Source organism: Lepisosteus platostomus, chromosome 1 (genome assembly GCF_059453375.1).
Source record: "Lepisosteus platostomus isolate fLepPlt1 chromosome 1, fLepPlt1.hap1, whole genome shotgun sequence".
In the NCBI taxonomy this organism is placed as follows: domain Eukaryota; kingdom Metazoa; phylum Chordata; class Actinopteri; order Semionotiformes; family Lepisosteidae; genus Lepisosteus; species Lepisosteus platostomus.
In genome coordinates this window covers 55025212-55147107 of record NC_142611.1, presented here as the reverse complement: position 1 = coordinate 55147107, position 121896 = coordinate 55025212, and the positions used below count along the sequence as shown (strand labels likewise).

General features: G+C 44.2%; 3 protein-coding genes across 8 annotated transcripts in view; 2 read left to right on the top strand and 1 right to left on the bottom strand.

The window, feature by feature from the left end:
- The first annotated feature begins 4635 nt into the window (after positions 1-4635).
- rab11fip5a (RAB11 family interacting protein 5a (class I)) lies at positions 4636-61030 on the top strand. 6 transcript variants are annotated; one of them, XM_088632785.1, is made up of 7 exons: positions 4636-4903; positions 5455-5866; positions 38439-38950; positions 40244-40889; positions 47135-51190; positions 56453-56609; positions 58585-61030. In XM_088632785.1, exons 2-7 carry the CDS (start codon positions 5487-5489, stop codon positions 58801-58803), a joined length of 5970 nt encoding a protein of 1989 aa, XP_088488911.1. In that variant the 5' UTR covers positions 4636-4903; positions 5455-5486; the 3' UTR covers positions 58804-61030. The 6 variants fall into 6 exon arrangements, 5 of the variants coding, with proteins under 5 accessions (XP_088488911.1, XP_088488919.1, XP_088488903.1 ...); XM_088632793.1 differs by lacking the exon at positions 4636-4903 and having other exon boundaries at positions 4911-5866; positions 47414-51190; XM_088632777.1 differs by lacking the exon at positions 4636-4903 and having other exon boundaries at positions 4911-5866.
- Positions 61031-69335: 8305 nt separating this feature from the next.
- Positions 69336-108865, top strand: sfxn5a (sideroflexin 5a). The gene is made up of 14 exons (XM_088632765.1): positions 69336-69581; positions 75311-75379; positions 80398-80475; positions 82040-82066; positions 83170-83224; positions 83826-83851; positions 84143-84196; positions 84413-84469; positions 85856-85921; positions 88367-88457; positions 91102-91217; positions 92067-92152; positions 94465-94582; positions 105928-108865. Exons 1-14 carry the CDS (start codon positions 69525-69527, stop codon positions 106003-106005), a joined length of 978 nt encoding a protein of 325 aa, XP_088488891.1. The 5' UTR covers positions 69336-69524; the 3' UTR covers positions 106006-108865.
- Positions 108866-114237: 5372 nt separating this feature from the next.
- Positions 114238-121896, bottom strand: part of emx1 (empty spiracles homeobox 1) — a 14865-nt gene continuing 7206 nt past the window's right edge. Inside the window, exon 3 of the mRNA XM_088632752.1 lies at positions 114238-117794. Coding sequence (XP_088488878.1) covers positions 117627-117794 — 168 coding nt within the window. The 3' untranslated portion in view covers positions 114238-117626. The remainder of the gene's footprint in view (positions 117795-121896) is intronic.

Here is a 121896-nt window from a genome sequence, read left to right as displayed (position 1 = left end):
GCCAGAGGTCATATCTGAGATCTAGCAATGGCTGTAGTGAGAAAAACACACATTCTAAAGCCAAGATCAAAATTCATCTTACATGCCCATCTTTAATTACATTTATGGTACTTAATGGCAATTTCTTTTTTGCCTGTGGCTTTTTTCTCTACAGTGGAGATTTGCCATTAGGTACTGAGTTTGAAATTTGTGATGGGTGAGTAAGCTGGTTTTCAGTAAACCTAGGTCCAGCAACAGGGAATCTGGATGAACGACAGGGTCAGTGAGTGTACCTAAGTCTGTTTTTAGCTGTAGCCTCAATTACCTCCGTAAGGATTGTACTTTGTGTATCAAAAACAGTACAAAAACCACTAAACCACTAAACGCCTTTCAGCAAAGGAGACTCTGAGACATAAAGCTGATCTTTAGGCCTCACTATGGTGATTACAGCTAATACCGGCCATCCAAACCTCAGCCCTGGGTAGCAGCGTGGAGATAAAATGTGGCTCTATAAAATGAGTGATACGTGCAAGGAACAGTTTATCAAGTTGTACTTTGATGACAATCAAGGATCAATACACAATTAAAACCAGAGGATGATGGCCCAGATGGCCACCACTTCCTTTAAGCACCACTAGCAGCCATATCACCCTGCGACTCACAACTGGCAACCCACTGAAGCTCAGCAGGTGTGAGCCTGGTCAGTACCTGGATGGGAGACCTCCTGGGAAAAACTAAGGTTGCTGCTGGAAGAGGTGTTAGTGGGGCCAGCAGGGGGTGCTCATACTGCAGTCCATGTGGGTCCTAATGCCCCAGTATAGTGACGGGGACACTGTACTGTAAACAGGTGTTGTCCTTTGGATGAGATGTAAAGCCTAGGTCCTGACGCTTGATGGTCATTAAAAATCCCAGGGCACTTCTTGAAAAGAGTAGGGGTGTAACCCTAGTGTCCTGGCCAAATTTTCCATTGGCCCTTACCAATCATGGCCTCCTAATAATCCCACTCTATGATTTGGCTACATTACTCTGCTCTCCTCCCCACTGATAGCTGATGTGTGGTGAGTGTTCTGGCGCACTATGGCTGCCGTCGCATCATCCAGGTGGGGCTGCACATTGGTGGTGGTGGAGGGGAGTCCCCATTACCTGTAAAGCGTTTTGAGTGGAGTGTCCAGAAAAGCGCTATATAAGTGTAAGCAATTATTATTATTATTATTTTAATCAATTCTGTGACCTTCTGATTTCTCAGGGAAATCCACACTTGGCTTGTTGTAAAGGGAGAAACTGTGGCCACAGAAGCATTGCTGATCAGGCTGCACACAGCACACGACGGAACTGGAGGAAAAATCTACAATGGTTAGCTAAAATGGAATTCTTGTCCACCTTTTCCCATTTTAGTGGCTCACAGGGGAGCCGGTACTTGTCTCAGCAGGCACCAACAGGCGCAAGAAAGGATGCACCCTGGACAGGACGCCAGTCCATCACAGGGCACAGACAGACACTAGCTCGCACACACTCGTACCACGGGCCATTTTCACAGAAGCCAGTTAAACTGCCAGCAGGTCGTTGGATGGTGGCAGGAAACCGGAGTACCCTGTGGAAACCAAAGCAAACAGGTCCAGAAGTGAACTAAGAGCCCCAGCACAGCAAGGCAGCAATGCTAACCACTGCTCAACCATCCTGCCCCTGATTATAAACCACATAGTCTAAATAGGCCTAATGTCCTCCTGCCATTTGTAACCTTTTAATGAGCCCTGATTGTTCCTAATCATTCCCAACCATCTTCCCAGGACAATAGCTGGTGCCAATATTAGCCTCACAGTTGCTGTGTAGGTGAATGTCCTAGTGTGAGCCCAGAATTCCACATCTCGCTCTAGTCTGGACCTCATGCTCTAAGCCTAAGTTAGGTGGCATATAACCTATTTGTTTTAGCCTGCATTGCAATACTCTTTCCCTCTTGGATTTTCTTGCACTATCTTTTGCCTGTGCTTGAAATACATTGTAGTCTTTTTTTTTCTTTAACTGGATTCTGATGTTTTTTTTTTTAAATATTATAACTCTTTTTCTTTAGTTTGACCTAATTGATTTTGTGAACCATCTGACATACTGTTTTTAGCTTTTGATTTATTCACTGTTTGGGATTCATTTCATCTGTGCTTCAAAAAGAATGTGTTTAAACCCTTGATAAATTTTCCACTGATTTCTTGTATATCTTGTCCCATTTTACATCTCTTAAAATGTCTCATTCCGGCTTCTCGATTACTTAATCAAGCCTGATGCCAAAAGGTGTGCATATGGAAATGGGAGACTGTATTTTTAAATCCAGGGCAGTATAACATAATGAGCTCTGCTAATTGACATTGTTGTAAGAGTTTAACTTCCTAATTTCGCAGTCTAATTAACAGAGTAAGGATTCTGTGACACAATTCTGTATTACAAACGATTGAGGAAGTATTCCTGTACCATTCGAATACCAGTACAATTATTCACTGCACTGGGTGAGAGTATCTGAGAAAGAAATAATAAATACTAAATATGTTTAATATCAAATGTTGGTCTCCATATCAAAAAGTAAGGAGAAAAAAAAACTCCGAGAAATGTTATTTACATAACATTTTAAAAGATTAAACATCGATTAAAAGATTAAACATTGATCAAATTTTAATCAAATCAAAGCACAGAGCAACTGCTTTGCAGCAGTGCGCTATGATCTAGAAAGGTGTCACGTGATTTCTAATACAAACATTTTTGTGTTGGATTAGGTTTGTACATGTTATCTTAATGGGTTGATATTGCTTGCTTTTGTGCAATAATTAAACCTTAAAAGTTAACATAATATCCCGTTCTTTCTCTGCTTGGAAAGGAACAGTGAGAAAGTGTGATACTAAGAGACTTTGTTTAAAAGTGCGAGAGCCTTTGGTCACACCCCCAGAGGGAGAGAGACAATACCATGGAGGTCACAGGAGACGAGTAGGTTTGATTCAGAAATTTCACACGTTGGGAAAAAGGTGTTGTTTTCTTTAGGCCTGCAAAACAAACCTGCATAGAATTTGCAGTGTGTGTGTGAATAATAGGTACATGTTATAAAGCAAGTAATCACAAAGGACACAGAAACCACACTTTTCTCAATATGGGTGTTGTTTTCTAGTTATTATGCAATTTTTCCTGGGCTGTGTACATTTTTATTTTAAAATGATGATGAAATGATTTTTGGAATCAGGCCAGCTACTGTTAAAAACAAAATTCTGCTCTAGTTTTAACTTGATTTGCTGCATTTTGCAAGTCATCAGGCTCTTATTGCCCTACATTCATCACTCTTTGCCTCTAGCCATAGACTTTTTTTTTATTTTAAGAGATTTTCGCAGTGCAACTATTATCAGGATTATTTCTGAAGTACGTTGCTTCTGGTTTTGTGGAAGTCATTTTTAAAGCACCAAATCTGGTAAAGATGAAGAGATGATGACCACGCAAACATTCTGATGGTATTGTTGTCAGAAACGTGTATCAAAATGAAAAAAACACTGCACATTCTAAATTCTGTATTTGAGAGCCATCTCATGTTTTTGTGCTTGAATACTTTTCAGAGACCTCCTGCGTGTCTCTGTATTTATGCATCATGGTGTGGGCTTATCTATAAAATTCCCCTCCTGAGAATTGCATAAAGTAACAGGGTGTGATGTTATTAGTTTTGTGTATGTGTGTTGAGTAAGATAAGAGGTTCATGATCATGGTAGAATGCTTTAACTTTTGAGGGAGCTAATCTGTGTTCTTTAGGGGCTGTTTTACTGAACTGTGCAATTGTATCACTAAGTGGCTTTTGTTGGGGGCTTGTTGGAAATGAGGAAAATGGAAAGAGATGCCTCATGCAGGATCAATGCTTTAAAAATCAGCCATTACAAAAATTAAAAAGGTACTTTCCTCACTGTAACATTTTTCATACGATATATCCTATCTATCTTGTTTTTAATAAAAAATACTAGTAGAATTTATCTCATGGCTATATGAAGCCACACATTTTCACTGGTGTTTAATAGAGACTGAAGCGTTTTACCAAAGTCTCACGGGTCTGATGCCTCGACATTCCACAGAAGATCACAGATTCTAGTAAATGCTCATTGGGATCTTATTGTGGTCTTAATTTCCCAGAAAAGAAATCCAATACAAGCTTTTTTTCGTTCTGAAGCCTTTTGCCAAGGCAAAAAAAAGCTCTGCGCAGAAGTTAAATCAAGACTTTGTTCATTTTGGACTAAAAAGAAGCTACACTGCATAATCCCAAACACGAGCGCGCACACCCTTCACAGACAGTTTAAACAACCTATGAATTGTGGTGAATGCGCAGTGTATAGTAACAATTGTACTCTGGTTTAAAGTGAAGAGTTTGCTAATTTTTTTTCGGCTTTTGATTAGACCACAATTCCCAGTTAGGCGGGTACTGCTAAGCACGAGGTCAGTGTGATGCTGTATTTGTTGGGGGAAACTCGCCCTATGTAGCTGCGCAAGACTCTATTATTGAAGGTACAGCCAGGGTCGGTTTCTTGTACAACCCCAGCAAAAGAATATTCCAGAATATTTTCTGGATTGTGGCCAGTAAATCAGAGCCCCACCCCGCCTTTCAATTCATATTATTGTCAAGAACACGCTGATGAACGTTTGTGATACGGTACAATTAACAATCATTTCTGCACACCCGGTTTGTTTTCAGAGCTGTGTGCACTCAATGATAAATACGGTAAAAAGCAGAAAAAAATCGTTTTTTTTTTCAAAATCACGATTGCAACACACGTCTCACTTATCAGGACCACTGAAATGTTTACTTGAAGAAGTTTTGGCGTTAATTGCACCACGGCTTCATTCCGCAACGGTTGAAATCACATTTCTGCATCTGCAATGTTGTCAGCTCGGAACAGCCTTTCCTAATACCGGTGCGGTAAGTGCAGTTCCTTCTTCCTTGCTGGGTAGGTCGAGAAGACGCTGCAGTTCCGAAAGGCCCGGGCGAATGCTCTTATTACAGCACGCCCAAAGCCTGTAAAGAGAAGCGAAGAAGAATAAAAAAAAATCTTAAGAGAAACCTGCACCAAGTTTCCAACCCAGCTAGCGAGAGCAAGAGTGCTGTTTGGGGTGGGGAGGACTTCCTAGTCCTGCAGCGAGAGTGAACAGCAGAGCAGTGACGTCGCGATTGCTCTGGGCTGCCCAGCCAGTCAGCGGTTTGCGGAGCGGCGGTGCAGAGAGCTGAGTCCGGGCAGGCAGCGCGTCGGCACCAGCTAGGACAAGCCGCGGCAAGCGTTCAGGCACTGCGGGGCTGGGACACACGCCGCCGCCACCACCACCGCAGAGCAAGCAAACTTTGGGAGGAGGCAGACCCAGAATGCGCAGCTATTATTCTGCAGGCTAGATTCCAAAGCTCGAAGGGAGGACGAGGCGGCTACCGTTTTTTTTGGGTGTTGTTTTGTTTTTGACCCCGCACGCCTTTCCTTGTAGTCGCTTCTGCCTGTGCAGCGCATGAGTCCGTGATGTCTTCGTTGCATATCGTGCCGGATGAGCAGAGATGGGTGCCTACACACGTCCAGGTGACTGTCCTGCGGGCCAGGGGCTTGAGGGCGAAAGGCAAGCACGGCACCAGCGACGTGTACACTATTATTCAGGTGGGGAAGGAGAAGTTTTCCACTTCGGTGGTCGAGAAGACGACTGCCCCGGAGTGGAAAGAGGAATGCTCCTTCGAACTGCTGCCCGGGGTGCTGGAGGTGGGGGGACTGAGCGCCTACCCCCCAGGGAGCGGTGACCTGGTCCTCACCGTGATGCACCGAGCTTTGATCGGGCTGGATGTGTTCCTGGGACAAGCCACCATCCCCCTCGACAAAGTGTTTCAAGACGGGACGAGTCTGAGAAACGAGTAGGTTTGCTTTTTACTTTTGTTCTCGTTAGCTGTTTTTTTTTTGCTTGAGTGGCTACAGGGCATATTTGAACTGTTAAATCCTCTCACATGTCTCTCTAGACGTGTAAAATGTTGCATGTTTTTAGTGTAGTTTATTCCCCCGAGGCTGGCCGCCCGGCAATCCGGTGTTCAAAGAAATTGGCGTTAAAATTAATCTTCTTTCGCAAATACCGCACAGGACTATGTGTTTCCAGCAATGTTTCCCCTCTTGACTGGACAATTAGCTGATACAACGGGCAGTTGTGAGTTTTGAAGTTGAAACCGAGATGTATCTCCGGCAAGTTTCGTCGTTGTTTTCTGTTGAAGAAGCACAAACTCATAATCGAGCCTCTCTTCAGTGTTGCAGAATTGATGTCACCATCTGAGGTGGTTTAGGTATAATTTAATACAGTCTTAACTACACGTTAACACCAACCAATAATGCGAATTTGAGTTCAGTTTCAGGCTGGCCTAACGGTTTGCAGTGTGTGCAAATAAAGTTACGTTATGACTTCAAAACGTGAACTCCGATATTAAAAAAAAAAGTTTCGTATTGGGTCATGTCCTTTTTTGTCGTTGTAAATAACGAATTTCCCCCCAAAGATGAGCGATGCCGGTGTCTGCGCAGCACCTGATGACTTCTCCAAACAAAGGTCGGGCCTCTGGATGAGGGTCAATGGGGCTGCAAGGGTGTCAGTGCGTTCGGTCACCCAGCCACTGTTACCAATCTGTGTTTCATCTGAAGGAAAAGAGGCCTGCAATTATTACTCTGCTGCAAAACTACAATCCGGGTGTAACGCTCACTGCTGTGGACCCCGTAATGAGCGAGTACTGTGTGAGATGTACAGCAACCCTGTTACGTAGGCAGCTACTCTTCTGGCTTATTTTGAATCAAGGAAACAACAAACACTTAATGGGGCCCTTACTGCAGTATTTTTTAGGTATCTTCATCCTCATTAATAGTCTAGTTGATTGACGAAACTGTGGAGCAGACTACAGGAAGGGTCCTTCGGGTCTCCTTAGGAGAGCTGCACCCCAGCAGTACTTCGTTGATTGCCTGCACCTCAATGTCTTTCCTCAGACAGAGCTCTGGCACACTCTGCTCAGCCCAGCACTGCACAGTCTGAAGGTTCTGGCTATTTTAGAAATCGTTTACAGCTTTTAAACTCTGGAGATATCCACAAACTATCATGAAAGGGGATATCAAACCCCCCTACTTTATTTTGGGACAGAAATTGCAAAAACAGTTGCAGTTGGTGTCACAGAGCTCCGATCTCTGCAGCCCAGTCCCGAGCTGCCAGTCAGTTAGGGTTCAGGGATTGCCAGTGGTCTCGTGTCATAAACATCCACCCTCCTGGTGGTGACTGTACAGTGGCGCAGCTTGCAGGACCGCTGGTGTCGTCCATCGAGCAGTAGGGTGCTGGGCCCCTCTAACATAAGGGCAACTTTGAGGTTACTGGCACCCCCCCAGACTGACAGCTAGGAGAAGCTCTATTGTTTGTGGCTGGAGAAAGAAACCTGTACGGACCTGTTGGAATAAACTCAAACAGTGCCCGACTCTGGAAATTGTCTGTACAGTGGCTTTTCCTCGTGTATTTTAAAGCCTTTGGTGCCACCCAGTTAAACCATGCTGATATAATTGACGTGCTTGCATCTTCGTTTCCACCCTTTTCTCACAGGGGAGCTCGGTTTTTAATGGTTTAGGAACACCAGCTTCGTAGTGTATGGATCACCTGGTGCTGATGCCCATGTGTCACGTACGCAGACTGCGTTGACGTGGCACGGCCCATCAGCCAGAGGGTGTCGCCATCGGAAGCCTGAGCCGAGAGGAGAGCTGCTGACTCGGCCTCAGGCCGGGAGCAGGACAGAGGCCGAGCCGGTGACCTTGCGGCAAGCCTGAGCCGAGAGGAGAGCTGCTGGCTCGGCCTCAGGCCGGGAGCAGGACAGAGGCCGAGCCGGTGACCTTGCGGCAAGCCTGAGCCGAGAGGAGAGCTGCTGGCTCGGCCTAAGGCCGGGAGCAGGACAGAGGACGAGCCGGTGACCTTGCAGCTGCAAAGGGATGAGTCAGGGAAAAGAGGAAGGAGCAGTCTGCCGCGTCCTGGGGGAGAGTCTAGTGTCAGGAGCTGCCCCACCTTCTCGTTCTCATTCCAGCTGAGCTCAGAGTGCCTCTAATTTGATCGATCGGTTGCTTAATTAGAGTTAACATGCTTCCCAGCTCTCTGCTCCTTGTTCATTGAAGGCCGACTATAAAAAATCTCAGGACTGTCTTCCCAGGGCTGTGGACTGCTGGTCCCTAATGGGGCTGACTGGCGAGTGGGAGAAATATGCCTATTTATTAAATCACATAGCTGCGGAGGGTTTAATTTTATTTTATTAAGAGCTTGTACATCTGTTGCCTGTTGGCAGTTCATTTTGAATGTGTCAGAATGCTGGGCTCAGGTGCCAAGTATGATGCATTGTACCCAGTTCAGCAGTAAGATGACTTGTGTTGGTAGTCCCAGTGCAGGCAAAGGGGAGATCTAGCAGCAGAATAACAGACGTGCTTGGGAAGTGAAGTGCCTAAGGGACAAGAATTCACTGAACGGTCCAAAGACAGGAGCCAGTCCTCTGTCTCACTAGAACTGAGTCCAACACATAACTTTAGTTTGTTACAAGATCTTTGTCTGTCAGGATCTCCTGTTTTAGGGGGTTAAAGGGGTAAAATTGGTTTGCTGCAGTTTCACTTTGGAGCTACTGTAGTAGTCCTACTTTTCTGGGTTGGTGTCCTGCTGCTGTAGGTAGTACGAGGAAAGGAACAGCTCCAGGCTTGGTGTGTGCTCTCTCATACCTGTGAGTTTCTTCCTCACCATCTCTGTCACAGACTGCCTGGAAAGTCTTTGTCAGTGAGGATGGTGAGTCCTGGGTCAAAACTGGTTCTTCACACAAAGGTTTATGGGAGTGTGGAACAAGCTACCTTGCCATGTTGTTGAAGCTGATACCCTATACTCTAAAGTCCCCATAGGGTATACAGATATGCTTCCTTTCAAGATAAGGCTGGATGAGATCCTTGGATCTATTAGCTACTAACTACCAAACAGGATAGATGGGCTGAACAGGCTTGTTCGTAATGGTTCTTGTGTTTCTAGTTGTCAGTTCGGGCTGTGTGCAGAGGCTGAGGTTGTTGCTCCTTTGCAGTTTTGTACGGCCCTGCTGAGATGTAGGATGCAGTCCTTGGGCAGGCAAGTGATAGCATCCTGTTCTTGTGATAAAAGCAGGCAGATCACTCTTTTCCTGTAAAGATCTTTTACTACCTTCCGTAAGCCATGATTCATCGGCTGGATAAGTGCAATTGTGTAAGGAGAAGGAATGACATTAATTCAATGCTTGAATTAGGACTAAGATTTGGCGTCAAGCATACACCGCTAAGAGGGTGTTTGTGACAGACACGGCTCTTCATTAAATCGGCACAAAGAAGTTTGAAGACTACTGCTTTATCACTAACATAAGAACACACATTACAAACAATAAGACCCATCTAGCTTATTTGATTGCTAGTAGCTATTTGAGGATGTCTTCCAACCAGTACATGAAGGAGATCAGTCTACTGGTTCAGCATCATGGGTAGGTAGGTAGGTTATTCCAGACTCCCACAACCCATTGTGTTAAGCAGTACCTCCTTTTACAGTGTTATACATCCTGTACATTTCCCCTTAGTTTGCACTTGTGTCCTTAGGTTTTTGTTTTCCTGTTTATTATGAAGCCATTTATTGTATTGCCTTTGTCAGTGTCTTTGAGGATTTTGAATACTTGTATCAGATCACCTCATAGTCTTCTCCGTTGAAGGCTAAAGACACTCTGTTCCTTCAGTTTGTCAGGATAGGACAATCCATTAAGGCCCTGAAAGTATCTGGTTGCTTTGTTCTGGATTGATTACAGATCAGTAAAACCACTGTAAAGTTGTATTCAATTTATTTTTTGACGAATATTCGAAGTGAGGTCTTAATAAATGGTTCTATAATTTTAGCATAGCATCCCTTGATTTAAAAACAAAGATTTGTAATTAGAAAACCAAACATTGTGGATACCTTTTAATTGCTTCTTCACAGTGTCAAGATGAAAATGTAGTATCAAAATGAACAACTTTCTCATATGTAATTAATTGAGTTTTGGTATTACCATCATTTATTTTTAGTTTTTTGTTTCCTGTAAGTAAAGTTGTCCTTCTCAAAATGTCCACATCATCTGCCAAGTGTCTTACACAGTCTTGCATTTTGTCTGTAAGTTTCCTTTGTTATGTTTCATGTTTATTGATCCTGTTATTTTGGTATCATCTGCAAGCTTGACTATTTTGCTGATGATACCAGAATCTAGATCATTGATGTAGATAAGTAAGAGCAGTAGTCCCAGCACAGATCCCTGTGGTACTCCACTATTAACAGTGCCCATAATCAGAGCATCTTCTCTATATTCCCTGTTTTCTGTCCATTAACTATTCTCGGTCCAGACACATTATTTATCTTGAATGTCTATTGACTGCAATGTTGTATCTAATCTATTAATCTTTTATGAGGAACTTCAAACTCAACTCAGAATCCTTCAGAGAATTTAAATTTACCACATCATATGCTCAGTGTATGTCCATTACTACTGTTTCTTGTTCCAAGAACTTTTGCATGTTCGTTATGCCAAACATGTTTTCAGAATCCATGTGGACTATCTTTCTAAATCAGTGTTAAAAACAGTGTGCGCCTCTTTATAAAATTAAAAAAAGCAACGCTGTTTAAAATGATTTTGTATAATTGCTGTGGGAGCTTGATCGTTGCCTTTGTAAATATGAAGCGCTTTGGTATTCTTTGGGATGACGAGATGTATGTGAATGCGAGGAATTTGTATAAGTGTGTGATGTGCCCTGTGGATATCTACCACAGGAATTGGTAGGGGTGTGTCATGTTTTGCCCAATCAATGATGCCTTAATAGCTGTTGTCCTGTCATGTATACACCAGTGATGCATGTTCAAAGAGAGAAAAAAACAGTCCAGCCTCTGCCCCTTTACCCCTAGGGAAAAATGCCTGAAACACACTCAAATGATGCGTCATACTTTTATGCAAACAACCTTCCTCTTCTTTCTTATCTTTTCTGTTGCAAACTTGTCCCCTGGGACTGTGTGTGCTGTACTGTACCCTGCAAGTAGCTGTGTTTTCAGAGGCTATTTTGATGCTATTTGGATATCACCTTGTTAGTGTGTGCACGCCTTTCTTGTGTTAATGTAGACACACCTACCATGCTTGACCTAATGAGCTTATTCCTTGCATTTTTGGAGTGTTTGTTTTAACCCAAAGGATTGCAGAGCTCTTTACATACAGGAACGGATCCACTTCATCCATAATAGAAGTATAGTACTTACCTGGGTGAGAGACAGTGTCCATTCTGCACCAGCAGCCCCACTACATAGCAGATCAGGTTGAAATTACTTTGCCAGGTTTAAAATAATACTACTTAAAAAAAGCAGGAATGTCAAGGAGGTCAGACTTTACAAGCCCAGTGTAGAATATATCCAGAACACTGGGCTGAAGAAACTTTGTGTCATAAGCAAGATTTGTCAGTAATGGGAACAGTTTTCAGTGTATGATGCCAGCTCTTGAGTTAAATGGTTATTGTCTGTGAATAGTGAAACTGCTGTCCTCTTCCTTGTAACTCAGTTTCTGCATCTTTGTTGACAAAGCCTTTCATTTGGATAGTCAGATAAGCACATAGAAAGATAGAATACAAAACAAAAGCAATTGTGAATCACCCCCAGGTGTTATTTAGTAGATAATTGATCCAGTGATCTAATTTTGCCAGAAGGTGGGGTATCAGCTTCAGCAATATGGGCAGGCAGCTTGTTCTAGACTCCTTCAGTGTATAGAGCCATGTATATTGAGATATTGGTACTTCGTTTAATACAACAGTCTTCAGCTTGAGCAGCAGTATTGCTCAGATTGAACTCAGAAGATACACATTTCGTATGGTGAGACTGTCCTTCAGCGTGGCACTGGCAGTGGAGCTGGGCAATGGTGGAGGAGAGTTAGCGTAGCCAACGCTGGGAACTGGTGGGCAGGAAGGTGTGCTCGAACCCTTGAGCCAATCACTGATGGGAAATGGGGCTTTTCCTGCTCCAGAACCTGTGTTGGGGCGGAGCGGTGGCTCTGTGCCTAAGGATCTGTGCCTGTGGCTGGAAGGTTGCCGGTTCAAATCCCGCAGCTGGCAGAGGAATCCTACTCTGTTGGGACCCTGAGCAAGACCCTTAACCCCAACTGCTCCAGGGGTGCCGTACAGTGGCAGACCCTGCGCTCTGACCCCAGGCTCTCTCCCAATCTGTGTGTCTGTGTGTCTCATGGAGAGCAAGCTGGGGTATGTGAAAAGATAATTCCTAATGCAAGAAATTGTAAAGGGTTAATAAAGTGATGTAAAGGAGATCCATTAATCATAGGAGTTGCTGAGTTAGAGATCAGAACTCCTCATGAAGTCTTGGGGTAGCGTGAGGTTGCAGACTGACTTCTGGAACAGGTTGTAGAGAGTCCCAGAGCTCATCCGACTGGCCTGCAGAGGCAGAGAAAGGGAAAGTGTCTTGGGAGCGATATTTATCGTGGTGCTAGGCAAAATGTCACAGGCTTTCCGCTAAGTGCTTTCAGTGCTCTGAAGAGAAGCCTTTTGCTGCCCTCTGCGTTTTTGTGTTCAGTCCTTGAGTTATTCCATTAGCTGGAGCAATATAAATTGAGGAGCAATAGCTCAAGGAGATTTGTCTCTGAGAAGTATCCTTCAGTTCCAGTGCAGCCTGGTCTGGCAGCTTCTCTCAGTGGTGAAGCGACTCGGTCGACCAGATGAGACCTGTCTGCCTCCTGCAGATGTTAATAATAATAATAATAATAATTAATAATTGCTTACACTTATATAGGACACTCCACTCAAAGCGCTTTACAGGTAATGGGGACTCCCCTCCACCACCACCAATGTGCAGCATCCACCTGGATGATGCGATGGCAGCCATAGTGCGCCAGAACGCTCACCACACATCAGCTATTAGTGGGGAGGAGAGCAGAGAGTTATGAAGCCAATTCATAGATGGGGATTATTAGGAGGCCATGATTGGTAAGGTCCAATGGGAAATTTGGCCAGGACGCCGGGGTTACACCCCTACTCTTTTCGAGAAACACCCTGGGATTTTTAATGACCACAGAGAGTCAGGACCTCGGTTTTACGTCTCATCCGAAGGACGGCACCTGTTTACAGTATAGTGTCCCCATCACTATACTGGGGCATTAGGACCCACATAGACTGCAAGGTGAGGGGCACACCCCCTGCTGGCCCCACTAACACCTCTTCCAGCAGCAACCTTAGTTTTTCCCAGGACGTCTCCCATCCAGGTACTGACCAGGCTCACACCTGCTGAGCTTCAGTGGGTTGCCAGTTGTGAGTTGCAGGCTGAAATGGCTGCTATAATGTTAGACTTGCTTTACCACAGTTGCAGGGTGATATGGCTCCTATAATGTTAGACTTGTTAGACATGTTAGACTTGCTCTACCACATGGCCACAGAGGGCTTGTTCTCACGTTTTTAATTTTGATTCTTGTTTGTTCTTGTAAATATCCCGACTTTACAAGGCTGCGTTTATAAACCTCTTAGAGCCAATGCTGAGCCAGTCCTTGTGTCCCAGGGAGAGACAGGAGGTTCTCAAGTCACATAGGGAGTCAAGGTGGTTAGCTCTATACCTGTAACTGTACATGTGAAGATAGCCACACAACATGGCTTTTCACAGCTGGTGAGAGGGGAGATTGATCATCACAGTGGCAAAAATTGGGCTGAATTTCGTTTTTCTTTTGTGTTGTAGCAAAGTGTTTTTGTTTTCCTGTTTGGTGTTTGTCTGTGTTGTGGTTTTCAGTAAATGCTCTGGAGTTAAAGAGCCTAAATAGAGCAGTCAAGGTTAAACCGATCAGGAGCTGCTGGGCATGAAGATGAGTGAAGATTATAAGGACATGGCAGTGCCACAAAATGATGCAATTAAAAACTCAAATATTTCTGCAAATATGTTACTGGAGCAACTGGAGCAAAACAGGTTTTCTGTAGAGGCTTTTAAAAATTCCAGGAAGAGGCCAATTAAATGATGCAAGGCGCAGCCTGTCAGAAGCCTTCATGACTATTTAAGGTAAAAATGTTCTGTAAAATAACACAACAGGGACACACCAGGAAAGCCCACTGCTCATGCTGAAGTAAATCATGTTAAAAAAATCTTTATTTTTGATTTTCAGATAGTGTAAAGCTACAGTGCTTGGAATGGCAGTTTGTTTTTAATCTTACTACCTAAAGCTGGACCAGTCTCAAATGGGAGTCTTCCTAGTATGTTCTTTAGGAGACCTGATTGTGCTGATCTAAAGATTTGTCTTCCTGCAGAGGCCCTGTGACAAAGACCCCTTCTTAAAGGGGAACTGCAAAACTATTTTTATATTTCAGAGTTAGAAAGAATCGGCATCGATGAGTGCATTTCAAACCACAATGAAAGTAAAGTGTGCACAGTAACTTGTAAACCTCCTGTTTACATCACACAATAGCCATTTCCAGGTATGCGCAGTTCCATATTCTGCGATTCAAAAGAAGGAAACAAAACTTCTGGTGATGTGTTGTGATTGTATTACATTGTAAAGCAGCAGTCTTGTGAACACATCTCTTTTAATTCAGTAGAAATATTGCTTTGGGTTTTGAGACACTTTTACCGACAGATACTACTTGTTAACACTACATGCAGATCACATTGGAACATTTATGCTGTAAAATGTCTGCTGCACAATCTGTACTTGTACATCACATTACATTAGACATTACAATGATTAGTGAGCAGGAAAGGCCACTTCATGTCGCAGTTTGTGTGATCTCTCTGTCTCGTCCATGGCAAGACCAATTGTTTACAACAATGGGGGAACTTATAGTACTTTCACAAAGCTCACAATTGTGTGATTAATTCAAATTTGTTGAGTTTCTATACTTTCAATTCATTTTTTTACTGACATTTAAAAATAACTGCAGTTCTCTTTTAATCTGAAAAAAGCTGAGCCCAAGAGTGGCTGAAAAAGGCCTTGAGCCAAGATGGCTGCCTGTAACTTGAGGAAAGCCACAGAGTGAGGCACAGCAGGTCTGAGGAGTCTTTAACATCAAGAGACTGTGGAACTCCATGTGAGGGAATAGACTCTGCGTGGAATTAACCACTGCTCTGGGCTACTGGTTTATAAGACCGGCTGTGAGGAAAGGGTTTCAGTCAGCCTCCTTTCCGCGGAGTGAAAGGGGAGAGAGTGAGCGCTTCAGGGGGTGTTCTTACCAGTGATGGACTGGGCTGGCTGACAGGCCTGTGGGACTCTGTGGGCTAGAGAGTCGCTTAGGCTATACCGAGGGGCGTCCCCATTTCTGGACAGGAGAAGTACGGTGCTTGAGCCTGGAGGGGGTAAATTAGAGCAGAGACAGGCCATTTAAAACACTGAAAGGTTTCGGTGTGGAATTAACCTTAACGTGTTTCTTTGCAGCCAGTGTGCGCTGACGCAGCTCTTCACTCAAGCTTTGACTATGCATTTTTTTTGCTGCTCTTTTGTCAGTGTCTGGGCAAGCATTAGAATCATTCCTAGGAGAGCCTTGTTTTGTACTGTCGAGGAGCACAACTTGGCTATTGTTGATCTCTTTGTTAGTTTCTCTTGATTCTAGTGAAAGGAATCATTTTGCTTTTGAGCCACTAAGTGTTCTTGACTGCTTTAATACAAATGCTGCTAGTTCTTTGTTCATTCCCCACGTAGTGTGTTGACCCTTGTAGCAGAGACATGAGGGATACGCCAAGCTCACATTTGAAGCAGACACAAACACATCCATACAGATTGTATGTGCTGTTGTGTATCTATTCTTCCTGACACAGATGCTTTTTTCAGAAGGTTGAAAGGTTGAGGGGATTCTTTGCGTAAAGCAGCACCTGGTACCTCAGGGGCAATGGGATTCTATCATGTCTTTGCTTTAAATTTTAGAACAACAGTGACAGACAGTGATTACAGATCACTGTTTCAGCTCAGCTTCGGTATTCAAGTAAGGAGAATAAACTGTTACAGCTAATGGTCGGTTTCAGTGTCTGGATCACCTGGGAGAATTTGGCTCCCGAGTCTGAAAGTCTTCAGAGTGTGGGTTTACTTAGATCTTAAATTTCTTTAATTTGCTTTTAGCTGTATATCCGTGGGTAACAAAATGTGCTGGCTCTGCAACACTCTTGGCTTGCAGTTCTTAGTTATTACTGGATCTGGCCTAATGACATACTGTGATTGTGCTCAAAGACAATTTCCTGGTCTGTCGTGAACTATGCCTCTGTGAAATGGAATGAGCAGACGACGGATCAGGGGTCTGGTCAAACGGCAAGCCTGCGTCTCTGTGTTGCTGAAACCCAGCTTATTGTGAGAACCATTGACACAGCCTAGTGCGTATTGATCAGTCTGGAGTGTGGTTGTCAATCAACATGCACTGAGTTACTTCATGGTAAAAAAAAAAATCACCACAATGATTTCAAAAGCAAGCTGCAGTAGAAGGGCGTGTGAACAACAAGCTTCTGCAGTTTGATGTTGTGGGTATAAACCTCTAGGCTGTCATGTCATTATGTTTCGGAGAAATGACAAGTAACTGCAGTGCCTGATGCAGTCCGCAGTCCATGCTGCGTGTGACTGATAGTGTGTGAGTGGCAGACGCCTTATTGATGCTCTTGGTGCTTTAGCAATGGGAGCTGTGAGCCATGCATACTGATAGATCCTGAGGGCACATCTGTTGTGCTGTGGGCTAAAGACTGGACACCGTGCAGGGCAGCAGAGTGTAATTTGAAGGAGGGAGCCGTTTAATATTCAGATCAACACAAGGGCACGGGGTGGAATTGGACCAGCCGGGCCTCAGTAGCAGTTACCATTGCTCTTGATATTGATCTGGCGTGTTTGACTCGGTTGAGCATTGCTCTGATGTCGCCAGATTGTGTAGTCACTTGGTGTAGGTTCCCTTGGCATACAGTTCTTAGTTATCCGGCAATAGTGTTGTGTAACCAGCGTACTGTACACTCTTCACTGTAATGCTGCCAGTTTTCGCCCTCTGGCATTGGAAAGATTCACAGGGCGGCCCTGCTGTCCTTTAGGTTTACCTTTTAAGTGCGTGTGTGTGTCTCAGTGAAACGGGGCCTCTCCATGTCTGAGAGCAGGTGTCCACGCAGTGTCCAGTATCCATGCTGTAATGGCCTGGGGCTTGGGTGTTTTATATTTTGCTTGTCATGCACAAGTGTTAAGTAGTGTAGGAATCATAATGTAGTGGCAGTATGAATACAGTTTTGAAATCAGTAAAAATTGAAGTATGGTGTTTTTCAATTTTTTTTTGCCTTCAGAAAAGACTGTGGCTCTGTTGTTTGATTACACATCTCTGATACGGAGAAATGGTGACAGCGTGGTGGAGAGGTCAGGACTTGACGGTTGTGGGTTTTATCCCAGTTGGGTGGAACACTGCTGTTGCATTAGATTAAAAGTTAATTTATTACATTATTAAATTAACCTAGTTAATTCAAATTAATTTAAATATTGAAAATGAAAAAAAATGTTCAGTGTTGATTTTCAGGGGGAAGTTATACCTCATTTACAAGTGATTGTAGTTCATAAGCTATCATGATTGCAACTTAATTTCTGAAAGTTTGTTTTATATTTGTTTTCAATACGTTAAATATAAATTAAATATTAACAGATGGGATTGTGACAGGAGTCCAGAGCCTGAATATCTGCCAGTGGGCTGCCCCTGTAAATGTCAGTGAATAAGACGGTGTTTCTTGTAAGTAGTTAAGCAGTCGAAAGCTTTTGAGAACAAATTTTGCTTTTGACTGATCCAAGGAGTACGCTTGACAGTTTGAACATTGCAGCTCTAAAAATGTGTAACAGCAAATACCACCCAGAGTTAGAGAATACCCAGAAGACCGAGCTAGAAGAAACGCATTGATATGGACGACAAATTTAGAATTTACAAATTTAGAGTGCAAGGTCAAGACAAGTAAGGAATGTTCTTTGCCTGATAACTTTGAAGGAAGCATGTTGCCTTGATAAATACACTAATCTGCAAAATGTGCTCTATTGTGTATAGTAATTTACTGATTGAGGAAGTTTTCTGCTAATCTATTCAGCTAGACTTGTCTAGTGTAGTTTTATCCTTTCTGTAATTACATTTCAGAAGACTCTTAGTGATGTATGGCTTAGATAGCTTCAAATAAGACACTTATTCTGGTTCTGCACACAAGCTGTCCTTAATGCATGTCTGTGTTTAATTAGCTCGCAGGACAGAAGGAGAGGGCAAAGATAAGAGAACCCAAATTTTTCTTCGTTTGAAACCAGTTCTTTTAACTTCGCAAACCAGGTGAAGGTCCTGCAGCTGCAAAGTCAATGGCTATGCGGTTTAAGAGCTTCCTGGACCCAGGCCTGTTCATCTTAAAAATCTGAATTTCAGGCCATTGTATGGTTGGATCCAGCTAAACCTTAACTATCAAACGGATGATAATTTTTAATGGAATAATCAGGCTGCACTTGAGTTAACTAAGGAGGAATTCAGCGCTGACCGTACTGGGATATTTTATATCCTGTAATGCCAAGGTTGGGCACCCTGGATCAAGGTGTGGAGTTGTTGTCCATCACATTGCCTTGAGAGGGGAGTGAACACCCTTTCCTGTAGTGTCCATTCTGTTCTGGCAGATGTGTGGGAGGACTTTGCGAGTCTTTCTCATTTTACACTCCAGAGTACAGGGACCAACAACTGCTGTTGACTTTATTTTTAAAGTGCCGGGAGCTCAAGGTCAGTGTGGTTATTGGGAGAGAACCTCCAGGGAATGTCTGTATTCTTTAGAAGTCCGCACAGGGATACCTCCTCTGCAATTAATCCATCCATCACACATCCTCATCAAAAAGCTGCTTATTCCTGATAAGGCTCATGGCATCCCACAGCCTGTCCCAGAAGCACATGAGGAGGGACTGGACCCTAGGCAGGGAACTAGGCCATCGTGTGACGCACATGGACATTGTTTACAGATACCAGTTAACCCAGCCAGCATGTCTGGGGATATGAGAGGAAACAAGAATGCAAAGGCAATCCGTAAGGACATGGTTAGAACATGCAAACTCCACACAGAACAAGCCTTAGTCCAGAATCATATCCAGGAACCGAGAGCTTCACCGCTGCGCAATGAAAAAGGAACCCTCTATTTTCAGAATGGAGTGTTCTTTCTGGTGTCTTTTTTTTCTCCCCACCAGACAGTTTTTGTCCTTGAGTCTGTCTCGAGAGAGAGAGGAGTCTCAAGCTCACAGCTCTTCTCTCTGCTGTTCCTGTGCACAGCTTTGTGTGTTCTCCCCAGAGGCTGGTACTTGTTATGAGAATAAAGTCTAATTATTTAATCGTGGGAAGTCGTCTGCCTCTGCAGGATGATCCCCCGAGTTCTGGTCTAGGTCATGTGGTTGGAGAGTTGGAAATGAGAGTGTCTGACAGAGAGGCCTGTGTTCTCCAGACAGATGGTGAGCACCAGCGGTTCTTCCCAGAAGACCTCAGCTGCTATCCACAGCAGGCTGTGATGAAATTACCTAATTGGTTCTGTACTGCTATGCAGTTTTTTAAGCCGCATCATCTTGAATATATTTTGCAGGGCACTTTGTTAGTATTTTGGACATAAGGCCTCAATCTTATGTGCTTTTCAGATTCTGTTCAAGCTAACATTATTCTCCTGTGATTCTGTGCCTTTGTGTGTGGATAGTTTTGTGAATAGATTTTTGTTGTGGGACAGACCTGTGTGGGATATATGGAGTATTGTGTGGATATTGTATGGGCAGCATCCTGTAAGCTTTCTGCTGATAAGTGAATTTATCACTTAAGTAATGGGACTGGCAGACAGTCTGTATTGCTGAGTTGTGAAAGCTGTTTTTTTCCCTGAGTGCAGACTGGTCCGCACCGTGAGTAGAGAGATGGAGGGACATCGGCCAGGAGTACCTGTGCTAATCCATGGGAGGCCTTCTGTTCTCATGGTGATAACCAGCACCTGTAGCTGGCTTGCTGCCGTGGTCAGCAGTGTGGGCCTTCGAAAAGCTCCTCTTGGCAGTGACAGCGTCAGGCCCTGTCAGGGACAGGAAACGTGACTAGAGTCCTGAAGGGCCAGGCTTAAGATTCTCCTTAATTTGAGTGGTTTTTCCTCATTATTTTATGAAAGTGCAGTCTTACCGTTGTTTTTATCGAGTCCTCGGATTTTAATCCTTTTATCTTCTCTCTTATCTACACCCTGTATTGACTCTTTTCACACAAAAAGATTAATACCTTTTTTTTAGTGCATGGTGGTGTATCCATACAGATTTTGGCCAGGGAATTAGATTTAGATAGATACTTTATTGATCCCGTGAGGGAAATTGCAGTGCAACAGCAGCTTAACACACACAACACAGCCACAGTGTAACGAATTATATACTAATAGTACAATACATACAATACAATACAAGAGTTACTCACAGTCCGGACACACAAGAGGAAACTAGAACAGAACAGTACACAGAAAATCGTATCACACGTATGAATATAAATATAGATGTAACCATAGATATAAATATAAATGTATTGCACAGGTCCCTGGCATATATTGCACAAAAGTGGTTGTAAACGGGAAAAAGAAAAAGAAAGAGAACAGATGTAGCAGTATATGTGTATATGCGTTTAGTCCAGAAACAGGTCACTGTCGCTGTTGCCTCTGCCTAATCTGTACTTATTCTAAGCATAATATTATACTACTGAAAACGGGTGATCACTGCCTTGTTTATATGGCTGTGGAATGATTTGGGTGGATCTGTTGGGCTCCCTGCTGTGTCAGGGCAGCTCAAGGGCAGTACAGCACAATGGCAGACGGATGCTCTGTGTTTTCCCCTGCTGAATTTGCATTTAACAAGCGCCCACGACGTCGTCTGGGCGGGAGAAAGAAGGGACTCAGCCATATCTAGTTTTCTTTCAGCCTGTTTGTTTGTCTGCGCATGATATTACCTTGCAGTCCTCTTCTGGGAGTCTATCTGTCGAACTTTTCTCAGAAATGTTGAGGCAGCTGTGGTCTTGGTTTGTGACGAGTGAACAGGGGCTGCTGTTAGGGCTGTATCTGTAAGGTAGCCTCAGCCACTGTTTGGGGTTGGTAAGTCTTAACCACAGCCTGAACAGATATCAGGACTTGTCCTTGACCACCAGTGGTCATTTTGAATTAACAAGCTCTCTTTGAAATTAATCAGAATGGTGCCTGTCTGTGCACCCTGGTTGCTGAAGTGGTTGTTGACCTGGGCAGTTTTTCTTCATGAGGTATAAGTAAAGAGCTTCCAGACAATAGCTGGTCCCGTTTACTGTCAGTGTCTGCCATTCCCGGTGGTGAAATATGTTCAGACCGTACTTCCTACGCGAAGTCAAGTTTGATTGAAGTACTTTCTGAACAGTCCAAAAATGCTGTTAAGTGGTTTTACAGCAGATTCTCATTTTCTGTTCACATTTCATCAGTGCATAAATGATTTTGTTTTTAACATGTTGTCTGGAATGAACCCGTAACTCAACGCTGTGCCAGTAGCTTTTTGAGCTGGTCTTTTCATCAGTTTTCTGATTTTACTGTACTTCAGTGGTTTTATTCTGTTTTGCATTGTGATTATTTTGGTTTTATTTTTACTAGGAGTATCCTGGGCTGATTTCCACATGAGGATTTTTAGGTGTCACAGGGATGTATCTGAGAAGTGCTAGTTACCTGAATGGCCATTGAGCTTTTCAGGTGTGAGGCAACACAGATCCTTCCCAGACTGTGTTCAATGACATGCAAGTGGCTCTGATGTTTAGACAAGTCACGCACCTCTGCCTGTGATATTTTGCTTTACTTCATGACCTTAATCAGGCTCAGAAACCAAATACGTTGCTGAAAGGCAAAGAGCAGCACAGATATTATTTAGGTTAAGAACAGAATCTGAGGTCACTGGAGAGACAGCTAGGAATGGTTCTGTCAGCGTTGATAGCCCAATTTCCAGATCTGTGCTTCTGTTTCGGTGTGGCTTGCAAAACCTCTGTTCAGATAGTAGTGCCTCAGGTTAGAAAGTGTTGGGGAACCACAGTAATACTTCAGAACGTCCTGGGGGCTTGTGCACTGTCTTTAGCTCTGAAAATGAGCCGTGAGCTTTGTAGAAGAATGACGAGAGTAATCAAACCGTTCCCTTGACTCTGTGTGTGCGGTTGAGGGCACGGCAGTGAAGCAGGCCCTCTTGAAGGCATCCTGAGTGCAGCATCAAACAGGCAGAGCCATGATTTGGGATAAACAGAAAGTCTGGGGAGTGGTTTTTGGATCACCAAATGCTGCTGCTCACAGCAGCCGGGGATCTGTGTTTAAAGGTGTTTTTGCCTTGTAAGACTCCCTGCACAAATTCTTTATTTAAACTTCCCCTGGACAGCCGGTTTCAATTGCATTTTGTGCAGAAGCAGCCCAGGGCAGGGGCAGCTCGCGGATGGGGCAGTGTGTGACACAGCGACCCTGCTGTGGGAGCGGTTTTCAAGGGCATCTGAGGAGAAGGCAGTCACTCAAGATCGCCAAGCATCTGCATTTTTAGATGCATTAAAAACCTTTTTCCTGCAAGCATTGCAGTTTTAATAATAAATGAGTGAACGTCGTAGTAGGCGTACCAGTCCCCCTGCCCTGTGTTCCAGTCCTCATGTGTATAAGAGCCGGAGGAGACGAGTGTTGATTCGAACGCTGTGCCTGGTGTTGAGGTGGTGTGAGAGCCACAGCCGCCGAGCTGTGCTGAGCTCTGCCTTTGATTCTCTGGCCTCCAGGAGCTCAGGCCTGAGTCTGTGCTGCTCTTGCAGATCCTTTTGAGAGGTTGAGACAAACCTTAAAACAGGTTCTGCCTCAGCAAGAGTGGAACTATTTACTTGTGTTCATGATTTTGCAGGGCATTTGAGTCAAAGATGCTCTTAGTTGTTAATTGCCATATTCCTGAGAAAAGGTGAAAATGTTGGTTGGACGTTCTGTTTCCATGTGCTTTGGCTTTGTTACTTGAGCTCTCTCTCTTCTGGAGAGAGTTACATTGATTCCTGGAATGCAGGTGCGATAAGCATACTGATTAACATAAAGACTTTGGGATCAGCCATTAATAAAGCATCATTTCTGTTCGTGATGCTGTTTTGTTCTTTTAGCTTCTCCCTGACCCTTAGTCAGCCTGCAGGCGAGCCTGTTTTCTGAGAATAGCATGCCAATACCATTGACCCAGCACTCTGAATAATTCATGAGTGCCAATCAGTGTGTGGTGAGGATGGCGAGGGGAATGTGCTGCAGAGACACACTGAGCCCTCTGAGTTGTAGGACTTGAGAATGGGGTTTTCAAAGAGACTGACATTATAGTCGACACCTGAAGAAGGCTCCACGGCCGAAACGTTGTGTTCTCTTTCTTCTTTTTTTTCAGCATGGAATAAACCTATTACTTGTTCCTTGACATTATAGTGGCCTTATTTTGAAAATACCAGAGTTATGGGACTTTTGGTCTAGTTATGCTATTAATAGGCACCAGTGAATGGAAGCTACGTGGTTCTCCCTCCAGAACAGGAACCATAACCCCAGCTCCAGGTCTGTCTGTGGGAGGTGTGGCCAGCAGTGAGCAAGGGGTGAGAGTGTCCAGTAGAACACGAAACGGCACCACCTGTAGGCTATGTATTGATTAGAACAACATCATGCTGTACTGTCCCGCCTGAAGTTGAATGAGGCAGCACAGTTGATCTCAATGCTGAAAGTGTCGGCTGCCTCTGCCGGCTTCCAGCCCCCATCCTGTGAGCTCTGCAGGTGTTTCAGTTGCAGCACCTGTGATATCACTCACTAGCACTAACCTTGTGTGCTCCTGGAGATACAGTGGCTGTGTGCTGACCTAGTGAGGTATGTGAGGGAGATGTCAGAGGCACATGGAGGAGTGAACTGGTTTCAGTACGTGCGGTCAGTATCAAGGCCTCATTGCTAAAGTTTCCTGTTGTAAAAGTGGGTGTGATTGCGAAACTCAAGGCTGGCTGGGTGTTGTTTTGCTGTGAAGTCTGTTTCTCGAGTGTTGCACCTCCAGGAGAGATTCCAGTGAAATGTCTCTCTTGGCTGTGGTATGTGGGTGGGCACGGAAATTGGCAACGCATCATTATGGATTGACCCAGTTTTTTTTGGAATTATTTACAGCATCAGTGACTCTGCCTCCTGTCTTTTCTTCCCCATGCAGGCCAGCCTGCTCGTGTTTCAGATCGCTGCTCATGGGCATGCAGTGAGAGCCTGTGGTAAAATCCTCTTTCTCCAAGTGATCCTTTGGAGAAATAAATGGAGCTCTGGGGGGGCCGAGGTTTTCCCCAACATACTGATGCCCTTTGCCTTGGTAGAGCTTACTTGGAGCAGTAGCTGGATCCTCTACAGACAGTTGTCCTTTAGTTACTTCAGCTATGGATGCAAGATCGGGGCGGGGAGGGGGAATTCACACCTTCCTGTCGCCCTCAGTGTAAATGAAGTCTTGTGCACAGAGCTCTGCAGTATTAAAACTATCAGACTTTGCAACGTGGCATGCATGACACCGAGCACCCAATGGAACAGCCTCAACTGTAGCAGTGTTTTGTGTGACTTGACCTCGTATGTCATGCAGGGTCTGCCACAGATGCTCATGCAGACGTCTGATATTCAGTCCGGGGGCATTGGGCCGGGCAGGTGTTGTGGTAAAATGTAACTGTATTTGGAAGAAATGACAGCACATTACTCCCTCCCATTTTCTGCCTCTGTTTTAATCCCTCTGCCTACTCAGTGTGCGGTTTGGTGTCCCACTGTCTGACACGTGGAAAACATTCTCATGAGCCAGATCTCTCTCTGCCCTTCAGGGCAGCAGGTGCCTCCTGGCAGGGCTGGCAGAACCGATGTGGGCAGCTGAGTCATAGGAGAGAAGACAGGAGGGAACTGGGGCACAAATGAACGTCCTGCTCCTCCAGCACCATGTTGGAAATCGTGCCAGAGAAGGCCGAATCCTGATTTGGCATTGTCCACATCCCAGACTGCACACGGGCTCAGAATGAATGTTCTCAGAAGGATAACACTGTTGAGTGCGGCAATTTCACACCTCATTTAAAAAATAGCTGTCTGAATTCTGCGCTGATTTCTTGCAGGGATAAGTCATTTCAAAAGAAATACAGAGTCACCACTCCATGATACATATTTTCCTTTCTTCTGAAGGACAACTGCAGCAGTTTATAAAAGATAACACTGACAAGTTTCGTCCTGCACACAGTTCTCCGATATATTCAGATAGCAAGCACAAGCACTGAATGATTTGCTTCTGGACAGTTAGTGTTAATGTTTTTTCCTGTGTATGTCGGACCTTGTGTCCTGCACAAGGACAGTGCACCACATGCTGCTCCCTTTTATGCCTGGTGTTGTGCCAGATCACTTCTCTGCCAATGCCGTTTGTTTTGACTGTAGAAATGGCTGTATGGCAGCCAAGACTCCATCTGTTAGTGCGGATCTCCTGTCTTTACAGTAGTTGAGAGGTACAGTCTATGTGACGGCTTTCCCCAATTAATGTTAATGTTAACAGGTAGAGGTTAATTCCACTTTCAAAAGTAGAAAGAAGGAAAAAATCAACGTTTTGACTGTTGGGCCTTCATCAAAAGGCTCAAGGGTTGAAATGTTCTAATTTTCTCCTTGGAATTAAGTTATTCTTTCTTTGTAGCTCACACACTGAAGCAGCTCAGTGCTCGAACCTCTCCCAATATTGTACGCTGTTCTGTTCTTTAGTAGGCTGGCTTTTTATTTGCTTTGGCATTTTCTCTCTGTCTGCATACAGGAATCCTATTGCCACTACGTAATCAACCCTGCCACTTTACAGTGGAGTCATTTTTAATCATGCGGAATCGTCGGGGACTTTGTTTCACTGTCAGCGTTTGGGGGTCATGACCGAGTTAAAGCGATCCCTTAATTTAGGTGCTGGTTTGACAGCAGTGTAGTTTAAGGTATAAAATGGTCCTAACTCCAGAACAATTAACTTGTAAGATCTTTTGTGTTTACCTCCATCAGACACAGACAAAATCTGTTTTCTGGCATTGCAGAGAACCACAAACGCACACTTGGTGGATAATGTGTTTCTTTAGGCTTTGTGCAGTGCTGTCTGGACAGAATTTAGTGTGAAGCCTCCCCCAGGTAGATAGGCATATGATTAAGATGTAGCAGTTTCTTTTATTGTGTTCAGTTTTATCCCAGCCCCTGTGCAACGTGCTCTGTATTAAGTGTCTTGACTGGCGCAGGTAATAATCTAAGTGAAAACAGAAATTGAAAAGGCTGTACTATCGTGATCATTTCTGCAGTAGAACTGGCACCTCTTTTAGTAGTTCAACAGTGAGGCAGAATTACCCAGCTGGCTCTGTCCCTGATATAGATGATCCCTGTATCTTGGCTGTTGATTCATTGCTATTGCTAGCTGATAGGGATTTTCTCTCAGTTCAGTCATTTTAGAGTTAATTTTCTTGCTGCAGTAATTTGTAGTCTGAACATAATTATTGTTGATCTACTTTCTACGATAATATTTTGCAATCTGTGGTACTGGACTGCTTCTTAGATGTTGGTCTCCCCCGTCCCACACACATGCTGTTGTTGAAAAGCCCACGTTACTCTCTTGTGTCAGCGTTGAAGTCTCTGTGCACATCCCGTTCAGACACCGTCTCTGTTTGTTTAGGAGATGGATCTGCACAGCGTGCACCATTGACATGCCTCCTCCAACACTGTCCCACATTGGGAGCGATAAAAAGTTCTTTATCAGGGTGGGGCCATGTTAGTGCTTTTGATGTTCTGCCTGACTGGCTGCTGAGCGTTTCTGACCATATCTGAGGGCGAAGCCGTGTCCAAACATGGCGGCCTCTTACACCCAAGAAATACAGTCGCATCCAGTTGTGGAATTTGGGACTTTTTGGCTCGGTTGGCTCTGTAATTTCGCAGTACTATCTGATGGGGGTGGGGGAGGGAGAGAGGGCGGGCAGCTCCTGCCCCCGACGTGGCCTGTCGTGGCTGAGTAGCTTGTTGCATACTCCCACAACTCTTTGCATAAAGAAGTGCTTCCTCGTGGAAATTTTAAACGCACTTCCCTGTAGTTTCCAAATGTGTGCTTACTGGGTGCCAGGTATCTGGCAAGGACTGCATGCCAGCCAAGATAAGCTCTCCTGTGGAATCAACACAGCTGACACATTGGTTTGCAGGATCCCACCACTGGGATGAAATTCACTAGGAATGAAAAGCTTTGCTCCTGTTGCCTGGTGAAAGTAGGAGGCAGTGACAGAGCAACATGCACCAGAGTGACCCGCACGGTTCCGGCACAGGACGCGATTGCGGGGGAAGTTCGCCGTGTGATTTGGTGTGACCTTGGTCGAGGTTTTCAAGATGTTCAGCCTCGAGATGAACTGACTCCTGCGAATGTGCTTCGTGCAAGGTCTGGGTGGAATCCCGTCTGTTTCCTGTTGGGATGAGGGCTCCGACAGAGCAGAGGAATGCTGCGTGCTCCTACAGTGTGTGCTGAGATTCCTGTCGGCTTGCCTGTACATGTTGTAACTTCTTCTGAAGAGTGTGCCTGTGCAGGGTAGAAGCTGTTTTTCCCTTGAGCTGCTGCAATACCCTTGAAGAAATGAGGTGTGTGATTTGAAAATGCCAATTTTTCTTAACAAGACCCTGATTTAACGAATTTAATTAAAAATCCGTGGAATGGTTCCTTGAGATATTTACAAAAGAGGCCTGTAGACCCTGCATAAAAATTAAAAGCTCAAACAGTCGTTTGTCCCATGACAGCCATTAGCTTGAATAAGGGACTGAGGGTGGACAGAGACAGCAGAGGGGAGGGGACTACCTCAGTGCCAGCCTGGAGCACCAGCAGTTCTTGCTCCACATTGCCTCTCTGCTTCAGTTGGAGGCTGAGCCCCGAATACAGGAAATCCACCTTTGACCCTTTGACCCCAGTGAGGCACCAGTAAAGCTCGGTTTCCTCGAAATCTCATAGGTATTGTTTTCTCATGAAGATGCAAACGGAGAGCACGAGGTTTGCGATTTTCCAGAAACCGTGCTGGGCAGCTGTGTGGGATGCGGCACAGTGCTGTGGGGAGTCGCACACCATGTCCTGCTTGCAGCACTGAAGCACTGAATGAGCCGGAGGAGTGATAGAATTAGAACAGGAGACATATGGCTTTAATAGCTCTCCTGCGCCTCGGAACTTGTTCGGAACAGATTGAGCACCAGGAGTTTATCTTGGCATCTGAATAGATGTTCCCTATTGTTTGTGGGAATGTTTCCGGTTTGTGCAGCCGGACAATGGGAAGGCACGGCCCCACTCTGGTGGCCTCAGGAGATTGCACTGCAGAGCTGTGGAATACTGTACTGGGGCTCGCCTACAGTTTGGCCACAGGCTCTGCTGCAGGGTTTGGAGCCGTTCCAGAAAGCTGTGGAAAACAAGTACAGCCTAGGAATTTAGGAGTTTTTCATTTTATTTCCATCGTTCCTACATATTTTTCAGCACCAGCAAAAATGTTCTTTCTACGCCACCTCCTCCAGATTTTGGGATCGGCCCTTGTCAACCAGCTTGGCCTGCTGCTACAGAGCTCGTACCAGCCTGGGAGGAGTGATCAGCATCTCACCCTCCTTGAAGGGGTGAGGAGAGCCCCACTCGGACCCACCCGGCCCACTGGGCGGTCCCGGGCACACATGGCAGGTGACCATGGCGCAGACCACAGGACACAGTCTGCTTTCGGAATAAGTGCCTTTAGTGTTTGAGCTGCCTAGGAGTTGCTCCTTTTATAAAATTCTTTCTCCAAATCTTCTCATTCAATTATTTTCTTTTTATCAGCAAGGTGTTGTGAGATTGCTGCCTGTGCTTATATAATTTGCAGCAGTGCAATGATAACCGGATTACTTGGTATTTGAGTACCGACATAACGATAAATGCATCTTGATTATATTGGCAGATTTATTTTCAAGTTATCAAGTTTGACAAAGTTGCCATTAATTTTTTTGTTAAGTTATAATGTTTCATTAAGTCCGTTAAGTGCTGTGTCTCTAACACTTGTCCAGCACCACAACTCCAAGAGACCCATCTCCAGAACCTCCATGACACAAGTTTGTCTTTTAACCAGGGTGAAGCAGTAAAACCCTGAACTTGCTGTCTCATTAATGTGGGACCAACATAGCGCTGATCTTAGTTGTTAGTTAAAACGTCTTCTGAAGCTCAGGGTATATCCTTGCGAGCTGTTTTTGATAGCCAGCTCAGTTTTTAGTGTTTAAAACAACCGTTAGATGTTTGGTCTTTCAATAAATATTAATTGCTGAGTTCACAAAGTTTTTTAGGTCTTTAGTTTAGCTAAAAGACAAAAGTGAATGCTTTCATGTTTTGGGGAACACATAAGTGATTTTTGATTACATTTACTTAATACCCAATGAAGTAAATCTCTTTTGCTTTAGCAGTTACATTCATTACACCATTTATATAATTATGACTTCTTCATGTTTCTGCTTTAATGTTTACTTAAAAATTAGTTATCACAGGAATGTGTAGCAAGCTACAGAGTGACTCAGTAAAACTGCGGATATGGTCTGAGGCTGTACAGACAGCTCATGGTAAGGGACCATCAACCAAGTACCTACCTTCACATGAAATGTAAGCAATCATTTCAGATTTCCCTCAAAAAGTGGGATGAATAAGTATATAATTTTAAGTTCTACGGTCATACAGGAGCAAATAGTGGACTCAGAAGATGCAAAAACAATACATATGAGTACTTCCTGGTACAAGCTCACACTTTATTTCCGTGCATTTACAGTACATAGCAGTAACAGAAGCGATCACTTGAGGGTACCACACATCAGCTATTCTGCAACAGGAGGCCCCCCTGCATTTCAGAGCAGGAGGAGTGAAAATTGCTTCACCTATTGAATTAGGGGAGAACTTGAGGCAAGCCAGACTGGGCCATCCCAAAATGGAATTTCATCAGGATCACATTCCTGGACTTCCACACAATGACATGGAATTAATATTGACTCAAGTGTGTGGCCTTAGTGTAATGTCTCACCTGAAAGATGGCTTTTTCCCTGATCGCAATACTGGAGCGCTGATTCCTACTGGTCAACCAACACCACTACCAGCAGCATGTTTATTTTCTTCAGTTCTTCCATGGCAGTACTGACCAGACCCAATTTTGCCGAGCTTTAGAGACCTGACAAGATCAGGAGGTAACACTGCTGTGGTTAATTACGGCTTAAAATCAAAGACAAGGATCTGAATTACTGTATATTCACAGTAAAGCTGTTTATTATCCTGCATGTAATATGACCCATTCAGTGACAAAAACGAATTACTCACAACTAATTAAAAGTGCTTAGATTTACTTAGGAGAAATTGAGTCTCAAGTGCACGTATTACAAGCACTTCATGAAAAGGGCTGAGAATTGTTGCACTGTTCAAAATAGGCCAAAGGTGCAGCAAATAGTTATTTTTGCATATAGCAAAGGTAACCGGTTCAGAATAATAAGAAAGCATGGTCTCAATTAACTGGTCCCTCTTGTCAACTGAATGAATGCGTGCTTGCAATAACAGTTTATTTTTTTATTATTAAATTGAAATTAGCAAATTATGGGATGAATGGAAGTCAGTTGTTTTCAATTTTCAGTTATTTTCAATCTCTTTAAACAGCCTTAGGACTCCACATTCAGTGTGTTTTTTTATTGTTTGGATTTGTAAGACAGTCATATAATCCTTTGTAATAAAACCTCCAAAGTACTGCATTGTGATTAGTGGAAAATGTGCCCACATCTCATCACCTACAGTAAGGGGGAAATCTTCACAGTGCTTCTGTGACCTCAATTAGCAGGACGCAGGCGGCCGGCAGTACAGGCGGGCCTGAGAGGGCAATGGTGACAAAGTAAGATCGACAGCAGAGTTCTGTACCCAGTGTTGCATCAGTGGCAGTTGTTCGTGTAGTATTACATAGCTGTCTTCCGTATCAGGAGCTGACTGAATTACCTCATCGGCAGAGAGGAGTTTGTTAACTCTTCTTCTCCCCCACATCAGGGCAGCCACAAACTGCTGCCTTCCAGCAGCACCTCTGATATGCGCTCTTCTCTCTACTGTACTGCGAGCGACAATAGCCGTGAAAAATCTAGAGGTGTGGTACAAAAAGACATTTATTTCATGTTAAACTTGACCGTGAAGTAGCATGCGTCCCGTCTGGGGTCACCTGGTCTGTGCGCTATCCCTGACATTGAGTGCTGTGCTCTACTGTCCTGTACACTCATCGCCAAACTCTGACTGAATCCCATCATGCATTGTGAGTCTGTTTCCCAGCAGCCTCATATTTAGCCATTACATTCTTGTATCTGAGTCACCATGTGCACTTTTGGGAGACCTTGCTTGTTAATGCTTGAGAAGCAGGGAAATTGAACTCTAAACGGGGCACAATAGTGTGTATACTGTACCACCCACCCCCTTCAACTGACCTGTTTGTGTTGGGGGACTGTGGAAGTCGAGTGCAGTCTGCAAGGTGGCTTTGGCACTGTACGATATGGTCTGAGAGTTCATTTGAGTTGGCTGACATTTCAATAGCGCAGCACAATTTAATTGGTGAAACTTATCACTTTAGTGAAAGAGCTCTTACTGTTTCCCTATGTCTTCGGGGTGGTCCAACTGTATGATCATTTGACAATTTATGAAACGGGCACAAAAGCAATTTTTTTTTAAATTGAATTAAGAATGAAGGAAGAACGGATCCTGATGTAAAATCTCTTTACATCTTTTTACAGCCAGATGAGCTGCTTGCTTTCTTTCCTTCGTGTGCTAGTAGACAGATTTCTGCCGGTGCTCTCCATTTTGAAGCTCTAGATCACTTGACTCGGCACCATTTTAACTCCTCCTAAAAACCGGTTATGCTAAATGATTGAATAACCATTTCTCACTGATCAGGGATGTGCCCAGAAAAGCTGGGCCCGTTTACCTTAGAGACATGTCCTTTTACTTCAAAAAAGGATATGGTGGTGGAGGCTGAAATTTCTGTTTCCCAGAGCTCCTTGTTAAAGTTTTAGAAGAGGTTTTGGACTTCAGGCTGAGTTTTCCCAAGTACTGAGCTTTATAAAAACATTGAATCTAGGAGAGGATGTGAACTTTAGTGCTTGAGTCCCAAGCATGTGACTTCTGACTGTTTTATTGAAAATTCTTTATCTACAAATGAAACTTGGGCTCGGTTAACAGCTCGGCACCTTTATTCTCCCAGCGTCCTCAGATGGCTTTAACGTTTTCACAGTGCTCATCTAATATGTGAGCACTGGAGATGAGTCAGCTTCACTGACTAGTGTCCAGTATCTAATGGGTGAGAAAATGGCAAATGCTGGCCTGCTTTCTCTCGCCACCTTCGGTCTGATCTGAGTCTATTTGCTGCAGCAGGGATTGTAATGATCTTGGTTTCCAGTAAATTTCCAAAGCCATGCATGTGCTGGAGGGCTCTGCAGCTGTCCGGAGAGCCTCGGTCCTTCAGGTCATTAGAGCCACTAAGAAGCAGCCTGGAAAACAGGTGAACATGTAGTTCCAGCCACTCTGAACGGATCAGAGATGAAAACGAGCTGGCGGGGACAGGCAAGTGAAGAGTACATTCTTTCTTCATGATATGCTGCGACGTACTATAATTAACTCTTCATGTCGGTCTCGGGCGGATGCGAAGAGTACAGTGCGCTGCTGTGTGTTACACTGGCTGCCGCTGTGCTTGATTGATGAGCCTGAACTGCTAATCTGAGCTCCCATGTGCTTGCTTCAGGGCTGCCTTTGAGAGGTCGCGCTCGTCTTTCTGTTTCCTGCAGATGCGGGCTGCAGGCTGGTGGCCACTGCCCGCGTGCCGGAGCTCTCTGTATCGGCGAGCTCAGCAGGAGGAAGTGAAGGGCTGTGCATCCTGCCAACGCACGGACACTCTCCCACTCAGGCCCCCTGCCACTGCCCTGCACGACTCAAGGCTCTGTTCATAATGCCATCTTTTCAGATCTCTTCAAAGTGCCCGGTGAGGCTGGCGTGACTGGAAAGAAGCTGGCAGGGGGTGTTAGGGCCAGCCCTCCACCATCTCATGTCACAGCAGGATGGCCTGAACCAGACTGGGCCGCCAGCAGCACAGCCTGGCCTTTACTGATCAGACTCGCAGCTACACAGGAGACTCCCAAGTAGGACATCCTTAGTGAAAACCTCTGCTTAATCTGGTGCCTTTTCATCCTAGACAGATATATCAGAAGGATGTTGGGCGAGTGCTGAAAAGCCTCTGTTTCCAGCCTACCTCCTGAGGGGTCCGGTTCCACCCTGCATCTGTATGAAGGAGTTTCTGCTCTCGGTCTTCAGAGGGCATTCATGGTGAAATTAAATGCACACAGTGCTGTATTAAGAAACCTGTATTGTGAGGCTTTTAAAGAAAGTTGCAGGTATGATATAAAAAGACAAGATTGACTTAAAATATGCTGTATTTCCATGTGAACTTAGCATTTACTAATTAGCTGGCTTAGCTGTGCTCTGAATCGGAGTATGACATAACCATTTAAAACGCTTTACAGTAATGAAGGAAATTGAGTGGTCTGTGATAATAAAATTTCTGATCTGTAGTATATAGTGCAGTATAAATGCTTGCTGGCTTATAGCTCACTGTATCTGCCTTTTATAGGTGCTCTATCATTGCTGCAGTATGACATGTTATCGGAAAGCTGATTGATCTGAGAGCAATCACACATTAGCCCACATTGTGCTTTCTGTCCAGAGATAATTTTAATTACCCACAGACTCTGGAGCGAATGTGTGAAGGTTCTCCTTATAGTCTGCTATGTAGCAAACATCCTCCAGAGTTTCATTAGTTTGATCTTGGTCCCGTTTCCCTTGTGAGCTACATCATGGTGTTGGTCCTTCCTGTTAGTGCACTTTGTGAGCAAAGCTGTGGCTTTGATGCTGAAAGGTCCAAAAGTCTGCTGTGTCGGTGCTTTGTGGGCAGTGCACACAGCAGAGAGATGGGATTGGGACTCATTGATTGAGACTTCTAATCTGTTCTTACCGCGAGGGTATCCTGGAGCCTAGCTGAAGTCTACTACTCTACCTGTGCTCAGGGCATCCTGTGTATCTGATCTGGGCCTCTTCCACAACACTGCCCTGCCTTCCACTGCATTGAATGGCGGAGCAGATGATGGCTCACATCACTTCTGTAGGAATCGATCAGCCAGCCACAGCAGTCTATCTAGAAAGGAGAAAATACAGGGAACAGATCGCATTAGGACAGAAACAGGGGAAAGGAAACAAGGGAAATGACTGAAGGAAGCAGAACAAAAGACGAAAGGAGAGAAAGTGGAGAAAAAGGCCAGCCCTGCTGCAAGATGTGGTGTGCCTGTGGAGTGGCGCCTCACTCTGTGTGGAGGTGCAGAGGTTTGTTTGACTGTGGGCTCTGGGGGGGCGTGGTTAGCTATGGGCTCTGGGGCGAGTCATTGGCTATTGGCTCTGGGGGGGAGTGGTTGGCTATGGGCTCTGGGGGGGGGCATGTTTACAGGAAGTGAAAGTAGGACAGAACTGATCCTCCCTTTCTCTCAGCTTCTCATCTCCTTTTTAAAGAAAAGACATTGTTTTAAAATTTCTAATTATCATGAAACTTTTCATTTGTACTTCAACTGAGTTAACAGTGCCATGCGCTCATGTGTAAGTGTGAGACTGTGGTAAGTCTCTGGTCGTGTCCGGCTACTTGACCAGTCAGTGGGCATCAACTTTATCAGGCTGTGCTGGAATTACATTTGATGACTTAATTCCAGACTGTTAAATGAAACTGTCAGAGTTTTTTAACTGAAACATTTGCTTTTCATTAAAATATATTAAGGAACAGGTGTTCTTTACTTGTATGTGCATTTTCTTTGTGTTATAAAGTAGAAATCTTAATTATTTAAGGTTAATTTCCAAACCTCTGTGCTCCTTGGTTTCCTCATTTAGAAACACCAGTATGTGGAACAGTTTGACAGGTTTACTTGCTGCACTGTCAAGAACAGACTTTATGCTAGCTTCCTCTAAGTTGCAGTAAAGCAACATTTCTCTTCACTTTGAAAACTAACCATGACCTTTTGGCATCTTTCACAACATCTCAAGTCACTTCACAATAAAAAAGCTCACACATCCACAGATAAGAGTGCTGCAATTTCTGCTGACGGTAACAGGAAACCCGCATCCCTGTGTACAGCGTGGTGTGGCAGGGACATCCTTCCGACAAGACCAGAGGTGCCCATCAGCATCTCCACCTGAGAGTGGCCATAGGGTACAAGCACAAGCCTTTCTGGGAACAGTTACTCCCACTGCCCCCTTTCTTCTTTTATTTTATAAGGAGAGAGGTGCTTTTGTAAGAACAAGAGTTTGGACTTCATGAGGTTGTGCTTCATCCCCACAAGTGTGTTTTTGATAGTGTTTGCCTCTGCTCCTTTATGCTGTAAAGCAGAATTGCTGGAGTGACAGATCTGTGATTTGTCTCGGTGTGTTATGTACAGCAGCTGAGTAAGAACATTGCCTTTTCAAACAAAAGCAAGCCATTCAGTTCTTCCCTGCCTCTTCACCTTCCTTAACTTTTACTTCAGCCGGTTCCCCTTCGGTACTCAAAATATGTTCTAGGCTCCCCTATCAAAAACTGTTGAAGCAATTTGTGTTTTTGATGATTTACCTTCTCAAAAAATCTGGCAAATCTAGCACCCCTAGAAAGGGCATTTCACACCCCAGGTCACAACAAAAATCTCAACAAGCCCTTTCTTTCAAATGCTGCATACACTGGGCCTCCAGTATAGTAGATGACCTCTCCCACCCCTCTCATAACCTATTTGCCCTCCTACCATCTGGAAAAAGCTATCGCAGTATACAGGCTAGCTCAACCAGACTCTGTAACAGCTTCTTCCCTCAGGTTGTCAGGCTCCTCTACACCCTGGAATCTACTTGCACCGGCCCCAATTCCAGAAACAGGGTTTAAATCCCCCCAGTGTGTTGTGTACAGTATATTATATTATGTATTTACCTTGTAATTTGCACTGTCTGCACTTTGCACTATGTGTATCCTGTCTACAATGTCCATGTCAGTGTCCTGTCTGTTTTTGCACCGTGGACGAGGAGGAATGATATTTCTTTCCACTGTATACTTGTACTGTATATGACTGGAATGACACAAACGTGTACTTGAACTTGAGAGAAGATGGCTTTGGCACTGACCGTATGATGGGGTAGCTTATTCCTTGAATCACACCTGACATGCTGGCAGCAAAGGTCAGCTGGTGCTGTAAAAACAGGAGGTGCTTCCCGTGGAGACCTATCACGTCTTGGGCAGCAAAACGGAAAATTGGTACTTCGGGATGCGTGTGAAGAGCAGATCACGTGGCCTCAAAGCCTGAATGGTTCCTCAGCCTTGAGCCTGACCCGATTCGGCCTCTCTGCTCACAGTAACCAGGGTGGAGGAGAGTTCCAGGAAGAGTCCCGGCTTCAAATGTGGTTTAAAGTAGCCATGATGTGAACCAGTAAGACTGTGGCCTGGGAGTAAGTAAAAAGATAAAACGGGAGTTGTTTTTAAAAGAAACATGAGCTGGAGCAAAATTCAAAAGTAGGGTTGGCATTACAGGAGGTGTTGTACTGCAGAAGGGTCAATAAATCATTGCGTGCCCTCGCAGTAAGACTGGATGTATCACAAATGCTTTGAAAGTAGATAGACTTTAAGGTGTGAAGTTTTAATTAAATCACTTTGTAGCTTTTCGTGCCTGGAGCTGTACTGTAGCACGCTGAATGTGTGTGTTTGAGCCTGGGTTTGCCAAAAACCAGTTTCTCAGTACACTTTCACACCTCTGACATTCACAGGTGAGCTTGTTCCCCTGTTTTCTCTGTCCTCCATTCAGGTCATGGTGTTGAACTTCACTCTGCCTGCATAGATGATATGTAAATATTTTAAATTAGTTAAATTATGTGCTGTTTCTGAGTCAAAAGTGTAAAAGGATGTGGTTTAATTAGTGACAAGGATTACTGTAAATCTGGTATCTTTCCACTTTCCTGTGGAACAAAGGTGGTATTTGCCTTGCTGTATTGGATTACAACCCTGGCTGTGAATTTGAGAAAAGCTTTACAAGTGTATAATTTGTAATGGAGTGTAATTGTATATCTAGGTAGGTATTTTTTAATGTGGACTGGGATGGTGAGCAGGCGTTTTGTCTCTCTGGTCAGACTGAAACACCATTGTTTCAGCTTCTAGAAAGGACGTCATCCCTTGTGAGGAAAGTATCCAAGGGTCTTGCTTGTGTGAATTAGGGTTAGTGTTTCTTGTGCTACACGTATGGTTAGCTTGGTTGAGCTGCAGCCTCTTGTTCTTGTTGATTTGTGGTTTTGTGGTTCTTGTTAACTGTATGTAGCATCTATTTGAAGGTAAAATTAGAAATAAAATGTGGTCATACCTGTCTGTCTGCCTCCTGCCCAGATGACATGGAATAAATGTCATTGATGTGGGTGCTTGTCTTCATCACTTCGACTTACTTGCGGGCTGGGTGGGAAGGCTTTGCAGAATGTGCTAAGCACTTAACTCATTCAGTTAAGCTTGCACAATGGTAATGTAAGATCAACTGTGCTTTTAAAGGATTCTGTTACTGTGCAGGTAAAAACTTTATTCTGACTAGAGGGTGTTTTCCAACTGCTCTGAAGCATCAGGAGGGGGGACTGCTTTCTCTGTAGGGTGGAGCCTTAAGAGCGTTGTTTACTGTTCCACTTTGATAAATAAGGGCTGAATGATCCAATTAGTAAGGAGCTTGAGCTCCGATCACAATTGTTGCCGATTAGGGATGGGGAGCAGATTCGCCACTTTGCAGCTGTCCCACTCCCGTTAGCCTGATCTGGATGCACCTCAAAAGCCAAACCTGGTCAGTCCTGGAATTGAAGGCCTCCAAGGAAAACCTATCTGCTGCTGCAAAGGGTGTTGGTGGGCAAGTAGTGGCTCTTTACCCTGTGACACAGAATTTCCTTACCAGTGCTGCAATATGGGGGGGCGCGCCGTTCTATGGATGAGACGTTGATCTAAGTTCCTGACTGCTTGGTCATTAAAAATTAGTGTGGCGCTGTTTGCAAGAGTAGGGGTGATATCAGCTATCAGTGGGGACCATAAAGAAAGAGCATTCCAGAGATTTTCTGTTACCGTTATTTGTGTTGAAAGAATTGGGTATACACATTTTGCAACCTAAGCATCCCTTTTCCATTGAGTAAGATGTGGAAGAGAGTTCAGGTTGCTTGGTTCGGCAACTTTTGATTTCCAGCATTTCCAAATTGGTCTGGGTTTGTGTCATTTTTGTCGGTCTCCTCTCCATCACTTTTCTGCTTCACAGCACATCTGCAAACTTGCATAGTCTTGGTAGCTCACGGGCTTGCCCAGGATCTGCAGGCTGCACCTGGGATGTATGTCCTTCCTGCTGAGGTGCTGACTTCGCCTCTGTTCCCCTCCCCGTCTCTCCAGGTGGTACAAGCTGCACTCCAAGTCAGGGAAGAAGGAGAAGGAGCGTGGTGAGGTCCAGATCACCGTGCAGTTCACTCGCAACAACCTGACGGCCAGCATGTACGACCTGTCCATGAAGGACAAGTCTCGCTCCACTTTTGGGAAACTCAAGGACAAGATGAAGGGGAAAAAGCGCGGGGAGGTGGAGTCGGCCTCCGCCATCGTGCCCAGCGGCTTCGGGGCCCTCTCTGGGCGGGGGGGCAGCCGGACGGCCAGCGAGGGGGGCGCAGAGGAAGAGGATGACGAGGAAGGAGGACCGAAAGAGGGGAAGAAGAACCGCATGAAGAACTTCTTCCAGAAGAACAAGCTGCGCAAGTCGTCGGACACGCGCTCCAACACCTCCCTGGGCTCGGAGAGCAGCGTGTCGTCCTCTCCGGGGGGCAGCCTGAGCCCCACTGCAGGCATCAGTGTGGTCGTGTCCGACCTGTCCAACTCGCCCAGCAACAGCAGCAGCCTGACAGTGGACAGCCCGGGTGAGTGTGGGGCTCTGCTTCTAGTTGATAGCGGTTTCGATTGGGCCGGCTGTGGTTCTGGGGGAAGGTGCTGCACTCTGCACTGCTAGTGAGGCTGTAAAGGGCTTTTCTTCTCTCCAGAGGGCAGAGCTAGGAGAGGCCTAAGGTGAGCGTCCCCAGCCATCAAGATACAGAGGCGTTACTTTGACACCGTTTTTTAGTGGTAACAAACAATTTGATTTAAAGAAGAACCCGATTGAGTAAAACTTTGTATAGACCGGCGATATGCCGCAACATTGAGTGGCACTTAAGCCACGCTGTGAAGGAGGTCAGGGTTTGTGTAAGTGTGGAGTTTCCAGGCACCTCATTTGAGAATAAGAGGTAGAGGTGAAAGATTTAAGCAGCTCTTAGGTTGTTTAACTTCCTTATCTGGGCAGGCGTGAGTTAAGAAGGTTCATTATAGTAACAAAATGTTAAATTCTGATAGTCCTTGCTTTAAACAAAATAACAGTGGCATGACGGTATAAAGTTTAAACTACAAATAGAAAAACTTTGTCTACACACACAAAGCATTGAAAAAAATCAGAATCTACTTAGAAACATTTGACGAAACGTTCAAAATCAACAAAATATGTGCAGAAGTGTTTCTGTCCTATGGAGAACATCATCAGTCCACTAAATATCAGTGAAAAGGGTTATTTAAAGGCACTAATATGGTCCTTTCAGTATGCTGCTGAATGTTTCTGCTTTGTTTTTGGGTGAACCAGTATGTGGCTTCTGTTGGGGTTCTCATGGCTGGACTCAGAGAAGGGCAATTCACTGCATTAGGATCCAGAATGCTTTCAACATTCCAGCCATGGCATTTTAAGAATTCCTGTGTTGTGCAACTTGGAGCTCCTGTGCAGAATCTCAAGGAAGTTCTTGAGGGACTGAATCCAGCAGGTTTTTCCATTCTTCAGTAGGAGAAGCCCTTTTAGAAGTGTTAAACTGGCCCAGTTAATATGTGAAGAGCAGAGGTGGACTCCCAGGAGGGACTTGTGCACCCTTGGTTTGGAGGAATGGGGATGTCAGGGCCCAGAGGAGTGAAAAACTTCAAGACTGGGTTCATAGCTATAAATAAACACTTAGGGGAACTTAAAGACAGTGGTATTATTTGAATTCAGACAGTGAAGAAAAATGTCCCATGTGTACGATTTTGTACACTGTTTGTTGTAGCTGCATTTCTTGACGAGTTGATTTTGGTATTCATTAAGCTGTGTGGACGCTTCACTTCTTCAGTTCTCTTAATGTCACCTCCTCCTCTTGTTTCCCCAGTCCACACAGTCCAGCCCTCGCCCAGACTGCAGACCCACAAGCGGGCGTTCAGCGACGAGGCGAGCCAGATTGTGGCCACGCTGCCCCAGCCGCGCTCTGTGGAGACCCTGAAAGCCCAGAGTGGGGTGCTGTCCAAGTCCTCGCTGTGCATCAACGGCAGCCACGTGTATAACGAGCCGACAGCCGGCGGGGCCCCCTCGTCAACCCTGCCGGCCTCACTGGGGCTGATGCCGAAGTCCGCGCCGCTCTCCCGCTCGCTGCAGAACCTGGCCAGGAAGAGCGAAGAGAAGACACCCTCGGACACCCGCAGGTGGTCTCTGGACAAGCCCGGGAAGGAGGCTGAGGAGAAGTTGGGAGTGCCGTCTGCTCCCGAGCACGCCGAGAGGGGTGGGGCAGCCTCTGCCCGGCCGGAAGGCAGGCCGGTCCAGGTTGCCACGCCGATGGTCTCCGTGGCAGCGGCGGCGGATCCCGCCGGCGAGGGGAAGAAGCACAAGCTGAACCTGTTCTCTCACGGTAGGAGCGACTCTGCAGGAAAGGGCGGCGAGGGCCCCAGGACCGCCGAGCAGAGCAGCGGCCCTGTCCAGCCGCCTGCAGAGGAAAAACACAAGGGCTGGTTCGGCTCCAAGGACGGACAGAACAAACCGAGGTGAGTGCTGGCTTCAGGCCTCCGGCTCCTGGCAGTGGGAATTCTGTATGGCACAGGAGGCTTATAGTGCAGTTAGTGCTCCGTATGTTAACCTTGAGGCTGTAGCTCTGATGAGCTGGACCTGCTCAGCAGGCTAGGATGTCCAGATGGGGCATCTCAGATAGTGCCACCCAGCAGTCTGCTCCAACACACTCTTAAAGTTCCTTAAACCCCATTCCTGCATCCAGGCAATAAATAAGGTAAGGAAATACTGTATGGTGTTGTTTTCTTCCATAGCTCTTCGAGATACTTTCCCTAACCTGTCTTTCTTGGTGTAGCTACATACAGTACCAGGGCTGGGAGGTATAGTGCAGGTTAGATTATTAATCTGGGCTTTTGGCTGACAGCTTTGCACAGGGTGACTTAACGCAGGTCACAGTGAGAGAAATCTAATGCATTGTAAACACACTTTTAATAATATGACTTTGTCAGGTGTGTCTCCGCAGGTTATTCAATAAGGAGCTGAGTACCCGTGTGCAGTGAGGTGGGAAAGAGGTAGTTGTGTCAGTGAGAGTAGCAGGAGAAGTAGGAACAGAGAGTCTACAAATGAGAGGAGGCCTTTCAGACCCTTCTGGCTCATATGGGTGCAAAGAACATGTAGGTGTAAAGGGATCAAAGCTACAGCTTTGGCCCCCTTTTATATCCCAGTTTGAGGTCGGTCACATCGGTCCTAAGATGGGTGAATGCACTAGGGACGCAGTTTGTCACCTGAGCCTCGGGGCAAGAATTATTTATTCTCCCCGCCTGTTTATATCGACACATTTAAAAAAAAACATCTCCTAATGTGGATGTCTAGGAAAAATGTCCATAAGCAACTGTGGGAACAGCGGTGATGTGGAAGACTGGACCAGCTTCTATGACCTTTCCTGGGCACCTTGTTTGTACAGGGATAGGGCAGGCTGCTGGCAGGCAATGTGAGGATCGTCCAGTAACACAGTAACCCAGCAATTAAAAAATGAACCAGGGCCGAAAGCACACTTAATAAAATGTCATTTTTAGTGGTGTAACACTGTTATAAACATGGATGGGCATTTAAGAAAGCAAAGGACTTGTCCTTTTCAGATGTGCATTTATGATAGCTGAAAGTCACTAGTGATGTTGCTGACACTAGGAAACATACTTCATGCTGGGAGGTGTTTAGAAATCAATGTTTAATGACAAATTAATGCAGGACAAAAGATCACACTTCATCCTGTGGGCAGCCTTCTTCAGTTAGGCAACGGCCAGTGTTGTATTTTTATACTGAGTGTCAGAAGAAAACTTTTAATAGCAGGCATACTGGCATTTTACTGACATGACCGGTAAATTCATCATGCTGATTAAAATTTAATTTGGAGGTCTCTATTGTCATAGTCTCAGCTGTACATCTATGAGATCCTCCACGTGGCAGATGCCATGTTGTCCGATCTTGTCCCTTTCCTCTTGTGGAGCTGGACACATTTATTTAGTTTTGTTCTGTATGCCCATGCCTGGTGCTTGGACAAGTGTCTACTCATAAAATCTGAATCTGCACTAGGAAGCACTGCTGGCACTATGGTGCTGTTCTCTTGGGAAGTGTTTGACTGTCTGGCTCTGGTTGGCAACTGTGGGAGGAGAAGATATTTTACCACTTCAAATTCTTCTCTGTGGTGATTCTGCTGATAAAAGATTGCAAATAATATAATTTAGACTTTTAACAAAGACTAAATCAATGCCAAAATGGGATTATTGGCCACACAACGTAAGAAGAGGAAGAGTATGTTTAGTCTCTTCGTAGAGCTGTGCTGTACAATATCACACATTATATGTATTGATTATGTGGTGATGTAACAATGCAGCCAGTGACATGAATTATAAAGGAATATCTAATGTAGAATTTGCATCTTTAAGTACACTTAAAGTCTCTTTAAGTACTGATCACAACAAACTTAATTTAACTTCTGATTTTCCCCCTAAATGAAGAAAAAAATCTACATGCAGAACATGAAACTTCACCATATTTTATCTTGGTGAAAACCTGTCCGTGTCTCCGTTTCCACTAGTAACATTTCACCTTGGCAAGGTGGAGGAGATGTTGTCTACATGTAATTAACAGGATTGCTTTGATCTACACTGCATTCTTCCTTTTTCTTTTTCTTGAAAGCAGCCTGTGCTTGCATAACTTTGAATGTTTCTGGAATATTGGTGCTCGTCATTCTCATCGCTTAATTAATTTGGACAACAGGCCTCATAAATCAGAATGACTTGTCTAGCTCCTGGCTGGCTGAACTGGTACAGGTGCTCATTCAGAGTGATCTTGGTGTTACACAGGAGGTTTACATATCCAAACTGTATTTAAAAACCCAGCTCCTTCAGTGCAATCTGTATGTGGACTACTTACAACAGCAACAACATGTAAAATAAGTGACAGCTGTGTGTTGCTTGACACTGGGCTACAACCTGACACTATGAGACACTACATTCTCTCCTGCACAAAGACCTAATGTTTTAAACCTTGTAGGCGATGCAACAGCTCTGGTCTAATAGTATGCACTATTATGAAGGCCATGGTAAACATTTCCTGGAGTTTATGATGAAAAACACTATTTCACCATCTGTCTGGTCTATTTTAATTTGTTATTTAATAATTTAATTTTAATTAACATAAAGCCAGTGCATTAGTACTTTAATTATTATATAAGGGAGGGTTACTTATGTCTTTGAACCATAGGTACTATATACTGTAGTACATTAGGAGACAGTAAAGGGGTGGACTTACATCATATGTGAATTTGGCTGTTAATGACGGTTCTCTGCACTGACCATTCGTGAATGTCAAGACTACAATATATCTCTGATTAAATCTCCTAGGTGCAAAATTAACTGCAGGAGTGATCAGTAGTGTCAGTGTACAAACAGTCGTCCACAACAGAACAACTTTAACAGCATCGGAAACGGCAACAGGTTATAAGGATTCCTGGTGACCAGCTGGTATGCTTAATATAGTACAGAAATCTGACATTGATCTCAATGGAATCAGATGTTAATTGGTTTTAAGACACTTAAAGGTAATACCTTCCTTATCTAAGCATACAGTAATGATGGAAGAGGTGAACTATAGGGTTGAAAGGATTTCATATGAGTGTGAAACTGATTTACTGTGTGACTAAAGATGTCTTTGTATTCTTCCTGTTCCAGGTATGTAGAGTCCCCTGCTGAACGAGTGGTATACCGTTCTTTGTTTTCAGTTTGCATGCACTGGGCTCTTTTTTCACGGGTGTTGAGCCTGAAAAAGTAAATGAGACAAATTGAAAATCTCAGCCAAAGTGTTTGATGCAGTCTCTTTATAACACACACTCACACAGTCAGGTGGAGCAGATGGATGGTTTCTAGTCTGAAATGGGTGTCCTAGGATTCACAGCTCAGCTTTCTCAGGCAGGTAGCAGAACACGGGAGGAAAGGAGTGCCCTGTCCTAAGTCCCATTTGTCATGTTGCAGCTTGGCATTGTTTATCTAGTCATAAGTTCTATCTGGTGTGGTACTGGCCAGGTTAACTAGGCTCTGCAGGTACAGCCTTCCATTGTGGTATTAAGGAGCCAAGTGAAATATTTCGGATAGGTTCCGTAAGACCACATGCCAGCAGACTATTACATCATAATCACTGAAGACCCTGCAGTGCCTGTGTAATAAAAGCAGGGTTACTAAGCACAAAGGGCCTATAAGCATTGATAAATTCTTCCACTGTGACCTGAACATCAGCTTGCTGCACGTGTAAATTCTCTGTTAAACCTGCCGAAGGGAGCACACGGCAGACTGATCTCCAGTACAGGGCCGATTGTCCTGAGGGGATCTCAGCAGACCACAGACTCCCACTTTGGCTCCTACTGGACAGAGCAGGTGTTTGCAAGATCGCAATTGTAGAAATCCTTATATGGCCTGACAGCGGCACAGTGAAGACATTTCAATAATAAACCTGAAGTAGCTTTTATTGTTTTTTTTATTGTGACACTTTCTTGATTAATACCTAAATTGACAATTTGCCTCAAATGTAAAAAGCTTATTAAGCAGAAAAAAGACTTAATCTGCGGAAATCTGATAATTATAGTTTATGAAGCATCTTTATTTGAAATTCCGATTGAGTAGTTAAGACATTTTATGGCACCTTCCACAAGATTAAGAGCTTTTTATATTATACATAAATAGGATCTGGTATTTAAGAAAGTTAGGTGAAAATTATTTTAAATTAAATGAACGATAAATCCTCTTCAGAAATAAGGAAGGTTTCTCTCTGTTAGCTTGCACATAAAGTGGGGGTAGCTCCTGCAGCCAGGACACCCAGAAGATGGGAGCCAGTGTGGGATGCAGCAGTATGAAAGCACTCACATGGTTTCTCTGTCAGAAAAAAACACATCTAAACTGCTAGCAGGTAAAAAACAAGTTCTTTGAACTTATTAAAAAAAATGCCTCACTGTTCTCAAATGTTCTGCTAAATTATTTACAATCCCTTTATTTGATGGGAAAATTAGAAAATACTGTACAATTTAATTTAGTTTAATACTGATACTCCTTAGTATCATTTTAAATGTGCATTAATAAATTTGACACATATATTTAATAACAGGGCTTTGCTACATCCTGCCTGAGAAAGTGTACAGAAGAAATCGGGGTGTGTCTTGCTGTGGATCCTTGGCTTGTGGTGTTGGCGTCATTCAGTTTGCAGGCTCGGTCTTTTCCTAATGCAACGTCTCCTCCAGTTCAGCAGTAGTTCCTAAGATGCTCTGTGCAACAGTGTTTGAAAGCTCTCACACTGCTGTGATTAATATCACTGCTACTCTCCTATAGGCAACAGGAAATCTGCTGTTTGTGGAATGGGCTGGTTCCTGCAGGATCTTGCCACATTAAAAAGGGCAGGCTTGATCTGCTGATGTGCATACAGCATAATATCAAGCACAGTGGGGGTCAGACACAAGCACAGATATTATGAAGACTGATGTTTCAGCTATAGGTTAGGAAGGGCTTGGAGGAGACTGAATTTTTCCACTTAATAAATTCCCTGCTTATTATTTTGGAGGGGTATGGGTTTCATTTGAATACAGTGGGGCTCTGTACCATTGAACACAAGAAGGGTTGCACATGAGAAGAGGCCATTCTGCTCCCTTGTATGCTAGTTATTACAATTACTTAATATCCAGATTCCTGCTTTCTGCATTCTGCACTTACATTTCTGTTTGCTCCACTAATTAGCTACATCTAGGTATTCCCCAGGAAGTTCAAGGAGGAACACAAGTGCTGTACTATAGTGTGCAGTCCACTGAGTCACACTGATATTCTTCCCCTTGACACTTCCTATTAATCATGTTTGAGGTGCCTGATCAGTCTCTCTGTTTTTGGATATTTAAGTAGCACTTCAAGGTGAAGTGTTGAGAGAGTCCCTCATTGCGTGAACTACTTACAACAGCAACAACATGTAAAATAAGTGACATTAACTGTTCTTCTCCATTTTGTTCAGAAGACCAGTCAAGGGGCTCCAGGCACCTTAATGACAATGAAAGTGAGAATGGTAAAGTTTGTTTCCGGGGTTTTCAGTCCTTACCGCAATTAGGGGATTTTGTTCAGTGTGTCAAATGAGGTTGGAATTAGACCGACGAATGACTGCAGTCTTCACAAGTGTGTTCCACGTTCTTCAGGTACAACACATCCATATGCTTTTTTTGTTTAGGAAGATTAGATGAGATTCAGGAAAAACGTCATTGTCTGCTGTTGTCGCGATCAGTAAGGCAGGCCCTTGAGAACAGTGCCTCATATTTCAGTCAGTATAATTGTAAGACTCACCTGGCAAGTCTGAAAATGGAGAACAGAGGCTGGCACAACAGTGCCTGTTGCCCGGAAACAAACTGGTATCTTTTCTTCTGTTGGAGGGGCACCTTGCTCAGCAGAGAACATCCCTATATTTTTAGAGTTTTCTTCCCCCTAAAATACACAGAAGTGGTCCAAATCTTGGCAATTCATCTTATTTACTTGGCTTGCTCACTGATGAAGTCCTGTTAAACCATGTGCATATGTACAGTAATCTGCCAGACAGATGGGAAAACAAGTCTGTCCTCTCCCCTTTATACTGGTGTAACATGGATACCTCATACTTGTGGTACATTCTTCTCTGCTGGACAATGTCTTCTCTTTTACTAAGCTGTTGGGCTCACCTAGGCACAGCACTAACCAAGAGGACTGTTTGTGCCTTCCCTCCACAGCCTGGAAGTGTCTCCTAAGGTAGAAACCAGCTCAGACGCACCCTTTCACCTTTCATCTTGGTCCCCTGATCACCTCTTTGCTCCTTCTCCTGCTTCCGCTGTTGATCCCTCCTTGCTGGGCAGCACACCCCATGTTAACCCATTCACTCCCTCACTGGCCACCACGCCCATGTCTCCATCCAACCCCTTTTTCATTAGTCTCCAGTGTAACCCCTTCTTTGAAGAGCTCTTAGCTGACCAGGCACTAAAATCTGCCACACCTGCTCCCTATTTCTCCAGTTCTCCCCTCTGGGCCTCTTCAGCTCCCTCCTCCTGGCCCGCCGATCCTGGTTCTGCCCAAGATGGTGCTTGGAAGAGTGCGTCTGCCAACAACAAGAAGAAAACCAGTGGTTTGATTACCAGGCAAAGCTCGGTACCTGCATCTCTTTCAGGGTCGGGTATGTCAGGGGATACTGGGAGAACCAAGCTGTTTCCTCCCCGCTCCATGTCCGAGATTACAGGGGAATGGGATGAGTCATTTGACATTTTTGCTACCAGCAGACTGAGATCTGGGCAAAAAGACATGAGCTTGCCCAAATTGCCAAAAGAATCAACATTCCACTCATCTCTAAAAGGGTATTCGTCACCTACGGCTGAGAGGAGCTCATCATTTTCTGTTCAATGTGGAGATCTGCCACCAGTGCCTCCGCGTAAGTCTGTGCGGGCTGTAGTTCAAGACGGGGACGGAGCGAGCTGGCTGGACCGGGCACAGGAATTTGCAGTCAAGAAAGAAGCCAGACTTCTGTCTCAGGCAGACGCTTCTTCCATGCAGCTCCGCAGGCAAGGAGATCAGGGCAAAGGCGAGCCAACTCCGCTGCAGGAACCAGCACTCGAACCAAAGGAAGCTGCAGCTTCCCCTTTGAAGGAAATGGAGGAAGAAGCGGAGATGAAGGTGCAAACACCTGAAGGCAATGCTAAGCCTCTGGGGCTGAGTTTGACACCGAAGTTTGTGAGCACGTGTTCAGTAACATTCATGAAAAAGTCACAAGGTCTAGAAGGTACACAAGGCCCAGATGCACACTTGGGCCGGATTAGTCATCAGTCTCACCCACAAAGCCATGAAGTAAGCTTTGAACTAGACAAAGCCAAGGAGTCTTTTGCCTTGAGCCCTGAAGGAACTGTCGGAACCTCAGGAAGTGAAGTGGATAGTGGAACAAGAAGCTTATCTGATCAAGAAGTTGGTTCTGAGTTGTCTGAGTGTGAACTAGACAGGAATGTAAGTACCTCACTGGCCTTTACCCAGGAAGCCACCGATAGCGCAGGAAGCGAAACGGATAGTGGGACTAAAAGCCCAGCTGTTTTTGGCAGATGGAACTTAGACAGGAAGCCAGATTCGCATCGAGAGAGTTTGATGGTCAAACCTGAAATCTGTTCTAACAACTCAATCAGTCCATTCAGTGGGATTTCCCCATCTGTGCCACAGGCCATTGCTGATAGCTCAGCCCACTCATCTCCTGAATTCTTGGGGCAAGTGTCAAAGACCTCTGCTACTAAGTCTTCTGATCCACCCCTGGACATTTGTGAAATTCAGGCAGTTGACTATCCTGCAGCTGGTACTAGTGCACCATGTGTGAGTCTGCAGTCTACAGATACTGTGCTGGTGGGCTCCACACTTGAAGCATTCACTACTGATCTTGAACCTAACTGCAGTGGCGAGATAGAAGATGTGGTTACCTGTGGTTTTCAGTCTACTAAAACCATTATGCATGAGCTAGACATAAGCAAACACAAATCATTTGATTTGTTTGCTGACGTCGATACAGATGCCTATCAGAGCTTGTCTGTCGAGCCTCTGAGTTCAACCAACAAAGTTGTTTATGATGCACTGTTTCAGGATGTCTTGAAGGATGTGGACCCCCCTGCTAAAATAGTCACAACGGCAGTGCATTCTCTTGCCATTGAGCATCTTGAGGCATCTCCTGCTGAAGATTACATCAGGTCAGATGGGACAACCAGTTCCTACCCAGAAACAGAGATGGCGGTGTCTGTACTTCCAGCAGTGGTAGATGTTGATGTTAGATCATTGCCTGCTTTGCCTGAGGAAGAAGTGGATGAAGTGAACCAGGTGGTTTTGCCTGTAGCATCATCTAGAAGTGTCATTATGAATGATGCTCTCCCTGCACTAATAAATACCTTCACAGCTGGACTTCCTGAAAGCTCATGTGTCAGCCATGGCAGTGGACCTGCAGCTGGACAGCCGTGTGCCTCTTCCAAGTCATTTGAAGTGTTCTCTCCTGCTACAGAGCAGAATTTGGAAGAAACATTAGTATTGTCAGCTCGGTCTACCACAAACCTAAAGTGCATGAGCCCACTTTTGAAACAAAAAGACTTAGCTTTACCTTCAGATACTGCTGATGCTATGAGAGGAGATGACAAAAAGAAAAATGACAAAGGCTTAACCATTTTGCAGGTGGAATCGAGTGTTTCTGCTGGAAAGGCAGCTGAGAGCCCTTTGATGGGTGGTTGTGTACAAAGCAGCAGAGCAGTCTGTGATCGTGATGAGCTGGTTCGTATAGAATCCAGCACACCAGAGGTTCTGGACCTTCCTACTGCAGTGAAGCTGGGGGAATCTTTCGGATTGCTGAGAGATGCCCTGGAGACTAACCGTAGAGGCCTCCCATCAGAAGTAGTGGATGAAACTACTTCAGATCGTGTTTCCCAGTCTTCTAACAGTGCAAGTACAAGTGAAGAGCCTGCAGTGTTAGCTGCAGTCAAGCAGGAAACAATTGTGCCCCCATGTAAACCTCCTAGGCTTCATGATAAGCATTTCCCAGACAAATCGGAGGACCGTTCCATAATTAAAGTAGCTGAGCGTGTGGAAGTTGAAGATGCGCTGAAGATGAAGGACAACAGAGCAAATGAAGTGCAGTCTGTGGAGTGTCTGCTGAAAATGAGTACTGTTCTCAGTTCCAGTGAAAAGATTGCTTCGGACCACTATGGAACTAGTAAATTCCAGTTTCCTCCGGAGGGGTTGGACCCCATGATGAGCATTCAAGACAAAGGGGTAAGTGCAGGTGTGCTAGACCTATCTTCACCTTTTGAAATCATTAGCGAAGAGCAGACCATAGAAACATGGAAATTGCAGCCTAGCTCCCCCAGTTCGCAGGTCAAAGAGGACTCTTCTGTGGCCCTCCAGAGTAAATTGGATAAAAGCTGGTTGACTAACGAAGGTGGTTTTGAAGTGAAGGATGAACTTAACACTTCTGATTTGATGATCTGGTCAGCCGAGAACTTGGAAGAGCCCTCTCCTTTCCAGGTGAAGGAAGGTGTCAGTCTCTCTGAGAAATTTAGTGTTGTCAGCAGATTGAAGAGCCAACCCACACAATCCAAGAGCTTCACAGCTGCTACTGCATTGTCAAGCTCTTACCATGTAACTGCTCCTGAGAATACAAAACAGAATGAAGGGAAACAGCCTCTAGAGTCTAAGGACAATGACCGTCTTTCCACGACATTAAATTGTTCTGAGCACCAACCATCTGGGAAGCAAAGCAGGACTCCCGGCACCCAGCTGACATCTCCCGGGGATTTTTCCTCCGGCATATCCCAGGACCTAGTGATAGACCTGAAGCCAGAGGACATTTGCAGACCTCTTAAGAAGAGACTCTCTGATGAAAATCATTTTCAGGACGCCTCGTACCCTGCCGTGTTTGGAAAAAACAACCCCTTTTCTCGGTCCTTTGCGGCAGCAGACCCCCTTCCCTCATCTGCACAGCCCTGTCGGAAGAAAGAGGAAGCACCGGGCAGCATTAATTTTCCTGAAGACCAGTCCAGGCCCTTTCTGCATGATGGCACCCCCCTGGCTTCCTCCACCCCTTCCTTAGTGGCTGCAGCTAACTCCAAGTTAACCCACCTCCCCTCCCCCGTCCTGTCCTCTTCGACTTTGAGGCCAGCAACAGGGACCGCCCAGGCCGCCGCCCCCTCCTCCTTCTGCCCTCCACCACCGATTGCTTCAGCGTTCGCGGTTTTGCCAGAGGAGACACAGCCGGCTGAAGGCTTCCTGCCGAATCCCAGGAGCAGGTGAGACCGAACGGAACCGGGTAGAAGTGGCCGCTCATCCCTCCTCTGTTTAGAGTCCTTCCATCCCAGTGCCTCAGGTGCTGAAAGGCAAGTGCCGGATGTTACATTCCTTCTCTGTTAGCATACTTGTGCAAATTCTGTGCGTCTCTTTACAGTTGAGGCGGTGGGGTGGGATGATCTAGGGAGAGAGGGATGACTGCCTTGCAAGGTCACATAAGAACACAGTGGTTACAAATGAGAGGAGGCCCATTTAACATATTTGGTAGAGTTAGTAGTTAATTAATCACGAATCTCATCCAGCCACTTCTGGAAAGAAGCCAGGGTATCGAATACATATAGGAAGGAGTATAATTTTGAACATTTGAGATTCCAAGGCTGTAGAATTGAATAGGCCTCCTTCCCATAATAGATGCCCTTGTAGCTCCTAAGTGTCCACATTTTAGATATTGTTTATAAGATGCCTTATTTAACTATGATAATACCGAGTTAACTTTAACAGTCCCACAGACACTCAAATTGCTTCATCGGTCTTTGAATCTCCTGTGATCTTCCAGGTTTCTAAATGTTAAGTATGGAAAGGTGGCATTTTTCCCTCAAGTGAAAGTATCAGGTATGTAAGTAAGGATGTGCAAAGCTCATTCTGCAGTGTTTTTGACAGTATGGCAGTCGAAGTCCTGTTGCTCTCCATGAGCTGAGCAGAGAGAGGAGGCTAAAGGTGAGTAGTGAGGCTGTGCAGTGAAGCTTTGCGGCTCTTTAAGAAACGTCCTCTGGTGGTGACAAGGTTGCAGCGACAGTGTTCACAACATAATGGAAAAGAGCTCCTTAATGGAAGTATAGCTCAATAAGTGAGATGGAGCTTTTTATGCAGATTTTATGACTAAAGGAGAAATGTATGTAGACATCAGTTCATTCCATAATCTCAAATTGACCTTTTTTTTTATTTTTCATACTAAATGATTTATCTACCAAAGCTGTGTGCCAGGAAATATTAGAGGATAATGGATAACACCGGCCCAGTTCCACAAGGTAATGGGTTACGGGAGAGCACTGGCCCACTTCCATAGGGTAATGGGTTATCAGGGAAGCTCTGGTGCAGTTACACAGGGCAAGGGGTTATTGGGTGCCTCTGGCCCGGTTCCACAGGGTAATAGTTTATTGGGGAAGTTCTGGCCCAGTTACACAGGGTAATGGGTTACGGGAGAGCTGTAGGGGAGTACATGGTAATGGGTTATTGGATGGCGCTGGCCTAGTTCCACAGGGTAATGTGTTACTGGGGAAGTTCTGGCCCAGTTACACAGGGTAATGCGTTATTGTTATTGGGCTGCGCTAGCCAAGTTGCACAGGGTAATGGGGCTGTGGGGTGCACAGTTAAAGGTGTGTACAGCTGCTAAATTCATTGAAATGGGATTTCATATCTCCCACCTGTGCACAGGCCTTTTGTAAACGTGATATAGAATATAGAATACATATGTTAGGAAGTTCACCATGGTGAAGATAGTCTCTCCCTTGTGCATCTAGGCGCAGGTATGTGTGGAACACGTACGGGTTTTAAGATTCTAGAGAAGCGGTGAAGATGTTTTAATTGAGTCTCTCTGGAGTTCCTCCTGACACAGGGTTTCTTCCTTCTGGTTTAATGTGTGCTGAAAGTCAGATTTATTTATTTCTTAAAGTATCTAGTGAAACATAAGTGATTCAAGTGATTTTTTTTTAATCCACAAAATTGTCATAAAACCATCAGCATGAGGACCGGATCGTATAGAGATCTGAGGGTTTGACCCCCCCAATGTGTGCTGATTCGGACGTGAACATCAGTAAAGGGCAGCAGGTGAGGAATTCTGTTGAACAGGTGGGAAGCAGTAGGCCCAATCCCTAACTGCAAAACTGAAATGTGCTTTTCAAGGCACGCCTGCATTGAAACATCAGGATTTTTATGTGTTTACAAGAACAGTTGCCTGGGAAAATGGAATGAACATGAAGTTAACAGTTAAAGAGGCGTGATGTGTATAAAAGAGGTTTGTGAACAGGACATTTCACCTTGCCCAGGATTAGATTCCCGGGTTGTTTTGTCAAACACTTGTTTCCTGTATTGTAAAGTAATGCTGTGCAGTGTGAGAGATGTGGAGGAGCACACAGGCCTCTGTAATTGCATTTACAGCACGCGATTGGTCCTTTTCCATTCAAATTTGTCAATGTGAGATCCTATGGCTAGTTTGGAATCGTAACAGGCCTTAAGGAATGACAATTTAGGAAATAAAGCTTGTTCTCTTTTTTTTCCCCTCGTTTGTGAGCAGTTTAATCTTCTGCTTACAGCTTCATTCCTTCCTCTCCTCGAGTCTGTTTCCCCTGGGCTGCTGGCTGTCCTCGATTTCTCCGTGGACATGAGGCTGGTTAATTTCTCAGTGGGCACTCTGCTGTGTTCCAGTGCAAACAAGCAGCTTTCCTAGAAGACACCTCACTGGTACCCTTGCTTTGTGCCTGAGTGACCGGGGGAGGCAAAGCACAGCCCAATTAGTAGGCGAGAGCTTGCTGACAGAATAATTATTTTTCCAGAGAGTTTCCTGCCGGGCTTTGGGGCCCAGGGTGCAGCTGGGCCTTTCCTCCAGGCTGTACCTGTCAACACCTTGTTGGCGTTGAGAGGGTGGCTGACAGCCTGACCCAAGGGGGCCAGTCAGGGAGGACGAGATCCCCATTCAGCCTGCTCTGAAATAAGACCCCAGGCTTTGCTTGGCCTGGATGCGAAGGAAACTGCAAACATCATGGTTTTCTAAGCATACCTTCTGTGAGGACATGACATACAACCATTGGAAGTGTGAGCATCAAAAATAATTTTTGCAGTTCAAGAGCCTTCTTAGGAATCCTATGTGATCAGTGAAGGTGTCCGTGTGGAGTCTAGCCATCACTGTGTTGAGTCTAGATGCATCATTCTCCTCACGTGACCAGGAATCCTTGAGCGATCCAGCAGTCCTGGGGGTTCGGTCAGCCCATCCATCCTTGGCCTTCTGTACTGCAGTGACCCATGTGGCCTCACACCTGTGATCTCACATTCACGCTGTGGGTTTTTTGCAAGTGTTTGTTTCACAGGACAGCAGTGCAGTGTTACTTGCTTCTGAGGATTTCTGTGAAATTGGTCCAGTTAAAAAGAACACAAACCTCTGAACATGATGATTGCTGGAGGGGGTCTAGAAGAAGATACCCTGTCATAGTGTCGTGGCCAACACCCTGACATCTTTCAAGAATCAATTAGCTACTAACTACCATACGAGTTAGATGGGTTCATAACCATTCTGATGCCCTTATTGTGTCACTAATGGCGAAGTGATCTCAAGCATTCACCACGACCGCAAAGGTTAGTCTGGATGTTGGAGAAGATAAAGGAAAAACAAGTTTGAGGACAGCCTAATGCTCCACTTCTTACCAACATGTTCCTTGCAAATAAGTGACGGTGAGCTCGTTTTGAAATCGGTGAGAAGAGGAAGAGTGACCAGTTGAACCCAAGACTCCCTGGAGTAATAGTGGCCTGCTGCGTGCTCTCCACATGACGTGTCCACTCCGCACATCTGACGAGCTTGTGTGATCCCACAGTGATCCTGCCCGGCCAGTTCTCTACAGGGTTTCTGCTCCGTCAACAGCCGGAGGAAAACAGGGCCGTGTTGCAAACCCTCTGGAGCTCAGACCCCCATCAGGGCCTGTCGCGAGAAGTTAGGCTAAGAGAGGTTACAAACAAGAAGAGGCCATTTAGGAGGTGTAAATTTTTCCTGTGTATTATTTTAAATCTGTCCCTGTCATTAGGACCATTTCATTGAGCTTACAGTTCAGTAAGTCAAAGTGACATCTTATTACTCTTCTGTTGCCTGACAGGGAAACAAATTTCCAATACAGTGGCTCTTGAGGTATTGTGGGATATTTAACAGTGGTGCTTATTTGTTTTTTTTTAAAGTGGTTCCTGAACAGCCAGCCTGGAGCAAAAATCGCCGCCTTCTCAGTTTTAGGTTTGCAGTGCAAAGGGAACATGTTCAAGCAGGGCTCACAACAGGCCTGTTGGTTTCTGGGCTGAATGCCTGGGGGTCAGTTCTGCAGGGTCACCTGTTGTAGGGACATTTCCAGAAAATCCATGGTCATTAATAAGCACCGTTAAACAATGATACGTTCGATTTTATCAAACTTATATGTCCTGGAAAAGAGCATGTACCCAGTGACCTTCAGGGCAGTCCAGGAGTATTGGCAGTGCAGACAAATGGCTAGAACTCTATTTCTTTTTGAACTATAAAAAACTCTGCCGTTTTCCCAAAATACTGTGCTTTCTCTGTAAATGGCCTCTTTAGCTCCTGTGTCTTGGGGTACCTGGGATTATCAGGGGGTGTCGACAGCCCCAGCCCATCTGTGGAGTGTCTTCTCCATAAAGCCCTGGCCCACCTTCTCTGGCAGATTAATTCATCTCCAGCTGTTGGATCCTTTTTAGGAAATAACTAGAGCTGCCATGGATGGACAGAGAAGAAAAAGGACCCAGGCTCCCAAACCAGATAACTTTACATGTGGAGAGCACAATCAGACCAGGCAGAGTCCAGTGGGTGAAATTGATGTGCTTTTACTTCAAACCTCCCTCTCTGTCCTAGAGGTAGAGAGTCCTCTCTTCAAGACAAAAGAGCTTAAGCAAGGCTGCACAAAATAGTAAACAGACATGTTTTTTTAAATAGTCTTAACAAAATTTTATTTTCTCTTTTCTAGCTTTTCTAGCTAATGTTTTTGTTAATCGTTAATAGCTCATTGTGCATTGTGTCTGTTATTTTCTTCTTCAGCATCATACTCTAAAGCTCTAAAGTGAATACATTCAGCATTTGATGTCAGATTTGCTTAATGTAATAAGTGAGTGAGACTTTTTCTGACAGTCACACGAGCGGTATCAAAGGACAGCAGAGAGATCACAGTGCAGTGCTAGAGATGTTTTACAGGTCTTTCCAGTGAAGCCATGCTCGTGATGACGCAAAGAAATCGTTCAGTAAACTGCATTACAAAAGGTCTCTGTTTCACTACAGCAGTAGGTTTTCAAGAAGATTCTACTCTTTAATAAGCTTTACCTTGCTGATTCAGTTGATCGATTACGTGACCAGGTTAATTCCTGGTTTCCTGGTCCGATTACTACCTGCATTTAGAGCTGAAGACCGATCCTCATGCTTGGGAGCGCGTGCGGTGTCCGGCCCATGCAGGTGCCAGTCTGTATGTCCGGGGTAACTGCGCTGTTTCCCCCACCCTCCTCCACTGCAGCCCCCACCCAGTGAAGCCCCTCAGCACCTCCGCCCACCACGAGGAGAAGAAGGCAGAGGGCCGCTCGGTGCTGGCCAGCGGGCTGGAGAAGCTCAAGTCCACCATCGCCCCAGGGCGGACCACCCCCCATAGCGAGCCTGAAGCTGAGAGGATCAAGGTAGGCTGGGGAGTTCCGTCGACAAGCCAGGTTCCGGGAGGGTAACCCAGTGGTCTCGAGCCGCCCCTGCTTGGAGCACAGCAGCTCTCCTTCTGAGTTTGAGTTTGGATGCCCTCTGGCTGTGTAAATTGGCCTTGGAGAACTGCTTGCTATAAACTGCATTGACATCATCTGCACTCAGGGTGTGCAGGGGAAATGCAGTTGCCTTTTCTTAATTTTTTTGTGTGCTTTTTTGGGCTGACATTTGCATTCTAAAGCAACTCACAGAGCTTACAACAATGTTTTTAGTGTAAATAATTTGGAATTACACAGTGGTGCTACATGTAGACTGCAATTCATGTCAACTTTCTAGTGGTATATGTAGCTTCTCTGCTTTTGGTTTAAAATAACTGGGACAGTTGTGTAGTTGCATGCGTGAGCAAAAGGAATTGCGCATTAATCATACTGAAATTGTGCATGTTGGTTATGATTACAGTGTGTGTTAGTACATGTAATGGCTGAGTGATTTCTTAATGTAAAGATGTCAGGATGCCACCTCAGTTGCACAATGAGGATGAATTGGGGGTGGGTGGGATGGTAGTTGATGTTTAGGTTGTCCAAATATCTTCCAGGGAAAATTCCTTTTTAGTAACATTGCGGTTAAAGGTTGAAGAGCTTCCCTTCAGTGGGCATGGCACGTCTTTACAGATGGCCTCAGTGTGGAGCTGAGTGCTGCGAGAATCTCATTACACCATGGACGGTAGGGAGGAAGTAGCCTGTGGACATGTGAACTGGGGTGCAGAGCTTCTCCTGTGAGCACAGGCTGGAGCTCATTAATTACAAACTGGTGACCTGCTTATTCCCAGCCGCCCCGCAGTGTCTCTGCATCGTCTAGATACCCGCTAACTCGTCACAGTTCGTGAGCTGTAGAGGTACTAAGACTGCTGAAGGAATCGGGTGGATATTTTTTCCTGTTCACTTGAAATATCCAGGTATTGCATCAGCACTTCACAGATGGCTGCTAGTGACACTTCTATAGCAGCTAATTCATGCATGTGCCTGAAGAAGGAGTCTCAATCTCAGACTGGCTCTTCTGCAGACAGAACAGGATTAATCAATTATATTTGTTTCTTGTATGTGTTTGAAGTAGCACACAGTACAATTTGAGGGGAAACGGTTTTCTTTATTAGGGACTCTTTACTGGTAACAAAATGAAAATATTGCAACCCTGTCCTGAGATATTCTGTCTTGCTGTTGGTCATTTGATACTTTCAAGCCAGGAGTCCTGTCTGCAGCACCAGGCCTCTGACCAGTTTGCAAAAAGTTATCATTCAGGCAGACAACTCCCTTGTGTGTTAATCAGATTGTGCCGATTGTGTCACTCTAGCGGGGTGGGCAGCAGTGCAGGACGTGGCAGTGTTCCCCTCTCAGATCAGACAAGATGCACACATCAGGGCAGCAGATTATAAAGAACAGTTCTAGCCTTCTCAATTTGCAGCTGATGCCTTAACACTTGAGTCGTGTGAAAATCATATAAACCTGCTTTTTTCCTTTTTTTCTCCACCAGTAGCTGCCTAATAAAGATCCTTTTAGTTCAAAACCTGCCAGGTTTTGGCACTTGTTTTTAAGTCAGAACTTGTGGATGCACTGTAACTTTGTAGTGTTTTCCTTTTCTCAGGTTTAGAGCTGTTTCCCGGTGCGCATTATATAGATTAAAGCTTTATAGGCAAAGAGGATGTATGGAGGTGAATAAGTCACCCTTTTAATTAGACTATTTTTTGCAGGATTGTGACTGGGCTCACTTTTTCTAAGATACCGTTGACTTTTTTTAGCAGCCCCATTGCTTCTCTGTCCTGCTCTTTTATTAGGTTTGAATCCACTGTTGTGAGCTGTATTTTGTAAAACCAGACCAAATATATGGAGGAACTGCAATTAAAACCAAACTGAGCGACCTGAACCTTCAATGGTTTTCTCCTGTCGCCTGTGCTCTCCACAGTCGCTGGCCTCAGATGGCGCCGCCCGTTATTACCACTTGACCCACGACGAGCTCATCACCCTGGTGCTGGAGAAGGAGGCGGAGCTCGAGAAGAAGGGGGCGGAGCTCAAGAAGATGGCAGGGCAGGTGCATGACCTAGAGGATTACATTGACTCCCTGCTGGTGCGCATCATGGAGCAGACGCCCACTCTCCTGCAGGTCAAACCTGCGGGCAAATAGATGGGGGCATCCAGAGCTCGATTCTTCCACACTGCGTGTCCCTCCCCAGCTCAGCACTACACCGACATGCCAACACAGACTTCGCCAAAGCAAGGCAGCAGCAAAACCAGAAAGCCTGCTGGTGCTCTGACTTTGCATGCTTGCTCCTTCGATGTTCCCGGGGGTGGGCAGGCTCTTGGATTTGCACTTCATTTCCAAACTGAAACAGGTTAGCACTTATGTAAGAATCTCCAGTCCCAGCCCCGAGAGAGTGTTGTGAAGAGTGTCTGTTAGGGATGCTGGCTCTCCTCCCGTGTCCTCTGTGATCCTGTGTCCATACTGGGCATGGGGCTGTACCTGGTTTCCTCTGATTACGAGCTACATGTCAAATCGGTACATGAAATCAACCAGTGTGTAAACACCTAAACAGGTATTAAGTCAGTTTCATCTGAGCTTCTAGAGCATTTGGAGTTCTGGGAAGTCAGTGAATTGCCTGTGACTTCTGATAAGAATTCCTTTGCTTTTTGACAGTATTGGGGGACAAAACAGGTTTCGCAGTCTTAGAACAGGCACTTGGCACTGTGACATGTTGCACTAAAATATTTAGCAACATAGCCAAGACAGAGGGACAGTTCATCTTTACCTACCCCCGCAGGTCAAGTGTTGAGTCATTGACTCGGTCCAAAACCACCTTCTCTTCTTCTCCAGTAAATCTTCTCGGAATGTATTGTATCCAAATCTTCCTGTTGCTCTTTGCCTGACCAGATCCCCCTCGCTTCGGCAAAAGTTCACATAGCTATGCTGCTGTTAAGTATCTCAAATGGAAGGGAAGTGTTTTAACACCGTTTGACAATGCCAAATGCTGCCTTATTTTATTTTTTCCTTTCTTTCATCACTTTATTTTAAGAAAGTTACGCTTAGTCTTCCATTTTCAAAGTGAATGAGAAAAACGAACAACAACATGTAAGCCATGGTGTAAATATGTAAAATGTGTAAAAAATATATATGGAATGCCTGAAAAATATCAGTCTTTCCAGGATGTTTCAAAGACGGCTTGTATACTTAAACTGAGTCTTGTATTGGACTGTTTCCTGTATTGCTTGACTGGTTCCAATGTGCATTCCACTTAATCTGAGGTCTGCTCAGGGAACTGTTAAAACCAAGGAGCTGGAGAGTGGATCATTGAGGTGTCTTCCTTCCCTGTGAAAGATCACATCCTCAGGTTTTACCAACTGGCCTGTGACGTCTCAGCGTTTGGTGTACAGGGCGATCGCTGCTTCTCATGTCAAGTCAAGCTTTCTCCCATATTGACAACAGCTTGCTAATTAAACTGAGCAAACACATGCCCCCATAGTACAGTAGGTGCCATTCTGCTGTTTGTAGCTTGCTCACAAACATGCTGTGAAAGTCATTGTGTCATACTCCGCACTGCGCTGTCCTCAAATCCAGCACTGCTCAAACAAATAGCAATAGACAGCTGGGAGTCAAACTGTTAATCCTGCCTTTTAATGTTCCCCTCTTCGGGAGACACATCCCCGAGGGGATGCTCCCTTGACTGTTCCAGGGCGCACTGAGCTGCATGGTGTCTTTTATTGACAGATGTATTTAAATGTCATCAAACACTATGTGATGGGAGTTATGCCTCTTAATCAAAGGGGCTTTCCTGCAGCTAATGCAGGAGCTAATGATCTCTTCATGCCCGGTGACATAGAGTGCGTCTATATTATCGTCTCACATGCCCCTCCCTCCCCAATAACTACCTTGTGGTTTACTTGACAGCAGTCGCTCATTACATTGCTGTCTGTGTCCTGGATTCACATCTGCTCTGATGTGAGAATAGACCGAGCCTCTCGATGAGCGTAATCGGTTGTATTCCCACATTCCTGCAGGGGATTGGCTAACACATGGTACATAGCTGCAAGAGTGCATTTCCTGGTTGGCAGGGGTAGTTACTGAGGATGGCTGGGCTTTGAGGAAATGAAGTTGCAAAATTTCGCTGTCTCCAGCAGGGGGCCACAGTATGTTTTTGTGGGTTCAAGCAAGAGACAGAGACTCAGCAGTTTCCAGTACAATGCACATAGTGCCACTTTTGAAATAAGAAGAAAAAGTTTACAGTTCTATTAATGATGTTTCTGTTACACTCTTTTATATATTTAATAATAGAAAGTTTGCTTCTTGTTCGTGTATAATTGCTGTTGTGTTAATAAAAATTGATGTTAAGCACTTTGCAAATAAAAACTCACAAAAACTCTCTGGCTTTTTCTTATTTAGGGACACAAATGCTGTTGGGTTGTGAATGAGGTGTGAGGGTGTGATGTTGGACAGTGAATGGGAATCAAGCTCCCTATCCTAAAACACATTGCCAACCTAGGAGAGAACGTTATTAGTCTGAGGATTCCACAATACAAGAAATCAGAATTTCCTAAAATAAGATTGCATGTTGTCTATAGTAATGTTGAGATTGCCAAAATCTGGTCTCCAGGACTGATCAGAACAAGGTCCTCTCAGATGGCTCTTTGTGTCTTCTCTGTTTTCTCTCCTGGTCTCCTTTACTGTGTGTTTTTGCTATACAAAGTATCCCTTTTGTCATCTTTATTTATCTGCTTATCTAAGGAAACCCACAGCTAGGCAAGCATTTCAAAAAGATAATGTATTTTGAGGATCTTGCATAGTGCAATTGAGATTTAAACTGCAAACAACATACTCCCTGATTTATTACATATTTTCTAATATTTCATTTTGTTTCGTTACAGATTTGTATCATGGTTAAGTACAGTATGTGCATGGATTTTGAAAATGACTATTCCAAATGACCAAAAAATGTCAGCATACAGTATTTTATTAAACGATATAATGAATTGGTAGTAAGTGCAAAGCTACTTCAAATTCAAACTGAACTTTAACAACTGCAGTTAACAGAATTACTTTTTACAGTCATTTACTTCTGAAGAATTTAAGCACCTAAAAGTGACTTGAATCAGTTGAATTTATTGAGCTGGATGGTGCTGTTTTATTCTCGCATGCTCAGAAGTTGTGGGTTTGAAGGCTGGAAGAACACAGCAGAATTCCCTTTCCACCTCCAATCAGGCTGCTTTGTCATGGATGCGGTAGAGGAAATGGGAGAGGAACGCAGTGCTGCTTCTTCACCCTTTTCTGTGAACAGGAAGGAATTTTACCCCAAACTCTTCCTGTGTCGTGGTTTCAAATTGATCCTTTGCGTCCAAGTCACACTTGAGATCAATGACCAGTACTTACAAAGAATCCTCATCAATTGTGATGAATTTTGCTAATAAAAGAGATTATTCAAACCACAAACTTTTTTCACTTTGATTTGACATTAAAATGATTTTTTCATGGTCCCATGCCAGCACCTTGGGGAGGTGGTGGTGCCTCCCCGTTTTGGATTTGCTGGTTTATTTGCATCGTTCACCAGAACGATGGCACCTGTAGCTTTGGCTTTAAACTCCCTTTCAGAGTAAAGAGCACTACCTACTGCTCTTTCTAGACTGCCTTCCTTGGAATTCACCCATTCCAGTGCTGATCGGGACCACCTCTGCTTAACTGAGATCTGACAACATTGGGCCTCATTCACAATGGTGTGATACATGTCTATCAAAAGAGTCCAGGCCAGTGAAAACAGTGCTAGTCAGCTGTTGTTCTCAGGCTATGAAATCTGACTTCAATTGAAAATGTCCCTTTTAAAGATTCTGAGGCTAAGTGGCTCTCACCTGCACGGAAAGCACCAGTAGTGGGTACTTTAAGTATTAAATGACAGAGGTTTTGCAGAGACTATGAACTAAGGATACAAGGCGTATAGATCTGACTCCCAGCTGAGGCATCTCAGGCCTGACTAAGGCTGGAAGCTGTAAATACCAATGAATGGAAAAGGTGGAACAAACTCAAACCAGGACACAATAAACCAGTCTGCTCTTACTGCTAACGTTACAGAAAAAAATGGAGAGAGAAATTAGAAGACCTGCAAAATAAAGTCAGTTTAAGAGCTTGCCCACATGGTTTCAGAAATGGAAGGCCATAACTTGTTAGACTTCTTCAAGCAAGCAAAGGAACAAGTAAAGGTTTATTCCATGCTGAAAAAAGGAAATAAACAACATTTCGGCTGTGGGTGTCGAAACAGCTAATCACCTGAAGAAGGCTCAACGGCCAAAATAGTTTCTTTTCTTCTTTTTTCAGCATGAAATAAACCTTTACTTGTTCTTTTGCAACCTACGCATGCTGACGCACCTACATTATAGTATATACTGAGCCTCAAAGGAAATATAGCTGTAATTACCACTGTAATAGATTAACAAAATTACAAGAACAATAACCCAAACCATCTCACTTGGACCTTTCCATTGATTGGTCTGTTGTACAAGAGTTAGTGTGAAATTCTGCCTGTCTGCACCATACACACAGATGTCCATCAGGTTGGTTAATGCAAGTCCTTGATTAACTGCCAGAGGACTCAGTTCCACTGCTGGAGAGTCCACTTGAGATGATATCCAACATTCCAATTGCAGGAGGACGACATTGTCTTGGAAACTGAGGCATGTTGGTTAATTTCTTGATTTTCACTAGTCTGGACCAGTCAGCCCAGGTCAGTAAAATGAGGTGATTCTGTGCTTACAAAGCAACATCACTGAGGAAAGGATTGTCATGCATGATCAATTAATCAAAATGATGCCAAAACAGCTAATATAGTCTTTTTATTATTCTGAAAGGATACATTAAGTTGTACATGAATAGAGTGATTGTTTCTTTTAAAACTCAGTATAGATTTCCAGAAAGCTAATCTAAGGTTTAATGATTAACCCTTATAATAGGTTGATTCTCAAATTAAAAATAGTGGAAATCTGTACACATGTAGTTCATGTACCTACATGTTTGGGACAAAGAACCTAACTTTACCTTTCTACGTTCATTCTTTGGGTTTAGGGGGGGCACTAATTCATTATCTTAGTGAGATGCGTAGAATGGACAACTCCTATTTGCAAACTTTTGGATGTTCTTAGCAGTTTAAAGGCATATTGATCACAAGCAAGAAATGCTTAATGTACGGTATGTGTACAGTAAGTTAATATACAGTACATGCAAGTACTATATATTGATAACCGAGAAGCTTTGTCTGCTCTGGTTATGTCAGCCGGGGTTTCATGGTAAATCAAAAGACATCTAAACCCAATTTATATCCCAGAACATTTAGCAAAGATACAATACTTTTTCCAGAAGGAATCAGTACAGTACAATGCTACTGCCACTAGAGGGCTCTGTTATCTTCTAAAAAAATGAGAACATGTCTGCATTAGAAACTTGCAGAGATCAGGTTGAAAATGAGGCCTCAGTCTGGATCAGATGATGGAATCTGTATGTTTGCTGCACACAGCTGTAAACTTTCTAACACGGGGCTGTCATCTATCTCTCCAAACCTGTTGCAAGCACATGGCCAGACCTGTCTTTGAGCTCAGGCTACAGAATGTCAGGGCTGCAAAATGTATTTGTATATAAGTCATGAGAAAGGTTGGAAACTAGAGGAGGCCATTTGTGCCTTTTATTCCAATTTGTCTTTGTCACCAGATTAATCTAAAGCTTCTTGAGGGAGCCTAGTTTTGGGAATCCTGTTCCAGACACATAACATTTGGGGTAAAGATGTTTTTCATGTTCCCTGTCCGTTTTTGCTTCAGTTTGAGACTCTATGTCCTCTACTGCTTAGAGGATCTTAAATACTTAATATCCTCAGTCTAGAAAAAAGCAGGTTGCAGGGAGATATAGTTGTTTCAACTAGCCCCAGAGACCAGGAATCTCTCTTGTACTGTAGCACTTCTTCGAACTTTCTAGGGCTGTAATATTGTGTTGCACGGTGACCAAAACCAACACCATATAGGATTTTTTGGGTCATCCTCTGTATTTGCTTTTCAGCTTTGTTTTTATGAATTTTATTTTATTGTGATATATACATCATTTTTATGCATTGTAAAGTGCTATGAGTTGATTCCTTGTAACATTTACATGAATGGATCTAAGATGAACTTTCATCCATCCATCTTCTAACACCTTCTTCCAATCCTGTGTCATGAGGGAGCCAGCGCCAATCCCAGCAAGCCACATGCAGAAAGCAAAGTACACCAGGATGGAGCAGGCCCAGTTTTCCCAGAACCCACTGAACTTCATTAATGTGTCTTTGGACTGTGGGAGGAAACTGGAGCACCCGGAGAGCACCCACATGAACACAGTGAGAACATTCAAACTCCACACAGATAGCACTCCAGGTCCAGAATTGAACCCAGGGCCCCAGGACTGTGAGGCAGCAATGCCAACCACTGCGCCATTCTGCCTCCCTTCATGGCCCTCTGCCTGATAATGCTAGATTGAGGGTGAGAATAGCATTGCATGTTTCCACCACAAAACTCCTAAAATAAAAGTCTATAGATTCTTGTTGTTCACATTGGACAAATAGTATAAGCATTTTTCCAATGCGACATGAGAAGTTCAAATTAAACCTGTACTAAAAACAAAATGAAGAACCATTAATAAGTTTCTTTTAATAGTTCTGATATACATTACAAATCGCCTTTTAGTATTGAGCACACACTCAGAACAACAAATACCTGTATATTGAAGTGCTACAGCAGGTGCAGGCTTTATATATTAAACAAACTAGTAATCAGTTAAAAAATTACATGGGGTAAATGACAGATACTGGACTGTGGTTAAACAGCAAATTGCTGATGAATATTCAAAGAGATAAAAAGTATGAGACAAAGTTTTATGCAAGTTTACAATAGGTGTTTGGGTAGAAATCAACCCTTATTAGAAGAAGAATGATGTTCTTGTCGTTATTTATGAAGAAGACAGAGTTGTCCATAAACATGAGTTCCCTTCAGTATCTGACAGTTCATAAAAACATATTGTTACAAACGAAATGAACTATTTAGCCCATCTGGCCCACTGGGTAGTCAATAATGATCTAAGGACCTTGTTTCTGTTTCTTCACCTGATCTGCTCTGCAGTGGGGCTGTTAAACAAAACCAGGATATCTGCCTCAACAACATAAACTGGGCACTTGACGCCACACTCCCTTGATGCAAATAATTTTTTCCCGTTCTCAGTTTTAAATGCTGTTCCTTATAATTTCCACTTGTGTCCTCTGATTGGATCACTGTGTTGACAGATTTTAAATACTTCTATCAAGTCCCTTCCTACTCCTTTCTCGTCAGAACTGAAACGACTTGTGGGCCCAGTATCTTACACCTCTTGGTCACAACCCTGTGAGAATCATAGAGCTCGGTTTTTGCCACCCTCAACACCTCAATCAAAATTCAGAATATTTTTTTTCTCTTGTGAAGTAGATGTGCAATAGATTTCGGTGAAGAGAGTGAAAAACATGTCCAGGATGACTTTACTCAACACACGGACTCCTTTCCCCACTGCAATGCAGCCCCACCTGGGCGACACACCACCCCCAGTCTGCACCAGCAGCCCCACAGCACAAAGGATCAGGTGAAGGGGTGAGAAAGTGCTTCACCTGATGAATAGAGGGAGAACATTAGGGAGAGCAGTGCTGTGAATCCCACAGTATGTGGTGCCTTTATAAAGCACTTTAGTTGTAGAGCTTTTAGGATGACCATCATATACATTGCTAGGATGATGATGATGATTATTATTATTGTTGTTGTTGCTGTTGTTATTATTATTACTATTTTTATTATAATGGTTTCTTTATTTAGAAGTGAAATTTAAACTTCATGAAACATTCTTCAGCACCCATAACGTACCAGCTGAAAACATACTAATTAAGTATAAAAGGAAATGTTTCATATGTGATACCCACTTAATAAGCCCATATGTGATACCTGCTTATTACAGTTGGATTCAGCAGGTGTTTGCAAGCATTTCAGTCCAATTAGTGATCAGTCCTGTATGAAGGAAGCAATGTAGTTACAGCCTGCTTCATAAGCTTGCTTCATAAACCTACTTAAAATATACCAAGCTACAGCTGTTACATATTTCAGTCACGCATGAGTGTCTTCCAGACTGCAGTGGTAACAGATGACCAGGCTCATGAGGAATTCACCAAGAGGGGAGTTTCTCGAGCCTGGTTCAGTGCTCTCCAGTGAGGCCATGGCCTACCGAACCGTCAAGCCTTAGGTGGAAGAGAGCTGAGGACGTGTCTGAAAGATGTGTGTGGAACTGACGAGGGAGCGGGGCTGCAAGTTGAGTTTGCATTCTTTCATCTGAAAGCAGCACCCTGGTCACTGGTTGGAGGGATTTCTCTTGCTCTCTGCTCCACCCATCCCGAAAAAAATGGAACGGCAATAGTACAGCCTGCTGGGAGGTGAGAGCACCCCGAGCCAGAGGCCCAGGCCTTGGCCAAGGCTTTCTTCACACGTTGTAGGTACAGAAATTACTGATTTACCAGGGATTAACCATCAGCTGTTAAAGCTGTTCCAGGCCAATGCACTGTTAATTATCTCTAAAAACCCAACAACATAGCAAAGCAACAGTATCAGACACTTTAGGGCTTGGGTAAACAGTGCAGAAGAAACATTCCTTATAAACACAAAAAAAAAAAATAGTGATACAGCATATTGGGGAAATTTGGAGAAGAATCTTCCAGCCAAAATTAACAATAAAGGTTTTGGATTGGAAATTTCAAATTCAGAATTGTCTGCAGCTGGATGGCTATCTGCATGGAGTTTGTATGTTCTCCCCTTGTTTGTGTGTGTTTCCTCCCAGAGGCCAAAAATACACTGGTAGGTTTATTAGCTTCTGGGAAAATAGGCCCTGGGGAGAATGTGTCTGTGTGTTTGTGTCTGTGTGTCTGTCCTGCAATGGACTGGATTCTCCTCCGAGATGTATCCTGCCTTGCTGTGCCTGTTGCTTGAATAGGTTGCGTCTCCCGTGACCATGAACTGCAAGAAGAGCTTAGAAAGTGGATGGATGGCTACTCACCTAATGGTTACAAAAGAAACACAAAGACGTTTGCAAATTAGAGCAGACTAATTGGTTAACTTGCTTGGTTCTCGGCCAGTTGCACCCACAATTCTAAATGAGAACCTACTAACGTATTCAGTTTTAAACCTTCAAAATCCTTCAAATTCTTCCCTTTCAACTATGCAGCCTTCCATTCTGTTTGCCTATTTAATTGCTTCCTCACATTGTCTTGAAGATGTAAATGATGTGTCAACATAAACACTTTCTCATAAGTAGCCTCTTCAAGTTCAGCATTTCCCATTTTGTATTTATAGTTTATGTTTTTGCTGCCTGCATGTAACACAACGCTCTTCTCTAAATTAGACATCATCTGCCAAGTATTTACCCAGAACTTGAATTTTAGCTAAATCAATCTGAATTACCTTTTCATCTTTTACTGTTTGCTAATCCGACTTGGATATCACATGCAAAATTCTTCAGAGCTCTCTGTTTTTTTTCTGGAATGCTTTACACTTGAGAACTGAGAATTAATCTTTTGTGGGGAACTTCATAAAAAGCTTTCTAAAAAAAATAAATGTACTGCTTATAGATTTATATAGCACATTGGTATATATATATATGTCATTATAACAGTGAAAAAAAACTACAAGGAAACAAACTTATAAGTAAGAAGAGGGGACATTTCTTTACACAAAGGTTGGTGGGAGTATGGAACAGATTGCTCAGACAACTTCCCACTCTGACTTCCTTTGGGACTGTACACGTCCTTTCACAAGATTCTCCAGACTGACCTGATGGTTGGAGGAGTTGTGTCAATGGCCGGAATGCCATTTGATGTCTCTTTAAGTGGTCGGGAGATGTTTATCTTAAGTGCTTCTAGTACCTATAAGATCTCTGCTTCTTCTTTACCGATACCATTCAATATCGAATCTGTCCTCCCTCAGCCTGAGGCAAGTTTTCTGTTTCTTCCTTGATACAACAGCTGAGTGAAATATGAATTTAATACTTCAGCTGTCTCCCTGTCATCATCTAAAAATCTGGGATAATTTACTTCAGCCTTTACTTTTCATTGGTGTTATAGTATTGAAAAACAACTTTTATTTATTTCAGTCCTCATTGCAATATGTTTATCTGTCTCCCTGAGTCTTTCTAAAATCAGTTTAACCTGTGCTAGTAAGTTCCAGTTGAGTTCTACTCCTTTTCTCCAGTCGGAATCTGTACTTTTGTCACGTTACTGATCTCCTTCTCGAGATATGGTTCTTAATGGGTTTATTAATCCAGTTAAACAGCACCTTGCCAGCCTTCTCCTTGTGGTGTATCTTGGCAAAGGCCCAGCTGACTGAAGTACTGTGTGTACATTGCCTTACCTTTAGGAACGGGAAAACACCATACACGTTCTAGAACACCATGACCAAAAAAACGTGTGAAAAACCGCTAAAATAACCTAAACAGTTACTATGCAAAACCCGCAAAAGATATGCTGTCGATTACTGGTTATTTACACAGTAACGCTGGTAGGAAGAGCGAGGCGTAATGTGCAAAGTCCAAAAGAGGTTGAACTACATTTCCCACAGTGCTCTTAATGCATGGTTGATAGCGGGGTTCTCTCTACCGGGAACTGTAGTCGTTCTGCTGGTCAGCAGTTACTCCCCAGATTTGAGTTATGCCGAGATAACAAACTACACCTCCCATAACACACTCTGATTTACGACCCTCCGAGTTCCAGCTTCTGCAGCGGAGTCGAAGGAGCTCTTGGCACCTTTGAAAAATATTCACTCACTTCATGAGTAAATAACGTTTTTCTCCGTGTCATGGCGGATAACGCAACCTGTCCCCCATTTCAGCTGGGGAGACCCCGGTATGACCAGGTAAAACCTTTATTCCATCATGCATTTCTCAGTTTGAATTTTATAAATGAAGTGCTAAATGCGCGCAGCTCCTTGGGTTAAATGCAGCTAGCAGCCGAATGGCAGTGCTTTTAATAAATCAGCACGGAATATAGGCCAAGCTACTTTACGTCTGTGAGAAAAATTGCTTCGATGTGCAATTAATGAACCTAATTTGGTTTCGACGTTTGTTTCGACACATTTTCTGGTCGTCCTCATTGGACGGTGGGCGTGCCAGTAATGCCCACGGCCGTGCCCCGGCCCGGAAACGAGGGCTGCGATTGGCTGAACCTGCTCGTGCCACAGCGCCCCTTTGTTGCTCGGGCCTCTGCGGCTCGAGCGAGTTTGACAGAGCGGTCCAGATGTTCGGGCAGCGGCGAGCGCTCTTTAAAAACAGTTAATTACACCATTAATGTATCTAAGCGTGGTTGTTTCTTCAGTTTATTTGGGTGTGAAAGACACTGGTGCTCTAGACAGGGAAGCGAATTTAACAGTTCCAGAAGGTGTGTCACTGTGATGGTCATTTAAGTATTAGGTTTACATAAAATCCTGCAGTGGGCGTCATTTTTCTTTTTCTCACATTTCAAAATTATTCCAGGTGGAGCACATAAGGACTAGTATACTGCATATGTGATCAGTACTGTGGTTCTGTGTGACTGCTCTCCTTCTTGCGATATGTTTTAAGATCTTCTTGTGAAGCGCTGCACCAGCTGAATTGAGACTTGGTAGGATTCACCGGTTAGCTGCTAACAATTAAACAAACTGGTTGGGATTAATGGCGCTCCTGTTTTACAAACAGTCTCATATTCTAATTTTCAACACCCAGTGCTGTTTGAGGTGTGGACCTCTCGGGTTGCTGTAATAGCTTTCATCATAACATACTGATCCCAAGACCTCATCTAACTTTTTCTTGAAATAATCCAGGGAATCAGCTTCATCAGCCTGGCTGGGCAGCTTGTTCCAGACCCACATGCCCCATATAGTAAAAAAAAAAACTTCAGTTCTTGGGTTTAAGTGTGCTTCCACTTATTTTCCAATTGTGGCCCTTAGTTTGTGATTGACTGTTCATTTGGAAGAAGTATGCTGGGCTGACTGGTTTGGTTCCTTCAGCCTGTCAGTGAAGGACACTCCCTGAAACCCCAGAAATTATCTGGTTGCTCTTCTCTAGACTGTTGTCAGAGGAGCAATATCTCTTTTATAACATGGTGACCACAACTGTACACATGCAGCACTTTGCACTTGTCATCTGGCAGGTGTTTACCCAGTCCTGAGTCTTTTTGAATTTTACTGTATTGGTAACTTTCCACATTAGAGAAATGGGGCCTATAACAAAATCTATTCCTGCTCAATAACTCATTACCACCAGACTTTGTAGACCTGAATCTAGTGACAGTTACCTTATTGTAAGCCTCTACTGAAATCTGTTCCAAATTGTTTGGCCAATTGATACCAAACTTTGTTGCTATCACTCTAGTGTCCATCCACAATATGAGAAAAAACATGGATGCCTGACCATAGTTTTGTTTTGAATGTTTGTGTGGTCTCTGTCTTAGCAGCTGCTGAACCGATTGACTTGAAACTAGGAAGCTTTCATCAATACACGACTTCTGATTTACACCTCACAAGTTGCTGTGGTAGTTTTTTACTTTGGCAGTGGCTATACCTCCAGATTTTCCTGTTCAAAAACTGTTTGGGCAGTTAATGTCAGGTTTGGTAGGTATCGTTTTTGTGACAATAGGATTAAAATGTAATGACAGGACATTCCTGCAAAAATCAAGATGACCTCCTGACTGCCATTTCTTCTGGAAATTGATGCTGCCACTTTTCAGAAATGACTTGGCATCATCGATGACAAAGGAGGTTACCATTTTCAAATGTGGCTCTAAATAACAAAATACCAGCATCAGAACTATTATATTATATTTCAGGATCATTGTCAGACAGCTGTTGTAAACATTATTTAGCGAGTTAAATCCAACCTTTATGGGTATTCACCAAGATAAAATGCAGTGCAATATTATATGATCATTATATCATTATATGATCATGTATTAACACATAGCATATTATGGCTATCTGACTGCAGCTGGTCAGTAGTGTTACTTTTTCTGGACATTCAGGCTGCCTGTGGTTGAACATTGTATAACCATCAGCTTTCAAAATCAGCTGGTGCCTCCATAAAGGCCAAGATGTGTGGGAGTGAACCCATTCCTCTGGTTCGCAGTGGGACGGAGGTGTCTGATGGGGTAAGATGATGGAATTCAGAACAAAATACAAAATAAAACCACCAATTACTTTCCCCTCTGTGAAAGATCCCCCTTAGATGATAGCACGGCAGGGGGCTTATCACATGAAACCCCCAAACCAAAGCCTTGGTTTGCTTCTGTTGCAGTGGTAATACCCTCACCCAGTCAATTAACTGCCTTCTTTTTATTACTGTCCCAACAAGGAAATCGACCAAGGCTGCTACGTATGCTATCTTAGTCATAGGAGTGTATACTCTGAGCTTTTTGTAACTCTCCTCAAGTGTTTTTATCTTTCTCAGATTCTTAGTGCTCACTGTTCCTAGTAACCATGATGGTCTTGTGGGACAATCTCTGACTTTTCAGTCAGTGTTTTAAATGGATCTGGTGATTCCAAATGCAACCAGTCCATTGATCTCCTCATGAAAATGCACTTCTCTGAAGGTGGTGACCCCGTCCTCTGGCAACTCAACCCCATCTCTATCCTTTAGTTCTGCAACCCCTCTCCCACCCACGTCTCCCACGCCCCCACAGCTGAATGAAGGGTCCACTCTCATAAAAGCTCTTGGACTGAGTAGTAATAATCCTTAATAATAATCCTTATACTTATAAAGCACTTCTGGACACTCCACTCATAGCTCTTTACAGGTAATGGGGGCTCTCCCCCACTACCACCAATGTGCAGCATCCACCTGAATGATGCGACGGCAGCTGGAGTGCACATAGTACGCTCACCACCCGCCAGCTATCGGGGGGCAGGAGAGCAGAGTACACCTGCAGTAGTGAAAGTTAGCCCTGCAGTAGTGTGTGTCTATACAGCTGCGATCATCAGCTTTGGATGCCCTCTATAGTCAGTGGCAAGCTCGCTCCTTGATTCTGTGCCTGTATCCCAGCTTCTCCATGAACCTTCCCAGCTTCCAACTACAGAGGTATCACAGCTATCGCCCCTGAATATTTAGAATTTGTGTCCTGCAGAAATGCAATAAATACATTAACAAGTTTTTTATAAAAAGACATTCTGTCCTCCCTGCTCATTTGGCTGGTTATTCACTACTACCACTAATAATAAGAATTCCTTGTATTTTTGTCAATAACAGTTTCAATCTGAAATGGTTCCAAAACTATTTATGTCATCCTTCTCAGCTGTGACAAGAGCACCACTGAAAAGCAAATTGGATGGCGAAGGGAGAAACTGCTTCACCACTTGAATTAAGAATGGACATTATCCAGCCAGAGTGTTCAAGTCCAAAGCGGAATTTAGCACTCTTACTGTTGTGAAAGTTACCATGGGATCTTTAATGACCAAGTAGTCTTTGGCTTCATGTCTCATCCAAAGAATGATAGGCTACGTCCTGTATCCCCAGTGTCCATACTGGAGCATTAGTTTGGAAATTCTGTCCAGAGACAAGAGCGCCCCCTGTTGATCCATGAACACCACTTACAGCTGCAACATTAAAGTTCTTCCACCTCACCATCTTAAGCCAGGCCCTGCTTAGCTTAGGAGATCTGATGCGATGAGTCCACTTATTTGAAATGTTCATCAAGCTGTTTCATAAAGAAGATTATGAAAGTGGCTTCAACAACATGGCCAGAGATATGGAATATTCCAGACCCCTGCAAATGATAGTAGAAAAAAGTGAAGGCACTGCCTCCAGATTTCTGTCCGTAATGCTCACCTAAATTTGTTTATTTTGAGCAGAATTCCTTGGATTTCTTTCTCTCTCTTTTTGAATTTTAATTAGTTCCTTTGCAAGAAAAAAAACGTTTTCTAAAGAGAGAAATATAAATTTAGTTCTTTTAACTAAAATACACCCAAATTATATTTTTATTTAATTTCTGTAGAAAACGAGAAAGATTTGGATGTAATTAGAAATAAACATCTCAACTCTTTCGTTCTAAATTGTCCCTTATGTTCAACACGATGATGAAGAGTTTATAGGGGCTCATCTGCTGAAAAAATATGTTTAATTGAAGTAAAAAAAAACAACTTTTTCCTTAAGTGTTTTAATTTGAGTTTTATTACTGATAAGTGGTCTGGAAACATCTGTCAGATGATGTTAATAAAGTGTTACCACCTGGCTGAGCACACCGGTGGTGACCCCTCTGTCACGTCTGCCTCTGCTAACAGCTGCTGTCCTTGTTGTGCATGAAGTTTGGATAAAAAGTTAGACAGTTTAAAACATCTGGCAGGTCACAGGCATCAGGCAGAGAATTAAAATTCAATTAAAGAGAAAATGGAAAAAAATGTTCTACGAAGTGTTAATTAAAGTAAAAAAAAACATACACGAAGAGAAAACAGAATGACAGTTAACCCTCAGCACTCAATTATTAATGTCCAATTCATAGTGATTTTAGCAAAATAACGTCTGTCATCCATATCTTTGTCTTTGGTTTGTGCTGCTGTTTGTATTTGGATAGGTGTTATTGGTACAATACAATGAGTGATTTCTACTGATTGTGGTTTTGCTGCTGTTGCAGCAGTTATGTATATAAATGAGAGTTAGACAGTTATATTTGTCAAAGGCATCAGTAAACAATAAAGGTGTCGGTGCAGAGGTGCCAGAACATCCTTTTGTGTATTAATATGCATTGTAGAATCTCCTTAACCAATGTATAAGTCAAATACGATGCTAGAATTGTAATGGATACCTGTTTGGTGTTTAAACATTAATTTTTATATATATACAGTGCAGATTCTTTGAGCATTTTTAATGTTAGTTGCTTTAAAGTTTGCAGGCACAACACTTTAAGTAGCAATATCTGTTTTACACATAGCCTTCTCCCTACATTAAAAAGCAAAGCCAAAACAAAATAAATAAATTGATCATGTGAAAGAAAAATGGAAAAGTCGTGATTGCATAACTGTTCAAACCCTTAGTTCAATTACTTAAAGTTACTTTAATGAGGCACACAATTATTGCACACAAAAATAAGTAAAAATGTGTTGATCGTGAAAGTATTTTCCTGGAAAATTGATTGCTATGGTAAAACTTAATTGGTCTGCATGCACCAAAGTACTGTAACAAGTCACACAATCAGTTGAGTGGCCTCTGTGTGCAGTAATAGTGGTTCAGATGGTGTCAGAAAAAATACACCTGTCTCTGTAAGAGCTCTCAGTCAGGTAGTGAATTTCAAGCAACGACTCGTGAAGACCAAGGAGCTTTCAGAAGATTAGGGTATATTTGTATGAGAACTCTCTTCTTTGAAGTTTATGTTCACCTTTAACTGATTTCACCTATAAAAGTGTTGAATTTGACTTGATTAAAAATGTGTTTACATTCTTGGAAGGCGCTGTTTCTGAAGCATTTATCCCAGTCATTGCTGATTGAGCCTGTTCCCAGATCTGAACCTGGCGAGACTTCCTCTGCTGCTCAGAGGAGGGTGAGCAAGGGAGACAGCTTCTCCATTTCCATCCGGAGGCCGCTGTGCGCGGTGCAGGGCTCTGACAGGATTGTGCTTTCGTTGCAGAGCTCCTTCTACGGCAGACTGAGACACTATCTGGACATCGTTGATCCTCGGACTCTCTTGGTGTCAGAGGTACGGTACCGTCAAACTGCCCAGAGTGAGACTGTGGGCCCCCTTGTTGTCTGATGTCCCTGAAAGAGCACGGCTGCTGATTGCGCAAGTAATGTGCTCTTCCTCTGGAGAGCTATGTTCCAACAATGCCAACTGGGCAAAGAAAAGCATACCCCTATCTGGTAGGACATTAAAGGGCAACTGCAGTCCCAGTTTCTCAGATAATTCATTAAATCTCAGTAACAAAGTTACAAAGTTAATTCATTGATGTTATAGAACATTTTTACAACTTTCAAATTAAGCATGAAATCATGAACTTTGTGAAAGTGCTGTAAGTTGTCATGTCGTTGCAAACTTGCATTCGAGCTCCCACAAATTGCTACATGAAGCGGCCCATTATACTATATCAGGTGGGTAGCGGCGTCAGCATGCGTAGGCTGCAAAGGAACAAGTAATAGGTTTATTCCATGCTGGAAAGTGAAGAAAGAAAACACAACGTTTCAGCCGTGGAGCCTTCTTCAGGTGTGAGAAAGACAGGGCAGTGATTATATTACATGACTAATATAATGTACGAGCGAATAAGTACAGGTAATGCAGCAGACATTTCACAGCAGAAACGTTTCAACATGATCTGCATACAGCGTTAACAAGTTAGTAGTATTTGCTGGCAAAATCATCTCAAAGTCGAAAGCAATATTTCTGTTGGATTAGAAGAGAAGTATTCACAAGCCTACTTCTTTGCGATGTAATAAGGGCGCTTCACATCACTGGAAATTTTGTTGCCCCGTTCTGAATAGCAGAACATGGCACTGCTCATACCTAGAAATTGTCTATTTTCTAATGTAAATTGCAGGTTTAACAAGTTACTATGTACATTTAACTTGTATTGTAGTTTGAAATGTACTCATCAATGCTGATGAGTAATAGCATTGCAGTTCCCCTATAGAATCCATTTTCTATAAGAAATATATAATTCTATGATTCTGACTTTGAGACACTTCGAAGGCAGTGTCACCACATAATATTATTCTTATTAGTGAATAGTTTATTTGGTTGGTTATTCAAAGTAGCTTACATGTGTACAGCTGGGCGCTGTGCTGGAGCTATCTGAGTAAAGAACCGTGCTCAAGCATGCACAGGCATTGGATTTGAACCCACAGCCTAACGTCTCCTCCCCCCATCTGCTTCTTCACGAGGAGGAATTGCAGTTGATTGCAGCTAAGGTTTAAAATACCTGCCGAGGAGGTGTTTGCACCGGAGCTGTTTGCTGTGTGAACGGGAGGATGTGGCTCGCGGAGAGAGAGAGAGAGCTTAGCGCGCCGGAGCGCGGCGGTGTGGAAGTATTCCCCAGCCGCTGGGGTGCAAGCTGGGATCGGGGATGTAAAGAATTGACAACAGGCGCAGTAAGAGCCATTAGCCTGGAAATAGTACCAGGCTTCATGGACTTCCCTGTAGCAATGCTCAGAGCCAGTCTCTTTTCAACAATTTCCTTTAATACAGGAAAAAAATCAATGAAAAGAGAAAGGAAGCACAATGGTTTGGCTGTGGAGCCTTCTTCAGAACAAGACCTGAAGAAGGCTCCGCAGCCAAAACATTGTTCCTCTTCTTGTCTTTTGAGCATAATAATAATAATAATAATAATAATAATAATAATAATAATAATAATAATAAACTTTATTTTATAAAGCGCCTTTAAAGGTGGCTTCTCAAAGCGCTTTACAGGATGACAACAACAATAAATAAAAGGAATACACAAGATAAAACACAATTACAATATACAGAGGAGACATGGATGGTGGTACTAAGAAAAGCAGAGGGGTGAAGAATGGAACCAGTTAAGTAAAGGCTTTTCTGAAGAAGAGGGTTCTGAGTCTGGATCTGAAGGAGTTTAGAGAAGGTGACTCTCTGATATCCTTGGGGAGAGAGTTCCAGAGCTTGGGGGCATAACAAGAAAAGGCCCTGTCACCCATACAATGTAGACAGGCTTGGGGGACAGTAAGGAGAGCAGAATTAGAAGAGCGAAGGTTGCGAGGTGGGGAGTAGGGCGATAATAGTTCAGACAGGTACTGAGGTGCCAAGCCATGCAGAGCCTTATAGGTGAGCATGAGGATTTTAAAGTCTACACAGAATTTGACCGGAAGCCAGTGCAAGGACTCCAGGATAGGAGTAATGTGAACACTTGCACTAGACCTGGTCAGGATTCTGGCTGCATAAGATAAACCTTTACTCGTTCCTTTGCAGTCTACACATGCTGACACAGCTACCTACTTGAACTAAAGGCCACGCTGGTAACAAACTTGTACTTTCAGTTCCTGGATTTCGTGATCTCTTCCCGGTCAGGTATTTAATGCTAAGAGATGTGGAGTTTCGTGTGCTGTGGGGCGGCCTTCTTGATCAGAGCAGGATGGCGTGAGGACTGGCGCCTCGTTGACCGCAGACAGCAGCTGGGCGTTTTGATGGGGAGATGGGAAAGCAGCTGTGCTCCCGGAGTCGAAGCTGTGGCTGTGATTTGGAAAATGTGCTATCACCCTCTTTAATGAGGGCTTTAGCATGATCTGCAGTGACTTTAATTAATGGAGGGGCTCCTGAAACGAGGTGATGCTCTGTGATGAAGCTGTGATAGGGAAGTGCCCAGCCCCTGCTGGCCTGCTGACAGGTGTGGGGAGGAGAGAGAGCCTGGTACTCTCGCTAATGAGCCTTCGACCGCGAACACCACAGCCTGCATTCACAGCCACTCAGGCCTGTTTAACCTGCTGTGTGGCACATAAGAAACCTGCCTGCACCCCCCAGCACTCGGAGTGCATGCACAGGGCAGAAAAGAGGCGCCGTGCTCTCCAAAAGTCCTGGGACAGCAAAGTCAGAACTGATCCATTTGCTTTACAGTCAGAGACCTCGTATTTATGGCCGTCAGAGTGATGTGATTGACAAGTACCATACACATGTTATTTCTGTGAAATCCCATGCATTCGCTTGAATGTCTTGGAACAAAGAGATACTTTGGGTTCAAGTCAGTGATTTCAGTACAGGGGCATGTTCACTTGAAGTAGATTTCAGGATGTAAAAGTCTGTGTTTCGCTGCACAGCCCTTCGAGGGAATCACTACATGATGTTACCTGGCCAGGTAATCCAGAGGTGTTTTTGAATTTTATCTCAGATATCCAAGCAGGCTTCTGGGCTGGTCTAAAATTAAGCATCTGATGTGTTCTCAGCAAACTGAGCAGTAACAGCTCTCTAAAAAACCTTTGTGTCATCTCTGGGTCTCCGGCCTCCTTATGTGTTTCCATGTATTTGCCTGTTGGATGTTCTGTTGCTGCAGTTTTGTTCAGGGTCTCAGCTGTTTATTGATAGGTGTGCCAGGTGTGCCAGGAGCTGCTGTCTCTGTACCTCTGCAGGAGGAGACTGCATACCTCCTGCAGTCTTGTCAAGCTCTTTAACATGAAAAACCAGCTCAAACTGGCACACTGGTACACATAACACATAAGTGCACTCTGGATTCAGTAAGGTCAGTGACACATCAGCGAGAGCGTTTCACAGTATCGATTTCCCTCTGTTTGTGATGTGGACAGAAATCTAAAGATGTTTTTTGGACTGGGTATATTTACAGTACAGGTCCTGTATGGTGTGGTGTTTTCAAAGACTAAATGAAAAAAAAGTACATAGAATGTACTGGATCAACACGTATTCTAAATGAATAGCAAATAAAACACAATTTGATACAACTAACAGTTATCAGACTAAGGATGTCTTGAATAAAAAGACTCTTTTTGAAGATGCTATAGGTGATTTTAAGGACTTCACTCAGCTGTTTTTAGATTTTTGATACCAGCCTTTTGTGTCTGTTGATTTCCTCTCGGAGAAGGTAGATGCAGCAGTGGCTCCAGTAACTGGGGCAGTCAGGCTGTGATTTAGAAGCTTCTCTACGGAGTGTTTGTAGAGTTTAAAAGCTGCTTTCGTTAACTGTCCTGTTAGACTATTATTTTTTTCATTTACAACTCTGTGTCAAGTTGCAGACCTGCCCTGTAAGTGTGAAAACGGACAGGTAAAGTGACTGTCTTGTCTGAAATGAGGACACAGACCTGGTGAGGATACATGTCTGTCCCTTGCCGTGCCAACAGGACACAACGTCTCCAGCTCAGCCTGTGGTTAGAGAGGGAGAGAGACCTCCTAAGGGGTGTTAACAGTCTGTCTTTTAAGGTGTTGGATGAGGGAATGAGAATGTGCTCTGCTCTCTCTGGGGCTGTGCTCTCCTGCTGAGAGCTAATTAAAGTTGGGTTCTGTACTGTGGACAGTGTGTATGGTGTCCACTGTGTGCTGTGGACAGCACGTGTCTTCTGTGCTTTGGGTGTCCTCAGTGTGCTGTGGGCAGTGTGTCCTCTGTGTGTTGTGGACTGTGTATCCTTTTGTTTTGAGTGTCTTCTGGGTGCTGTGTTTTGGGTGTGCTCTGTTTGCTGTGGACACTACCGAACATCGAGGATATCTACTCAAGAAGGCCAGGTATCTATCCTTAGGGATGCCAGTCACCCTAATCACAACTTGTTCTCTCTACTACCATCCGGGAAGCGATATCGAAGTAAACAGACCAAGACCACCAGGTTTCGTAACAGCTTCTTCCCACAGGCAGTAAGACTGCTAAACAGCCAACCACGCAGACACCTGCAGTTACCCAAACGGCAATGTCCTTGAGCTGACAGGTGCACCGGCGCCCTCCAGTCACTTGCACTCTCAGGACACATTCAAAGAGTGCTAAATACCTCCTTCCTTGGGTATTGTAAATTGCAGTCGTGTCATTTATTGTATCCTAATGTTAATCTAATCCCTATAAAAATCGAATCCTGTCCTTCTACTTTTCTATCCCTCTTAACAAGCGCGCTGACAAAGCATTTCATTGCTGACAACACCCCTGTATGCTGTACCGTTCGTGCATTGATAAACAAACCTTGATTGATCGATTGATTGTTCTCTGTTTGCTGCCCAGCACGAAGTGTCTATGTGTAGTTCCAAAGCCTTAGTGGGGGTGTGTTTCTCATTGCGTGTTGCAGAGCCGTCTGCAGGAGTGCGTTAAGCTCCTGGATGATTTCAGATGTGGAACGCTGCCCCCTGGGGTCTCTGATGCACAGGTAAGTTCCCCACTGTGCAGAGTCTATTGGAGCACTCTCCAGCTCGCCACCTGAAATGGGGTTGTTTACTTAGTTGTTTTGTGACAAGAAGCTGTGGAGTATAATGTCATCAGGAGATCTAGTTTTACATTTCTTCTTAGCTTCTCTTCAGCTTATTCGTTTGCACAGTAGAGCTGTTCTAAAAAAAAAGAAATTTCTGCATCTGCTGTAACCATGTGACTATTTCTAAGAAGACATACAATACACCAGTTACAAGAAAAAACCCCAAACAAACCAAGGTCTCTGTCCCTGGCTGTATCCAAGCTGTCGGGTAGTAATGAGGGAGCGTTCATGTCCAGGCTTGTCCTTAGGTACAGAGCCTGCTGTTATCCAGCCATTCAGAAATGCATGACCGTGGTTCTGCTGTTGAGTCTAAGCTAAGAGTTTCCTCAGTTTTTGGTGAGGAGTGCTAATTTTGTTTCCTTTTAGTCTGCAATATGGGTGCAACACAAAACTTGCTTGTGCATATTTTTTTGAGAAAGGTGTGTTTTTATAGCAGCTTAGTTTGGGGTTACTGAAAAGCAGTTCCTGTTACGCACTAGTTTACTGGGGTGTGCCTCAGGTGTCTGACAGGTTAGAGGTCAGTGCTCTGAAAGGTGAGAAAAGGGCTTCCAGTGTGGAAGTGATCTGTCATACGAACTTCAATACCACAAAAAATGCTGCCCTACATAGGGGCCCATTTGTCTTATCTGGTCTGTTTGGTGGTTAGTAGTTAAATCAATCCCAGGATCTCATCCAGTCGTGTCACCTACAGCCCTTCGCTTAAAGGAGCACCAACTGTTCTTCGTTCTAAATGCGCTTTCCTGTGCTCTCCTCTTGTGCCTTCTGCTTTGTGCTTCACTGTTTATTCTGTCACCATGGAGACAGGCCTCACGATACAACCAGAACAGTGACACTGTGACCCCCCACGCTGCTGAGAGTCCAGCAGGCCCCTTGACTGTAAAGGGAAGCCAGCTGTTCATGGGACTTGGCTCAAGAAAAGCAGTGTTTAGAAGTGTTTTATTTAACAGTTGGTTTACCTTTCTACCTGTGTTTTTAAGCGTAGTACCAGTATTAGTAAACCATTTTTAATGTATTAGAATCAGTTGTGTCACTGTCAGAAACTTCCCTTGCAGTATTCCGACGAACCAAATGACTCAGAGAAACTGTCGCATACAGACGGATTTTCAGAAAAAGTAACATAAAAAGTATAATTGTTACATTTTTAAGCCTGATTAAAGTGGCTGTATTGCTTATTTTTATATGTTCAGTGTCATGCTCTATACATTTTATACAAAGTGTTTGACAATTAGTAATTCCAGTTTAAACCAGGTTTTAGCAATCACTTTTAGACCTGGCTCTTATTTTGGAGCTGTTGCTGAACGAAGCTGGCGAAGGGGCGTTGGGGACAGGGCTGGGCTCGAGGGGATGGTGCTGGTGTTGGTGATGTGGCGGGGTGCGGTTTTGTCTTTATGCACTTTTCAGTCTGACTGATCGGTTCCTCTCTGTGCTCACCACTCTCTCCCTCTTGTGTGTGTCTCCTCAGCTCTGGGAAGCCCAGAAGATCAAGCAGGTGAGATGGCGACGCTGGCCAGAGTGCAGCTCAGCACATTTACCCAACTTTACTGTACACAAACGTCAGTGTGTTCTGAGATCTCCAGATCTCAATCTGCTCGGACACTTGTGATGTGAACTCACGAAGGCTGTTGTCAGGCCTAAAGCACAGGGTCTGAAGGAGCTGGATCAGCACTGTAGAGGAGGTGTCCTTTCAGTGTAGTTTACAGATGCTTACTAAATACATGTTGGTAGCCTCTGTACTTAAATTATTTATGATAAGAACATAACAGGTTTACAAATGAGAGGAGGCCACTTGGCCCATTGAGCCTGGTTGGCTGTAATCGATCCAAGGGAAGATGCCAGGGTACCGACTTCAACAACATAGCTGGGTAATTTCCCACAAACCTCTGTTCTGAGTTTGACATATTCAAAACCATGGTCAGTAGAGGGGTTTGTGGCGTTAGGGTCTATCGATGATGATTTATTTATCAAAGATAATTTTTTTTAAATCAGTGATATTTCTTTTGTTCACAAAACATTTAACATCAACGAGAATTCTCATCACGCTATTTAGTAAAAGCATTCAGAATGGGCTCTTGATGATTTCCTGGGTCTTTGAATAAGACGACAAAGCCTGTAGTTTTGCTGCTGGGGATCTGGGAAGACCAGCAAAGGATTACAATAAACAGTGCAAGACCTAACAGGAAAGCTAAGCCAACGACTTTCCAAACTTCCCTGGGAATTACAGTTTTAAGAAGTTGGGCCGACACCGTACACCTGGAGAGAGTGTTCTGGTACACTGAGACAATCAAAAGTGCTATACGAATACATAGAAGTATTATTGGTATTACAAAATGCAAAAGTCATGTGGAAGAAAGGTTTATTTTAATATATCTGACATATCAGATGTTAATGGCTCGAAGTGCCCATTTGTATAGCACTAATAATATTGTTCAACATGTCATTAGTGCCAGGAGTTAGTTTGCCTTTTGGCTAATGCAGATTGTAAGATGTTCCAAATTGGTGTGAAGTTTCTTTTCTCGTGAGTACTTGTCATTTTAACTATGCCTTGGTCTGCATTTGAGTTCATTATCTCGCTAATACCAGCTGTAATTGCAGGCAATCGTGCACCCCGATACAGAGGAGAAGATTTTCATGCCCTTTCGGATGTCAGGTACAGCAATTGTTAGGGTCACCTGTCAGGTTTGCTCTCTAATGAACTCTTTAGGAGGTTGATGACTTCAGTAAAATCATCATCAGCCCCACAGGTGGGTGGCTGCACTGGGGGTGGAAAAGTGTTAGTGTGACATGTCAGCCTATTATTCCTAGCAAAGCATACAAAATTCAATTATTTAATGGGATTTGAAGGCAATGTCAGATTATTATTTCTTAAGTGTTTTACAAGTAAAATGAATCTTACAAATCCTGTTTACCCTAGAGTGTGCAAATCTGAGCAGCACGATTTAATTTCCAAACCGTGATTTTCACACGTCCAGCAATAGATATCAGATTCTTTGAAAGGTTCAAATGCTTTTTTTTCAGTTTCAAAGCAGCGGGTTCCATGTTTTCGAGCTGTGTTAGAGAGAGAGAAGGAAATGTTTAGTGGGCCTTAAAATGACTATCCAAAAAAACTATATAAAATGCTTTCTAGCTTTTTAAGGCTCTCCACTGCAGATGTGTTTTAATGTCTTGTAGTTATCCTTGTACACTGTGCTGTTAAAGCCGAGGAAGGCGGTTGTCAAGTGTTGACGACTCTTTTGTCTTTGTGTCTGCAGGTTATGTGCCATTTGGAACACCAATAGTAAGGATTTTTTCAGTATTCCAGTATTCATTTTTACTTTATTCCAGAAATGTAAAAAAATGAGCTATCTCATTAGCTTATAGTTGAACATGCTTTTAAATTAAATATTTTTTTTTGTTCACAGTATAGTGTGAAAAGTTTGTGTGTTTAGAAACAATAAGGAGCGTCTGACCTGTTTGAGACACTGCAGTGAAAGGCGCAGTCCACTTCCTTCAGTCCAGCCTCACTAAGTGTCCTCTACAGGGAAGACATTTTTTCCTGCTTTACTGATCTTTCCCGTGATTCTTTTAGGTGGTCGGCCTTCTTTTGCCCAACCAGACGCTGGCATCCACGGTTTTCTGGCAGGTGGGTTCCCGGGTTTTCCATCCTCGCCCACATGAGTGGGATATTTGTGTCTGTGGAAAACCACAGTTCTCAGTCTGGTTTTTGCACTTCGTCACAGCGGAAGGCTGTGTAGTGACTAGGAGCAGGTGACTTTGCTCCAGCGGTGCCCAAAGTGGCACTGAGGAAGAGGTGGGGATGCCAGGGTGAGACCTGTGCTAACACTCCCTTTCTCCACAGTGGCTGAACCAGAGTCACAACGCCTGTGTGAACTTCGCCAACAGGAACGCCACCAAGGTACAGTGAAATCTGACCGCTTCAGTCCTCTAGGGTGAAGCCTCATGTCCTTCAGTCCCGGCCTGATGTCAGGTTGTGCCTGTGCCACACAGATTCATGTGGATAGTGTTCATTATGAATAAGCATCTCTGATCTACGAACAGGATGCCAAGCATAATAATAAAGTGTTCATTTAACTGATTTTTTTTTACAAAATATATAAAAGCACATACAAAAAGCCTACAGTTCTGTTAACATAATTTTGGAAGCACCACTTTCTATTATTATTATTATTATTATTATTATTATTATTATTATTATTATTATTGCCTTTCCTGGCAAGTAACAGGCGCAAGGCAGGATACCCTCTGGATGGGACACCAGTCTGGTCACAGGGCACACGCAGACACAAACAGACATGCACACACACCAGGGCTTTATTCCTGGAAGCCAGTCAACTTACCAGTATGCTTTTAGATTGTTGGAGGAAACAGGAGCACCCAGAGGAAACCCACACAAACACAGGAAAAACATACAAAGTCCCCCGGTCCAGACGTGAAGCCAGGGGCAGCACTGCTAACCACTGTGCCACCTTGTCAATAACAATACTAATAATTGCAGTAATACAGTTTATACATAATTTAGTGAACACTGTAATAAATCCAGTACGATCACTTACAGGTGTTTAAAGTGCAGAGAGCAAGTACAGTATAGTAGCAAGTATGGTAGAGAGTAACTACAGTAGAATTTATATGGTGCAGTATATAGTTAATAAATGTGGGACAGCAGGATGTGGTTTTAAATATGTAAATGTGTCAAGTGTTTCATCACTTTTGCTCACAGCTGATCGAAGATGATCAGCTGGAGCAAAAATCATTTTTGCTGTTTGTGATCTGAAAATATGACTGGAGGGCAGAAGCAGCTCCAGGAGATAAGAGCTGTGATTGGGAAGGGACTTCACAGACTGTTCTAGGAAGTTTGAAATGGGCTGTCTGATCTCAGCAGCCTCCTGTGTAGAAGGTCTTGTGCCGCAGAGCGATCAGGTAGCTCTGTTCTGAGCCAGCCAGGGCAGAGCTCCAGCCTTGATGGGTTGAGCTAACATCTGCAGCAGTGCTCAATAACAGAATATCAGAAACAGCTCCAGTAACTGGATTTATAGTCCCTGACAATAGAGAGGTTGAGGATAGCACTTCAGGTTTTGTTTTCTTAGAATTGAATTTCCATGTGAAGTAATTTTCTCCACATCTTAGACAATAAGCAGGACCTCTTCTTATCAGGATTTCTTTCTGGCTTGGATATAGCCATCCGCTGCTGTTGCAAACCCATTTATTGCTTGACGTTAGAAACTATTGGTCCTTGCCCCTCATCACCAGACCGAATGCCCTTTGCGTTTCTGGTTCTCTGCAGCCCACGCCAGTGTCCAGGTTCCTCCAGGGCTACGCGGGGGCGGTGACCAGCGCGGTCTCCATCGCGGTAAGTCAAGCCGGAAAACTTTTCCGTCCTACAGCTGCTGCTCCAGACTGCCCGGGGCTCTGCACAGTCCCTCCCCTGCAGGCCTGGGACGACACTGGGGGGAAAGAAACGCACCACCCTGGGCAGGAGAAGGTGGCCGGGGCATTGAAAATAAAAATTGCTTGAGGAAAGCCAAAGTTAGAACATGAGTGTGTAAGAAACCCAACAGTTAAGAGACGGGAGCAGTGAGCTCCACAGGAGGTGGCAGAGTGAGGTGCAGTCCGTGGGTGAGGTGTCCCTGTCACCCATGGGCCCTGAGGGACAGAGCCAACAGCCTGCAGTTCCCAGGGGAATCTCCTCTAACCTCCCCGGCTGACTGATCACAGCGCTCATTTCGAGGCAGTTAGCTTCCCCCGGGGAGGACCTGTTAGAGAGCAGAGGCCCAAGAGCAGCGACCGGCCCTGGGATGAGGGAGCTCATTAATGCCGAGCCCAGCCCAGGCCTGTGCCCAGCCCAGAGAGAGATAATGAGGGAGGAGCTGGGAAGCCAGCAGGTTCAGCACAGGAAGGCTGAGCCAGATCATGTGCACAGGGGTTAAAGATTAGTGCTCTTTAATTAGGACACGATTACCCACAGATCAGCTCAAGACCCAGGGCAAGTGCAGAGCTGTTGAGCGATCTGGAAACAACTCTGTGCTTTTCTGTCTCAGCACAGTGCTGGATTATACTGAACTGCATGATGGATTCACACATACAGGGGGTGATATAAAACAGAGAGAAAATGGGCTTATTTTGCATCCTTAGAGATTTGTAGCCATTAAGCACTAAAGGCATGGGAATTTCAAAGATGAGGAAATTATTTTCCTTGCCCCAAAAAAACAGGAACATTTTTTTATGGTCAAATGGACAAAGTTTTGATATGAAATCTACTCTCTCACTCAAACTTGTTTCAGTTCAGCTTCTCCCCAAGTGCTGTAGTTTGTAAGTGAAGCGTGTAAAACAAATAAACATTTTGGCTGCACTATGCAAGATTAAAGTAGAACCTGAGTGGTAAAAGCCTTAACATTGCAGAGTGTAGTGAGGAAGTAAATTTGTAGAAAGAAAAAAACTTTTTTAACATTAATGCCATAGATATTCATGGTTATGTAGAATATCTACGTAGAATGTTTATTTAAACACTAAGAAATGTAAACATTTAACCAGATATTTTCTTCAGATTCCACTATTCCAAAAACTACTGTTTTACCAGTATTCAGCTTATTTTGTTTACAGGGAATGTCTCTGGCAGTACAGGCTTTGAGATTCAGGTATTTGAAAATTGAGCAAATACAGAATTTACAGCACTTTCAGTGAGAAAATAGCAGCGGGAAATGTGTTTATTGTTACCTTCTCTGGGTAAAATATTTTGACCGCAGAGATGCCTCCAAAGCGAATCTCTTAATTTAGTGTAAATTAGACCTCTTCTTTTGTGGCCCAAGTTGTCATAACAACAAACGTTGCTCTGCTGTGCCTGACTGCCTTCATGTGCTCTGTGCTTGGGTGAGGAGGCCCTCTGTATGGGTCTGAGAAAAACAGACAAGAAGGACAGATAGTGGTAACTGTAGATTACCACACAAAGGAGGGTCATACTGGGGCAACTGCAGACTGGCAGACACAAGAGGGACAGACAGGGGTAACTGCAGACTGACAGACACAGAAGAGACAGACAGGGGTATCTGCAAACTGACAGACACAGAAGAGACAGACAGGAGTAACTGCAGACTGACAGACACAAGAGGGACAGACACAGAAGAGACAGACAGGAGTAACTGCAGACTGACAGACACAAGAGAGACAGACAGGGGTAACAGCAGACTAACAGAGACAGGGGGGATGGACAGGGTATCAGCAGGCTGACAGACACAAGAGGGACGGACAGGGGTAACTGCAGACTGACAGGGCAGACAGGTAACTGCAGACTGACAGACACAAGAGGGACAGACAGGGATAACTGCAGACTGACAGACACAAGAGGGACAGACACAGAAGAGACAGACAGGAGTAACTGCAGACTGACAGACACAAGAGAGACAGACAGGGGTAACAGCAGACTAACAGAGACAGGGGGGAGGGACAGGGGTATCAGCAGACTACCAGACACAAGAGGGGAGATGAGGGGATAACTAACTTTGGTATACAGACGCGGGAGAGACAGACAGGGGTAAATGCAGACTGACAGACTCAGACACAATATTAAAATTGATCAACTTTGTTCCCATTGTTGACAATTATGTATTCACATAAGGTTTATATTAGGTGCCTATCTTTGTAATTCAATATCTTTCTTAATAATTGAAAATCTAAAGCTGCAAACTGAGCTCAGAGGCGTTCATCCACATGAGAAGACGGTGTGTTAATATACACTCTTGCTGGTGTTCAGATTGTCCTTGCCTTGTCCTTAAATGATTCGGTGTATGTGTCTGTGTAGGTTGGACTCAATATGCTGGTCCAGAGAGCCAACAAGTTTAGCCCAGCAACCCGGGTTCTGATCCAGAGATTTGTGCCCTTCCCAGCTGTGGGTATGTACTTGCTTTACTTTTCAAACATCAGGAGCCATTGTAATGAATATGTTCCCTGTTCTTGTAGATACTTAGCTACTTAATTTATTTAATGGTCTTGCATCTCTCTTAGTCTCGCCTTTCAGCATGTTGTGAATAACGGTGACTGTGGTGTATGATGTACAAAATCAGAACCTGTGAAGTTAAAAACAATTTTTCATAATTTGCATGGAATAAACCAAAAGAGCAACAAACCAATATTACTGGCAACATGTGCACTCTTATTTAGCATTATTTCTTAACGAAAACACAAGTAGTCTTTAGACAGTCTTATTCTTTCTTACATTGATGCATTAGAAAATACAAATAACATTAAGTAACAGTTGAGTCTTTTGAAAATTCCGAACAGTGTTATGTGTGCAAAGATGTACATGCATGCAGTAGCTCCACCTGTGTCCAGGACATGGAGGGACATAGGGAATATTCCATTTCATGAGTGCGACAGTACCTGGATCGATGAAGGCGGACACAGCTCTTCGGCTGCAGCATTGTCCAGCAGTCCCTGGCCATCAGCTTGGTGTGCTACAGAGACCAGAGGCCATGAAGTTACTGAGTTTCCAGCATGCTGTGGCAGCTACTGGCAAAGCAAGGACATGCAAAAAGGTCATACCACATAGATTCGGAATATCTGGGTATTGTGGAGCAATGGGGCACCCAGTGACTCGAGGTTCTTGGGAATCTCATAGCAAGGCCACCTGTCCCTGACCTAGCCTGGGCCACGCTCCTGGCACTGATGCAATAATCACTTCAAGCACCAGGGCTGGGGGTAGTATTTGTTCTACTTTCGCTGCCTGTTAGTCATTCTCCGGAGGCTGGTAATTGCTACTAGGGATATAGCTCAGATGTCTCTTAGTAACTCTAATTCTCTCTCTCGGTGCTGTGGGTGTAGGCACACATCTGAGATGCCTTTCCAAATCGGTTTGCTTCCCTCTGTGTTTTCCTAAAAAAAAAGAAAAAACTGCTGGTGCATTGAAAGAAAATATCAAACAAGAAATGTAATTTTAATTAGTTCTTCTTCACACCTAAGCTGTTCCTTGCCAGGTTTGTAGCAGCAACAGTTTTAAGGATGTGTGGAACACATTTCAAAGGCTGTTAGTATAAATTCTTTAGCAGCTCAATTACATAATTAAGGAGCTGGTTATAACAAAATCCTGCCACAGAGTGGCCTGGAACGTGTACCTGTGGAAGACCCCTGATCTGCAAGAGGGGGAACAACACATAAACAGGGGAGAAAGACACTCCAACTACATGAGCTGTCAGCTGCAGGTTATTGTACAAATTCTGCTAAGGATGGTACATAGACAGGGGAGTACTGTTAGCACTGCTGCCTCACAGCTTTGGGGTCCCGGGTTCGATTCTGGGCTGGAACGTTTTCTGTGTGGAGTTTGCATGTTCGCCCATTCTTCATGTGTTGTAGCTTCCTCTTACAGTCCAAAACTTGCTTGCTGTTCAGGTTAATTGGTGTCTCTAATTTGCCCCCTGTATGTGTGTGTATCGGTGAGCTGTGCGACGGAATGGCGTCTTGTTTAGGGTGTGTTCTTCCTTGTGCTCTGCTTCACCGAGACTGTCGCAGGATTGTCTTAAGACAGCTGGCAGTGAAGATCTCGGGATGGATTTTTATTTCTACTAAATGTGTTACCCTACCAAAACATTGGACAGAGGGTGGAAATGACCTGTCCCGTCCAGAATGGCCCAGTTCTTACTATGTCATTCGTACTTGAAAGCAGTCGCAGTGCCTTTGTGGTTGGGTTCATGTAGTAATACCTTTTCGTGAGCATGAATCTCACTAAGCTGCCTCCTGTGAAGATAATATTGGAGCCGAGGGCCTCGGTACTGTCTCCACCTGCCTGCCTGACTACCCACACTCTCCCTTTCCCTTCCTCTCACACCTCTCCGCCCCCAGTGGCATTCGTTTTTTTCCCAGGACTATAACCCCAGCTCAATGGCAGTAATTAAATTGTTTGCCCAACTCCTAATTAAATCAACAGCACTTGCTTTTCTGCTTTCCCATGCAATTTGTCTCATAATTGGCATAATGTTCAGTCGAGGTTACCAGAGACTCACTGGGTAATTACTCTTCTGTGGTTTTGGCATCAAGGTAGAGTGGTGCTGCTATTTTTTACTTTATTTCCAAAGAGGTTTATTATCATATTAATTGAGGTGATTAAAATGTTGGTGGTGTTTGAAGCTTGTATAATACCAGAATGTTTTAATTTTGGTGAAATTATTGTGATAAGTTTAATTTCTTTTTATTGATCAAATTGGTAAACAGGATAGAGTGATAGAGTTATGCTGATATGCTGCATATGGCAGCTCTAAAATCCATTCCCGATTTCTTAGATTTCTCCAGTTTTCCTGAAAAGTCACTGTTTTCTCATGTTGGTACAGTTTGAACTGCTGTCTCAGCAGGGTGTAATTGATGTAATTGCTTCAACAATTACATCCTGTTGGGACTCCAGTCCATCACAGGGCTCTCTTCATTCAATTACACCCTGATTGGACACCTGTCCATCACAGGTCACACAAAGAGGTACTGTAAAGCGATCAGAAGATGTCCTGGAGGTCTCTCTCAGCACTAACCGTCTTGTCTCCTGCCCGTCTACAGCCAGCGCCAACATCTGCAACGTGGTGCTGATGAGGCACACCGAGCTGGCAGAAGGGATCGATGTGAGGGACTCCAGTGGAAACATCGTGGGCTCTTCCAAAATTGCTGCAAAATGTGTATGTAGATACAAGTGAGAACGGTCCCTAGTGAGGACTGGGGCTGGGGTTGTGACTAGAGTTAGAGCTCGTATTGGGTCCGGCTTGAATTATTGTTGGGTAGTTTGGGCTGGCATTAAAGTTAACGTTAGGAACTGCTTTAAGTGTAATTTTGGAGCTAGCATTGGGTTTAAGGGTAGAAAAATTAATATAACTAGATTTAGGTTGATGAATCGGGTAAATTTTCAGACTAAGGTTCATGTCTGGTCTTGAGGTGAGGTTATGGTTAGTTTTATGGTTTGAATTGTCATTAGTTGTTGGTATTAAGGTTAGCAGAGAGTTACATCTGAAGATAGAGCTAGTATCTGCACACTTTCTACAATTTTTTCAAACAACAGCATCTAAAAATTGAAATCCATCAATTGGTACAAATAAACAAAATAATCAGTTCATTTAGGTCACTAAGAGCTGCCCACTAGAAACTGGACTGGACAGCACTGATGAATGGGCTAGGACTAAAGTTAGTGTTGGGTTAGAGTTAATTGCAAGCCTGGTTTTGAGGTTAGTTTTACTGTAGGGTTTGGGACTACAGCTGGAGTTCAGGTCAGATTTGGGTAAAGCGCTGTGGTTGAGGTGAGGGTTAGTCGTGAGGTAGGATTAGGGGTAAAGGTGGTATTTTGGCTGGGATTAGAGTTAATACTGGGTTTAGGAAGAGAACAAGGGTGTGGGCAGTATGTTGTTTTGCACTGAAAGGATCATGCTGGAAGAGTCATTCCTGTTAATTTAAAAAAGACACTGGACAGGAACAGGCTCAGCAGCGAGAGCGTTAGTGTGTCCACTGCATCCCTCATGGCCCCCTGCCGTCCGCAGGCCCTGCTGGAGACCGCCCTGACCCGCGTGGTGCTGCCCATGCCCATCCTCGTCCTGCCTCCCCTCGTCATGGCCTTCCTGGAGAAGTATGTGTCCCGTCTCCTCAAACCCTTCACGTTCCAGCCCACGGAGATGAGTACTGGCGAATTCCAGCCTCCTCACGGGCCCGCGTGTTCTAGATGGCAGCTGTGGTTCGTGCTCGCGTTGGAACGAGGCCTGGGACGCCCGTGATCATGAGCTCTTCACCAGAGCCCACTCTGTCCCACAACACTCACAGCACTTTGCCTAAACGCCCCCCATACACATGGCCCAGGGAAGCACAGTGGACTCTCCTCTTCCACCCGACCTGCAGGTTTCTGATGTGGGTGGGGAGCACTGTGAAACACGTACCTTTTTGAAGGTTTCTTTGTTGTCGTTTTTTTTCTGCATGAAACTGAAAACCGCAGGGCAGCCGGCAGGGTGACTGTGGACTCCCTAGCCCGTTCACTCTCAGTGGCTCTCAATGGAGCGTGGCTGACGTGTTTGCCCTCTGAGATGGATTAGAGTGCTGACAAGCAGGCAGGGCTAATGACAGCGATGAGGAGAGGAGTGTCACGCTGTCAGCGAGACTCGGGGAAGGTCTGTTAAAAACATCCACTACCCTTAGAAGCAGAACTAGACCAGGAATCTGAGCTACCAGATATATCTGGTTTCCTTTTTACGTAGAATGATTTTTATATTAGGAAAGAATCTTCTTAATATCTTGGTGACTATTGCTTTTTTTAATGGTAGGAGCTGTTGCATTTTCCTGTTTCTTGCCTAAAACATTAGTGTACAGTAGAAGCCAGTTGTTTGCAGCAAGTAGTTGGCATTGGCAGCAGCAAGATGACAGTACTGGACAAACACCACACTTGCAGTCACGTACTTGTCATGAAGTTGCCTTTCTTTGTGTTCTGGGGGTTCCAGATGCTGTGGTTCCTGACGTATCTCTGACTTCCATCCAGAAAAACACGGAGCCCATCTTAGCTCACCAAGACATTCCCTGTTTCCAGAGTTCATGGAGTTTCACCCCTTTTCTTCCTGCTCTGGTTTTGAACCCTCTGTACACCACCACAAGGCTGCCTCACAGGGCTGTGGAGTGAGCTCTGTTTCTGCTGGCGCCCACAGTCCCTGATTAGGGCGTGTTGCCAGACCATTGGGTTTTGGAGGACAGTGCTCAGCCTGAGCAACCTCTGCCTGGCTTTTGCTGGCATGGCTTTTAAAGTGTTGCTTCAGGGAGGATGCATTTTCTCTCCTACAAAAATCACAAGGTTCACTAGTGCAAAAGCATCTTGTTTGAACCGGTACGTGCAACTTCTGCTATTCACACTCCTGCCACCTCAGACTTTGGGTAAAACGAGCTGGTGTAAAGCGTTTTCCAATGGAAATGACCTATTATTTTTGGACAGTAATATGAGGATACACAGTATGCCCTCATAGCAATTTTCTGGCATTATGCTTATGGTGAACATGCAATGCTATGAAAATGTATCTTCAGTGCTGCACACCTGTGGGCAGCCTCAGCTGTGAGGCAGCAGGCACCTGAGACCTGGGAGAACCTCTGTCCTCTGTCCTCTGTCCCCTCTGTCTCGTGAAAGAGTTTGGGTCACCACTCGCACTATATTCACGTCTGCTGATCATAAAGATTAAAACTCAGAAGAAATGCCAGAACACACACACCTACACAGAGTGAGAAATAAAGATGTTTTTTTTTCTTGTGGATGAATTCACTTTTGTACATAACTTTTTTTTCTCCTCATGATTTTTTCCCCCAATTAAGATATTACACCCCTAAGTGTTAATTAGCTTCTTTATCAAGCCACAACTCCCCTTAATTAGGCTGCAGCATTAGTGGCAGGCAAGCAGGATTTGGTGAGCATCCCGCTGTGCGCTCACACCCACACAAGCGCTGGGGATTAGCTCAGACTGGGCTGCTGCTCGGCCCGAGAGCGCCGGGCGAGGGCAGGACAGCAATTAGAGCGCGATGCGGAGAGGAATCATTTATATTTATAGAGAGAGTGGGGGAGAGCAAGGGAGGGCAGAATTAAAAACGAAGCGAACCAGAAGAATGAATGCAGGCAGAATTACACTTCCATGGGCGCCATGAGAGGCGAGTGAGAGACAAAGGAAGGGCCTCTGCGTGCGTTTCGGTGGCCTAGCTGCTGAGGAGCGAGTGGGCTCAGAAACACGCCGCAGGCCCCCCCGTCGTGCTGCGTGGCCCGGGCCCGCACAGAGTTACGGGACCCGGAAAATAAACTCTCGCTGACTAAACATGTGGTCCCGAGCCCAGCGATTTGTGATAGAAAGGAGGAAGCAGCGGGCCGTGTGAGAAAGGCCGACGGACGTGCGTGGTCAGAGCTGTGTCCCTGTGTCCTTCCAGGCTCCCTCTGCTCCGGGCCCACCAGAGACTGGTCCTGCCTGTCCACAGCCTGGTGTGCCTCGCCTCCTTCGGCCTCGCGCTGCCCCTGGCCATCAGCCTCTTCCCGCAGATATCCCAGGTAGGATTTCCGCCGGCCGTAGGACTTGGAAACCGTGCCTGCTGGTGTTTGACAGCGACTGTTTCCATCCTTGAAGAGCTGTTTCATCGTGATTTTTGTTACTGTGTGTCTTGTGCTCAACCTGAAGTAGCAAATCTCTGTGAGTCCCTCTCTGAACATGTTGTCTGATTTCTAGCCCTGCCTCCTTTGTCCAGTTGTGAGTATACCCTTGCTCCAATAGGCCGGTGTTGAGATACCCGCCAAGCTTTGCCACCAAAAGGGCTCTTCTCTACCACCTGTGGTTCCCCTGCCAATAGAACACAAGACTCAGCCAGTTTCAGTGTTTTCACCCCCTTTCCATGGGATGTCTGTCTTTGAAAGGGCTTACTGAGGTGGGGTGAATGTCGTTGACACAGGCACTCAAATTGGCAACAGGCCATAATACGAGCTCATTCCAGTTTTTCACAAGTCACTAGTCTAATTGGACCGGCTTGTGTGGCGAGCCATATTCAAGAAGGTCTACAGCTGTTGTATTGTTGTCTGTGCGGCTCAAGCCCTTTTCGAACTAAACAGAGCATGTTTAGCCTCTTCATTGTTTGATGAGTCACTAACTTACCCTTCAACGTGGTTAGTTTTTCAAAAAACACTCAGGGATCACTCAGCTACTACAGACCAAACTTTTTTTTTTCGATGTGTTGCGTGCCCTTCACTTGTTTTGTGACTCTTCCGTACTTATCCTACGATCTCACCAAGCCGTTCCATGAAATGTTCGCAGAGACTCGACTTGTTCCGGCGGGTTGTGTACAGCGCCGAGCTGACAGAAGTTGTCAGGGTTGACTCTGCTAGAGAGCCTGAGGGTTGAATCCTCTTGGCTCACTGCAGTCCCCTAGGGCATCAGTAAGCCCTGCGAGGTGCTGGCTGAGGGGTCTGTCTTGCTGAGAATGATGAGTCACAGTTAAGGAAGGCTAAAGTTTTCTAGAGCTGTCTGCGGACAGTTCACCCCGTCTCTTCTGTGGATTCCAGTTCTGTGGATTTCAAGACCACTTGTACCTCTTATATCTTGGGTTCCTCCGGGTTGGGTAGTATGAGACTCTTGGGAGAAGCTATCTGTTGGGTGAAATCTGTTTTCACAGCAACAATACTGCAACTTCCCTGTAATAAGTTTTTGCAGCATAAATAATCAATAATTTCAGATAACACCCAAGTCGTCTGCTTGCAGCTAATTACTATGAATGATAAATGGGTAAAAGCTGCTGTGAAAGTGAAAGACGGTAATTATTGGGGACTCATCTGCGTTAATCCACACTTTTTTTTCGGAAGGGTGGAAGGTGTGGGATCTCAGGGAAATTTTTTAAAATATTTATTTCCTCAGTGTCGTGCGTGGTGCGGTAATAAACAGTGCCCCCAGAGCTATGTGGCAGTTCCTGTGCCCTGCTGTTTTCTTCATGTCTGTGCTCAGGCTCCCACCTCAAACTGCTTTCCTCACAGATGGAACACAAATCATATTAACAAAAAAACAACAACTAGAAATCTTAATTCAGTTTTGCAGGAGACACATCACATTTCCTCCTGCGTTCATCCCTCACCCCGTTTCTGCCTGCCCCCTCCGCCTGGGGAACCCAGAAAAGCTGGCATTTTGTCTTTCCTCTCCAACCCTCTGTCCTTAATCTCTTTCCTTGCTGTCTCGCCCCCCCTCTCTGTCCCTCTGTCCCCACTCTCTGGCCTTGTCTCTGGGTGCTGTGGAGTACTGGGAGGGTCCTTCGGCCCTACCCCCATCTCAGCTCAAACCCAGGCCAAGTGGTGGGAGACAGCTGACAAGAGTATTGAGCAAGTCAAGAATGAGCTGGATGAGTTCAATTAGCTCCTAGCAGCCAAGCGAGCTGGATGAGTTAAAAGGCCTCCTCTCCATTGTAACTGCTAAATTCCCTGACCTCCAGATGTCACGGTCTGAGTCTTGCCGTATAAGGATGAATCTTCTGGAAGTGAACTGGTCCAGATTCGGAGAGGGTACACTCTGCAGTGCCTTTGAGAGAGCTGTGATTATTGCCTGGCCCGTGACACAAGAATGAGCTCGGCAGTTATTTTGCTGTTACTCTACACTAGTGCAAGTTATGAGGCATGCCAGCGTGATATTATAGCATTAGCTGGAGTGGTGAATAGGGCTGGCCACTGGCAGGTCATGGGTTCGAATCCTAGGTGGGACATTACTTTAGCATCCTTGAGCAAAGTACTACACTCTTGGTAAAATGCCCTGCTGTATAATTAGTTACAAATGTAACTGCACAGCTTCTTCAGCCCGCAAAATAGGTAATAAAGGTTGATAAAACCTTACAGAAAACTAAAAAGGTTGCTTTGAGCATGTCTCTTGCACTGTGGTTTGGTAACTTCTTTTATGGTGAAATTGCTGTTTCAGGAAGCACCTCCTGAATGTGCTTTCCCTAATGTCCCAGCTACTCTGGTCATGCCGTCTGTGTGGAGTGAAAAGCAGTTCAGGATCGCTTTCCAGATTCCTTCTGGAATTCTGAATTTCTCAGCCAGATGTTCTTGACATCTTCATTGTTTGAAACGAAAAGATCAACCTTCTGGTGTTAAAAACACACAGGGGTATTTCTGGAAAGTTCATAATAGTGTTGCCAGAACAGCAATGCTTTTATTCACAGCGTGTTGACTAAAACAGGATGCAATGTTTTGGATAGGGCCTGCACCAGTGCATAATTCTATTTTCCAGTCCTGAGTTTGAATCCGTTTCAGCTCATGATAATTACCTCTATAATTTCACAGTTTGTCTGTGATTGAACCACTGGTTTGACATCTGAACAGGACATATCATAATTTTAAACAGTAGAGTACTTTAAAACATTGAGCATTGGCTTCAACAATTTGGCTGGGGTAGCTTGCTCCATACTCCATACTCCCACAAACTTTTGCATAAATAAGTGTCTCCTGTTTTTGATTAGACACAGTTTTACATTGTTTCCTCTTGTGCTCTGGTTTGTGTTTCCCTGTTCATTCTAAAGAAATCTGGTGGGTTGACTTTTTCAGTGTCCTTGAGGATTTTGAATACTTGTATCAGGTCCCTCATAGTCTCACCTGCTCAACACTAACAAGGTTCTGCTCCTACAGTCTTTCAGTGGGGGTAGAACAGAAAGTTAGGAAGTCTTAGGTGAAACAGGTGCTTGGGTGTGTTTTGTGCACTTGGCTTTCAATGATGGCAGAAAAGCTTTTCATACTGGATGATTTGTCTCACCTTACCTTGAAGTTTCCCTCCTTCAACCTGATGCTGCAAGTATTGCTCTGGCACATGGCTGCTTTTGCAAAACATTCTGAAGAGATTATTTTTTACAGCAGGCCCGTTTGCCACCCGCTCGAACCCTTGTCTTGTAAACAATGTTAACTCTGCTTATCTACCAAGCAGTATTTTTTCTCTATTTCTGTTTTTTTTCCCCAACAAAAATGCTTTTTTACCAAACTAACTACCCAGCCCCCTCAATATGACACTTTCAAATGTGCAGAAAGGTAAAAAAAAAAAAACAGAGACTCACGCTCTCCCATGAAACAAACAGACACAACTGGAGGTAGCAAGAGGTGTGCGGACGGATCTCGAGCAGCTGAAACAAAAGACAGCAGAGCAATTCTCACCCTAGTCAGGATTCATTTGCACTTCCCCATTGCAACACTCCAGGTAATGAGAGCAGAAATGTTGCTTTTTCACAGATTTGCACAACAGGCACGCAACTTGGGCCCGGCACCGACCCACGTGGAGCCCAGACAGAACTTCCTAAAACACAGGTGGCATTGTGGTACATAAAGGAGAATGGCTCTTGCTTTGCTTAAGCTGTGTTGGGTAAGGAATAGCTAGAGGTTAACGAAGCAGTAGTGCTGTGCTGCTGTAGTCTCCGTAGTAGTCTTGTGTAGATCTGTTCCCCTGACATGAATACATCTGATTGGCTCTACTGGTCTGAAATAGTTGGAACTCCTTGTTTTCACCCTTCCTTTCGCAAGCCTTGTCAGGCATTGACAATTCTGTGCTGCGGTACTGTGGGGGACAGGCAATGCGTCAAGTCCCACACTGCTGTTCGAATAAGACTGGGGACCAATCCATACAAAACTAAAAGCTAAAGCCACCTGAGTGCAGGGCAGTGGGAAATAGTAGTGACTGGGGATCCCTCCAGCGAATTGAAGGGGAGGAGGTCAAGAGGAAGAGAGAGAGGTGGAGAGGCAGAGAGACAGGTAGGAGATGGAGAGATAAAGGAGGTGGGGAGGGGGAGACAGAGGAGAGAAGAGGTAGAGAAAGAGGAGGAGGAGGAGAGGAGGGGTGAAGAGAGGAGGACAGGGAGGGCGGAGGGGGAGAGAGAGGAGGAGGGGTGGAGAGAGAGGAGGAGTTGAGGGGGGAGAGGAGGGGTAGAGAGGAGGAGAGGGGGAGAGCGGAGGGGGAGAGAGGAGGAGGGGTGGAAAGAGAGGAGGAGGGGTGAAGAGAGGGGGAGAGAGACGAGGAGGGGTGGAGAGAGAGGAGGAGGGGGGAGAGAGGAGGAGGGTAGGGGGGGTGGGGAGAGGAGGGGTAGAGAGGAGAGAGGAGGGTAGAAGGGTAGGAGGAGTGGAATGAGAAGAGGAGGAGAGGGAGAGAAGAGGGGGAGAGAGATGAGAGAGGGAAGGAGTGGACTTAACAGCATCTGTGGTGCTGTGTTTTGATCCCTAGCCAACTTCTGTTGAGTGTTTTTTCAAAGTTGTGCCTGCTTCCTTGAACAGCTTAAATTAATGCACTTTTAAATGTATTTATATACCACATACATAGTACAGCCCTCCCCCAACCACACTGTAAATAACTACAGTTGTTGTGTAGACATCTCTACAGCTTGCATGCAGTCTAATCACAGCACATGAGACAGAAATAATTGCTCATTTTCTCACACGTGCTTGAATTTGCAAAATACAGTAATCATTAATATGATTTCTTGTTCATAAACTGAGCTAGTGAAATGTTTGCTCTTTGCTGTTACCATTCTCTGTATTGCGTGTCCTGCTGGTCCATGGCAAACAAAAGAAAACCAAGTCAGATGCAGTATCCATGCGTAAACCTGAGTCACAGGATCAGGGATGACTAAAAGAGGGAACAGTCAATATCGTTACCGCTTCATTCCAGTGCATTGAGAACTGGTATCATTTCCAAATGAGTCTCATCAATTTGGTTTAATAGCATTTGATCCGCTTCTCCAATGGTGAGGAGGGGGAGCTGTCAGTGGGGTTCAGCACCATGTTCTCAGGACAGCACTGAGCATGAAGATGGAGGCCCAGCTCTGATCTCTGAGGAGCCCTGCTGTCCTCCCAGGCCTCCAGATCTCCTCCATGTACTTTATAATGGATCCCCTTTGAATTAGCACCCCAATCCTGTTGCACATTTCCAAGTTAATGATAACACAGATTGCACCTTAATATTTTACACTGAGAGCATGAGAATCCTTTGTTTAAGTACTTTTTGATCAGCAGTCACAAAAAAATTCACAACTGTAAGGGGTCTGCAAGCTGTCAGTCACAGTAATCCTGCTTAGCCAGTTGGAAATAGTGTATTGTTCCAGGAATCAGCATTGAGGAAATCCCTAGGTTCTCAGCCATCACTTCTAGTAAAGGAAAGCAGAGTAGGCTTTGTTTATTATAGCAAACATTAAAAACAAAGATTAAATGGTTAAAGATAAGCAAGTGTTGCAAATAGTACTTGGCAGTTACATCTATTGCTCAAGCCCAAGCACAGCCTTGCTTTGCAGAATTTGGAAAGGTACCAGCTGAACCGAGCGCTTCATTAGAAGTATGATTGCACTCAGCCACAACTGACTGTTCTTTCTCTTGGTTCTTTGGATATACAACCAAAAGACTTTGTTTGTCACTGTCAAACTAAAAGCACACTGAGCTGTCCCAGTGGACTCTTGCACAAGAGAACCCTGCTTGTGGGCACAGCACATCCTAATTGGAAAGTTGTCTAAGGTATAATAGACTCAATTATTTTTACTCAAGGAAACGTGAAACACTAAACTGCGCAATGTTTCTGAATGGGAGGTTTTTAGATGACTGCTTTGGACAGGACAGTATTGTTATTCATTGAACTAAAGTGATGCATTCAGTAATTTAAAAAAAAATCCTAATACAAAAAGTAGAAAAAAGCAGTTCATCAATTACGAATTAGATGGCAAACAGTGCAGCACAGTGTAGCACTATCTCTAGCTTGGCAGTCATACTGCTGGCCATTTTGCTTTGAGCCCCAAATATAGCAAATATATGTGAAGGAAAAAGACTGTAACATGAAGGGACACTACTTTACACTTCACACAACAGGGAAGGGACTCTTCATTACTCTTACTAGTTGTTGTAAGCACAAGCGCACTGAAGGCAATAGTAACAAACTTGAGCAGTGTTTGTTTTACTGATAATAGTGGGAAAAGTCGTCATACTGCAGCAGCAATGACACTAAGCGTTCCTGAGCCCTGCTGTGTAACAGCTGTGTGCTGGAGGCATGCTCTGCTATTCCTGCCCTGTGTCACAGCCTTTAGGAAGGGATCTTCACTGATGGTCAGTCTGAAGGTAACTGGGCCCTGGCACCACTTGTGACCCCTGCACTGGGACTGGGACTGGGACAGTCTGACCCAGATCAGGCAAAATCAAAAGTGCAGGTAAGCAGGGAGAAATGCACACGATGCATTGTAAAGATCTACCTGCTTTGGAGATATTGACCTTAGAAAAGGTCTGAGCATCCTGTAGCCCTTAGCGCTCAGCTCCCTGAGGTAGTTGTTGAGTTGTTAAATGAGAGGGTTGTGCCATTCTTGCTAACAGGCTCTTTGCAGACCTTCTTTGGAAAGCAGGAGCAGAGGTCTACCTGTCAGGCCCAGGTGTCTTAAGTGTGAGGGCACATTGGGGAGAACAGCAGGAGTGGCCAGGTGAGAGTCTGAGAGGTTTGCAAGGACGAGAGATAACCAAGTGTCATTCGAGACTGGGTAGGTCCATGCCATACAGCAGTATGGCACACACTCGCCTTGTAGTTGACCTTTTTGGTGTCCACACTCCAGTGCACTGCCCGTGTCCTCACTCTTACCTGTGGCCCTGTGCATCTGCATGGGTCGCATCTTGGGAAGACTGCAGGCCACAATTGTATCTAGAGCAGGGCTTACTGCCTTAACTGCTTAACGCCAAAGGCCTCGGGAAAGATCCACAGCCATTTATTTACATGAGCACATCTTTCCTCCGGAAAAGTGCAAACTGTCAGCTGAAGATTAGCTGTCTAATGGGAGTGCCCGAGGAATACAAAAGAGAATCACTCAAGAGATTCTGTTATCTGTATTTTTTAGTAATTTTAAGGTTTCTTAGTTAAGGAGAGACAGACTCCACACTGTCAAAATAAATGCCATTGTGATAGATAATAGCCCAGATGTCTTCAAGTTGGTAACAGCCAAATTAACGAGAAGCAGCTGATATAAATTGTGGATTGATTGAAGATGTTACATGACATTAAGAGGCTGTTCACGGCATCGAGTCGTGTGCCAACATGTTCGGCTTCACTGTGGAAGAACAGAACAGTGTCTTGTTAGACATGATTGAAAAAGCAAAGCCTGTAGCTTTATTAGGACTCAGGCATCAATTGATTTGTCATTGACCTTCCAGGCAGGCTGACTTTAACTTCCTCTGAAGTACAGATCACAAGGTTTTCAAATTTAACTTCAGCAGGCTAAGCTGTGGCCCATGTTACATTGCCACTTTGGATGAATAAATTGCATTTGCTTTTATCATGTGTGTTGCAGATTTTAATATGAAAAGCAATCCAATTGAACTGTTGCAAGAATTTATTAATTTTGTTATAAACTGCTTCTGTGTGATAATTGACCTATTATGATGTGGTTTGAGGTTGATCCTGTGTGATAATCTACCTGTTCAACTGTGGTTTGAGGTTGATCCTGTGTGATAATCTACCTGTTCTGCTGTGGTTTGGGGATGATCCTGTGTGATAATTTACCTGTTCGGTGTGGTTTAAGAGTGACTATGTCTATACTTTGAACAGGTGTGGTAGAGTACAGCTCGTCTTCTGTGTTGAGCAAAGGGATTTTGCTCTCTAATGTTGTTCTTGGTAGGAAGTGGCATGTTTGCTTGTTTATTTTGTTGTACTGCACAAAATGCAATTACAGCAGTAACAATTTTTTAAAAAAGGTGTGAAATGTATTTGGCTGACTTTTTTCTATATTTCTGCTGTATATTTTACTATTAATTAGCTGCTGGTTAATAAATGTGGAAAATGACTAAAACTCAGCAGTGAGCAGAGCCACAAAGCCCTAATGTTTGGGGATATGCCTCGAGTAATGCTGAGCTCTTCACACATTTAACAACCACTTTCTGTCTCCCATTTTCTTTTTTAACAAATGGGCTTTTTTCTTTCAAATTTCATTCCGTTACAGTGCTGCTGGAAATGCTGATTAGAGCCACTGAACATTTTAGAGTGGTTTAAAGATGTTTAGGATTTAATTATGACTGTAAATAGCTCAGGCAGCCATATGGTGAAAAAAACCAACATATGTGCCACTCAAAATCACTCAACACACAGTTTCCCAGCATGCACCAGCTCGGAGGTGCTGTTTTCACTTCCAGTCCTCTCGCACTTTTAAGAGGGTTCCAGACAAGAGTCCCAAAAGTATTGCATGATCACCCTCCCACCCCTCCCAATTCACACTCCACTGGACTCTTGTTAAGATTCCACTGCTAAATTCGACGCCATCTGCTTCTGTTTAAAAATATTACAAGTAGTATTCCAAAAAATCGAGCTCAACAGTAGACCAGATTTTTTGTAATAATTAGAAATAAAAAAACAACTCTTTAGATAAGAGATCTGGGAATGTTAAGTCAAATTTTATTAGAATTAGGAAGAAAGGAGTGTGGAAGACCAAGAGAGAGGTTGAAACTTCATATTTCATAAAGAGATTGCTTTTTATATTTAAATATTTCTGTTTTTTTTTCAGGGCCTGCTGAGTTCAGGGTTTTGTACATTATGGAGATGGTTCAAATTGAAGCAATTTTTTGAAGTTACTTTCTAATGTTTTTTTTCAAATTTCTCAGCATTTGATGAACATACTGGGAATTATGGGTGCTTTCAGACAGTGTTGCGATGGTTTTATATAGGTACAATGTCAGTGGCTGGGAAGGAAAGTGTTTTTAGTGCCCAGTACCCACACACATCTGGGTCCACTCAAAAATTGATTCCCAGCCTGCCCTGTCACTATCTGTAATCATGCATTTTCTTTCAGAAAGGGGCATTTCACTTTGACAAAGTATTGACAGATTACTGAACTTCTGGTCTGGCATATGAGGTTAGAGAGTTTCAAAAATCTTTCTCTCTGTTAAGCAACTGTTTTTACAACATGGTTTGTTGGCTTTGCTTGTGCACCCTGTATTTTTTATCCTGCAGTGCTTTTAGTTCCTTTTAATACTGCCACTGCCCTGCTGATTATCTGAAGCTCTGAGCTCTTCGGGAGCTTGAGAACTGCAGCCCCCTTCCCTGCATAGAGAGCTAGTGATGAATGAGCGAGCTCGCTCCCTGTGTGCTCCTGTGACCAATCTCCACAGCCTGGACTGGCGTCCAGCTCCACTCCTCAGGGCCCTCTTGAATTTTCTGGACTTCCTTGCTCCTGAACATTTTGATTGCTTATGGTCCATGTCTTATCTGGTTGATATGATGGTGTTTCCACCAGAGTCTTTGGGAGCTCTAAGACCTGTAGTACTCCATCCCCGAAGAGCTGGGTGTCAATGGGTCTCTGTTGTGAAGAGAGACAGGTAGTGAAACAGCGACACACCATTTTAACCATTCTTTCGGACTCACTGTCCACTGTTTAATAACTTCTTGTGTAAACACTGAGCTCTCTGTGGACAGGCCTTGTCAGGAAAATAAATCCTCGGCTCTCTTGTAGGTTACAAAGACCATCAACACAAGCGATTTGCTGTACTAGGAATGAAGGAGAACTGAGGGCAAAATTAGGCTCAACAGCTACCACCCTGAGTCAGGTCAATCAGGCGATTCTTAGGCAGCACTTTATCCCCTTTCACCGATATAACACACCAGGGAGAGGTTCCTGTGCCACCACTCTTCAGAGTACCCCAAGATCACCAAGCCCTGGCAATGGACAGAGGTTCCCTGAGCATCTCAGCTGCCCAGGGGCACCTCCTGCAGCACTGCTCTTGCCCCGGGACCTCGGGGGAAGTGCTTGTGTGCCAACTCAGCAAGGACAGCCTCTCGTCGTGCAGTATTTCCACGTTTTCTCAGAGACCTCCCACACGCCTCTGGCCTGTCCTGGCATCGCCTGTGTTTCAGAGACTCCAGGAGGCCGTCGGGCTGTGGGCTGTGGCGTCCCGTGGAGATCCAGGATGTCCCGATTCCTTGTTCGGAGCTGCAGATGGCACTGACAACTTGTTCCTCATCCTGTCTTCCACTGCTGTCCCCCAGCACCTCACTTCATTAGGATAGAAACAGGCAGGCTGCACAGCTCGCCAACTCTATTGTTTATTTTGTTTTTCGTACTCCGTTTTTTACGCTCACTTTTTAATTATTTTTTTATGTTATTTTTATTTATTCTCTTCCATTAGAAAAAAAGAATTACAGCTCTTATGTCTCTTGCCTCAGCTTGAGTCTAAAATTTGTCTGGGCTTTTCAGGATGTCGAATACTTCAATCAGGTCCAAGACTACCTGAAGAAAATTCCTTTAGGCCTAGAAATATGCCTGGCTCTTCTTGTGCCATTTTTAAAATTTATTTGACCAAACATGTACATGAGGACTTACCAATTCATTAGAATTGACATATACTGTTACCAAAATAATAATAAATAAGAAAAATAAGGTTTTCTTATATAAAGGCTTGTGATATTTCTACACCTCATTGCCAGAAGGGAGGCTGTTGTTAAGCAGCTATCCAGGGTGAGAGACTAGTGGATAATATTGTGGTGACACCTGCACAACCATTTCACCCCCACCTGTCCAGTCCTCAGACCTCAAGCTAGGAATTCTCTTTTAATGTAAAATGTGTGCTTCAGAAGGCCAGTCAGATTTGATTAAGTGATCAGCTGAAGGCAAGCTCAGTAAAAATGAGCCCTATGATTTCACATTCTGTCAGCTATTAATATGTTTTCATCTCTGGCTGTCAGTGTCTGACTCACTGTGCATCTGGTGTGAACAATTAATGATTTAATGTACTTTGGGCTTGCAGGGAAATCAGGGAAGCCAAGTCTCAATGCAGAGAAGACGTCCAGACAGAGCCAACTGCAGGCATATCCGTGGCGTCCCTCTGGGCTCTCTGGCAGGATTTTGACGCATCACCTGTGCTCACCAATCCTCTCTCTTCCCCCTCAGGTCGAGGTGTCCAAGCTGGAGCCAGAGATTGCCATGGCGACCGACTGCGAGGTGGTGACCTACAACAAGGGTCTGTGAGGAAGGGCAGCTGGCTGGGGTCGGGCTGGCGGGGGACGCTCTGGGGAATCGTGCACCATGAGGGAACAGCGCCGAAACTAGCCTGGAGGGGACACTTCAGGGTCACTACCGCACACAGGGTTATCACTAAGTAGAAACACTTTCGCAGACTGCCAACCACAATGCAGCTCATTCTCCGTCCGCACACACAAGGCACAAGACTCCTTGTATGGGCCTGCAGCGCCACTCCCTGCCTTTCTGTACGCTTTGCTCTCTCTCTCTCCCTCACACACACACAGCCTCTGGCGAAAAGAATACACCCATGCAGTCAGAGCATCTTATGTTGGTGTTCCAAAACTTGCAGCTCCCTTGGGGCTGATACACTTCATCCTCCTTTGCTGATATAATCAGGCTTACAGGTGCACAGCCCAGGTTTTTGGATCAAAGGCTCCCGACATCCATTCTGTATCCATGCTCTGAATGGCACGCCTGCGTACTTCACCATTTTCAGCAAGGTTCAAGAAGTCATTGCGCATTGTGCGCTTCTGAGCACTGCGCCACAGCGCTGTGTCTAGAAATACTCTTATGTGTTTGTTTCCAAGAGAGAACTCCAGGAAACCACTGACTCAAGATGCCTTTGGCCATTCCTTAGCATTGAAGACCACAGCTGTGCACCGCTGGCCTGGCCACACAGTGGTGCTGTCAAAAGATTGGAAGTAAGCCTATGTCAGTGCCAAATCTTTAATCATGCGTCCAGTAATGCATGTGAATCTAAAATCCTAGACAGGTTAAGGAAGTGTCCACATGGGTTGGAGTTAGGTGGTTTTCTAGGGCCTGAATAGAAACTCTTGCAAGGACTGCCAGTTGTCCACGCAGCTTTGGGAATCATAGTCAAAATGGCAGCTCTCCAGAATGGCCTGCAGCTTCACTCCCTGCCTTTCTGTCAGCTTTGCTTTCTCTCTCTCACTCACACTAAGCTAGACACACACGTCTATGCAAAACGGAATAGAGTTGCACAGCCCAGTCACGATTCTGTCAGTTCAGATGAGTTGGATTGGCAGAAAGTGTCACATAAAATGTTATTTGAATTAAAATGCAAGCACAACAGGAAGTCTTCACTCCTTCTAGTAGAGTCTTTGCCACAACAGGCCTGTATTTTTATGGCTAAATGTTAATAGTCTCTTCCAGAGGCATTCATCACAGGTGCCCAGAATATCCACTTCAAACTTTCTAATATCAGCCAGTGCACGTTATATAGTCACCTGTTGTTTTATACAACGTTGTTTTCTTATGGGCTGAATGTTGTGGCACAGACACTCTCTGCTGAGGTGTCGTCCTCATGGTGTGTTCCCCTGGGCTCAGTTCCCAGTGGACATGTTCACCATTGCCTTCGCCAGCACCCAGGGCCCCCAGAAGCACACCGTTCTGTCATCGTGGGGGAGATTTCATTAACGACGCAGCAATAATAGATTTCAGAGCAGGACTCTTGACGGTTTAATCAGTCTCACGTGGAGCTGAGACTCCTTCTACACATGTGTTTGTGCGAGAGGCCTGTGCAAGTGCTTCTGTGGTCAGGGACAGTGTTGCTCCTGCTATGCGTTGGTTGTGGAAGCAACACAGGTGGTTCGGATGCATTTCCCCTCAGCCTGCTGCTTCTCGCCCTGTCTGCGCCTGCTGGGGTCATCTGTGCGACTATTGTGAAAATGTACCATGGTGAACTGAGAAGGTTCCAGGTGTTAGGCTCTGTAAGGAAAGGGGTCAGTACAGCTCCTCTACTACTTCAGTTATCTGTCTTATAGTTTCAGTAAAAATCAGCTGGGATAATGGGGTTGAAATAATGAAACTTGTTTTCCGGTTTCATGGCTGATGGATTTTTGAGGAGAAAGCATATCTGTGGGTGTTTGTGCTCTTATCAGTGCAGTCAGAGGTCTGAGGCCTGCTGTGTTTGTGTGGCTGTTTGGCAGCCAGCCAGCACAACAAGTGGCTGCAGGTCCTGCTGTGGGGGGGGGGCTGCAGGCAGGGGGGACGTGTGCAGGAACAGTGCGTCCCTTGGACCATGACGGCATCCACACGAGCTCAGCGCTGCTGCTGGCCCACACCCTGAGAGCACTGGGAGCCCCTCCTGCTGTTGACAGCTTCTCTTTAGAGCCCAAGTGTCACCAGCAGTCGCACTTTGCCCTGCCCGGCTCTGAATGTTGGAGAAAGTGCCATTATGGGGGTTTTGTACTTACTGCAATTTGCATATACAGGTCTTACAAGCATTTCACTACTCTCTAAAGTGTCTTCCAGAGTTGTAAATTGCGACAACTAAAACCCCACTTACCTCTGCGATTAAGCGCTTGGCCCTGTACACTGGCTCTTTTGGGCAGTGCAGGAGCTGTAGCAGGGCACTTCAGTCAATGAAATCACACTGGTGTGTGCTCTGGTGCTTGTGGACCAGCTGGCCGAGAGGGCCTGGGATCAGCTGCAGACCTTGTGAACTCAACAGTAGGGTAAGAAGTAGCCTTTAGAGATAAATTTGTATTTAATTAACAATACAGGAAAACCCTTCAGTGTTTTTGTTTAAATCTGAATGACTAAATATCTGTCAGGTAGCCTTTAATGAGAAGAATGTTAGTCTGATCTTCTGATTTTTAAGCCTGTGCTCCTTCCTTTAAGGATGATAGTTTCTAACACACTGAGCCATATAATATACTGGGAGCCATTAGGAGCAAAGGTCTGCTGGAATTGTTTTACATTTTTTATTTCTGACTTAATAAGGTCAAAACCACTTTGCTGTCTCTCTAGGGCATTTTTTCAGAAAAGACTAATGTCTGTTATTACCTCACAATTGTTGTCTTAATGGTTAGGAATGTAATGAATAAATTTCTACCGTGAATAACGTTTTGTGCTTTTCTTCAGTATTTTGCAATGTATCCACAAACATTTTTTTTGTTTCCGTGCTACAATTCACATTTGCAGATATGTACGCCACTTGGCAATTTGTTCACGTTTCAAACTCTTGTGAGCAGCATATGTTAGAGACCAACATATGAATAGTGAATATGTCACTATTAATACACAGTATCTGTAGAAACTACAAAGCTATGTGGTGTTTAACCACAGCTTAAGACCTCAGTCCAAAAATAATGCTAATAATTACCAGAGATGCCCCTTTCAGTAAGTACAGATCTTGTTTTCTACTGACTGAAGATTAGGTTATCTTCCGAACAGTACAGACCTCCTTAGTTTCTTGCTTACTATGTCAGAGATTCCAAATTAAACTTTTTTAGAAAAAAAACCTTGATAAAAATAACTTTTTATACAAAAACAAACAAATTAGCACATTTAATTTTCATTTGGCTTCAAAGGCACTTGGCTTCATTTCATCAACCATCATTATGTATATTTCCAGTTTCCCTGAGCAGATCAGAGTGGCAGTGGACATACTGGAACTACAGTCAGCTAGCTCGAATTAACCTGGAGAGTAACTTCCTGTAGTCCCATCTGTCAGCGTCACTGAGACGGGCTCAGGTTGTGGTTAAAAATACTTCAATTAATGTAAACTCTGACCTTGGCGCCAATGGTTTCTGTATGTATCAGAATAAGTATTAAAGCCACTGTAGGAATAGTGTGTTCACCTTCTTCGGAGCAGCAGTACTCCACTTTTCCACTCTGTATTTAATAGGAGATGTGGCATTTCAGCCCTGAAGTACAGAGAGGTACTGCATCCTTAGTTTCAGATGCTGGCTTGGTCTAGCTAAAAATATCTACCTTGAGGTACCTGACTAATTTGTTCCTTCCCCCTTGGTTTCTCAGTAATTGGAGTGAAAAAGGAAACTCACTTGTGTCAGATAGCGCCTCCACTTTCCAAGACAGGCTGCTGCGGGTGTGTGTTGCAGCTGACAGGCGCATTAACAGCAGCAGTGTGTGGCGCAGCACGCAGGCCCCCAGGGCCCGGCACTTCTCCCTCCCTGCTCCCCCTCTCCCTTCCGCGGCTGCAGGTGAGATCGGATTCCCGGAGAGAGGGGGGCAGCGCTGATTATTTGTTTATTTAGCGTTGTCAAGTTCTGGTAGACGTGGGCCTCGTTAGGGGGCCCTGTGGGCAGACACCTGACTGGGGGCCTGTGTGTCGCACGCTCTGTCCCCGTCTCCCAGGGCTGCCCGCTGCTCCCCAGGCCTCTGTCCCAGCGCCTCCTGGCACGCGCGGTGCCTTGCATCCTGGAGAAATGGCTCCATTGTTTTAGAATGGGAAAGGAGCACCTCAGTGAACATGTAGGAGAAGATTAGCCACTAGCTCACAACCCATTGCCTCACTGTTCCTTTTTGGTCCGCCCTATGGAAGCAATATGCCTCTGCTAGAAATGCAGTTTTCTTTTCTAAACGTATGGTGCTTTCTTGAAGAGATTAAAAATACTGCAACACCTATAATTATTAATTCTGCAACACAAGTCAATTAAGTCCTGAGTATGAATTATTATGAGAGGTTGTCAAAAGCTTGTTAAGAAATGTTGGAGCTCTCCTGTCCTTTTGGAACTGTCAAGAGATAGCAAGTGTCAGAATGCCACCCAGCACACAATAGCATCACCTACACTGCATGAGGCAGCTACCGTACATCTTATGCAGAGGAACACGACTCTGCTCTGGGGGCAAGTCTGCCTGGGCGATAGGTGAGGAATGAGGCAAGAGGAAAGGTTCTGGTTCCAAGAACTGACTGAGTTCTGTATTCCAAGCATTGCTGACATGAATGTGGATTTCCCAAATGGAAATCGGAATCGACTGAGCACGGCCATGATCAGGGGTTGTGAGCTGAGACGCCTGCAAGCCAGTCCCCCTTTCATTTCTAACTTCTAACTTGCCATCTAACCAGAAAGGCTGGATGTCAGAGGAATGTGTGTGTATCTGTAGTCCCCTTGTGCAAGGTAGATTTTCATAGTCTTCCTGTTGCCCACGTTGGCCTGGTAATGTGTTGCTTACACCCACTACTCCCTTTCCCTGACTAAAATCCTTTCTTGACTTGCAGCAGACTTTGGGAACAGACAATGTGTTGGTTAATACAAACAGATGTGTCACACAGAGAAAGGCATGCCTGATTCACACCTTGACGCTTCACGCCAACAAGCCTCACCCCCTGCAGAGGACAGAAAAGGAGCAGGAGCTCAACACAGCATTTCAGCCCACATCAGGCAGACCTGGGGCCCCTGGTTCCTCCTCCCTGGATTAACAAGCCAAGGACCTGTTTCGCCGGACAGCTGCTTGCTGGGAGCTCCACAAACCTGGCCCCAGTCTCAGCCCTGTAAAGAGAGCACTGTGGGCTGCTGCAGAATCGCACCGCTTTAGATAGGAGGGTGTGCAAGAAAGGAGATAACTGAGATTCTGCTAATAAACTGAAGTCTATATTTGGTAGCAACACTATTAATAAAGGATTTTCTCACATAAACGAGTGATAAAAACACTATTCATACCAAGAGTTAGAGCACATTGTATTCTCTGCCTTCTCTTTCTATTTTTTTTTTCTTGGAAACAATGTTTTGTTTCAGGAGCTCCCAGTTTTCTGCCTGGTCTTTACTGGACTGATGCGAGATGTCATGTGTGGTATGAAACTGTGGTCCCTGAGACAAGATCTCCATTCTACTCCTCCGTGACAGCAGAGCCCAAGCGCTGAAGTCCCCTGTCTCACTAAGCCTGCAAATCAGCATGGGAGGCTTCAAAGCCATAGGGAGTCTTAGGTTGACATCTCTGTTACAGTTCAGTAAGTGATTTAATCCAGCACACTCACTATTTCTCTCCAAAAGCACTCGAGTAGACCCACGACACATCTATAAGAGAAACAACAACACTTTCATGGCCGTGCAACAATATAAAGACCCTTCCTGAGATGTTCCATTATATGAAATTCATTTTTTTTAACTTTATATTTTATTCAAACCTTACATGCTCAAACTGAAGACCTCTAAGGATTAGTTATGTTACTCTACTGAAGTTATATACTGTGTTCCACAGTGTTCATAGACTAACACGAGAGTCAACTCAAATCTTGAGCTCAGCTTCACCAATTGAGAAGACTCCAAGGTCTGTTTGGAGCACCTGGCAAATTGGGCCCCAAAGTTCCCGTTGCCCAGGCAACCGCTGTGGAACAGGAGAGCTCTGTGGGAAATGCGCAGAGACCCCGCCCCCCTGCCTCGCCCTTCAGAGGGAACAGCTCTGCGGTATGACAGGTATGTGAATCAATGCAGATCACTGAGCCCCACATTAACACCTGCAGCAGGTATAGAATATCCTCCGCACTCAAAACAACCTGCCTGTCCCATTGTGTTGGAGATCTCTCTGGCTCCCAGATTTCGCCCTCTTTGGATGATGAAGCTCACATTTACCTTTTGCTGTGCAGCGAGGTATTTATTTTAACATGTTGCTGTATCACTCAACGTCTTCCCTTACCAAACAGCTCTGAGTCCAAAATACAGGCCTATTATAAAGCACTTAGGGTCATTTACCATACGAGTCACCAGAACTCTTACCGATAGCTTCCTTCCGCTTCTTTTGTGATGTGTTTAGTGAAGTGGAGGATTTCAGGGGCAGAGGCTGGCTTCAGTACCGAAGTAGACTGACCTGGGTATTTGTCAACTTTGAAGTACCACATGACATTTATCTAGTTTCAGATCCTAAACTAAAAATGTCAGTATCTAAACAGATGAAGATGGAATGTATAAGTCTCGGGCTCTGTCTTTCTGTAAGTAATCCATCCATTTTCTAGCAACTTCTTCCAACTCGGACATGGGGGAGCCAGGGCCTATCGTGGAAAACAACAGGCTCAAGGCAGGGTACACCCTGGATGGGTCACCAGTCCAATGCAGGGCTTACGCAGACACAAACAGGCACATGCTCACACCAGGTGAGTTTTCCCAGAGCACCTGGAAGGAGGAAACCCACACAAACACAGAAAAGGCATACAAACTCCACCCAGCGCTGCAAGGAAGGTATGCTAACCACAGCACCACTGTGCCTTCCTCTTTTGTGAGTTATATTTTATTTAATTGTACAATAATTATTACTAATCTTATACCTTATTGGCTTAGTAGCAACTGAGCTCTAGCAGTAATAATTGGCTGTTTTGGACAAAATATATTTTGTCTGGTATATTAATTTTGATTAAATACAGAATTAAGTCTTTATAACATGTTTACTATGGACTTATAAAGAGATTTTCGCCAACCATGAAGTGTTACCACAGTAAAAGAAATGTTGTTTTAAATTATCTTTCCATATTTGAGAATGCTTGTTCTAACAAAAAACGTGACTGATGAAATTTGAATGTATAAAGTATTATGATTATCAATTTTAGAAAGTGGCCCATCTTTAATTCTGGCATCTTGGGGCCAGTGTACAAACTGTGAGAGGTAAAGTATGCAGGCTGGAAGCTGGAGTCCAGACACACTGTTGGTCTCAAGAGCCACAGCATTAGGTACAGTAAGTCACAGCAGGCTCAACCAGTCTACAGTAAGAGTTTTTTTAACTCAAGTCCAACTTCAACCAGCAGCTGAAGGTGTTTTAATTCACAGTATGCTATAACAGGGTATGCCTCAGTGTTTTATAACTTTGCTGTGTAAAACACACCAACACCTCTCCCTGTATGCCACAATTGGAGATATGTGAATCTAGCATCAGTGCAGTAAAGACAGCGCGACAGAAGAGTGTCTGAAGAGATGTTTGCTGTGTGGAAACTGAATGGAAGGAGTTGGGCGTTCCTACTGCATTCCCAATCATTCCTTCATACAGAGAAGGGTTTGTGCAAAGTGAACTGTGAGGAAATGTCCTGCACTGCATTTTGGGCCTGAACAGTGAAGACTACAAGAGGACCTGCACCAAGTACGGTATTCAAAATCCTCACCGGCACTGATGGTCAACCCAGAGGACTTTTCAGAACAAACAGTAAAACATGAACTAGAGGACACTAGTGGAAACTATGTGAAAGCTTGTTTAAAACTGAGAACAGGTGGCACGTTTACACAGAGGGTTGTGGAAGTATGGAACAAGCAACTCAGATATGTTAATAATTCCTATGAAGAATAATAATAAAAGTGATCAGGCCCCACATTTCAAGATTTGCCTTAAATTCTAAGAAAACAAAATGCCTTTTTTATGAAATTGATTCTTGTTTTGCTCCGCCTGCAGATGAAAAGCCACTCAGGCTACAGGATGTTACCCTACTAGCCAGCTGATGGGCTCCAGGGTCAGATTCACCTGGCAGGACACCTGCACCCAAGACTGGAAGCACGGTTTGGGCTTTTATTTCTGAGAACAAATGTGATGTTGATAAAAAAAATGTATTCATTACATTTAACAAGAGAGGAACAAACTGAATTTTTCAGTTAAAAATAAATCAGTATGAACCTTTTAATCATCACAGAAACAGGGATGTTTACTAATGTTCATAACCGTTCTATGAGATACAATTTAATTCCACTTTAAATTGATAGAAGTGTATCTATTTACACACATCACTCTGCTGTAACTGTCAGCATGAAGAGAGGTTAAAAACTCCAAACAAGAGAAAGCCATTCAGCCTGTCTTGCTCAATGGGGTTGTAGTTCGTTAATGATGCAAGCTGTGTCTTTTGATTCTTGGATCAGTCTCTGGCAGTGCTGGGAACCGGGAAAACTCAATTTTCTCTTTTTTGTTTCCTTTAGTCTAATATGTTCATTGCTCGGCCCAGGTATTCTCTTACTGGTCACCACTGAGGTGTTGGAAAGTCTTAAATCACTGCTAGAGCTTCAGAAGGTCAGAGCTCAGACACTAACACCTGTAATAGGAGGTTTAATAGTCAAACAGCTAGTTTAAGATATAGGGCGTGAATACTTAATTCTGCCACTCCAGAAGTGTACAGAATTGTAAAAATAAGCATTCACACCTGTATCTCAAACTGGCTAGTTGACTAGAATTGCTAATTAGTACTTACTGGGATGAATGAGCATTCAGCAAACCTTGTCAGATAAGTGCAGTTTATTAGTAAATTGGTGAATATCATTGCTGGGAGATGGAGATCATTAGTACTTATGTCTGAAGTTGAAATTTAAGAGCATTTCAATATTCATTCAAATGTTCTCCTTTTTAGAGAAAACCACTTTAGTTTTTTTCTAAAGAATCCTGAGTTTGCCCCCGTTGTGAGTGTGAGTCACCGCAGCGCCGAGGACATTAATTATCAATAGGGATAGAGAGGAATGAGATGTTTTAAAGACAGAGAGCTCCGCTCACTGTGTATTGGAATCTCATGGCCTGGAATCTGTGCTGCAGGCTATTTCAGAGAAAGCATGGTGGGCAGCTCTCTGGAAACGCAGCTTAACACAGTGGCAGCAGCTTCTAACTGCGTTCAGAATGAGAAAGCAGTCGTTGTCTGTCTCTTATACGCCAAACTGCGACCTTTCATGGAGAGGTGCTGAAAACAGTGGCAGGTTATATGGATAGAAGAACTACACCAAATATCCCCACCCTACACCGTTCAACTGGCTAAAATATGAATTCCAGGGCATCTGGAATCAGTGCGCACGGTGTTAGTCTAACCCAACTGCTAACCAGAGCTTTATAAATTAAATAAAATAGCCTCTATCCTGAGCTACATGGAAAATGTATTCCAGCAGTTGCATTTGAAAGCTATGTTCAATATCTGACACTTCCAATACTGACTTGGAAAGACAGATGAAGTCACTGGATACGAACAAGAAAGGAGAAAGCAAAAAGGTCTCTCTCACTATCCTGGTGGCAAGACCAGGCTTTTGTCCGGAAACACTATAAAGAACCTACAGCTCTGGTCTGCTGTGCAGTCATTGTCTTCATGGATGGAACAAAACATGGCTGAAGACAATGGTCTAGTTCAAATGCAGTGTCAGGTGAACTGAAAGATTCTGTCCTGATGAGGAGGCACCCATGGGAGGGGGTAGGTGTTGTGGCTCACTGAGGCTGGCGGGGGCAGGTAGTGTTTCCCACTGAGGTTGGGAGGTGGGAAGGCAGAATCCAGGCACTGTCACCCTGGAGCTCCTGCTCTGCAGAAAGACAAGGGCCAGGCTAGGGGAATTCTAGCTGGACATTCAGCTCAAGTCAGTGAAGGAGCTGTGGACACTTGTGATGGGTTTGTATCGCTGTAGTCACTCGAATTCCACTGTCGGCATGGGTCTCTGTGCAATTACATACTGTATAGTTAACTGTGTTGCACCAATGAGTCTTAACAAGGAAGAAAGAGTTATCTTTGGCTGCAAACTTTAGCTTTCTACTGGGAAGTGAATAAAGATAGAATAAAAAGTTATAAGTTCCATCTCCTGTCATGTTGTAAATGGTCAAATAGCTAGATAATTTGCATATGCATAATTAATTACAACTACTGCATTGCAACTACTACTCTAAGATTCCTATGCATGCACAAGTATATTAAAAAGTGTATCTACTGATTAGAACCAGAATTGCCTTCACTGTCATTACTTCATGCTGCATTCAGTAGTGAGTAAAATGAGGCATCATGAGTCTGAGCTCTGGCCTTCCTTACTCAAAGAGTAGTGGGTGTCTGGAACACCAGTGGAAGCTATGTGGTTGAGGTCCAAACCTGGGCACCTTTTAGAAACTGCAGGATGAAATTTTATATTCACTTGGCTACTAAATTACCAGACAAGCAAGATGGGCCAAATGACTCCTCCGATTTGCAGACGTTTCTGATGTTCTGACTTCCAGTCAGAGTGTGTGTCCATATGGGCTTGAGCAGCTCATGTTTTTTTGCTGCTCATAACCTGCAAACTGGGACATCACTGCAAACCCACAGCAGTGCCTAAACCTACACCAAGCTCCGCACAGAAAGAAAGGGAAATAAATATAAAGTTCTCTCTCAATCTGTTAGGTCAGAGTAACCACGAAAAGGCATTACTGTCAATCCTTTAGTCCAGGCAGAGATGTGTAAATCGCACACAGCAGCCACAGCCTGACGATCGATGAAGAGCACTCAGCACCTCCTTCTTCTTAACAGCTAGTTTACTGGGATTCATTTTATACAAGATGTTTGGGTTTATAAAACATTTGTGCAAAATGGCAGCTTCCTTGCAAAGACCATGGACTCCCCCCAACTCCAAGGACAAAATCTAAATGCCAACACTGCAAAGACCCTGTTGTCTGTGCGCCACCCAGGGACTTCTCTTGACAAGCACTGGACATTTGACACACACACAGGAGGATTCTTTCTAGACAGACATCAAGGGCAGACGGGTGAAGGCTGTGGAGAAGAAGGAGCATGGGATGTCTTTCTCTTGAGTGGATTTTCAGTATAAGTCTGGATGGACCCGAACAGCTTGCAGGGATTTACTGCAGATTGGCTGTGAATGTACAAGGTGCTGCACAGTTACCTATGCAAAGCGGAAAAGAACAAGACACACAAAACTCCCCCTGTCTTAAATGTCAGTATTCTAGCAGTCCACACCTTCTTGCTTCATCCAAGAGAGCTCTGCTGTGTTCCCAAGTCCATCTTTTCCCATACGGAGAAAATCCTCTCCAGTTCATTAAACAAAATGAGCTTAAAACCTCTGCAAATGACAGATTCTGCCATTGCTTGTGTTCTTCAATATATCTCTTTATATCTAATAATATGACATAATAAATAGAGTGCTGCCGGCAGGAAGTGAGAGCAGGGGCTAGTCGTCGGACGTGACGTCAATGTCCTCAGAGCTGGCCTGTTTGGTGGCGATTCTCCACCTGTTGATGTGATGGGTGCCCTTCTTCTTCTGCTGGCACTCTGGGCCCTCCTCCTCCAGCTTCTGGCGCTTGTACTTGGTCCTCCTGTTCTGGAACCACACCTTCACCTGGGGAAAGAGGAGGACAGGAGGGTGAGAGGGCTCACTCACGCACCAGGGACCCTCAGTCTTGGCTCAGTCCTTCTAGGGGAACAAACTGGATTTATGACATCGCTTACTGCAAATGGTGCATGAAAATGTCTGTCTGACACTTCAGGTCCACTCAGAAACCCAAGAGATGTAGAGTTTTCATTTCCCCAAAAGTATAAAGGGGATATCTAGTATATATATATGTCATATTATTTGCTCATATGGGGCACCAGTGATAATCACAGACATAAAAAAACAGACTGCAGTTTATGACGACAAAATCCATTTCTTTAAGGAAAATATGGAAAACTCTTTCAGGTATTTTAACTTACTCTCAAAAAAATAGTGCCCCCTGCAGTGGAGAGAGTTCAGGAGAGAGCTGGGAGAGATGAAAATCTAGGAAGACGGTATGTGTGGGAGATTGCAACAAGGAGTTTGGATCTCCAGCAACACACCCAGAAAAACTGGTACTCCCCCTTGAGCTCGGCTGTACCAGGACTGAGTACAATTAAAAGTGACTGAGGAAGGCAGAAGGAAACAACAGCATGATGTAGACTGATTGTTTGAGGGTGCAATACTGGTCCTTTCATAATCAGCTTCCTTTCCTACATCAGATCTCACTGCATCAAAAGAAACAGTTGAAAGTTGTCTTTGAGAAGATGGCGCAGTGGGTGGAGTGGCAGCCTGAAGCCTTTCACTAACACAGTTAAGTATAGGCAGGCATGTTCATGAATGACTGGGAAAACTGTGGAAGTGTTCATCTCAAAGAAAAAGCATGGAAGGAGCTAACAGGTCAAGAGTTGTGTGCTGTTTGCAGGAAAATATGTAGGTAAGCTTGTGATGATCTTGAGCCAATTTGCCAACGTACTAGCAGGAGAAACAGTACAGACACATTTATACAGCAACATTAGTGCTCAGGTCTTCAGTATCAGTGAAATCCAGTGAAAAGAAACTTTGGTTTGGGATTTTGTCAGCTGACAATAACTTTCTGGAACTGAAAATATTGTCCAATTTTAACACAACTGTCAAACTGCCATAGCAGACAGAAAGTTGTTCTGAGTTCTCTCAGAGCTCCTTAGACAATCCAGCAGTAACATTTTTAGAATTATTGTTCAGTTTTGTTGGAAAATATCATGAACATAGATGGCACTTACAGCATTGAAATAATTAATCAAGTATGCAATATCACTTTGCTTAAAATATCCTGCATTATATACAGCCTATATGCTTGAAATGTAGTGCTTTGTGTGAGTCTAACATGTCTTCTAGATTTGCACAACTTATATTTTGAATATTAAAAATATTTATATTTTATATTTTGCACAATTTATATTTTGACACCTGAAGAAGGCTCCACGGCCGAAACGTTGTGTTCTCTTTCTTCTTTTTTCAGCATGGAATAAACCTATTACTTGTTCCTTTGCAGCCTACGCATGCTGACGCAGCTACCCACCTGAACTACTACAATTTATATTTTACACTTTGAAAAACTGATAGGAAATATTTTCCTGGACAAAAGCAGCTTGAAAAGCTACTGCAATAAGTGTATTATTACCCTTGTTACTTTTATCTGACTTCCCTAAATAAGAGGCTGAGCACTACAGTTCTCTCCCATAATTGGTTTGGACAGAAACTCTAGCTGATAGCTGGGAAACACAGCACCTCTTACAGTGCAAGGTGGTTATACTGAGCCAAAATACAGCACGCCATCTGCTGGCTACTTATCAAACTCATGGTCAAGACCACGGCTTGCTCAGATCGTAGCCTGTTCACCTCATGTGGGTTGCAGAGGCAATATCATCCAAATGATCTGGAAAAAGCTGGTGATATAAAACCAAAGTGCATCCTGATGGTTGGACCCCCTGAATTGCTCAATATCTTAAATGAATCACTAAATTGTTCCAGGTCTTCAGGTCATGGGTATATTTATATTCCTTGTGAACCCTGTGCCTTGTCTGTAAGGAAAGAAAGATCTTCTTTCACTCACATCCATTCAAAGTACTCTTAATAGCTCCAGTGATTCTTCACTGATTGCCCAGAGCCTATTCTGGAGGCACAGGATACAATCTGGTCTCCTCCGCTGGATGGGAATTCAGCCCAATGTTGGGGTCACATACAGACAGGCCATTCTGAAACACCTATTCACCTAGCAAGTTTATGAGGGGTGGGAGGAAACTGGCATGCCTGGAGAAAGTCCACATGAGTGCAGGGACCCAGGGGCTGTGAGGCACCAGTACTGACCACCACCACAGCATATTGCCCAGTATTTGGGCTCTAATATTTAGGTTGTGAGAATCTGCACAGCAGGAAGAGGATAAGTCATAAAACAACAATGAACATATTTCTATTATTAACAACAAGTATTAAAAACAGAGTGGTCTGATAACCCTATTTCTATGATCCAGCCATGCTGTTAATGATCAGACCCTCAGGATTATGCAACATGTTCTCACTTTGACAAAGTCAGTATTTGGCCTATGGATTAATGGTACTTATGAACAAATGCGATCGTTAATTCTATTTATCTGTTTAAAGGAACGCTTTGAGGCAAGTTTGTTTCTCGCACGATTTGTGATTCTAAACTGTGCATAACGAAAACATGGCTGTACTTCAATGATATCTAAAGTCTATACTTGATTATATGTGAATAGCAACAGTATTTTTAAAATACGTCTGCTGAAATTTGCTCAAGTAGCGTAATAACGAGCCACGTTCCCTAGAGACTCTCTGGACAGGTATAGAAGTGAATTCACAGACCCTGATCCTGCTGACCTGTTGGCTGAAACCAGGAAGCAAACAACATGTCTGAACATATTGGTCGACATAATTTTAGCACCAGCCAACTTCAGCGCACTTCTCGTCGAAAAGTGATCTTTCTTTCATCAGAACAAATATTTGTGAATTTGTGTCGGTGTTCCCAGATATATTCTTCATCACTTAAACATTGAGCTTGTATTTTTCTTTTTTCTTTGAGTATGTATCCCCTAATCGATTCTAATTCTCACTCGTTACTTTAGCGTCTACACGGAGGAAATGACGTACATATCACAAGGAAATGTTTGTCGTTTTGATGTACAAAACTAATTCCAGTTCACAAAAGTGTCCAGAGGAAACAGTGAGAAAGTTAGATTGTAGCTGGCAATAACAGCAGTGCATTAACGGTTGCTTACGGAATAAGACCCCACTTACGCCGAATAAAGATCCATCTGCTAGTACGCTGTTGGTGTAATGATTTAATGAATTAAGCAATTTGAGACGTTTCGCACGTTTAGGTTTTTATTATTATGCCCATCGTTCATGTAGAGTGGTTTCATTTTAAAATTAATTCTTATGATATAAAAACAATGATTTCCTCGGTTGATTTCCTCATCAATTAAATTCCAATAAAACTCAATAAAAGAGACCAGTATATTATATAACTATTATAGAATTCAGTCGTCTGATACTTGAAAACCAAATGCATACAATAAACACGATTTTATTATTAACTATTTTACTAATTGGATTTCGTTTAATATACATTTGAGAAAAATCGACTAGCTTGTGTTAATTTTTAAATACATCATTTCGACGACGAAGAGATGAACACAGTGGAATTATCTCAACTATTTGAAATGTGTACAATCTCGCCAGTTGTGCTATCTGTAGTTGTGATGTGATGTGTAGTTGCCGCTAATATTTTTTTCATCATTACGTGTACAATGTTCTTCCTTGGAGATCCCTTGGCGATGATGGTGAGGTGGCGGAGGAAGAACTTCGCACGGATTCCAGAATAGCGCCTATGTTTGCACGCAAACTGCCCCGGGCCTTGGTGTCTTTGCTGATGGGGCAAGCCCTGAAAAAGGGCGCTCTCTCGACGCTTTTTTGTTCCGAGGTGATTTTGCGCTGGTCGGCTCGGATTTTTATTCGCACGCCCTGGATGAACAGATTGCGAATGGCTCCAAGCAGTTTCAGAACCCTGACAGAAATGGACCCATGTCTCTCTATAAATAATTCACAAACTACTTGAAACATCTTAACCTATGAAAATGCCAATCTCCCCACCTATCGCAAATTAGGAACATGTGCTTTGGTGGGGATA

What these genes read in the sequence shown, in the direction of transcription:
- sfxn5a (XM_088632765.1), top strand. Translation starts at nt 69,525, where the DNA reads ATGGCGGATAACGCAACCTGTCCCCCATTTCAGCTGGGGAGACCCCGG. An exon ending in CCAACAGGAACGCCACCAAG is followed by an intron (nt 84,470 to 85,855) that starts GTACAGTGAAAT and finishes GGTTCTCTGCAG; the next exon opens with CCCACGCCAGTGTCCAGGTT. An exon ending in GTCATGGCCTTCCTGGAGAA is followed by an intron (nt 92,153 to 94,464) that starts GTATGTGTCCCG and finishes GTGTCCTTCCAG; the next exon opens with GCTCCCTCTGCTCCGGGCCC.
- rab11fip5a (XM_088632785.1), top strand. Translation starts at nt 5,487, where the DNA reads ATGTCTTCGTTGCATATCGTGCCGGATGAGCAGAGATGGGTGCCTACA. An exon ending in CCTGACAGTGGACAGCCCGG is followed by an intron (nt 38,951 to 40,243) that starts GTGAGTGTGGGG and finishes TTGTTTCCCCAG; the next exon opens with TCCACACAGTCCAGCCCTCG. An exon ending in GACGGACAGAACAAACCGAG is followed by an intron (nt 40,890 to 47,134) that starts GTGAGTGCTGGC and finishes TTCCCTCCACAG; the next exon opens with CCTGGAAGTGTCTCCTAAGG.